Raw genomic sequence first — 108,719 nt, forward strand, 5'->3', positions numbered from 1 at the left:
GTGAAAATTGAAGACTTATCCTCCTTTTGATACTAAGCGCGCTCTCATTTGTCTACAGGTGTGTTTAGAGTATGTAAACACGGTTGTGAAGTTTAAGATTCGCGTGTATTTTTGAGAAATATTTTGTAAAAGCAATAGATTACTTTTTCCGTGTTAACATAGCCCCGTGTTCGAAAGTTGCGTCTCGGGAAATTCACTGAATATTTGTGGTCTCTCTGTATTTTAATCATTTCAACGATATGAAAAAAAAGGTTCTTTAGTCACTTTTCTAAAAAAGATAGAAAGAAAAAAAAAAAGATGGAAAGAAAGAAAAGAAGGTAATAAGGTTTCTCCAAGACTTTTATGGGGAAAAAAAATTAGGTCCCACCGAGATTTGAACTCGGATCGCTGGATTCAAAGTCCAGAGTGCTAACCATTACACCATGGGACCTGTGTTAGAGGCTGGAGATGAATTTTACTTAAAAATACCTACAGGCTTAGAATTTTATGGATACCGCTGGGAAGCTGCTGGCGCAACATGTAACACTTCTCTTCTTCTGTTTCGTATGAGTTCTGTGCCCTCCGTTCGTCTCAGCTGTTCCTTTTTTCACGTACAGTCACTAACCATTAGTTTGCTAATACGCCGACAAATAACTATGGTCTTTGCATGTCAACAAGATTCCTTCCTCAGAAAATTTAAGACAAAAGTGGTATCTTGTAAAGCCGGCAAACTCGCCGGCAAGGATGCCTACGAACTTATCCTGGAGGACACTGTGTTGTTTCCTGAAGGAGGTGGTCAGGTAGGTTAATCATTGTCTTTATAAAATGATAATGAATTAGTTAAGTTATTTGCGATCATACGGGCGCCTGCTTCGTATAACCTGGCATAGTCAATCGAACGTTCGGAAATCGAACTCAATCAAACCCAATCGACCTCAATCAGTGGAGTGAGTTCGATGGAGTTCGGCAATCGAGCTAAATCGAACACCGAACTTTGTGTGAGTTCGATTTTCGAACCAATCGAACTCAATCGAACAAATTGAACCCAACCAAACTCAATTCATTAGATTGTGTTCGGTTGGGTTCAGCAGCCAAACTCAATCCAATGGATTGAACAAAGATTAATTATGAAAGTGAAGAATGATCATCGCAGTAAATTTTCCAATTTAAGCAATTGGAAAGAAGAAGCCTGAAAAAATCAGGGCTTCAACGGGATTCGAACCTGTGACATCTGCGATACCAGTGCGATGCTCTACCAACTGGAAAATTTACTGCGATGATCATTCTTCACTTTCATCTACCACCGCAGTTCAAATATGAATTATTTCATATATACTTCACATTATTTCACTCTTCACAGGAAGATATGAACTCAATTAATTGACCCTCACTCCCAATGTGTGGCTTCATAGCTCAGTTGGTAGAGCATCGCACCGGTATCGCAGAGGTCATGGGTTCGAATCCCGTTGAAGCCCTGATTTTTTCAGGCTTCTTCTTTCCAATTGCTTAAATTGGAAAATTTACCGCGATGATCATTCTTCACTTTCATCTACCACCGCAGTTCAAATATGAATTATTTCTTATATACTTCACATAAAGATTAATTATGTTATATGGTCTTGAAAAAAACACGAAAAACACTGACGAGTTAGACTGAAGTAACTCAAGCCTTGAAAAACTTGTTATTGATTTTCAACACCAGTTTTATAAAAGATCAAGAGTTCAGAAATCAAAAGTTCATTTTAGGTCAATTACTGAACTCAATTGAAATCAATCCATGGATCGAGTGTGATTGAAATACAGTTCGATTGGGTTCGAATGACTGGGTATTAAAAACCACTGAACTGTCCAAAGTTTTGCGGTGGTCAACACATGGAAGAAGTATTTGAAGAGTTCAGTCTGAGTCAAAAGATGTAAGCTTAAAATTAAGGATGGTGCGTACTAAATGCAAAGATCTTGGATCATGTGTGCTAAAGGCATCTGTGTTCAAGTGTCTATCCATACCCTTGATCGATACCCTAGATTGCCCTCGATCGATACTCAATCAACACTCCATCGACACCTCGTTGACACTCGCTTGACACTCAATCGATATCTTGGTCAACCGTCGGTCAAGAGTGGACTAATTTGTGATCAATGCCTGTGTGTCGCTTGACACTCGTCCGAATACCAACCTACTGTTGATCAAGTTTCAATTGAGATATCAAGCGAGTGTCTTTTGCCCAAATTAGTACTGTAGATGGAGAAGAATTCAGCAAGGCCTACTGGAGTCTACAAAGGAAATTAAATCTTAGAACCTCCTTAAAGTTTTGAAAACGTAATTTAAAATCCTCCACAATTTTTTTTTAAACTTTGCAAATAGTTTTGACATCCTTATCACATGTATATAGTGAAAAACTGGGGTCACCGAGTTTAATTTGAGTTATAAATGCTTAAAGCTAAAATTGAGGTGTTTTAAAGTTTTTATTGTTGCTATGGTAACCTACTTTGTCATGAAGATAACCACAGCTTGTTCACCAATGATATAGGACGTTAGTATAACTGATGAAAGTGTAAGTTTAGACTTATTGCCTATACTTCTACTAAAACAACATAATTTCTAAAGTTCTCTACATAATAAATAACACTTGGTAACTTAAAAACTACTGTATGTATGTGTTTTAAAACAACATTTTAGCATCCCTTAAACAGCTCTCTTCTGGATTTGCAAAAATACAGTCTAAATAGCTTTACAACATAGCCAGTGCATTTGCACCATCTAGAGTGTAATCCATAACTCAAGAAACTAGGCTGTAAGCAGTCTCTTTTTTGCCCAAAAAATGCATAAGAGAAGAACACAAATTAAAAATTAAAAAGAAGCGATTGAAGGTTGAAGGTTGAACTGAGATTTAAGGTAGTAGACCCAAGTTGGATACTTGTGTCTACTTTGGCCAGGGTATAGTGACTGTTATTACTGTCAAGTTACTTGTACACAGCTTTTTAGCAAATAAAAGTAATGATTGTTTTTTTTCCTTTATAAATGGATGGTCACTTATGGTTTATATGATGCATAACCTGATGTAACAGCCTGATGATCGTGGAACGGTGAGTTTGATTTGATGGGTGGTGGGCAAATTAGTTTATTGGAAACGCATAAGACACATGAGAAAAAATTAAGTAAATTGAGTAGTGAGATAATTTCGAGTTTTTTTCTCTTACTCAAATAATTTTTATGAATTAAGTTATCTGATGATCGTGTAGCCTGTGAACGTAGACATATTTTCGGCTGTGAATGGGTTCCGCCGAAAAATAACGTCTGCAAACCCAAGCCAGAAAAGGATTTCTGTGACGTATATGAATTCTAAGCCAGTCACAGTTTGGCTCAAATAACCCCAGAACTACTGTGCGAGGTATTTGCTGCGAGGAGCACTCGAGTTTCATTCTATCATGGAATCTGATTGGCCAAGGAGAAACAAAAGTCATTACGTCACAGAAATCGTTTCCTGGCTCAGGTTCGCAGATGTTATTTTTCGGCGGAACCAAGTGATAGCCGGTAATACGTCTGCATTTGCAGGCAATGATCGTGATGAACCACAATCATTTTTTTATCCTCCCAGTTGGAGAAAGACGTCATTATCGCTCACTTTAAAAATGGTGCTTAAGAACAATCCTGTCTGTGTCAATAACATGAGAATTAATTTCAGGATACCTTTCTGATACAAGGCAAGTTTATTCAGAACCACCCCCACATTTGCATTCGTGCTCTGTTTTCTTTTGTCATTTGTTAAAGTGCCTATAAAGTAAAAAATGATTGCTGCTTATTTGAAAGGTTTTTCAAAGTAAAGAAGAATGACGTTTTCCTTTTTGGAATATCTTTTTTCGTTTTAGAGATATTTACGTTTTTGTAATGAAAGTGATGACGTCATAGGTGGTTCCACTAAAACAGCACAACACTCAATCGAGAATAACTCTAGAAATATTAAAGCGGTGTTCTTTAAACTTGGGACCAGAAATGCACATGACAAAAGAAACTTAATGACACCCATCATGCCATTGCCATGACAACAGTTATGCCACTGGTTCTGTTTTAATTAAGACTAAAATTCCCAGATTTTATCTTAAACAAGGATCATCCACTCCCACCAATCTAATGGGGAGAGTTAAGACAATATGGGAACCATGTGTGTTCCGAGCAAGACCCTCTGTCACACTTTAAAAGGTTTCAAATGGAGATATTTGGTTTTTCACAGAAAGAGACTGGAGCCAAGAGTGTTGCCATGGCAACAACATAATAGGTGTCATTATGTTTCTTTTGTGATGTACATTTCTGGTGCCAAGTTTGAAGAACACTGCTTTAATATTTCTAGAGTTATTCTCAATTGGGTGTTGTGCTGTTTTAGAGGAACCACCTATGACGTCAACACTTTCCTCATTTGCATGATATAAAGTCGTGAATATCTCTAAAACGAAAAAAGATATTCCAAAAAGGAAAATGCCATTCTTCTTTACTTTGAAAAGCCTTTGAAATAAGCAGCAATTATTTTTTACTTCACAGGCACTTTAAATGCTATCTGAGGCAAACAGTTCTTGACTTACCTCAGTGTCCTGTCTAATGATTGTATACATACGGTATGTTTTGTCCAATATTAGATAAATGGCATTGAAGTAATGAGAGTTGTAAGACAAGGAAAACATGCTGTTCATTTCATTCCTGAAGTAATCCCAGAAGCAACTGAGGTTGAACTTGTTGTCAACTGGTCAAGAAGGTTTGATCACATGCAGCAACATTCAGGTACATTTAATTTTCCACTGTCTTTCAATTGAAAATTGTTAAGATTTGCCAGTTATAGGAATCTACAGACTGTGCTGTGATTGGTTAGCAATGTAATGGTTAGTGAATTTGACTCTGGATCAAGAGCTCTGGGTTGGAACCCTGGTCAGGGTCATTGTGTTGTGTTCTTGGGCAAGAAACTTCACCCTCACCTGGGCTGTCATTAAGGACCGTAACCCATGACATGTGTTACAGCTGAGTATGCTTGATTTTCTCTTGATACCACTGGTGGAATTGCCTGTTGTTGATAGAATTCACCCAAAAGTTTGCAGTGGGTGTTGAGAACAGGGCTACTGGTGACTCACAGTGTCTTCCACCACCCAGGATTATCAGTAGATATCAGAGAATTGTGTAGGGCAATCTGACTAAACTGTTAGGGAACCTTCACTGGAGTAGCATCACATTCTTAGCACTAAATTAATGGGCTAAGAATCAATAATCTGTATGGGAACTAGAGGTAATCTCCATACCATTGATCAGCCACCAGGCTACATGTACATAGTTCAGAAAAGACTTCAATAATGCTTTACTTGTGTACTACAGGAACAAGCGTGTGCTTGGTGGTGATCTGTAACTTTTAATCATTGGTTAAATGTACTTTCAGGACAGCATCTAGTTTCTGCAATCATTGAAAACCAGTTTGGTTATGAAACTACTTCATGGTATGTATATAAGTTAGGAAAGGGTAAATTAGAATCCTATTCCCTTGTGTAATGATCAAGTTAGTACAATGCATTGATGGTAATGCAGTGAGAAGGTACTCCCTTTTTTTATAAGTCAGAATATTGTATTTCTGGCCAGAAGCTGAATATTCTAATTTTTCAGCTGATGTAAGGCTGAAATGTTCTTGTGAATATTCTTAGATTATAGCGTATGACATTGCTGTTTTCGAATGTATTTGGTGTCTAGTCTAGATGGTGTTAAAGTAATTTTGGAGCCAGTCAGCGGGCATTAAAACCTGATATCGCACAACTTCTTGCAAAAATGTTATTAGCATTAAAAATACAGCTAGTGCTGTTTTTGTTGCTTTGTGGCTAGTTTGTTGTTTAGAGAGTGGAAGAATTTTATACGGTTTAGGTAAAATTTTCAACCCACAAAATTATATTCTTTTCAAAATCTCAGCCTCAGATTTATTCTTAAAAATTGTATTCTTAAAATTTTGCAAATTCAGCCTTGATATTCTTATAAAATAAATTCTTATAAAAAAAAGTGTGTTGATTATTTTACTGTTTTCCTATAAATTAATCAATTTCTAGGGAATTGGGAAAATTACGTTCTCACATAGAACTCAACAGCAAAAAGCTCACAGCTGAAGAAATGGAATGGATAGAGACAACAGCCAATGAAATTATCAGGAACAATACGCCAGTGAATGTACATGTGTATCCAAGTGCTTCATGTCCTGAACTAGAACATGTAAGTGATGAACCATTATTAATAACACTTGATAATATTTAGTTGACATGACTAAGGAGTGGCTGGCTGTCTTCTCCTAATGTTTGGGGCACTGGACTCCAGATTGCAAGCTTCAGGTTTTAGCTTTGACACAGTCACTTTCTTGAGGAGGGAAGAATTGAGACCCACTTAATAGTATATTAGAATATATAACTCCAGCCATACCTCTCTCTTTTCCCAGGGGTATTAATGAGTACTGTCAAATTGTTGGAGCAGCCTGACAAATTGCTGCTTGGGAAAGTAAAAAGAAAAAAAACGAGAAGAACAAGCAATCTTGGCACTTACGTGTAATGTGACACTGGACACCAGATTTTAGTGCAGGGACATGGAACAGACTTGAACCTTTAACCCATTGACACCTGGAGCTTTGTGGCAAAAATGTAATTTTTGGACATTTTGGACATTTGCAGCCTGGATATGAGCCAAATTAGCTCCATTCAACTCAAAAAGGCATTTGCAACATCACAGCGCATGCCTTTCTTTCCACTAGCATGGCATTTTATGACATTTTTGCTTGGCCATGTGCAGAAATCAAAATTTTGAGATTCATAGTTTTTGGACGAGAAAGTGACCTACATCTTTAGGCTTTTCAGTTTTTTTAGTGTTTATTTTTTTGCCTTTCCTTCTTCTCCTTTTCTTATCTTTTTGCTGTAGTGGTTGACCTTCCACTGGGCTTGCTTCTTGTTCAAGAATTCCTGTGAAAACGTCATCGAGATGGGCAATTCTTGCCAAGGAGTAGCCAGTTATACTGGAGGGAAATTTTCTCTGGGTTTTTCACTCAAATTTCTCAGCATTTTTGTGCATATTTCAGGCTCAATTGACCCAATCCTTCTGATCTGGGTATCATTGGAAAGGTCTTTTCCTCCTGCAGAACTTGAGTATAAATGATACCAAATTTGGGCAAAGTTGATGATGTCAGAAGGAGAACATAGGCCAATGCTTATCAGGGCTAGTTATGGCAGGCTTAGGCTGGCTCAGATGTCAATTAACAGATTAGAGCTGATAGTGTTTTATGCTGGCTGAATGTGTCACAGTCACTAGTAAATTCTGGAATCATCTGAACCCTTTAGTCAAAACATTAATTAAGTAAACCTTCATTTATCCATCAGGCAACTACCAGAGGTCTTCCTGATGATCATGAGGGTCCAGTGAGAGTGATTGAAATACCAGGTTAGTGTTGAGGTCAGTAAAATTGTAGAAAATCAATGGCCTATAATGCATTGTTCTTTGTTGAGTCGATGTGCTGAAAACTGCAGTTGTTAGTAAGATTTGTTGCAGGGATGTGAAGGGGAGGACAAGGGACTCTGAGAGTGTGTATGGTGCACATATCTGCATGGGAAGTATGCAAGGTGGTGCAATCGATGAGGATATTTATTTGGTTCATTTCTATGTTGCAACGGGAACAGTTTGCAAGAGCAGCGCACATGATGATACATTGAAAATTGAGGTCATTTTATTCCTGCTTCAATCATGATGTATAAATTCAAACCCACTGAGGAACTGAGGAAAACTATTGGAAAAACATGTCCCCTATTGTGTAGCAACCTTTAGATTAAAGTCCCTCAATTCCATGCACCAAATGGTGCTATAGTTTGTTATTTTCAGTTATTATTGAAATTTTATGCTGTTGTGAAAAGTTGTGTAATGTTTGTCTGTTTGTTTGCTTTATAATAACCAGGCATTGACAGGAATATGTGTTGTGGAACTCATGTTAATAATCTAAGCCAAGTTCAGGTGAGCCAGTTTTCACTTTGCTTTTTAATTCTGACTGATCCTTAAGACCCCAGTTATTTTTGCTGTGCTCCTGTGTGCCAAAGGCGTGTGAGCGGAGCCCCATACCTTAGAAAATTTGGTAACCCATTGATCTTAAAATTTTTGGTTACAGCTGCACCATTACCATAGGTACAATTCTTTGATATTGGACATCCATGTTATGGTTAATTGACAGCTGTTAAAACAAGGTATCTGCTGACCAGTATCATGTGACCATATTGCAGGCTCAGGTTTAGACCTCATTGAGGTCTCATGTTTTTTGAAGTTGACCACTGTACTGGTTTTTGATCGGATCATAGGCTCAAGCCAGTTATTACTCTGGGGAAGGAGGAGGGAGTACATGCAAAGGCAAAATTTTGGTGTGAATTAACTCCTGCAGGTTGTTGACTTTTCTTCCGACATATTCACACGTTGAAAAAAAACCACCTTGTTTAAGGTGGCTGAACACAGTTTTTGATACCTGTGTTCATTCACCTTTATCTCTAAAACCCTTGATCCCTCGGTCACCAAAAATGGCAGCAAGTAAGTTAACAACACAAACTTTAGTTTTTTGATGGTTAGGCTGACGTATGTGCCGTTGCCATGGCAACATGACTAAATATAAACAGGCCTTTAAAATCGGTTTTGTTTATTTGCAGAAAATCTAGTCATTAGATTTTCTTTATAATTTGCATGCAACAATCTTGTAACGATTCTCACAAGTTAACACCATTTTGCTAATGATTTAACAGAGAGATCTTTAATTATCCCTTGTTGAAGGTTCACTGGAATATCTAGAATTTTCTTAGTTAAAGTTCAGTTACTTTCAATACTCCAGTTACTTATTTCCTTAAGTATTTTCGTGCCAAATTTCGTGAAATTCTAATGAGTGGTTTTCGAGTAATAGGCGTATTTCCGAGAGTACAATTTTCATTCAATCACAATTTTTTGACTTACTACGCATGCGCTGCATTTAACTGGGTTCTTTCGGTAACAAAGAAAAAGCTGAGAATTGCTGGGTTCTTTGCATCGTTACCTTTTCTAACATATCTTTCTAGTAAAAGACTAAAAAAAACCATCAATACAAATTATTAATGAGGTAAAAATATGTAAAAAGTATGTAAAAGAATTTACAAAGTAGTGCTTAAAACAATAAAAAACATGTAAAACTAATTAATAAAAAAAAAATTATTTAAAAACTTTCGCACGAATAGAGTCAGATTGTACATTGAGACTTGGTCTCAGTTCGTGAATAAGAAACATTTCAAAAATAAGACAGTCAAACTTGGTTGTACATTACTTTAAAATCGAAAAGTTATTGGTAAGATCTTTAGGGGCCAAAGAATGCTCCTTGCGAAAATGTTTTCCAATTGATGACGATGGGTTTTTGTGCTCATCGACGCGTTGGTGCAAGTGCCGGCGCGTAAAACCAACATAACCTGCATCGCACAGGTCACATTTAAAATGGTACACAAGGGACTGTTGGGCTCGCTCAATCTTGTGGCTGATGAAAACAGGTTGGATGGTGGTGTTTGTTTTCGTGCTAAGATCTTTCAGTTGCGTGCGAAGAAAATCAGCTCAAGCTTGGTCTTTGAATGGTAGGACAATCCGAACGGGCTCTGGACTGTTGTTGTCAGTCGGCGAAGGAACAGGTTGCTCAGAAACTTTGATGGCAATGAAGCGTATTATGGTTGAATTAATTAAGTCATCTGGGTATTCAAGACGGGAGAACAACAACTTGAGACGATCGCATTCTTCGGAGAAGTAGGTCCAGTTAGAAGAAAGTCGAAACGCACGATCCAGCATAGTTTTTAGTAGGCCGCGTTTATAACGATCGTCAACATGACTCTTGTAGTGTAACAAGAGACCAGAGTTTGTGGGCTTCACATAAACCTTTGTCTCAACGTGGTTGGATTTGTTGAGCAATTGCGTTCCAAGGAAAGGAAGCATGCGGTCATTTTCTATCTCCATTGTGAACTTAATAGAGGAGTGGCAATCGTTCAAAGTCTCCAGAAAGTTGTTGGCTGATGCTTGGTTAGGCATGATGGTCAGTGTGTCGTCGACATACCTTCTGTAGTAACTGGGCATCTTTCCCTCACGATCCAGGGTTTCCTCAATGCTACACATAAAGACATTGGCGAGCAGGGGTCCAAGCGGGGAGCCCATGGCGACACCGTCGGTCTGTTCATAAAGTTGACCGTTAAACAGGAAAAGTTGATCTTTTGTTGCCCCTTCTAGGGGATAAATAAATAAAAATAAATATAAATATACATTTATATAGCGCCATTTTCCACTAATTGTCCATGGCGCTTTACAATACTTTAAAATTAAAATCCTAATTCTTTAAAAACCTAAAATCCTAAATCCTAAAAGTTAAAATCCTAAGAATTAAATACGCTATATAATACAATTAGGCTACAAATAAAAAGTAAAAACTACAAATGGATGGATTAGGTCCTGTTTGCTGAGATTAAGGTGGTGCGTTTGATTAAACCAGTCATTAGCAAATGCTTTGTCAGCAAGGATGTGTATTGTTTCTTCAAGGGGTACATTGGTGAACAATGAGGAAACATCGTAGGAGACCAAAACGTCACCGTCTTTGAGTGTCAATGAATGGACTTCGTTCACAAATTCGAAGGTGTCGGTTATCGTGTAATGATCAATAGCAAGCGGTTTAAGCTTGTCATCTAACCATTTCGCCAGCGCATAATTGTAAGTCTGTGTAGCTGACAAGATAGGTCGCATAGCTAGCTTTTCCTTGTGTGTTTTGGGTAGACCGTAAAGGTGAGCTAACCTTGAGCCAGACGGACGGACAGAGTCTGCAATCTCAGTAGGGAGAATTCGACGAACAAGTGAATCTAAGTCCTTCTCCTTTTGTAGGAGAGGGTGATAGTGCTTGGGTGGTCTTCCTCTGCTTTTTGGTCTCATCGGGTCGACCGATCTAAATTTGGTGAGATCGTTTATGGAAGCTTCAGCTAGTAAGCGCAAGTATTCGTCCTTGTCCATAACAACAACACCAGATCCTTTGTCAGGTTTAGTTATGACAATGTCATCACGCTTCTTCAATTGATGAATAGCTTTTAAGAGAGTCTTTGGAGGTTTAGGGCCTTTACGATGAATATAATTTAACGCCAAAGAACGTAAAGTAGACGCTGTAAGGTCACGAAGATCTTCCGATAGGTTTGGCTCAAGTTTCCAATAAGCTTTCTCAAAGCTAGCTTTGACATCAATCGGGGATACACGTTTAGGAATGGCAAACTTCAAGCCACGACAAAGCACAAGCTTTTGAAAAAAGGAGAGCTTGTAAGAAGAGATGTTAGTAATGTGCTCATCGACGTCTTTCTCTTTAGATAACAAGCGCGAGATATTCCTGGTGTGGGTGTCCAAAACTTCTTGATGGTACTTCTTGCGAAGTTCTGTCATCGTCCTTAGAATAAAAACATAACGAAGGAAGCCGCAAGTTTGCTGTATCTCATCGTAGATTGAAAGTTTTTAAATAATTTTTTTTTTATTAATTAGTTTTACATGTTTTTTATTGTTTTAAGCACTACTTTGTAAATTCTTTTACATACTTTTTACATATTTTTACTTCATTAATAATTTTGACACATTCTTACCTCTTTGTAGCTATATATATCTATGCAAATTTTATTTCTTACATCTTGCTTGATAATGACCGAAGAGCGGTCGAAACGTCGCAAACTTTTACCGTTTATTTTTATTGTCAAATAGTAGAATTCTACTAGTATACTAAATGCAAATGCTGTAATCTGATTGGCTGAGCCGTTGAACACTATCATCCATTAGTGTGCAGTGGCTGGAGGTCGTCCAGGAAGTGGCGAGGTTTTTTTCGTTTTTCCAAAATTTTGAAGGAAAATTTTGATGCAAATGGATTATTAAATTCCTGAGAAGTCAAAATGACGGACATTTTCAGTTTCTTGACATTTAAAAAAGTTGAAATTACTGAAAAAACTGATGCGCGCCCGCACACAAGTTCAGTTTTAAATGACAATTCAATCCGAGCGACCTTTTCCAGGCGCAAAGTTTAGTAATACGTCAAGAAGTAATTGGAAACCGTTATTTGAAGTAAATTTTAGTAAGAATTCTACTAAAACAATTAGATTATTCGCGCTCGATTTCTATGAGGTGGTAGTTGATTCGGCCTTTGGCCTCATCAACTATCACCTCATAGAAATCTTGAGCTCATAATCTAATTACTAATTAGAAAACAGTCCTAAAAAAATACACTCGCTGATTGGTTAAAAATCGTGTTTCTGTAACTCGATAGAAACACAGAACTAGCACGAGCTGTTGACGTAATGATGGCGCGAGCAAAGAGAATTTACATTTTGGTAGTTAAAGTTAACAAGTTGTTTTCCTTTTTTGGTCGTGGTGTTTTCTAAAAGAAATAGGAAACATGTTCTCCGTGTTTCTATCGAGTTATAGAAACACTCATGAAAGTTTGGGGAACTCGGAAAAGCTGTGGAAACACTCGCCTGCGGCTCTTGTTCCCACAGCATTTCTCGTTTTCCCAAACTTCCACTCGTGTTTCTATTTAAAACTCGATAGAAACATGGTGCATGTTTTCTATTTCTTAATAAACAAGTGTCTAAGGCATGCAACTTGGTAGGGAATACAAAGAATACAAAGGATGAAAAATCTGTGAAAAAATAAATAAATGTTATCATACTTTTATTAGCTATTGTGCTGCTATTGTTAAGTACAAAATATTCTACCAAACCTCTTCCAATACTCTTGAAAAATGTCTTTTATTCCTAGAAACGTTTTGCTGGACTATGTGCAATGTACGGTGTAGATAGATGATAACAGGCAATTGATGTTGAAGAATATTTTCATGTACGTTATGTTAAGAATGCTTATTAGAAGATATTTGCATCTTCTGTTTAGGTTATCAAGCTTTTTCCTGAAACGGAATCAATGCGAGGAGGCACAAGGCTGTTCTTTCTTGCTGGTGACAGAGTTTTAAAGTACCTTGGGAAGGCTTTAGATAATGAGAGAGCATTGACAAGACTGTTAAGGTAAGAGACAATACACATGTTACTTCACATCAGCTCACAAAAAATAGAATTCAATCAATACTCCAAAGCATCCATTCCACAGTGGTAGTAGAGTCCAGGTAGGGCACTCTCTGTCACGGAATGCTACAGTTACATGTACCTGCCAAGTAGTCAGCATTAACCATACCTAAGCAGGGGTTTTATCAACATTTTCAGCAAGGGGGCAACTGATTTTCGCAGGTGAGCTAAACGTTTTGAACTGAACTTCTAAAAGTTTTCAGTAGAAACTTTCTCTGTATGGTCGAACCAGGCAGGCAAAAACATCCTTACAGCCAGTCAATTTACCCAGTGCCCAGCCCTTAATGAAACTTCTGCTTAAGTTAACAAGCATTTACAAGTAACGAATGTTCTGTGGTGTCGCTTCAAAGGATCTGCCAAATATCAAATGGCACTTATGAGAGAACATGTAAAATGTAGTCGTGAATACAGGTTCATAATGTAGTGGTATATCTTCCGCCACGTTAAGTGAAGGATTGGTTAATTGATTGACTTACTGGTTGGTATTAGAGCTATTTCACATTCTTTGACATCAAATGCTAATGCATGGTGGTTAAAGGCTAATGCAAAAGGACAATAAATCACTTTCCACCAACTTAAACCATTTTGCCAAATTTCTAAGTTGTGTTCATGTTGGTGTGTAATATCTGACTGATTGTACCCACACTGTTTCTTTGGTGCACGTCTCCTTATTGTTCTTGAGATTGACATCAAAGTTAAATGATTCTTTTTGGCATATAAGAACTAGTCATTCTATTCAATCATAAAGTCATTGCTGTCTTACTTGTTTGGTTAATTTTGTAGTGTTGGACCAGACGACCATGCAGTAGCTGTGGATCGGATACAAAATTCACTCAAGTCTGTCAATAAGGTAAGAGCCGCATGGCTTTGCGCTCATATTTAGAAAAAAATGACTGCTGCAAGGGCATCGTGTATCAGATACTTTTCTGACCAATGCTTTGGTAATAAGTGGCTTTCTTTTCTTCGTTGATATTTAGGTTACGAAGTCTCAGCTAAAAGAGATTGCACAGTTGGAAGCTTATCAGCGAAAGGCGACCAGTGAAACAAAAACATACATTTATATACACAGGTGATTAAACGGTGATACATAATATATAGTAGATCTCTGACATGGCTGGCTTCTACATTTGCCAATGAAAGGATACTTAGCTGTTGTTTCTGTTTACAAGATTGTGTTGAGATGAATTCATACTTCTGCAACAGCATTGGAAGTGGGAGAAAAGTGAAATAAAAATGTGAAGGAAGTGAAGAATGATCATCGCAGTTAATTTTCCAATTTAAGCAATTGGAAAGAAGAAGCCTGAAAAAATCAGGGCTTCAACGGGATTCGAACCCGTGACCTCCGCGATACCGGTGCGATACTCTACCAACTGAGCTATGAAGCCACACATTGGGAGCGAGGTCAATTAATTGGGTTCATATCTTCCCGTGAGGAGTGAAATGATGTGAAGTTTATATGAAATAATTCACCATATGAGGAAGTAGCAGATCCCATTAAAATAGTGCTCAATACACATATAGTGTAGAGCTGAGTATATGAGTAATAACGAAGAGGCAAGATTTGCTGTTACTCCGAGTTTCGTGCTTACGCACTCATCAGACAGTATTTAATGATAAGCATTCCTATCAACTAGATATATATACACGGTATTAAACAATAGGTTAATTGCTGGACTAGTTGCATTACAATAAGTGATAGTTATACTGGAAAACAATAGGTGTGAAGACAGAAATTACGGGGACGAGTATAAACTGCGTGGGTGCAGTACAATATAAAGAAAGAAAGTGTCAAGCGTTCTTCAAGTAGAATTTGTTCTCGTGCCGGCATTTAGAAATAAGTTCTGATCTTTTGTTTAGTAGATTGTCGTTGCTATGTTTGATAATCATTAGTTTTTCTGTGAGGCAGAGGTCGCATCGTTTGGAAATGTTGTTGTAGGGTCTTGCACGGCTAATAATTGACCATTTGATGTTGAAGTCTTGTTTTTTGTCGTGTAGTTGCCAGATGTATTTAGAAAGCTCGGTGCTGTTGATGTGTTTTCTGTGCTTAAATGTGGATTTGTGCTGCGAGAATCTCTGTTTGAATGTTCCTTCTGTCAGTCCAATGTAGTTCTTGGTTGTGTTGTTAGTTGTAACTTGTGCGTTGTAGATTACACTGGAAGTCAGGCATTTGTTGTCTAGCGGGCATTGGTCTTTTTTGCGGCAGTTGCATTGCTCTCCGGTGATTGCGTTGGCGTTGTTGTCGGCGTTTGTTATTTTCATGTTGTGTTTGTTGATTACTGTTTTCATGTTGTCCATGCAACTGTAGCTGACTTTGACGTTGTTTTTGTTGAAGAGGCTGTGGTATTTATGTTGGTTCGGAAAGTGCTTAGATATGAGCTTCAGGAATGTTCTACCGATGTTTGTCTTTACGTTTTTACTAAATGGAGGGTTGTACCATATAATGTTTCTTTGTCTGTTGCGTCGGGGGCGTGTTGGTTGATTGTCTTCGTTGTAAATTAGTGTTTCAGAGTATCCGCTGGCTTTCAAAGCAGTTTCGTAGATTGGTTTGGCCTTGTTGAATTCGTGTTCGTTGCATGAGTTGGCGGAAATACGGCGATTGATGGATGCTGGAAGTTGCTTTATTATGTTAGGTGGGTGGTTAGACTTTGTGTTGATGTACTGCGGCTCGTCGTTAGGCTTTCTGTAGGGGCAGTAGGTACCTTTTGTAAGATCGAAGGTGACGTCCAGGTAGTTAACAATTTTCATGTTAGTCTGTATGGTAATGTTAAGTCCATATGTCTTGAAGCGTCTTGTTATGTCCTTCCTTGTACGGTCTGCTTGAGGTCCGGAGATGTTTTTGAAGATGGCAAGTCCGTCGTCTCTGTAAAGCCCGATGTTGTCTATCCCGTATATGTTACACAGGTCGTCGAGAATGAATAAGCCTACGAGCTCGCATACTTCGGCTCCGTCGAAGCTGCCCATAGTAACGTCAAAAGAACTGTTGTTTTTCTTGATCCAGGCGGTGTTACTGTCAAAGAGAAGGGATTTTCTTGAATGCATAATAATATCGATGTCGCGGTCCGTAATGGAAGTGAATTGTTTGGCGAAGTTGATTGCGTCTGTAAGAAGTTTCTCAGTAATGGAAGGGTAGAAGTTCTCAATGTCAAATACGGCGAAGGTATGTTGATCTTTGTGTTGTATAGAGGAGAACCAGTTGATGACGGATGATGAGTTTTTCCATTGGTTAAGGCCAGTCTTCTGTCTCACAGTCGTGTTAATGTTCGCGAGGATTTCTTTACTGATACGTCCAATCTCACTTTTTGCAGGGTTAATGAGTCTACATGTAGGTTTGTTCTGGAAGTTGTCTTTATGGTCTTTGAGTGTTATAAAAGCCTGTCGTTCAGCCATGCGTTCCGCGCGGTCGTCAATGTTCAGATTAGTAGCAATGACTTGAGCTTCTTTGTTAATAGCAGTAATCGTATTAGAATTTGCTTTCTTGTACGTCGATGTGATATTGTCCTTGAGAAGCTTGTCGTGCGAAGCTTTGTCTACTTCGTAGTAGTTGGTTGTTTTGTCAGCAGGTATGAATGTTTTTGTGGAGTTGTTTATTTTCCTAACTCATTAACCCTGCAAAAAGTGAGATTGGACGTATCAGTAAAGAAATCCTCGCGAACATTAACACGACTGTGAGACAGAAGACTGGCCTTAACCAATGGAAAAACTCATCATCCGTCATCAACTGGTTCTCCTCTATACAACACAAAGATCAACATACCTTCGCCGTATTTGACATTGAGAACTTCTACCCTTCCATTACTGAGAAACTTCTTACAGACGCAATCAACTTCGCCAAACAATTCACTTCCATTACGGACCGCGACATCGATATTATTATGCATTCAAGAAAATCCCTTCTCTTTGACAGTAACACCGCCTGGATCAAGAAAAACAACAGTTCTTTTGACGTTACTATGGGCAGCTTCGACGGAGCCGAAGTATGCGAGCTCGTAGGCTTATTCATTCTCGACGACCTGTGTAACATATACGGGATAGACAACATCGGGCTTTACAGAGACGACGGACTTGCCATCTTCAAAAACATCTCCGGACCTCAAGCAGACCGTACAAGGAAGGACATAACAAGACGCTTCAAGACATATGGACTTAACATTACCATACAGACTAACATGAAAATTGTTAACTACCTGGACGTCACCTTCGATCTTACAAAAGGTACCTACTGCCCCTACAGAAAGCCTAACGACGAGCCGCAGTACATCAACACAAAGTCTAACCACCCACCTAACATAATAAAGCAACTTCCAGCATCCATCAATCGCCGTATTTCCGCCAACTCATGCAACGAACACGAATTCAACAAGGCCAAACCAATCTACGAAACTGCTTTGAAAGCCAGCGGATACTCTGAAACACTAATTTACAACGAAGACAATCAACCAACACGCCCCCGACGCAACAGACAAAGAAACATTATATGGTACAACCCTCCATTTAGTAAAAACGTAAAGACAAACATCGGTAGAACATTCCTGAAGCTCATATCTAAGCACTTTCCGAACCAACATAAATACCACAGCCTCTTCAACAAAAACAACGTCAAAGTCAGCTACAGTTGCATGGACAACATGAAAACAGTAATCAACAAACACAACATGAAAATAACAAACGCCGACAACAACGCCAACGCAATCACCGGAGAGCAATGCAACTGCCGCAAAAAAGACCAATGCCCGCTAGACAACAAATGCCTGACTTCCAGTGTAATCTACAACGCACAAGTTACAACTAACAACACAACCAAGAACTACATTGGACTGACAGAAGGAACATTCAAACAGAGATTCTCGCAGCACAAATCCACATTTAAGCACAGAAAACACATCAACAGCACCGAGCTTTCTAAATACATCTGGCAACTACACGACAAAAAACAAGACTTCAACATCAAATGGTCAATTATTAGCCGTGCAAGACCCTACAACAACATTTCCAAACGATGCGACCTCTGCCTCACAGAAAAACTAATGATTATCAAACATAGCAACGACAATCTACTAAACAAAAGATCAGAACTTATTTCTAAATGCCGGCACGAGAACAAATTCTACTTGAAGAACGCTTGACACTTTCTTTCTTTATATTGTACTGCACCCACGCAGTTTATACTCGTCCCCGTAATTTCTGTCTTCACACCTATTGTTTTCCAGTATAACTATCACTTATTGTAATGCAACTAGTCCAGCAATTAACCTATTGTTTAATACCGTGTATATATATCTAGTTGATAGGAATGCTTATCATTAAATACTGTCTGATGAGTGCGTAAGCACGAAACTCGGAGTAACAGCAAATCTTGCCTCTTCGTTATTACTCATATACTCAGCTCTACACTATATGTGTATTGAGCACTATTTTAATGGGATCTGCTACTTCCTCATATGGTTATATTCGCTCCTGCTTAACAACAGTAGAGCACTTTTCGCCGATCGCCGTTATCCACAAACAAGATTCAACTATTCAATGAAGAACATTCCTATTCCACCAAGAAACTCCTACCTCAAGAAACTCATCGAAAAGACCGAAAGTGTAATCAAGCGTATGCGTTGGAAAGCCTTCTTCTTCGAACAGAATAAAGATAAGAATAACACAGACCACAACAACGACGACGACAACATTGACAACAACAACTTTGGTTTTAAATCAAGAAAATGCCCTCCTCAGAACGAAGACCTAAACAACTTTGAAACTGACGTGTACGAAATGATCAAGAACATTGAATTCAGGCAAATACGAGATGACTTCCAAGACCATCTACAACAAGACATTAGGAAAATAAACAACTCCACAAAAACATTCATACCTGCTGACAAAACAACCAACTACTACGAAGTAGACAAAGCTTCGCACGACAAGCTTCTCAAGGACAATATCACATCGACGTACAAGAAAGCAAATTCTAATACGATTACTGCTATTAACAAAGAAGCTCAAGTCATTGCTACTAATCTGAACATTGACGACCGCGCGGAACGCATGGCTGAACGACAGGCTTTTATAACACTCAAAGACCATAAAGACAACTTCCAGAACAAACCTACATGTAGACTCATTAACCCTGCAAAAAGTGAGATTGGACGTATCAGTAAAGAAATCCTCGCGAACATTAACACGACTGTGAGACAGAAGACTGGCCTTAACCAATGGAAAAACTCATCATCCGTCATCAACTGGTTCTCCTCTATACAACACAAAGATCAACATACCTTCGCCGTATTTGACATTGAGAACTTCTACCCTTCCATTACTGAGAAACTTCTTACAGACGCAATCAACTTCGCCAAACAATTCACTTCCATTACGGACCGCGACATCGATATTATTATGCATTCAAGAAAATCCCTTCTCTTTGACAGTAACACCGCCTGGATCAAGAAAAACAACAGTTCTTTTGACGTTACTATGGGCAGCTTCGACGGAGCCGAAGTATGCGAGCTCGTAGGCTTATTCATTCTCGACGACCTGTGTAACATATACGGGATAGACAACATCGGGCTTTACAGAGACGACGGACTTGCCATCTTCAAAAACATCTCCGGACCTCAAGCAGACCGTACAAGGAAGGACATAACAAGACGCTTCAAGACATATGGACTTAACATTACCATACAGACTAACATGAAAATTGTTAACTACCTGGACGTCACCTTCGATCTTACAAAAGGTACCTACTGCCCCTACAGAAAGCCTAACGACGAGCCGCAGTACATCAACACAAAGTCTAACCACCCACCTAACATAATAAAGCAACTTCCAGCATCCATCAATCGCCGTATTTCCGCCAACTCATGCAACGAACACGAATTCAACAAGGCCAAACCAATCTACGAAACTGCTTTGAAAGCCAGCGGATACTCTGAAACACTAATTTACAACGAAGACAATCAACCAACACGCCCCCGACGCAACAGACAAAGAAACATTATATGGTACAACCCTCCATTTAGTAAAAACGTAAAGACAAACATCGGTAGAACATTCCTGAAGCTCATATCTAAGCACTTTCCGAACCAACATAAATACCACAGCCTCTTCAACAAAAACAACGTCAAAGTCAGCTACAGTTGCATGGACAACATGAAAACAGTAATCAACAAACACAACATGAAAATAACAAACGCCGACAACAACGCCAACGCAATCACCGGAGAGCAATGCAACTGCCGCAAAAAAGACCAATGCCCGCTAGACAACAAATGCCTGACTTCCAGTGTAATCTACAACGCACAAGTTACAACTAACAACACAACCAAGAACTACATTGGACTGACAGAAGGAACATTCAAACAGAGATTCTCGCAGCACAAATCCACATTTAAGCACAGAAAACACATCAACAGCACCGAGCTTTCTAAATACATCTGGCAACTACACGACAAAAAACAAGACTTCAACATCAAATGGTCAATTATTAGCCGTGCAAGACCCTACAACAACATTTCCAAACGATGCGACCTCTGCCTCACAGAAAAACTAATGATTATCAAACATAGCAACGACAATCTACTAAACAAAAGATCAGAACTTATTTCTAAATGCCGGCACGAGAACAAATTCTACTTGAAGAACGCTTGACACTTTCTTTCTTTATATTGTACTGCACCCACGCAGTTTATACTCGTCCCCGTAATTTCTGTCTTCACACCTATTGTTTTCCAGTATAACTATCACTTATTGTAATGCAACTAGTCCAGCAATTAACCTATTGTTTAATACCGTGTATATATATCTAGTTGATAGGAATGCTTATCATTAAATACTGTCTGATGAGTGCGTAAGCACGAAACTCGGAGTAACAGCAAATCTTGCCTCTTCGTTATTACTCATATGAAATAATTCATATATGAACTGCGGTTGTAGATGAAAGTGAAGAATGATCAGCGCAGTTAATTTTCCAATTTAAGCAATTGGAAAGAAGAAGCCTGAAAAAATCAGGGCTTCAACGGGATTCGAACCCGTGACCTCCGCGACACCGGTGCGATGCTCTACCAACTGAGCTATGAAGCCACACATTGGGAGCGAGGTCAACTAATTGAGTTCATATCTTCCCGTGAGGAGTGAAATGATGTGAAGTTTATATGAAATAATTCATATATGAACTGCGGTTGTAGATGAAAGTGAAGAATGATCATCGCAGTTAATTTTCCAATTTAAGCAATTGGAAAGAAGAAGCCTGAAAAAATCAGGGCTTCAACGGGATTAACTGCGATGATCATTCTTCACTTTCATCTACAACCGCAGTTCATATATGAATTATTTCATATAAACTTCACATCATTTCACTCCTCACGGGAAGATATGAACTCAATTAGTTGACCTCGCTCCCAATGTGTGGCTTCATAGCTCAGTTGGTAGAGCATCGCACCAGTATCGCGGAGGTCACGGGTTCGAATCCCGTTGAAGCCCTGATTTTTTCAGGCTTCTTCTATCCAATTGCTTAAATTGGAAAATTTACCACGATGATCATTCTTCACTTTCATCTACCACCGCAGTTCAAATATGAATTATTTCATATATACTTCACATAAAGATTAAATTGTTTAAATTGGAAAATTAACTGCGATGATCATTCTTCACTTTCATCTACAACCGCAGTTCATATATGAATTATTTCATATAAACCTCACATCAAAAATGTGAAGGCTTTACAAAACATAATGACCGCGTAACTTTTCCGTTTTATAAAACCTCGCTCTCGTGGATACAGATACCTTTCTTGTGCACTCAGGGAACAGTAATGACCAATTTGGTGTCACTCTGTTATTTATTGTAGTTACATTTATTTTACAGAGAAAATGGAGACATGGACTACATGAATGCACTTGTGAATCAGTTGTCGGATCAAGTTAGTGCACCTACTATTTCATCAAATCCTGTCTTTTTAGAAAGGTTTTGACGCCGTAGTATTTTTTTTTTTCGCTTATCCCATTTAGTGGTGCTTTGATCTGGCTGTATTTGTTGTTTGCAGCCTCTTCCCGTACTAGTGACAGTTGGACCTGACAAAGGGCCTGGGCAATTCCTTCTTTGTGGAGACGAAAAGCAAGTGTCTCAAATAGGACCTCAGTAAGTAGTGTAACAATATTGAAGTTTTTACGGTTCACAGTTTTCATCAGTCTCCGCTGTTACTGGAACCTGAAATGCAGCGTGGCGGTAATCCGAAAACGATATGGTCAAGCGTTACGTGTGTTTTAAAATGCTGTTAGTACTAGCACGATTAATTGTCGGCACGCTTTCCAGTTAGAAACATTTCCGGGGTTTTTGCCTGTCCACACCAAAATGATATTGCTGCATTTTCTTTTAAGTCTCGTTTTCATCTAGCTCCGTTTTCGATGATTCTGATTTCAGTGAAGTTTCGTCAGGGCCCTATCTATCAAACTATTGACGCAGAGAAAGAAACGACATTATTATAAGCGAACAATAACGTTCTTTTTAATATGGAGTCCCTCAAAAGTAAAAAAAAAAACCACGGCAGTAAACGGCAACGTAGAGTCGCTCTTTGTAGGTACATACCGTCTTTTCTTTTGTAAGAATATTATAGCGTATGACATTTCTGTTTTGGAATGTATTTGGTGTCTTGAAGTCGTTAAAGTTGTGTTTTGGAATAGGACTGCATGCATTAAAGCCTGAAATGACGTAAATAATTTCTTGCAGAAATGTTATTAGCATCGAACATACGGCTAGTGCTGTTTTTGTTGTTTTTGGCCAGTTTTTCCGTTTAGAGAAAGGAAGATTTTACACGCCGTAGTTAAAAACATATAACTGTTTTGTATTTACAAATTTTCAACACACAAAATTATATTTTTTTGAAAATCTCAGCCTCGGGTTTATTCGTAAAATATTATTAAGATTTCGCAAATTTCAGCCTCGGTATTCTTATAAATTGTATTCTTATAGAAAAGAAAGAGTGTAGTGGTCAAATGCTAGTGATATCATGCAGATAGAAATAACTGTACATGATCTGATACCTTGCTTTTGTTCCAAACTGAACCAAGACTCAAAATAAGAAGAGCCTAGAAAATAACTGCCGTATAAAATCATCTCAGCCACTGCTTGCAATTAATAACTACTTTGGACTGGCGCGAATCTTTTCAGAAAGGTTTTCCCAAATGATGAATCCCGTGTTTTAGAGAATACCAGTTTGACACCACTACGTTACTTTATTCCATTGGTGCCCTGGGAACGAGGTTGCTGTTGAGTCGACAGGCTGTACGAATAACCGGCTTTGTTGCCATTGACAGGATTGCCACTCTCCTTCAAGGCAAAGGCGGAGGAAAAAAAGGAAGATACCAAGGGAAGGCTAGCACTTTGAAAACAAGAAATGATGCTGAAGAGTTCCTAAAGGAATTCACTGCCCTGTCAATGAACGGCACTGCATGACGTTTAGTTATGTAGTAATTTGAAACTTGTGTCCTCAGGTGACACTTTCTTCAATGGTCTCAATTTAATAACCAAGAAATAGGATAACTATGGACCACAATCCAGTCTTGAATAAGCATAGTTATTAACACCCTTAAAAGGATGGAAAGAAAATAACGGAAGTTTTACTTTGTATAATCCACAGGCCCTGTATTGATAAACTTAGCAATGGGATAATCAATACTACCCTGCTTTGGGGAAAGCGACTCTCTGCAGGGTAAATAAGTTCATTTTCATGTCGTAAATGAAAGTGGTGAAAGAAAATTCTACCTTAACGTAAACTTGAAACTGGCTGTATCGCATTTACTTGCGTTGTTTAAATATGCAACCATCACTCATCCATACATCCATTTCTTATTATAATTAAATTCAGGCTTAAGTTCTCCATTAACGTTTCTAATACCATTTGAAAGGGTCTGTGCTATTGAAATATTTCACGGGAGAGAAACCCTTCTCAACCCAGGGGGGTGGGGAACTCCCATAGAAAAAGGACAGGGGTGCTCGTCGGAAATTTTCCATAAAATTCCTAAGAGGTACCAAGATCATTTTTTGTGGGCGTGGCCTTGATTTTTTTTCACCCCTAAGAGGTACCAACACATTATCTCCTGTCGTATTTTTTTTTTCGGCTCAATACCCTAAAAGATACCGCAAAAGCTCCCGCTGCGGACCTTTTGAAGGTAAACACCCTGAAAGGTACCAAGACCGCCCGGTAAACACCCTGACAGGTACCAAGACCGCCCGGTAAACACCCTAACAGGTACCAAGACCGCCCGGTAAACACCCTGACAGGTACCAAGACCGCCCGGTAAACACCCTGACAGGTACCAAGACCGCCCGGTAAACACTCTAACAGGTACCAAGACCGCCCGGTAAACACCCTGACAGGTACCAAGACCGCCCGGTAAACACCCTGACAGGTACCAAGACCGCCCGGTAAACACCCTAACAGGTACCAAGACCGCCCGGTAAACACCCTGACAGGTACCAAGACCACCCGGTAAACAAAGTTTATCTTAATCGCCCGAGAATCGCTGGTTTTCCAGCTCTTGCTTTCCATTTCTGCTCCGTCTCGATCCGTAACCGATTATCTTGGGCACAGGATTTGAATTTCTAGCTTAACAACCGTGCCATCGTGACAAAGTCGCCTCCAACCGTCGAGAGGCACGGGGAATTGGTCAGTTACTCGTTGCCACCTGTCGCTGCAGTTAACAGTGCTTTTAGGCGCTAAATTCAGCTGAACATTGTTTGCTTCTTGTATTTTGCAGTTAACAGTGCTTTTAGGCGCTAATTTCAGTTAACACTGCGGCACGGTGCAATTTGCATGATCAAAACATGCCCCGTGCCTCTCGACGGTTGGAGGCGACTTTGTCACGATGGCGCGGTCGTTAAGCTAGAAATTCAAATCCTGTGCCCAAGATAATCGGTTACGGATCGAGACGGAGCAGAAATAGAAAGCAAGAGCTGGAAAACCAGCGATTCTCGGGCGATTAAGATAAACTTTGGAACCTTGGGAGAAAGCGAATGGGACGAAGAGTTATCGACGGCTGCCATGAGGCAATTTTGACGAGATTAGACCATTTTTGTGGAATTTACGGAGCTTTGAGTGCGTGCCGTCGGGCCAGTGGGTCGCCCGCCTTTCGTTTCTCTTTAGGGGAAGCAAACCGCCAGAAAGTAAAACTCGCCTAAATGGCTCTAAACCACCTCCAGGAACCCAGAGACATCAAAATAACGCAATGCAAACTCAAGGTAAGCCATTTTATTCAAATTGTTTTCCACACGTAGCATTTAGAGTAATTTTCGAAGCATTTTCATACGTTGTCTTATAAACGGCTAAAATTGTAACGCAATCGCCAACAGAATAATGTCACGTATTAATCGTATTCAACGTCTGGGCCGCCTGTGGAGAGAAGAGCGAGGGACCAAGGGTCTCTCATCCAGCATATCATTAACCGAAAAAATCCTCAAAAATGGAGATCGAGAGCAGATTTGTTTGTTTGTTTGTTTTTTAAAGAAAACTGAAAATACCCCATTGAATAAAAGGGGCACTAAGTGAAGACGAATCGATAGTATGACTACCGTTAGTAAGTTAAAAGAAAAGTGGAAGTGGAAGTGGAAGAAAGAGTGACATTGAGGGTAGAATCGCCGAAACTTTGCGACCTCGAGTTCACAAGAATTCATGGGGCGCAACAAAGACCAACAAAAGCCACGGAAGTTTGCAGCCTTATTTGGAACTGAAGAGAACCCTCGAAGAAGAGCTCGTGAACTACAACAAAATAAGAGATGAAGTTGATGCCGCTGTGCGAGCAACAGCTAATGAGAAACGGTGGGATAAAAATCTTGGAATGAATGACGGAAAAAAAGGAGGGTAGCAGATCTGGCAAACTGTGGAAAGGGGACCGCAATTATTTGAAGAGCTTCGTTTCGGTGGGGGTGGAGACGGTTTGAATTTGACATTCAGTTGTACTGCAAGAGTAGTCATTGGTCGAAACTTTGAACGAAGCAAAAGAGATGGTGTCAGCGCCGTGTTTTTTTACTTGGAGGGTTCAGGTGGTCCCGGTTGACACCTTCGACGGAAGGAGTCATCCGTGATTCTCGCATGACAAACGAGGGAGCAACCAGGTTACTTGCTATCCTTCCACGAAGAGAGAAAAAGGAAGGTTTGGGTATAGAAGATTAGTTGGATCCGAACAGAGAGGGAAAAGAGAGGGGGAGGCATTGTTACTGTCACCAGGCCAGCTGTGTTAGTGGGGATCGACCAAGTTTATGATCAAAATTCTTACCCCGTTACAGCGGTTGTATATGATCTCTACCTCCATAGGCAGTTGGACCATGGTGATGTCTTTCAATTTTTTACTCTTTCTTTGGCTGAAAACGTTTTTTTTCTTCCGAGGTGTTTGTGAAATAAGTTTCAACGTCATCGAAAGTGCAGTTGCCCGGAAGCAAATCAGTACCTTTGAGATTTTGTCTAATTTTTTATAGTTGACTGACGGGATGTTCTCTAAATTTTTCAATGAGTAAAGTGGACAAGAAACAAGATTGACAAACTATGGCTTCTGAATTGCGGCTTTGTCTCGTTAATGTAGACTGTGTGTTCGTTCGAAGGCACCTCAAGTGTGAACGCAAGCACTGATTTTTTTCAATTCAATTTTGAACCTCAAAGTAAGAGATAATATATTTATATAAATATGTATGAGACATTTTTAAGCGGATGAAAAAGCCGGAAGCAAAAAATAAAGCAACAGCAACTCAGAACGAGGCAAGGCAAAGTACTCAACAAACAGACCCCAGTGCTGACAAAAGGAAGTTCGTTGCCCAAGTTGAGTTTGACAACAAGCTCAACGCAAGCGCAGAAAAACTTTTCAAAGATGGTCCCGGTTCTTTACAAAGTGTTTTTGGGTCAGAAAAGTCCCTCCTTCAGAATAAGAAATGGCGCAGCACGAAGAGCAGACGAATGGAGGATCTTCCGGCCTCAAACGAGCTACGCCGCGTTGATTTAACTCTGGCACGATAATCTTCACTCCATTTATCCACCTTTTTTCTCTTTTGGCTCCTTTGGAAAACTATGAAGAGATGTACTCGGTGTTCGTATCCTTTTTGGATGTAAAACTACAGCAAATTGCGCAAGAATGCGGCATATCGCACCCGAAATTGTGCGTGACTGATATGTTTACGTTCACATTTTTCGGCCTTAAACTTCCGCGACCCGCGGGGAGCCGCGTAAAACGTCAAAAATCCCAGCGTTCATTACGATCTTCCATGATGGCGGCGAATTGCTAAAAAGTGATATTTGACGTGAATTTACAGAGGAATGACTGGGATCTATGTAATGTTAATTTTATGTGTGGATTTTGTGACCGATTCAAAAGACGATCAGAAATCAATGTTACAACACTGCTGGTTTCCTTTAACAAAATAGAAGGTGAGTGACCGGAGCCATCTGTTATAAGAGCTGTTTAATGGAAACATCAAGAATCGTATCACACTTTCGACGCTGTAATTTAAAGTCTTGCTCTTCAGTTGGTCGTTTCTTTAATCGTCATCATCGTCAACTAGAACACGCCTGGCTTTCTTGTGAAAATTTAGTGGCAAGTTGAATTCCTCGTCATCATCACTACTCTCATCATCGTTATCATCTCTCGGCCGTTTCTTCCCAGCCTCGCTTTGACTCTTGTCAGCATTGTTATTAACATCTTCACTGTCTGATATATTTCTGCTGTATTCTAAATCATCACCATCATCACTATCTGATGTTGTAGCCTTCTTCGTAGCTTGAGTATTTTCTTTGTCCGCTCCCTCGTCATCTTCACTCTCACCAGACTTGTCTCCGTTTTGAAGAACGTTGTCTAATCCAGTGCCATCTTCATCGCTATCATCCAGTGCTCTTACTCGACGTTTACCTCTCTTAGAAGATTTTCCTCCGCTGCTACTATTTTGTTCCCCAGAGGGCGAGAGCAATCCCGATTGTTTGTGCTCCGCATCTCCCTTGTCGCCTGATTCCTCGTCACTGTGGTAAAGAAAGACATACATTTGTTTCCCAAAATCGAAGACAATAAACTGTCTAACTGTTTAGCGCCCGACTACAAACTGCAAAAAGGTCAAACGACGAATCCTGGGACTGTGAAGAATTGCAACATACGATGGTTTTTGCTGGCCCATATGTTCAAAGAGTGGAGGATAACGCACTATCCAGTAGTAAGTTTTTTCAACACTTAAACACTAGATAGCGATTTGTTCAGTGGATGGCGTTATCAATCCTTTGACCACTTGATCATAAGGCAAGATTTACTTTACATACATAATAGTGATTTTACCCATGATAGATCAGCTGACACCTTCATGAGTTGTAGATTGCTTGCAACTTCAGAAAAATCGAAACAAAATCGTACATACCCAGTTGTTCATAGTTTTCTGCACTTACACTTTCATTTGTAGTTACTAGAAGAATCTACGTTGCGGTGAATACCACAATTTTCCAATACAGGTTCATACCACAGTTGAAAATAACATTGACCACTAAATATAACGCCACACACCTTTCGTTGTCATTGGCTGTGTTATCGTCTGGTCCAATTTCATTCACCGTCTTTCTCCATTCTTTTCCTCCTGTCCTCGTTGCCTGAGTAGAGCGATTCCTCTCCTTCCGTTTTCGACTTGACGCTGATTTCTTGTTTTTCTGTGCGGCAGCAAGTGCAGCTAAAGTCTCTTTACGTGACTTGCTTTTACTGGTAACTGACGGTGTTACTGGAATTGCATCGTGACCTAACAATGGCGAGAAAACAATGAAGACATGTTACGGTACAGGCGAACGATAGACGGAGAGATCCCGTGACTGGGTTCTTTGTTATGATCTCAGTGATATAAACAGCAGCCTCTCTAGTAGGACATATAGAGAGAGGGGAAATAAAATCTTGGAGCCAAGTGCGGACTACAGGTTTCCCAGCTCGAAGGCAGTAACGCGCGCTCGGTTTTCTAGTTTCTTTCACCCTGCCGTATCCCGCTGGGGTGCATGTTCATATTTATATGTTAATATTAGCAGTGTAAATCGAAAGTCAATTTGTCCTCTAGTTTGCTATTATTAGCGAAGGGAAATTCGCGTCCAACACGGTGCACCTTTACACCATGATGTAGAAACAAATCAAATAAATTAGCATTTTGTGTGGAATCCATGTCAATAGTCATAACATGAAAGACCCACCACTTGAGGTGCTAGTGATTATTCAATCACGTAAATTTGTAAGGAGAGTTTTAAAAGCGATCTCAGTGTGAACATTATGCGGCGCATCCATTCTCCTTTAATAAATGACTCGGAGTGCTCGAGTGATCGCCATAAGTCATATCGCAACAAAGCGATATATCACCACTGGACACTATACATGAAGTGGCTTTCAATTTTGATACCTTCTCCGTCTTCTTCCCTTCCATCAAGGTCCTTTGCTGCTCTTCTCAGCTTTTCTGGGGTTAGAATGACTGGGATTCGCCAAAAGGTTTCCTAATGATAGAGTCAACTATGTTAGTTTTAAATACCATAAATTCTTGTGAACCAGGATTTGTGACTTTGGTAAAGAGCCGGTGATTTTCAATTGTAGTGTAATCTGTAAAGAAACATGACAAAAACAAAATGGTTTTCACGTTGGCAAAGCTAAAATGGCCAAATTTGCTGCTAAAATCTATGCTCGTTTTCGCAGATTTAAGGCTACAGGAAAGATTGGATACTTTTCCTCGAGCTTCGGCTGTTGCTTTTAAGCCAAGCACAGGATGTATTCAGCAGCTCCAACCCACCTGCTCATTTGCTGGAGGCTTCAGACCAACTTTCTTTAACGCTTGTCGGAACAGCTTGTTACCCAGTGCCTCTTCATTCTCTTCGGTAATGGTCACCAGTGGGAGTGGCTGCCATTTTTCCTTATCTATGGAAATAATAAAATAAACGTTAAGAGCCAATGCCAGGAAAAATCAAGCAAAACTGAAATTTCGTGGCCAGAGCCGAAAATTTTTTTTCGCTTATATTTTGCTTAGCGATAGTTATTGGTAAGTAACTGAAGGTGATGTAGTTTATTTTCAGAAAGGCCGCTTCAAATTGGAGGAAATCGATAAAATCTATTTTTGCTGTCGGCAACTTCAAAACAGCCAAAATTTAAGACGAAATGGGCCGTTCTCAAAACTTCGCTTGCATGCAAAAGGGAAGAAAGCGAGCTCAAATATTTTCCGATGCATTAATTCATAGCGTGTTTTACTTCTAGTTTGGTGGTAGATATTCAACTTAGCAGTAATCTGGACGGCAAACAATAATATTTTAGAACTGCTTTATTCTTAACCGACAAAATTTTACATTTTAGCTGACAGTCGCGATTAAAATTTTAGGCATGTGCTACACCTTGGTTTACTCCGAGACTCAAGCCATAAGGTCTTTAAGCATTGTACTAAGACATATGTAAAAACTGACCTGGGTAATTCAATTTGTGCTTCACACGAACTCTCCAAAGTTGAACAAAATTTGGTTGAAATATGAGACCTTGGCGGTTTGTTGGTGTTTACAATTACGACGGCTTGCCGCTACTGTTGAAAACATGACTCGCAAGAACTTGTTTTTAGATTTCAAAATACAAAATTACCTTAATGTCTTACCCTTTCCTGGCTGACTTTAAATTTGCCCCAGGCAAGTTGCTTCCTGGTTATCCGTGTCAGTTCTTCTTCCCAATGCTCAACGAACTCGAGGCAGCGAACCTTCTAACTTCACCCGTAGACTTGAATCGAGGAAATATTAGATTCGATCAATCCTTTTTTCCGTCCAAATTTTACATCTTGTACACTTTCAAAGTTTAAGCTTTCAAAAAGCCCAAAATATATTTCAGCTAAACGTTCCATTACCCAAGGGCACATTTGTCTTTGATTGCCGTAGCGTTGCGTGACAGAACAAAATTATTCCCACCGGGAGGGTGTAGAGAAACAACGACGCGAAAAAGGACCTGTTTGCGTTGTTTCAGATTTTACTTTAAGCAGACACTTTGTAATTCTCTAACATCCATTTCTTCATAATTCGACTGTTCATCAAGTCGCAAATGATTGGTTTTTTTTTTTAATACAGTGTTCTAGTCTGCGACTCCACATATGTTCGCAATACCATTTTGCTTGAATCAATAAAGAGAACAAAACTGGGGGAAACTTTATACAAAATTTAAAACAAACAATCGTAAACAATCTCTTGTGTTGAGTTTTCTATGAGACTTTTCGTGTCAGGCGCTGTACTCTTTATTACAATCATGCCGATGTTTATTGGTTGACCTTCATATATAGGCAAGTCTTTCAGACCGGCAAATGTTCTGACATATCACAGATATCGTTTTAACCAAAAGCGATTTAAACTTTTCCCTGACAGGTGCATTTTTTTGCCAAAGGTGATCAGCCTCTCGATGTAAGGAGCTTTCCTCTTCACTTTGATGTCGTTTATCGGGATATCAAAGTGCTCACAGATATTCTGAAGCATCTGAATTGAAAATTTCGACAGCTTTGAATCTGCAATAAGTTTGCAAATGTTATAACTGTCATACCAGATGGGGTGACTGAGGGCAACTTCTTGAAGGATCTCACTTCTCAGCTCGCTGAAGGCTTCCTCGTCCTCTACGTTCTGGTTTTCTTCAATATCACTCTTCGTCATTTCGTCATTTTCAAGTGTGTGCTTCGAGGCTAGCCTTGAGAAGAAACTTGAAACTTGCTGGCCCGTCAGAAATTCAGAACTTGTAAAAAGCCGGTTTCCATTGCTGTCCCTGGCAGTCATCATGGACTTGGCTACAGACGCTGCATCCGCTTTCTGGCCAGTCGTCTCTCCAATACGGAATTTACTGGTCAACTAATCTTTCTGCTTTGCTGTAAATCTTGTTCTTCGAACATGACTAGACTTCAGGGCCCATCTCATCGGTAAACACGGCTGACTTGTGAGATTTAGTCGCTTTCTAACTTGTATCTGCGGTATACCACAGAACTGCTCCTGTAGTCTGTCTGCGTAACCGAGCACTGCTCTGTCAAGAAGTGTCTCATTCTCTAACGCACGATCGTGTTTTCCAAGATCCAGATGGTACTGTAAGGAAGAAAATCTTTGATACGTTTTCACACATCCTTCCTCCGGACAGGAAAAAAGAGGAACAGTCGAGGTATCACCCACAGGCTCCTCCTCAGTATCTGAACATCTCTGAGAATCAGCACCTGGGCGAGGCTGAGGCCTGGACTTCACTTTAATGAAGTATGCATTTGGCATTCTCTCAGCTGTATCTCCATCACATTTCACAAGATCTGGAACCTGCACCACCTGCGGAGTAGTCAGCTCTGAAAGTCCTATGCATTTACCAGGTCCTATTCCATATGCCTTCCAGACCGTCAGGCTTCCGTCGTTGTATTCAATATTGGAAATCAAACTCACGCCTGGGATCTTCACATTCAAAGAGGGTTTTTGGTTTTGGAATGATCTGCATAATGTAGCATCGACTCCAAGAACACCCCCTGATTACTGGATAGCGTCTACCATTTCCTTGGAAGTCTCGATGTTAAACCTTGGTTAAGGTGGACTCTCATGTGCGATTTAAGTGATGCTGCCTTTCTGTCACAAGGCCCTTTACCACCCTGTGGATCCGAGAAGTCCAGGCGTTTCACGGAAAGTCCATGACAGCGACTTGCAAAGCTGGCTCCCATTATAGTAGCCCCATAGCCCCATAGCATTGTCCTGCCTATAAAAGACAGATTTCAGTTGAGGCAAGAGTGACTTCAGCTTTCCAATGACATCCTTCATAATTGAAAGCACCGCGCAGCTGTCTTGATTGCAGGTTTGGAAAACGTGTACAAATGTCATCATCTGCAATTCTTTGTTTTCTGCCCGCCGAGTAGCTGCAGTAATGTGCCAGGACATTCCTCTCTTAGCGAACCAATCACTTTGGCTTTCTCTGAACTTTCTTGGTAAAAACTTCATGGCCCAGTCCTGTACAAGAAGTACCGAACTTTCATCGACAGCATTAATCACCTCTAGTCGAGCTTCATCCTGATTAACACATCGGAGTAGGTGTGCTTTCCATGCCAAGATATTTTGCTTAGCCTGACCTTCAATAAAGACCAACTCTTCTATGACGTCACGTGACACATTGCTATCAGACATCTTCTCAAGGGCGTCGTGTATATCAGCCAGAACTGACGCAAGCAACTCACAACGATCGCAGGTGTCTAGATGGTCATGTGGACAGGTCATCTGATAATCCTTGTCCTTTGGATCACTCAGGGCATATGCTCTGCAATGGTCTGGAATGTTGGATTGCTTCGACACGTGCACCTGCAAAGACAATATCAGTCACAAATAATCACCTTTTATTTGCCTAGGTCAACATATGAAGTAAAATATGCTTCACTAACGAGGAGAAGTGCAATTTTAAAGCCATCTTTAAAAAAATTCGAACGTTCTAATCATGTGACCAGTGACGTAACAACCTCAAGATCGCATAGTGTTTTTTCATAAAAAAACATTGACCAATACGCTAGTCTAATACGCTAGTCTAATACGCTAGTCTAAGTTTCTGTACGTTGCAACAAAGAAAAGATATATTCCCCAACCTAGTCTCCACTTTTTCCGCTCAGGCAAACAGCTCCCCTATTTGAGAGACTGTAGAAGTCACCTAGCCATTTCTAAATGCGCTATAACATTACCCTTTCAATTTTGTGAAGTGCTTTCCAAGTCCTCGCACTGAGATAAAATACACTTTTAGACAAAGTCACGTGACTGATGACGTCATCACACCACGTTGATGATGGCACTTTATTTCAATAGGGTGCATAAAAACAGTCGAGACTGCAGCCTCCCTTATGGCCCTATATATGGCCCTAAATATGGCCCTATATAGCCCTATATGAAACTAAGTTATTACAGGGCATGTCTTTTTTCTCAAGCATGACCCTGTTTGTCAAAATCTCTATACATGCATATCATAAAGTACTTTCAATTTTACCTTAAAATCGACCTTTAGATAACGCTTTGCAGACTTCAGGCGTTCCTTTTGTTCCCTTGCCCAAGTCATACCCATAAATTCATCGCCCAATCTGTTTACTACGTCCGCGAGATCGTCGAAGGCTTGACTACCTGCAGAACTTATATAATCGAGACCTTGGAGAGACTTTCGTACAGAGGCGGAACAAACAGTCAGGATTCTCAAGAGTGTTCTTCGGCTCAGTGGAGTGAAGCCACATTCCTGTGAGTAAGTCAAATACTGCTTGACTATAGACTCTGGTATTATCATGCGAATAACACTTGGTACTGTGATGTTTTCTTTAGTTGACAGTTTTATTGATTTCTCCCCGAAAGGAAGGTCCTGGATCACATGAGGGCTCGTTATAAAGTCCAGAAAGTGGTCCAATTGAGTTTGAGATACTGCCATCCACGTCTGGGATGACTGCAGCGATGGTGCAACACCTCTGCCCTCGACCAGGATATGCTTTCTTGCTTCACTGAATCGATACCTCGTCAGGTTTGGAATCCATCTTTGAAGCGCTTTGTATGAGACCTTGTCCGCCATTATAGATAGTATTTGTCTCCTGGTTTGCCAGTTATTAGCATCCCTGTAGCATTCTGCCAGTGCCTGCATCAGCACTTCATCTGCGCGCACCTCATCTTCACTAAAAGGGTGTTGTCCCAAAGATTTGGATGTAACCAGTGACTGCCAAAGTTGATCGCTCTGATTTGGTGCCACTTCGTCTAACAAAGCATCAACCGCTTGTTTTGCTTTACGTGTGTGACGACGCTTTGTTCGTTCGCTAGCCTCTTCCCATTGAGTCTTCATAGGATGTCTTACAGGACTTATGTCCCTGCTTTCTAGAAAGGAATTTAGCTTTTCAAGTGGTTTACATTCTGGTGTGAGGGGATCATCTACGTCTGTTGGGGAGTAGACACTTGTTGCTGGAGTCTGAGAGAAGGCACTTGTTGCTGGAGTCAGGGGATCGGGGAGATAGAGAGACGAAGGTGTGCTTTCTACCACTGGATTATCTGTTGTACTCAGTTTTGTTTCATCCTGTAGTAAATTGATGTAATTAAACAATTAACCTAGAAAGAAACCTCCTCTTATTAGAAAGGACCTGAATGGTAAATACATGAGCCATACATTTAACACATGAAATGCGGGGAACCATTAACTGCAGTGTTTAATTAGAGTTGGGTTGGTGTTTAAGAGGGCGGGGATAGTTGATGATAGTGTTACTCTTTCTCAAACTGGTTTTCCGTCATCAATGCTTGAACGTCAACTAATCTTCTCTTACCAAAGACAGCTCTTCCATTTGAAACGTGACTTGCCTATCCTCAAAAGCCACTTGTGGGGTTACTGTCTCAGTTCTCATTTCACTCAACATTTTCCTGCATTTAGGGCATACGCCTACGATCAAAATAATCAAAGCACAGTTTTTATTATAATTGTGAACACCCGATTAAAATTAGCCTGTTTCTGGCGACTCGTCTGGTTAATTGGGAAACAGACAGTGCAAAGGTATTCGACAGAAAAAAAGAAGCGTACGAGAAAATGAATAGGGAAGAGTACAGCGCGCGAAAGCTCCTCGCCCCAAGCCCCTTCCTCTTTCGTCTCTCAATCTCATCGTCTTCTGCATCCCAAAGGCTTGTAACAGCCTTAACTGAAACAGATCTAGACAAACCTACAAACAAACAAACTATCACCTTTTCTGAGATATTTCTAAGGTTAAAACCTCGTTGTATTAATTACGTTTTATTTGAATCACGGCATTGCAACTAATGGCGTTGCAGCTCAAATAAACAAAAATTAGAACTCTGACTAAACATTCATTTTACTGACACTTTCGTCGAGAATAACAACAATATTGATACTTATATTTTAAAGAGTACAAACCTGAGCCAACAGCAACAAAAACTCCAGTTTCCTGTGACACTGCGTAGGAGTCCGCTTTGCTTAAACCTCTATCTGCTTTTGGCCTTGTGCTGATATCCCCGCTATGATGAGATAGTATTGAAGGCACTTTACACTTGTCCCGAACTCGGCGTGTCCATCCAATACCTAGCGATGCTCTATGTGCTGGACATACTGTCATCTGGTCAATATTTCGGGGAAAGAAGATGGATGCTCTCGCTAGAATCAACTCAACTTCATTATCTATACCGTGAAACGCAAACATCGCGTTGTGGCCGGTTACATCCTGCTGACAGCTAAGTAATCGAATACATTCCTTTGCTCTGTTCCTGTCTCTTCTATCGTGACCACATTGGCCTCCCACAATCGAAAGAAATGAGCAATTATTTTCCATAGTTCCTTGATAACTTGAACCAGTTTCCGTGTTTTCAGTTATTTAAGTTTACTGACGCAGGTGTCAAAAACTGACTGTTTTAAAATTAAATTAAGTACCAACCAGACTGTATCTTTTTCAAAATATTTAATCGTAATGATACAAATAGATATAATGGTCGAAAAGTCTAAGAGGTTTTCAACAATTTTGTTTTTGTTTTTGTTTTGTTTTTTTTTCCTGCTCTTTTAATATTAACAATCCCTTTTTTCAGTCACCCGGAGCGGACAGATGGATTTTGTTCTTTGTCACGCAACACCGCGCCTTATCGGTTTATCTCCTCAATTTGTAACTCTGTTGTATTTTAGAGGGTGGCAACATCAGTCAGATTCATTTAAGAAGCCAACAAAACTTTGCTCAATTTAATGCTTGCATTGATAAGATACATACTTAAGAAATATGTTAAATTTCGGCTAAGAAAATGTTATCGTTCCGTTTCAGAAATAACAAGACGTTTATGTTAATTATTCAGATGTCTCATATTTCAACCAAATTTTGTTCAACTTTGGAGAGTTCGTGTGAAGCACAAATTGAATTACCCAGGTCAGTTTTTACATATGTCTTAGTACAATGCTTAAAGACCTTATGGCTTGAGTCTCGGAGTAAACCAAGGTGTAGCACATGCCTAAAATTTTAATCGCGACTGTCAGCTAAAATGTAAAATTTTGTCGGTTAAGAATAAAGCAGTTCTAAAATATTATTGTTTGCCGTCCAGATTACTGCTAAGTTGAATATCTACCACCAAACTAGAAGTAAAACACGCTATGAATTAATGCATCGGAAAATATTTGAGCTCGCTTTCTTCCCTTTTGCATGCAAGCGAAGTTTTGAGAACGGCCCATTTCGTCTTAAATTTTGGCTGTTTTGAAGTTGCCGACAGCAAAAATAGATTTTATCGATTTCCTCCAATTTGAAGCGGCCTTTCTGAAAATAAACTACATCACCTTCAGTTACTTACCAATAACTATCGCTAAGCAAAATATAAGCGAAAAAAAAATTTCGACTCTGGCCGTTGGTTGCTTAATTTTTATAGGCATTTGCTCTTAAATACTTTTACTGAAAATAATGGCCAGTACTCCGTACTTCGTGACTTCTTGGTAACAGTAAAAAAAAGACACGTATTTCCTCTTCTTATTACACGACGCAGCCTGTAGGAGGTTCGGAAACAAACGAAGCTGTTTTGAAACCTTATGTGGCTTGGATTCTAGTGGCCGAGTTACGCCCCATGACAATTAAAAGTCGTCCTTGTTGGGTTGCTTACTGTCAATGATAAAACTTACACGGAATACAAGATCTGGAAGAATAAAATTACTTAGTTTAGCAACTCCTAGACCTTCCCTGTGTACAGTGCAAGGAAATAAAAGTTAGTTTACCTGTACTTTCTCTATCATCTGCAGTCCTAAGAAGCTTCGACTGAATCCACTTCAGTTGTTGACTTAATCCTAAACAACATCACACAATTTTTATTCATGGAATAAGGTAGGTGTCTGCGCCAAGCACTTAAAGTTAAAGTTTCACCAGAAACCAAGCTACTCTAGTCTACTGACATTCTATTCTAGGCTTGAAGAAAGCCGATCTCATTATCCGCATTTACCTTCTTGTAGGAACTTCAGAAGGGAGGAAATTTACTTGATCTTTAAAAAAAAACTGGAAACATTAATACCTGCACTACTGAGCTTGCTGATGACGCTATTCAGAGTTCCTCCACTGTCATCAGCTTCTTCTTCTGCCTCATCAGATTCTGACTCTTCAGATGAGGAACTTGGCGGATGGTCAAAGCCTTCCTCGTTGATACTATTTCCATCTTCTCAAAACAAAATAAATCATTTCTTAATTAGGGTTAACAATGTCTACCTCGATACTCTGTATTTCGTTTTATGTAGGCTCAAAATTGGCTTTACGTTATGCTGTTGGTGGCGATTGCTTATCATGGAGTAATATGAAGAAAAAGGATTGCTGATGTGTTAAATTTGGCAGACTGGTAATAAATGCTTAAGTCATTGTTTGACCAGGATCCCTTTATAAGGATGTGAAATCACGTGTAACTGTATGAAGTCATTAAATTAAGTATCTAAGATTCAACAATATTATTTTATGTTGTTTTCCACGCCTGGCTGAGATTGTTACATATTGCAGGGTCTGCTCTGCTCATTACACTGCAGCTCCCAGAACTTCAAACAGTTCAGGGGTATTGTACTTCAGTAGTCATTCAGTTTACCTTCACTTTCATTGTCCTCATCCTCGTCATCCTAAAATCAAATTACTGTCAATTTAATATTGTGTTACGGAGATAAGGATAATACCAAAATTCACCGATACGAAACAATGCCTGCATGTCTTGGCCTGACCTGTTGGTTCAAAGGAGTTGCTCCGATCAAGGAATGGCACGATGCAAATCTATTTAAATTTTTGTTTCCAACTAAGGTGAATTAGACAGTCGCAAATGTATGGCAAAACAAAAACCCCAGACTTAACCGTATCAGTTGTAATTGGATGTCTCAAAATCACTTGAAGGAAAGCCTCCGTTTCAGAAGATACTGTGATTTCAGTTCGGTAACAACACAATGCAGCGACGTGTTTAGTGCTTCCTGTCAACTGACTGGTAGAATTAGAAAGCCGTGCTCCAACACTACTCCACTTCACTTCACTTTCTCGCCAACGATGGTAAAAATCATTTAAAAGAACAAAAACAAGTTAAAGTGGAGAGAAAAGCTCCAAGCTCATGCGAATAGTCAATGACTAAATTACCACTACAAATCTATCATCCTTCTTCCTCTTTCTATTGCCCTTCTTCTTTTTCTTCCGAAGCGTCTTCCGGTCTTCAACAAGCCCCATGTTTACAAGCTGGTTTACAACCTAACAATACAGACGAAGGCATTGATAATCCCTAGGTGTTTACAGGTGCTGCATCTTGGAAAATATAGTCGAAAATTTTCAAGTTTATTGTTTCCACTCCGTCTCAATTTTCCTCAGCTCAGTATTATGTGCTTTTTACCACAGTGAACTATATGAACTTTAAAGTATTGTTATGTTGCAATATTACATCATGAATGATTTGCCAATTTACTGTCAAAACTCAAATACAGACAACAGACCAAACTGTTCGCATTAAAGTACACGTCACATGTTTGATGTTATTTACAACGCTCTAGTAAACTGTAATCAGCTTACGTTGTGCCAAAAAGTACTTCAAATGAATACAAATTAACGTTATGGGTATTCTCGGAGCTGGAGCAATAAAAAACACCTTGTACAAGACTGCCAGTTTAAAAGATGCTTGGTCTCTGGAACTGCGTTTACACTGTAGTTTCCGTTGTTGGTATCAAGGATACTTTTTAAAGAACATTTATAGCAAGGTGCCCTTTAGAGGTGTCCGTATGAAGGAGTTCGACTTTAACAGAAGTAGATCAAAACGTTATCTACCTGACGTCTTGTCCTTGACGCATTGAGCATATGCTCCATGATTCTCTCCACAACATCTGAGAAGAAAAGAACAAAATCAGCCCATTTTAATAATTTTGGTAAACTATCAAATGTAGGTATTCGTTACGAGGAACAACGAAACTGCACGATAAACAAATTACCACTGAAGGTTCCGTTATTTCACGGAAGAACGCAGTATATTGACGATTTTTCACAATGTTTACACTGATAAAAATATGATTATCATGATTCTCTATTTTAAAGCTTTTGCCGGAATCAGTGAGGAGCAACAGAACTGTGAACAATTGAATCCTTCGTAGGAAAAAAAGATGGCGGCTGCACATTTTACCACAATACCATGCCACCCTGACACAGCCCATAAAGTACAAAGAGAGCCATATTTTACAATATTTGTCCTTGAGCTAACGACATAGTGTATGCTAGGTTTGAAGATGTTAGAACTTTTCTGTACGTTCTTATGAGCGTTGTTAAAGATTTTGTGCGCTTAGAGTTATGGGTAAATGTACCAGTCGCCATCCTTTTTTCCTACGGAGGATTGACTAGTTCTTCCTACAGCTTCATCTGATCACTGACTGGTGGAACAGAACATTCCAAAGTAAATACAGGGTACACCAGTCCTCTGGCAGCAGTTAGCTCTACTGATTTTACCATGTACTAAGATGTTACCTTCCTCTTCTGAATTCTTGTATTCCTCATACAAAGCTCTCAGTTGTTCAACCTCTTCTTCAGACCATACTCCTTTCTTTGCTGGCTTTCTGAGAGATGTAAAGAAATAAGACAAACTGAGTAGGTTTCTCACCCAACAGAGTGTTGTATATTAGAACAAGTTATTCCTTATCATCTTTAACTTGAGACTGCTCTTTCAAATCCTAAGCTAAATTTCTACATTAACAAAGACTGAGGCATACTTATGCAGCTCCTTTCTGTTTGTAACCAGCTTCATTAACACCAGCTTGTTCATGATCTGCAATTTAAAAGTGACACCACTAGTCTGCAATCTTATGAGCTAATCAATACTTCAACATCGTCACCTTTAAGAGATTCTGCGACACATGAACCGTGTTTACCTGGGTAGAAAAGGTTTTTGATGTCTCACCCCCAAAAAATCTGCTTTGACATGAGGTATTTTTAACAAGCGCATTGCAAAAAAAAATTCCTAGTAACAACGCATTCGAACCATTTTTCTACTTCCGACTGTTATGAGGGAAATGACCTCTCGTATATGAAATATAAAATGCCCAGAGTAAAATTCAGGCCCTTTTCCTTATTCCCAAAAGCTTTGAATGTTTATAACAATTTACTCTATTTCTGCAATGCTCTATTGGATCGAGTCGAATGTTGAAGCAGTCTTAGATCAAATTTTGACAGTACTACCACAGATTTTCAAAGTCCGAAACAGTAATGTAGTCGGTTAGGCAACGTATATTGAAGTTAAAGATTTCAACTTACTTGCCGTCTGCTCTTGGTATCGTTAGACATCTTATCCATAATTGTATCCACCAGATCTGATGAAAGGCATGCATAAACTGGTTATGATACAATCCAGAGTCTAGGTGACCTTGAAGTTCAAAAACAAGAACCATATCACAAGAGAAAGATTCGACCCATACCTTCTGAGCCTTTGTACTGCTCATACAGTTCTCTTAACTCCTCTTCCTCTTCGAATGTCCAAACTGATGCGCTTTGACTTGCAGATCTATGAAACGATTGAGAGATTTAGATTGAAAAGCATTTATTTCTTAGCTTGGTCAAGATGTACTCCATATGAAGGCGCCTGGTCCCGTAAAAGCCACAGAGTGTTTCTTCAACCTAACGCTCTCTGCCTAAGTTGTAATAATTGTGATAAGCTAAATAGTGTCCTTCGCAGCAGTTATTCGGGTTGTCACTTGAGGCTTCTCTCGACTTATCGCTGCTGAAACCTGGGCCTTTTGACAATTACATCTTAGTCTTCATTGATCAGAGAAGGTCGACACCAGAATAATTCCTCAGCTACACCAATCAAGGTCATATTATTAATTTTTGGTGACCTTCGCGTTGGAACGCCAAATGCACGCCACGGGGCTGAGACAAGAGACATAATGAATCCAAGGCAAAAACCTCTGCAGCTTTCCACACTACTTCCACACGAAACATCCTTGAAAGGCGTCCAAGACAGTAAATAATGAAGAGATTTTACGCTTTTGAATCTTACGATACCAAACGGTAAATAAAACAGCAGTTCAATAGTAGTTCAAGAATTGAAGTTCTGCCATGGATGACAAAGGAAAGGGAAGAGATTACAAATTTATAAACCTTTCAAGACTGTATGTAGGTATGGTTATTAGTTTTAACCTGCGACAGAGAGAGAGAGAGAGAGTAGTACGATTTAAACTGGAATAAAGTAGATCTCGTCAGAATTTTTTGTATAAAATGCAACCCCAGCAGAACAAATGCACATTTATCAAAGTAACCATACGGTCTTGGTCGTTCCAAACACGATAATAGAGCTGTTTCATACCTCAGTGCAAGGGATCCATAACCTTCGACTATTTCATAACAATCTCCGGAAGTCTTCCAAACTACAAGTTCAGCCAGAAGCACTGGATTCTTTGGCAACAGTTCAAAGAACTTGGCAACAATATAGCGAGAAAACTTGACCATTTCCTGTGCATAAAAGCAAATCATAAGAAACCTGACATTTAGACAGCTAAAACCGCTAGCTAACTGCGTTGGAGGTCCATACTGTAAGTTACCCCAATATGGATAGAGTTTATTCCCTTTCGATTTATGGCCAAAGCGCGCAGCACGTGGGCCATAAATCAATGGGGATCTGAAGCCTGTTCCAGGCTTTCTATTGAAAACGTGGGTGGGTGAGGAGCACGATCTGGGAGAGAGAAGAGGAAAGATCTTCCTTCTCCCTTCCTCTCCCAGGCGCCACTCGTCACCCCCCCCCCTCCCCCCCCCCCCCCGCTTTTTGGCTTGTCCCCAACTGACCAAGAGCCTGAATTAGGTTAAGGGATCTGCAACTTACAGCACGGACCAAGAAGACAAAGCCTTTTTCATGGAGTCATTTGTTTGTTTGTTCCTTTATTCACTTAGCAATGTACTTTGTACTCCCATATCAATCAAAAATGATAATACAGTTTCAAGTACAGAAAAACAATCATCAAGAAAAAGAGATTGCAGGGGTTCCATTAGGGGCTAGGCACCAGGAAAGTTGACTGGTTGTGAGGACAAGGATTGTTTGGAGGCATAGTGGCCTCATGGTTAGTGCGCTTGTCTGCGGATCGAGCGGTCCGGGTTAGAGCCCTGGCCATGGACATTGTGTTGTGTTCTTAGGCCAGACACTTTACTCTCACAGTGCCTCTCTCCACTCAGGTGTATTAATGGGTACCGGCGACCTATAATGCTGGGGTAACCCTGTGATGGACCAGCATCCCATCCAGGGGGGAATAAAAATACTCCTAGTCGCTTCACGCTACAGCAACCGGGATAAGCTCTGGCCTGATGAGTCCCTTGGCTCGTATACAGACTTTATCTTCACCTACCAGGTAAATTGACCGGCTGTAAGGACGATTTTGTCCAGCTGGTTTGACTACTTAGTTGAAAATTTTCTTATAGAGAATATCAGATCAAATAGTTTTTCCCGCCTATGAAAACCAGTTGCCCTCCTGGCCTGCTGAGAGAGTATGTCCTCATGTTCAATCACAACAAAGCATGGAAAGAAATGCACAACAACTGAGGTTGAGAATGAATGTTTTGGAGTTTTAAAATGACAAGGATAAGCTAGCTTACCTTATATTGATTTGCTGCTGGATCAGACAGAATTTTTTGGAATGTGCAAAACAGGGACAACTGGAACAGCATGGCTGGAGTCTTCAGGTCCACAGCTACTCGGTGAAGCATCTTAACGATTGCATGGTTTGTTGTTTCCTTGTTCTCTTTGTAGTGTTTCAGTAGCCAGCAATATGGCCGCAGAATGGAAGGAGTGGCTAGTCTATGAAGCAACAGAATGCAAGTCTGAAAGTCTAACCTTTTGATAATCAAATCACTTGAAAGAAACCTAATCCTTGTTTCCTGCTATTTCGCAAGTACTGCTACCCATTTGGTTTTTTTTTTTATTTCCTAGTTTCCCTCAACTAGAAGGTGACTTTAAACATCACAAAAAAATTACCCAACATACCGTGAAATAGCGCCTTTAAACACAACTGATTAATTAATGTCTGTAATTTCCAAAGGACCAAAACATTGTTCTTTGATCCCTTTATTTAAGATAAGAATTTGTTTCCTGAATGTCATTTACTTGACTTTCACTGGACAAATTACAGAATAAAGCCATCAGTAATGCTGTTTGTATAAAATGCCCGACATTCTAAAGCCAGTGTTTGCATAATTCAAGAGCTGTACCTCAAGTACTTTATAGCTTACTTGTTCAGAAAATCCTGGATGCTAAACTCCACTTCACTTGTCTGTACAGCGGCCATCTCTTCCTCTTCTGTTGAGTGACACAAAGAGCCAGCTATATTTATTATAGAAACCTTAAACAGTTGGCCTTTTTCCCAAGATTTAATGCCACAAATGGATCAGCATTCAGCTGTAAGGAACAAAGACCAAACGCTGTTTTGACATCAGTTCTTTGCTTTAAAAAAAATGCAGCACAGACCTGGATTTGTCTCTTCTTCTCTTTCATCTTCTTCATTTTCATTTGGAATGCCCACTATAAAAATGTCAAAACAGTATGCATTACAAATTGATTTTCTCTGCCAAAATGGTACAATGGAACCTCGATTATCCGTACCTTGATTATCCGCACTTTTTCTCTAGTCCCAATGTTGTCATGAATATTTATTAGTCATGATCAAGATCCGTAGCAATATTCTTTTTAAAACTATAGCATTGAAAAGTGCAGTCAAAAACGAGTTTGTTTTGCTTTTAAAAGCAGCGCTCGCACGCGTCGTAACTAATGAAGAACACTTGAATGAGTTCTGATTGGCTCAGAGTTGGGTGGTTCAAGATATACAGTGGACAATATTGTTTTCCAAACAATTTGTAAAAGTGTTGTTTCTCGATTAAATGTTGCTTTATTTAAACAGTTTTGTTCTTCATTAATATTCATATTTTCGATTATCTGGATGCTCAATTATCTGGACTATTTGGTCTAGTCCCAACGAGTGCGGATAATCGAGGTTCGACTGTACCAACAAAAAACAAACAAGACCCCATAGGAGTATTTCAAGTCTAGAGTTAGAAGATACTGGTACATTTAAAACGCATCTTATGTTTCTTAGGTCAAATGTTGCATGCAAAGGGAATTTACTCACCAGAAGGAAGATCCATTTTGAAAATATCACACAAGCATATGAATTCATCTTCAGCACTAATTCCAACTGATCCAAAGTGGTCATCGTCTGCCCAAACATCTCTGAAGTGAACATGAAAAGCAAGCTAGAATGACAAATCTGTTCTCCTGATGTCAGTTAATAATAATTCTGAGAATGCATTGGTACATGAAGAACACATAAATTACTCTGACTGATGGTTTTCTTAATTCTCCTTACTTGGGAGGTATTACTGGTTACTCTTCCGTCAGTTCCTTGAGCTATCCACTCTTGTCTTAATGCTTTCTAATTACAACATTTTAATGGTGTTCACCCATTTGATTTATAAATTCCTTATTTAGAGTGCTTGTAAGGTCGTGACATCCATTACCTTGCAGCTCTGAGCAATGCCACAGCTTCCCCACACAACTGATTTCTCAGCAACCCTTGAACCTGGGATAGAGCATTTGTCCTTAAATAAGAGAAAAAACATGCTTAGTAAAGACTTTGTTCCATTAAATTTTCAGACTAACTGCTCTATTCTAGGGATTGTACATCAATACTTTAACAGAGCGAGCTTCAACTTAAACTGCAAGGCAAGAAATAGACGTTAAAAGAGAGACATGGAGCTTTTGCAGACATCGTCTTTTTTGTCCACTAATCCTTCGGCTCTCCATCCCCCACACAGCTTTTCACAAATTAATTCTGTTTTTAAAAAGTGAGACATGAGTCAATAATAATATTAGTACGAAGTGTAATCGCAGGTTGGCTTAGCAAAGTTACTTATATTATCAACATTGTATAGAGCACTATCTCAGTAGAGACTAATATAACTATGGAAATGGGTCATCAAGTGTCTCTCCTCTCCAGTAACTCACTTTTGTTCGTCAACTGGGACTTCAGATGCAGCATCAAAAGGTATGGCTGACTCAGGAATCTCCCCGGCATGTCCCTGAAGAATGGCTGAGAGGTCAGAAGCTAACTCCTGCCACTTCTGCTCAATTTCCTCTGCAGTCAGGTTTACAGGGGCTGCTAGAAATACACCAGAAAGATGAGTAAGGGGTCACCTTAGAAACATCTATCTCTTCGAGTTCTCTTGGGATTACAAGGTTGATGCGAATTAAGAGATGCAATACTTGTTCAATGATGAGTTATTAAGTTGGAAAGACTTGCAAGTCTGCTAACTAGACTTACCTAAGTGCTGATTTCTTTTTTTCTTCTTTGAAACTTTCTTCTTTTTCTAAAAATCAGAATTAAAGATATCCTTTTACATTCTATGAATAATTTTTGGTTGTACTTTTTACATGAGGTTACATGTAAACACTGAACTTTCAAATGGAAATATAGCAAATATTTTCAGCTGCCTTTTCTTAGAGATTTTGGTATTACTTTTAATACACCACAAAATATGTGTTAGAGCTCTACGATTTTTTTTTCCCCACTGGCGACTAACTTTTGATGCTTTTCACTGATGGAAATACTTTTGCTGGCGACTAAATCTGAAAACTTAGGGACCAGCTGGCCCTAGGTTTTTACCTGAAAGTCGAGCCCTGTGTGTATCACGCTAGACATCATTGGTGCATTTCTACTGCACCAGCTCAAAATTTAGGAGACTGTGAAAAGTACATTAAGCATCTTGTAAGACAGGCTTACCTGTACAACCAAGTGCGATTTTCCAGCACAGTACTTTTCCAGCATTTTCAGGAAAATATGAAAAGCTTCAATTAAGTCTCTAAGGTAGCCCCTTGAGAAAAGAAACGTGTTACACACACATTTAACAGTGACTAGGTTTTAACCTACCAAACCAGTTCAAACATAATTGGATCATGTTTAAAATACTAGTCAATAGAAAGTATTCTGCATGAATACACTTAAGAAAAGTATTACTTTCAACAGAATTAATAAACTCATTCATACTTGGTCTGTTTGGACATGTTAAACTTCCGGAGAAGGGATAGAAATGTATCCCTATATTCAGGTGTGTAGAAAATGTTGCCTGAGGAGTCAGGAACAAAAAGTACACAATTATAACACGAAGACTTAACTACAGAAGATACTATTGTGACATAAGGCAATAAGCCAAAACATTTGGTAGAACACAACTCTGTATTTCAACTATCCTCCATGGCGGGCGAGCACATGTTTTTCTGTCATGCACACAACACTCTAGATACGCAATGTGTATACAAATAACAATAGATACCTGCTCAGTTAAATGACACAGGTATCCATGACCAAGTTGAAAATAATAACAGAGAAGAAACACTGGTCAACAAGGAAAGAGGAAAAAACAACCCCTCTGACATCATCACACTGTTCTTGAAATACAGACATCAACGCGTTAAAATATGATTTGCCAAAAGTAACCAAGGCTTAATCCAGCCACTACATTAAGGTAACTAAGGTAAGGTACTTTATTAAGTACAACTTGTCTGCCTCTTACAAGTTGGGATTTTTAAGCCTGTTATGTTTATTTGAAATATTTGTTTCTTTCAGTTTAAGTGGCATGCCTGAGAACTAGCTAGTTGTAGCTAAGCACATCAACCACCTTAAACATTCAACATTTAACATGTTTTAACATCATGATGCTGTGAACACTAAGCTTTACCTTTAATGATCTTGGCATTTTCACTCAGATTATCATCCTCAGAGTTATCCATGGATATGACATTCATAAGCAACTCTTTGTAAGCTTGGATTGCAAGGTGAAGCCTAAAGAAATTTTTAGAGTGAGTTAATATTACAATAAATCACAGAACAATTTAGTATGTAGATTTCTACAATCATAAAACTAAAACCAAAGAAAAAAAATCAATTAATTTACAAATCATGAGTTCGGGTGAGGCAAGTAACTGAGGAATAAAACAACATCAAGTACATTCTGCACATTACTGAAAAAACTTGAAAATGGTCTCACAATCCCACACATTCACAGCCAAGACTAGCTACATGTCACACAATGTAACTTGAAGGAAACATTACACAGAATAAAATATGCATGGTAAAAGAAAGTCCTGGCATTAAATACCCTGCCCATGTTAATATTCCAGCATGACAGTATAATATTCTTACCTCCGCCCCCAAATGAATGCTTCACTTTTGTTTGATTCTAAGCCATCATAAAATTTGATGATAATGTTTAGCAGGTCAGTAAAAGTCACCACACTCAGTGTCTCACTGAAATAATGAACAAAACAAAAATGAACAGCAGTTGTTTAGACAACTGAAAAGAAATGATATGCAAGGCAATGAACATGACAGTGCCAGGGAGGTTCAATATTTTTTACCTGATATAATCCACTCGGAAGTCATGGTGCCTACTGAATTCCATGAAAAACCTAGTAAAGAGTTAAGAATGATTTTGTTCAAGTCACTACATATTTGTTTGGATGCGTGCCTAACATGACTTGCACAGTAAGAATGAAGGCAGGAGATTGAAGTATTTGCTAGTTTCAGTACAGAGATTGCTTAGCCTTGCCCACTGTGTATTTAACTGTAGTCATGTACTACTGTATGCTTAAACAGGATAAAAAAACCTTGCTGCCTGCTCTGTAACATTTTTAACCAAAACATTACTTCAAGACGTCTGCCTTAAAAACAGTTTGGCTACAGTGCAATAACTGGAGACTACACACAGACAAAAGTATTGTCAAAAGCAGATAGATGATTACAGGTTTGGTGCTGCAGTACAACAATTATAATTATAATTTCAGACATCCACTACTGTGACATTCATTTTACACACTTCTCTCCAGAGTGGCCTGTCAATGAAAAAAAACCTAGAGTCTCATACCTCATGGCCCATAAGAAGTATGTTTCATCATTCTCTTGGGATCTCCCATGTTTAATATTATCCTAATGAATACAATAATTGTCAGATATTTCATGTTCACATACTGTAAGCCACAAAACAAAATGTTTGCAGGGGTTACAAATGTCTGCCCATATTTGACAGATAATTATTACTGACCTTAACTATGTTCATAAGTGGATTGTAGCAATTTTGTAAAAACTCTGTACAAAAGTTCTTTAGAAAGAGCCTAAAAAAACAATAAGCAGTAGTTAGTAAATGTCCAATCAGCTACGTGGCATGCTTGCATTACATCATTACATAAATACCAGGCTGTCATTAAGCTTTGAGTAACCTCTTGCCTTTATCTTCACACCCATAACAAACTAGTTACTTTCTGGGTGACTTGAATCAACAACAAGGAATTTCACTTTAGCAGAGGGCTTGAAAAAAACTTGAATTCCAGCTTGCCCTGCAGCCAAACAACTCTCAAATTCTGCTTGTCCTGGGCAAGTCTTAGTTAACCTCTCTTGCATTTAGTTGGCAGACAACCTGCCCGTGCCCTTGCCCATTGAACAAGTGAGAATGAAGAGTTACTTACCCCACAACAAAATCTACTAGTCCCAGACAACTGGAAAACACTTTTTTCAAGCCCTGTAACATCAAGGACCCACTAAACATACTCAGCATTAACAGGTGTTGAAGGTTATCGCCCTTTATGACAGCCCTGATAATTAATTCTAAAATACCTTAAAAACCTCTTCATCAACAGGGCTTTTCAGGGCCAATGCAAACACATTTATAATGGTAATTGAACTGAGTGGAGTGCAATTTGGTCTGAAATCATACGCGTGATTTCAAAATCGAACGAGCGCGCAGCGCAAGTTCGATTTGAAATCACAAGTATGATTTCAGATCAAAATTGCACGACATGAAGTTCAATTGCCACTTTATTAGATCCATTTTGAAATCGCACAATTTTATCGCCTTAATTTTCAGACTTTTGGTGTATTGTTCCAGTAGCCAGTTTGTTAAAAAAAAAGCGGAACCGGAAATGCCTTTACGTCTCATTTAGTATGCAAAACGATGTCATGTGCCAAAAACTCATCCGAGCATGACAAAGAAACAAGCGGTTTTGAAGTCAGAACGAAAATAGTCTGCTTCAGGTATAAAAGTTCAATTCTCGTCGGTTGAATCAATGATGGAAAGTCTTTCTTTCTTCTGTGGTTGAGGCTGAGACTTTTCATTGTCTTTGGAGAAGGAATTTGAAGGTGCATCCTGCGTAATTCTGCGATGGATTTCTTTTGAGTTGTGAAACTCCCTCGAGTGCACGATGCCCAGTGGATGGTACGTTTTTTTTCTTTCATACCGTTTAATGGCATGATTTTAAGGGAGTCCAGCTCGTTATCATCTCCGTTTCTTTTTGTGACCTTGGCGAAGGACTCAATACTCAGGACCTTGTCAAGTTCTTGCGGCGCCATTTGTTTCAAGATATTTCCAAGATGGCGGGACTAACACCAGCTTCGTAAGACATTCATTCATTCACTGTTTTGTGGAGCGGGGCGTATTTTGACTATGTTTATTCACAGCGACAGAGTTGAGCTCTTTTGTTGCTTCGTTTGAAACTACCAGAAACCTGGAAACATCTACCTTCTTGAGATGGCCCTGAATTTGTTGTTGAGTGGTTTTCGTTTGTTTATGTTTTACTGGACTCGGTATCATACGGATCTTGAGCAGATGTTGAAGAAAAATCGCCAAAATATTCGTCAAAATGGACACTGAAAGTTGGAAACTTCCATTAAAGTTGGTGTTCAGCCTGAAGGAGCTGATAATCGTCATTTAGAAACTGTAATTAATTACATTCGTCAAGTTTTTTGGAAAAAAACACACAATAACAACAGAGTTTTGGCAATACTAGTTGCTAAATTATCCACACAATGGCTTTTTGCCTTTCATTTTCCTGAAATTTTATTGTTTACTTTAAACTAATATTGAAGTCTGATTTGTTGTTTTGTTTTACTGTCCCATTCTCAATAGCTGAGAAAAAGATGCGATTTAGAGCAAAAAATAGTGCGATTCGTGAATAAATCGCACCACTGAGAGCCAATCAGATTGCAAGGATAGCCAGTGATTTCAAAATGGATTTAATAAAAAAATGTAACCTAACACCGTAAATAGTTAAAAATCCCAAAGAGCAGGAGGTAAATCAGTCCACCATTCACAAGGGTAGCCAAGGAGTTGAACTTCAAACAGTAGCAACCACAGGAAGTGGTAAAAACAGGATTTGCAACCTCCAGATGTCATGTCTGTAGTTCTAACCACTTGGCCAGGCTGCTGCAGTCATATCATAAGACATTGTATACCTTATGCTCAATGTGGATCTCCTCTCTTCTCCCATTTCCTTTGCAGGCAGTTGTTTTTTCCTCTTCTTTGGTGCTGTTTTATTGTGGTCAAAAGTCATATTTTTCACCTCTAAGTGACAAAGAAAACACCGTCAGAGAAAGTGAATGTTGAACATGTAGAATTATTCAGTGTTGCACAACTGTGATAGTCAAAATAGTACATTCACGTATATTCTGGAAAACAGATTTTCTTTGCACTCCTTTGAGTTTACCTTACCCTTTGGGTTAAGCAATGCCCCTACAACTTTTCAGTGGTGCTTGGACAAGTGGTAGCCCCACCACAACAACAACAACAACAACAATCTTTATTTCGTGCCCAGAAAAATTTTACAATAAAAATAAATACATGCAATGTGAAAAAATAATGAAAAACAGAGCACAGCCACTTAGAAATAGCTAAGGCTAATTGAGCTAAGTGGCTGGGCCAAGCAGAAAAAAATATTGCAATAAAGTTACAGAATATATATATATACATATATATAAAAAACAAAACAGGACACGATTTCATTCACACACACACGCAGACACACACACATACAGAGAACGAAAAAAGAAAAAAATGAGTGTGCACACACACACACACAAAAAATGAAAAATTAAAGTACATCAATGTACCAGTCAGTAGTTGGAGATAATCAATTCTTTTAAGAGATTTTTGAAGCAAGCACAACTCTTAGATTTAAGTGAGTCATCAATGGAATTCCAAACTTTAGCACCGAAAAAACGAATGTTAAATTTGCCATAATTAGTCCTAGCTTTTGGCAGATAGTATGAAATCTTACTCGCCAGTCTGGTTTGATATTGATGCACTTTGTTGATACTCTTAAAGAAATTGTCAAAAATTAATGGCAGTCTATTAGAGTGATAGTCGTACATAAATAAAGCACTATATAAATATATTAAGTCACTTTAAGTATTTTTAATGTCTGAAAGAGTGGACTAGAGTGGGAATTATATTCTGAGAATGTCATTATTCTGACTGCTTTTTTTGTAAGATGATAAGAGGTAAAAGAGTTGTTTGATATGTATTCCCCCAAGTTATTAAACTATAAGTCAAGAAGGGATAAATTAGTGAGTAATACAACTGTAAAAGGACCTGGTCGGTCACAGAGCATAACAAAAATTTAATAGGTGGTTAAAATATTATAGTCACTTGATTTACATGGACTCTACTTCAAAGGAGGATGAAATGAACTGGCTGACTAATATGTATTTTTTATATCTAGCTTGCTCCTATACCAAGAGCCCCTCATACTATTGTCATTTCTCCCAGTTTGGTCACACAATGAACAAAGGAGTCATTCCTACAAAGGTCACAAATGGCAGTGGAAGCAACCTCAGGTACAGAGCTTTTTATGACGGTGCTACTTATTGGTGACAATTTACACCAGGCTAGACTGATTTACCCACACAATTCTATAAGCGTGGTGAGTTGAACAACCAGCAATTCCATGAATTAGTTTATTTTAATGCCTCAAATAGGAGGTTCAATCCCTTACAATACATGATCAAAATTAGAGTACTTAAAATAAAAACAAAAAAACATGACAATGTTTATTATGGATTTGCTATCATACGTCAGTTCATCCTGGCAAATTCAACTGAGTACAAGGTACCACTACTCACCAGCAAGAGGTCTGTGATATATTAGCTGATTCTGGTCATTTATGGATTTCATGTTCTGGACATAGAATGTTCCTCCAAATCTGGAATGTCTGTGTTGGGTGGTAAATTTTGTCAGTAACATTTGCAACCTAATCATTGGCTGACAACTAACCATGATTTTAATAGTGAACTAAATCATGTTTTAAAAAAATAAGTACATTGTTACTTTAACATAGCTGAAGGATAAAGGTGACTGGAGTCTCAAATTTGGTAGCCCTTCCAATAAATGAATATCTACTGCAGGGGGTCAGCCTTTCTTGCTTGTATTACTGGCTACTTTGACTGGGTTAGCAACTTTAGAAATATACTACCATATCCATATCTAGTAGGTAACATAACAATGCTCCCAAGGTTTTGTACCAACCAAGAGATTACTTGGCTATTCATGTTCACTACTTCAGTTCTACTCAAAATTTCCTTTTTTTTTAGCTTTAAATAGCCTTTGACTACTACAGGAGGCTCAGCAGATCTTTTCCAATGTAATGTTTCTAGGAATTTGTTTGTAGCCCTTGATGCACTCTATAATCCAAAAAAGTTTACTTGATAATTTTTAAATAAAAATGGCCTACCTGCCAGAAAACTTTCTTGCATTATTAAGTTTCTCTGCAAGCTCTTGCTGGCGAATGATTTCAAGTTGTCTGTCATAAGAATTTAAGAAAACAGCAAAGTTAAATATAAAATATTATAATTATAATAATGAGTTGATGCTGTGTTGTTTGAACGAAAACAGTGAATTTCATTCTGGCTAACTTAGCTATAGCCTGGTTCTTTCCTCATCCCGAAAAGATGGTTGAAGTCGGTTTTCAAACTTAGGTTCCTTACAAGGCTGAACTGTTACTTTTGTTTAAACCTGCAGTGCTCAAGACAATGTCAAGTTCAGAACAGTCTGCATGCACACCAGCTTATTGGACTTCCCTTCAGTGTGATGGTTAAGGGTGTCATTGAAAATATTTTGTTTGTACAATAATTAGAACACATTGTAACTGTCAGTCATTTAATAATTTCACTACCTTTCATCATCTTTCTTTTCAGTTCTTGATCTTCCTTCACCAGCTTTTGCCAAACTTTCTGGATTCTACAATACAGTTATCTGGTCATAAATATGGCAAACTGTGACCACTTATTGGTGAGGTAATCCGCTATTCTTGACTATACAATAATAGATATTCTACTGTCATAGTTAATTTGCTTGCCACTGGACATGCAATTTGTGCACTTTGAGATGTGTTTTTTCCTGGGCAATTTCACAATTTCTGACATTGTAAATCATTGGAAAATACTTTGCACAGATTTCAGGGAAAACTACTATAATATTACAAGGTCTTATAGTTAAAGACCTTTTACAAAGTATATATTATTTGTTTCTTCTTTAGACCTCTGTAGTCTGCAGGGTTTCATTAATGTTTTCAGCGGGAGGGCAATTTGTTTTTTACAGGCAGGCAAAAAGTTTTTGAAGGGAACTTCTTTGAAACAAAAACTTTCCTCTAGATGGTCAAATCGTCCTTACAGCTTGTCAATTTTCCTGGTACCCAGCCCTTAATGAAACTCAAGTCTCTGGAGAATCTCAAGCAAGTCTGCATTTACTACCATAGATTAAAACCAACCTGCTCTCTCAACATCAATGAAACAATTTCCAAAATGTGCATACTCCATCGTCTCTGTAAACAGTTTACAGTTTATTATTATTGATTTCCATTACAAATTGCAAAATAATATAATTTACACTATACCTGCATCTAGATTACAATAATTGAGGCAGAAATGGTAATAAATAAATAAATAAATAAATAAATAAATAATACTTTAAGTCTCAAAATAAAGAAAGAAAAAATTTATATTAACAAACACATGTGATGAGTGATAAGTAGTGATAAGTGCACTAGTAATAAGTAGGACTTCTGAAAATAGGAATTCTGAAAAGGTCAAGTTATAACAAATACAGTCATGAAATACACTAATTATAGGTATTCTAACAATATCAAGACTAAGGAATGGACGTCAACATAATGATCCTCAATCCCAAGTACTTTAACAGTAAAAAAAACATCAACGCTGTAATTAATGATTGCAATCATTTGACAGTGCCTGAGTGCCCTACATGAAGATGGCTATTGTAGCCAATATTTGTCTCAATATTGAATTCACGTCAGGTAAGGTGTAATTTAAATAACAAAGAATAGGAAACATTAATTTAAATTATGGGAACTGACAAGGAAAAACATGAACACTGACATAAACACCAAGGGTTCTTCATTAAGGAAATACAGTATACTAAATAATTTACAACCCACCTCATCTGGAGAACTTGCTATGAAGAGCAGAAGATCATCTATTCCATTGCTGTGGAGATTCCTGTGCAAGCAAAATAAGAAGCAAGATAAAAATACTACTGGAGAAGTTGTGGTGAAGAAGAAGGTATCACACCACACCTAGTGGAAAAACACCAGGGAGTGAGATTTTAGCTGAAATTAAACAAGATCTGGAAGCCTACAGCAATGGTCATGCCAACAGGAGGATGCTGTTGATGAGGGTGACAATGATTAGGCTGATAATGATGGAGTCGATGACTGGAACGGATACAGGATTTTCGATAAGGGGGTTGCGGCAGGTCTTTTTTGCAGGGTGCAGGTTGCAATTTAATTATAACTGGAAAACCACTGGCAATAAAAATAATTAATAACCTATATACTTGTCAGGGGTTCTTACCTAAAGTAGTTCGCATCTTTCACATAGTGAAAACACGATCGATCCGCTATAAGTAGTTATCGATTGACACGCTGAAACCAGTGAAATCTCTTCAAAGCCATCTGAATGGCCGCTCCACAGATGTTTCCATCGATTCCAGAATTGGCTTGGGTCTTCCTATAGGACTCCACAAGCGAATTTTTATTTTAGCTTGCCATTTATGTATGCAAATTAGGACTATTTAAATGCTATGGTTTCCTAGCGCACCAACCTTTTCAACGTTTTCTATAGCTTCAAGTTAATACTGTTTCGGAATCTATACTCTACCTGGCTTCACCATCATCACTACAGTCAGGAAACATTTGTAAGTCTTTATATTCTGTCCTGTATTTTTCTTATCGCTTGGTTCTTCTTCACATGTATTTTAATTTATTTTTCTAGTCGAACCTTGCTTGATCTTTCAATACTCAACAGGCTCCTTGAGTCTCTTCAACAGAGCGTGAGTTCGAAATCTCTAGGCGTAGCATCAACAAGAACTGTAAGCTACACTTCCCTTAACAACAAAAGATTGCCATCACAAATGAAGCAAATAAATAAAGAAATGAAATAATATAAGGTTTTAACCGTCGGAATATACTAGCACAAGCTCAGTGTGCTTTCATTTTGGTACTCACAGGGAAGAAACCCAATTCAGCAGATATTTCAGATGATATTTCAGATGTTTCTTCAAAAACAATAATTCATTGCAGGCTTAAAATCATAGTAATATACTCTCCTCCCATCGTTTCGGCAGGTTTGGCACTTAGGTGGAAGCCACCTTCTGAATGATTGTAAACAGCATCAGTCATGGTAAGTCTACCACCTGTATGTTTCTTTTAAGTGCCAGCGGTTTTCCAGTTATAATTAAATTTCAACCTGCAACCTGCACCCTGCACCCTGCAAAAAGACCTGCTGAGGGGGTTGAAGATATGAACTGTGGAAGGCAGTTCCCTGTAAGGGGATGTGGGGTAATCCTCCCTGGGAAAATTGAGGTTCTGGGAAAGAGATTTCCTACATTCTGGGGCCCAGTCAGCATGTTATAATTTCTCATCTCTTTTAATTTAGGGGGTTAAACCAAACCCCGAACCCCCCTAGATCTGCCCCATGATGATGATGATGACGATGATGATGATAATGATGATGAAGTAAAATCAATATTTCAATTGAAATCCAATTACCCTGGCTTTTCCCTTGTTTTTTCAGTCATTTATGATCAGCTCTTTCAAGCTTCATTATTCTCAATTCACTGCTATTTGGAACTTATGTTAGTTTCCCTTGTGTATGTATCGCAGGTACCATCATAACAGCCTTACTATTGTGACTACCTTATTATTAATAAGACCCTAGGAAAGCAACGGACAAGACCATGAGGGCAAAAAAGATGTAATTTCAGTGCAAGTCTCGAACTCAAATTCTCAAGTTAAACTGATTACATGTGGTATTCCCGATGCACTTTTGGAGTGTGTAATATTGGCTTAAACAAAATCCTGTTTATTTTGAGCTCTTCAGGTTGGGTTTAAAAACATCCCACAATGAGGCTGGAACACTGTAATTGAACCTTTTTATTGCACTTTAAGCTTGTACTATGTGTTCTGGCTCTTGTTTCATAAACCATTACATTCCATATGTCAGGTGCATGTCAATTATTTATTTCATATTTATCACTGACACATTGCTATTCCAAACTATTTTCTACTGCCCTGCCATTCAGATGTTGAAATAGTGGGTTTGGAATGGACTTCTTTTCCCCCTGTGGGGAAAAGGACAATAATTGCCTGTTGGCACTCACAATTTGGAACAGGCACATGATTATAACTGTGGGGCCAGTACTCCAAAATCACTCAATCATCACAAGACAATAATGATATATGATATATCAGCAGTATATAATGCAGTATATAAGGATAAAATTTATTTGAAGGTCTTGCCAGACATAATCTGGATAGCAGCTGATTGTTAAGATGGTCTATCCTTGAAGATCAAGAACACTCCAGAGTACAGCATGTGTGAAACATTTCAACTAACCATATAACCTGGTCGTGAATACTAGCATCATCATCTGTTCTCTAGAATAAAAAACAACAACAACAACACAGGGTTTTAGCCAAGAAATCTTGTTGCTGACAGAGAACCACATTGAGCTGGCTTCCAAAAGATTGCACAACTGACAAATTAAAATAAAATAATGGATAAAAAACCGGTATATTTTAAAAATTATTATGAATCTGGAATTGTCTATGTAAATAATCTCTTATTTAATCTAAGCAGTAATGACTCTTTCGGCTATTTTGCAAAAAAAATAGTAAAATCAACATTCTTCAATGGGTAGGCCTTTGACACTCTGTACCTGACTTTTTAAAAGGCGGTTACACTCCCCCGCCATTAACCTGTCCTTCATTTCCAGTTCATAACAACATCTTTGATGTGATGAAAAAGAAATCAAAAGATTATTATTCGCTACTTGTCGTGGAAAAGGCACAGCCTCTGAACATTATCCATAAACGGAAAAGCGATTTTAACCTTTCGGATGACCATTTGAGAGAATTTTTTCTGTTACCTCACTCTGTTGCACTTGAATCTTATGTTAAGGCTTTCCAGTATAAAGTGGTTAACAACATACTCTACACAAATAAAAAATTATTCAAAATTGGTTACAGAACAGACAATGTTCGTACTTTTTGTGAGGCCACACCAGAAACTTTGTACCATATCCTTTACCAATGCCCTTACTCAAGGCGATTTTGGAACGATTTTGAATCTTATTGGTGCCTTTTGTCAAATCAACAGGTTCGTCTTTCATTGCAGAATGTTATATTTGGTATAATGTCTAAGCAATGCCCTCCAACAAAATTACTGAATTACTTTATTATTGTTGAATAGCTGTTTTTGTGGGACTGCAGAAGAAACCAAATACATCCTAAGGTTATCAAAACAAAATAGAACAAAATACGAAACTGAACGTAAAATAAATAAGGATTATTTTGAAAAAAAAAAATTGGATATTTAGCCCTGGCCAGAAATCAAATCAATATGTTGATAGATTAAATACTTAATATAGTAACCAAAGAAATAATTTAGATTGTGCGCTCTCTGTAATTACAAAGTTATTCATTCTTTCATTTTTTTGTGTCTTTTGTTGTTGTTGTTTTTTTTCTTGTGTAGTTTTCTTTTTTGTCACTTGTAGTATAACGTAAGCTACTGATGTAAACTTAATAGCCATTTATTAATTTCTAGCCTTTGTTTTTTTTTCCCCCACAAATTGATGTAAGCCTGAATGGAAATAAAAATGTGAAAGAAAAAAAAACAATGTGACAAAGTCACTTAATTCATTTTCAGATCTAATTTTCAAATTATTTTTTATTAGTATTGTGGTATTCTTCTTCTTACTATTTGGGTTATTTTCCTACATTAGTTTGTTTCCTTACACACCTCATTTTGGTATGTGTTGGTGATTCATTCCCACACACATCTCTTAGCTAAATCCTGTTGTGTAGGAGAAGTTACCTCCTAGTTCCCTTAGGTAAATCCTGTATTCGTGGGCAACAAATACACTCCCTAGCCTTATTTGGTTTAGAGTTATTCCTACAGTTTCCTCAAATCTGTTATAAATTGGCAACCATTTGTTCAGCAAATTCAGTTGATTCAGTTGGTTTATTCTGGTCTATACTCAAGTTCACAAGTCAAGCACTGGTTTAGTTTGAATGCTATATTCTCAATAACCCTTGGTATGTAATGCATTATTTTTTTTTTATTTGTACTTTTCTTTAAGGCTTTGGGTTTAGTTCGTTTCTTTATTTCATGTAATACTCTACAAATGTTGACAGTTTTTGTCACACAATTTCCTGTTTCTTTATTTTTGTCATGCAATCCTCCTATTGCAATTGTCTTGTTATTTGCACCAAATTACTTTGTTATTTCTTAGCTAAGTTAGTTTATTTTAAAAATAGATGAGTAACCAGGATAAGACATTTGGAAAAATAGAAAAATGATCTCTGGTTAAAAATTTGTTTAAAACAAGCTTTCGACTACCAGTCTGTAGTCTTTAACGAGTAATAGATAGAAAGTGCGAACGTTAAAATATATACTAAGAAAAGTGTGAAAAAGCCAAATTTATAATAAAAACAATAAAAATGCTTGTGTGCGAGTAAAAATGCTAATGTGAAGTTCAAAATAAAATTGAATATTGTCTTGGTAATTGTTTCGCATTATTGTCAGTATGGTTTGTAATTGCTGTGTGCCACGATTCCAAAGTTTTTCTAACACGGAAATTTCCCTTGTCAATCACGCGTGCATTGTCAAAGTCGATGGAATGGTCATTCAACCAGGCATGTGAAGCAATGTTGGAACCTTTTTTAAAGGTTTTTGTGTTTCTAATATGTTCTTTCTTCCTTGTTTGTAAACATCTACCAGTCTTGCCGATATAACTCCATGGACAATCGGTGCATGGGATCTTGTAAACGACATTTGTTTGTAGTTCTGCAGGTGGTCTTGATATCGGAGAAACAAACTCTTGTTGTAATGTCTTAAGGGGTCTGCTTGTAGTTTGTATTCCATTGTTTCTTAGAAGTCTTGAGAGAGGTTCAGTTAGGCCTTTGATGTAAGGTAAAACTGCGAAGCCAACGTGTAAGTCAGAAGGATCAGCCCATCCAAAGAACATTCCTACCGATTCTTCTGGAGATGGTGTGATTACCGGGGGTGGTTTCCTCTTCAGGATGTTAGATATGACCGATAGTGGGTAGCTATTCGATTTCAGAGCATCAGTGACGTGGATTAATTCTTTCGCTTTTCCCTCTGGGGTACTTGGGAGATTAGAAGCACGATTCAGGAGAGTGGTGGCAGTACTCAGCTTGTGTTTCATTTCGTGGTGTGAATAAAAATCCAGACATCGGTCTGTGTGAGTAGACTTCCTGTAAACATCGATGGTTATGACACCGTTGTTCCTGGATAACAGGGTGTCTACGAAGGGTATCTGTCCATTATTCTCATGTTCAATGGTAAAGGCTATCTTTGGGTCAATTGAGTTAAGAGTGTCATGAAAGGATGTGACAGAATGTTTCTTTATTATAACAAAACTATCGTCGACGTAACGCTTCCAGATTTTTGGAGGTGTCGAGGAGGCAGTGATGGCTGTTTCCTCGATTATCTCCAAGCAGAGATTTGCAACAACAGGGCTAACAGGGCTGCCCATTGCGTAACCATGAATCTGTTTGTAGATGGAGTCATTGTAAACGAAGTAATTGTTTGAAAGAGTAAAGTCCAGAAGAGAAACAATATCATCTGTAGTGAGGCTGCTTCTTAGATGTAAGGTTGTATCTTCATTGAGTTTTCTTCTGATGTATTCACAAGCTTTCTTAACTGGGATGACAGTAAAGAGTGAGACGACATCAAAAGAAACCATGGCTTCGTCATCAGAAATTTCTAGATTGGCGACTTGGTCAACAAATTCACTTGAGTTGGAGACAGAGTAGCCATTACAGTTCTGGATAGGTGCCAGGATGTCGGTGAGAAATTTGGATGTGTTATAGAGAGCAGAACCAATACAGGAGACGATGGCCCACCCCCGGTAATCACACCATCTCCAGAAGAATCGGTTGGAATGTTCTTTGGATGGGCTGATCCTTCTGACTTACACGTTGGCTTCGCAGTTTTACCTTACATCAAAGGCCTACTGAACCTCTCTCAAGACTTCTAAGAAACAATGGAATACAAACTACAAGCAGACCCCTTAAGACATTACAACAAGAGTTCGTTTCTCCGAAATCAAGACCACCCGCAGAACTACAAACAAATGTCGTTTACAAGATCCCATGCGCTGATTGTCCATGGAGTTATATCGGTGGGACTGGTAGATGTTTACAAACAAGGAAGAAAAAACATATTAGAAACACAAAAACCTTTAAAAAAGGTTCCAACATTGCTTCACATGCCTGGTTGAACGACCATTCCATCGACTTTGACAATGCACGCGTGATTGACAAGGGAAATTTCTGTGTTAGAAAAGCTTTGGAATCCTGGCACACAGCTATTACAAACCATGCTGACAATAATGCGAAACAATTACCAAGACAATATTCAATTTTATTTTGAACTTCACATTAGCATTTTTACTCGCACACAAGCATTTTTATTGTTTTTATTATAAATTTTGTTTTTTCACACTTTTCTTAGTATATATTTTAACGTTCGTGCTTTCTATCTATTACTCATTAAAGACTACAGACTGGTAGTCGAAAGCTCATTTTAAACAAATTTTTAACCAAAGATCGTTTTTCTATTTTTCCAAATTAGTTTATTTTGTTTAGTTTTACTCTTTATTAGCACTAGGCTTATTTTAGTTTGTTTATTGTATTTCAGTGTTACCCGTTCCCATTTATTTTGTTCCTGTTGTTATTGTCTCCGCTATTTTTATCAATAAATCATACACTCATGTCTGTCATAACTATGTCGACCTCTTTGGCCATCTGACAACAACAACAACAGACAAATTATAGGGAAAAAGACATGAGGGATGATCCCTCCCACTGGGGAGGCTTAGAAACAACTCTTGCCTTCAACAAACAGATGTTCTTACATCAACATGATCATGCTTTCTTCTCTGCAGATTTACCTTTGCTGAACGCTCAGTAAATAAAACAATTATATCTGTTGCATAAAAAAACACTGCAGCAACACAAGTCTTGGAAGTTGCCAAGATCAAAGGACTAAATAATGATAACAAATAAACAAAAAGGTAGTCTACTTCAGAACAGCAGCCTATCTTGCCAGAGCTTATTCCGGTTTCTACAAGAATTTACCTTTTCTGCTTGCTTGTTTGCTGGTACGTGAAGAATGTTTCTTATCAACAACAGAATTCTCTCAATCAACAGTGAGTCATCTTCTAGGCGGTCATCCCATTCCTGACAAATATTAAACATGCATAAAACAATCATCACTTTATCAGTGGAAACAGTAGTGTCCAGGAATTGAGGGATACAGTAGCTAGAGTGTTACATTTTCCTCTGCCCTTTTAAAAAAAAAAAAACAGTTCTGCTCAGAAAAGGCAAGTGCAAAGTTAATTAACAAGCATGTATGAGTTCACACCATCTGAAGCAGTCTTCCAAGCTCTCGCCCAATCACTGACATCACTTCTTTTTCTGTGAATGCCTGCATTTACAAGAGATAACAAGAACAATGTGTAACTTTAAAGACAAAGCCAGCTTTCTACAGTACCGGTCAAATGTAAGTTCACTGTCAATCAAAACTTGAATGACTGAACTAAATCCTCAAAACTCTAAATCTTCAAGTATCGAACTTCAAGGCAAGTTGTTTAAGTTTCAAATCAAGCTGCTTGAGATTGAGTCAAGAAAACAAAGAAACAAAGAACTAAAATATAAAAATAAATCTTTTCCTTAAAAACTATTCAAAACAAGTGTCTCCAAACATGAAACTTGAAAGCATCAAGGATGGAGCATCGAGGATCAAGTTTTGAGATGAGACTGTCAACTATACATTTGACGGTTACTATATTGGATAATTTAAACACGCGACTCACAGGACCTAATACAATGGTAGGGTTTCACAGATCAGTCAAGCAACTGTTGATATAAAATAATATGTGCAGGTACCTCTTTATATGACTGCAGTTGAGTTACAATGTCCAAGTAATAGTGCTGGCCTGTTTTGTCATCTGGAATATTATTTCCAAAACAAAGCACTGCTGGCTGAGTCAAATTGACCATTAACCTGAGAAAAACAAACAAAAAACAAATTAATGTGCTACAAAATCAAGATAATTTTTTCACGACAGTTGTCAGTACACTGAGGTGTAAAAAGGTGACTGACTGACACCTGCTTTCTTCTAATAAAAACAACCATGAGGTACACGCAGCTCAAAGCACATTCTTGCAAAATTAAACAGCTTACTTTTTTTTGAAATTTGTGTCACTATACAGAGTACTGAGGTACTTTAACATGTAAAATGCAAGATACCTAAACAATAAGGGTAATGGAAACTGTATCTGAATAATGATCAGTATAGTATGATTAACAACATCATGCAGTGCATTACATACCTTATAACCATGTCAAATATTTCCCTCTCTTTAGAAGAACAGCTTTTAAGAATTGCCACAAGATCCTGAAAGAGTAATCATTATTTACAGTTTTGTGTAAAAGAGCAGGAACATGCAAAATACAATATAAGCATGTTGACTGAGTTGGTAAACATATTCATGCAAGACGGAAACATCTTTGGTTCTCAGTTCACTCAGTCCATACATGTAAGCCTCACTATCACCGACTGATCAATCCATACAGTTTCTAATAGCCAGACAAAAGAATTTCCACCCAATTCCTGCTAAGGTGGCAAACACAGTTTTGATACCTGTGTTTCATTCACATTTTTTGCTAAAGATCAAGATCCTTTGGTTGCCTAAAATGGCTGGATGCAAGTTAACAGCGCAGACTTTGGTGTTTTCATAGTTTACCTAATGTATCTGCCATTGCCATAGCAATGTCAATGGAAATAATTGCATTTTGTACCTTTGAATCCGAATATCTATTGGTTAGATATTAGGATCGTACGTACTAAAGACATCCGCAGTCATGTGTCGATTGATACCCTTGATTGACATCTCAATTGATACTCAGTCGACACTAGACAGACATGCGATCAACATCTCGATCAACACTTAATCTACACGTGATCGACAGTTGATCAATAGTTGGCCACATGCCGGCTGACTGATATGTATCAATCCACACTCGATGGAGTCTCAGTGACAATAAGTAGACTCTCTACCAACTGTCAACTGAGATGATGATCAAGTATTGACCGAGTATCAGTTGAGATGTCGATCAAGGGTGTCGATCGACACTCGACTATGGATGCCTTTAGTACACATGACCCATATATTCGTCATCATTTGCATGCAACAACCTTTTAACAACACTCACATGTTAATAATTATATTTAAATGCTGACCCAGTCGTTTTGAACCCTTGCTATTTCAACCAGATGTTTGCTTTCCTCTTAGAGTCCAACAGCCAGATTCAACTGTATCTGACTTATGTCATGAATTTGATCATTGCAATGCCATTATTATAATTACAAGTAATGATATTTTTAGCAAAAAACTACATACATTTTGTAAGACTTCTGAATAACCAAGCTGACGTCTTATCTCACAAGTGGTGTCATCACGGCGTAAGAATCTTACCAAATCCTTGAGGCTCTCTGGAAAAAGACCAAAACTGTGATAGATGATGGCTTGGGCGTTGTAACGCAGAGACAATGATTAATAATTTTGCAGATAAAACCAGTTCCAATACTGTATTTTGGCGAACCTTACGGCAGAATATTTCCCACTAAATTGACTAATCAAAGTGCACATAGTAGCTGGGAGATATATCTTTTGTGACATTTGATGAGGGAATTAGAATAGGCGAAATCAAACCTACACCACAACTGTCACAGACGGTTTGTTTAAACATGTTCAGCTGAATTAAATGGATGAATTCTTCCTGACAAGTGTCTGAAAAAATATTCAGAGCTTCCGTTTTCACAGCACTTCCCACAATTCAACATAAGTCCATGTCAAACCCCATGCCAGTCTAGTCCCTCAACAGGGTCAATGCTCGGCCCCTCTAGCACCTGTGCTATAACACTGCCGAGGGTAAATAAAGGTTATTATTATTTATTATAACAGTCTATTTCTATTTTTACGATAACTGCAGAAATTCTCACGCGCTCATTGGCTAATTCTTATTGTCAATAAGCAGACAGATGCATGAATTTATTTATACCATGCATCAACAAGCGAGAGCGGACAACTTGACACTTTGCTACCGTAAAAAAACAAATTGACGTCAGTTTTTAACGCGTCTGTCCTGTTATCGACAATGAATTTCGTCATAACATTGTCAAAGTAGTCTGCAGATCTACTCGGCTATTGCCTCGTGGATCCACAGCTACTTTGACAATGTTATGACGAAATTCATGATCAATAACAGGACAGACGCATGAAGAACTGATGTCAATTTGTTAACTATCAAAGGTTTTAAGCATATCCAACCTACCGAGACAGTCCGGACTTTTGTAGTAATCGCTTCCCTCTGAGTAACCAAGACCGGCCAGGGTACAAACGATTTCCGTGTTAAGGTACTCCCCTAAGTCGTTAAGATTTTCCATCTCTATAACTCTATGCCATAAAATAATCAAAGGGGACTGCTTAAGATCACCGCACATAAGCTTAAGTGAAAATGTGAAGTTAACTAGATTGTAAATGTACCGGGAAATGAACACAACAAAATGTACTCCACCGATCCACAATATAACTACTGCAATTGACACAACGATCATATCAAATTTAAATACAAAACACGATGCTATTTTAGTCGCAAATCTATTACATTGCGAATAAATAGCATAAATAAAAGTTAACGAGAACAAAAACGATCGACAAGACATTCTATTTTCCCCAAGATTTCTTCGAGCCAAGTTGTACTCCATTCTCCGGATTCGAGCTGACTTACCTTCGTCTACAAGCAACAGACCACCATGTGGGCATGAAAATAGCGCCTAAAGTAAGATTTCCCAGGCGAAGATCGTGAAAAAAGATCAAAACATTCGAGGAAACAACACGAAGCTCGCTGCGGAATATCACATCGCCTGAAAAACGCGCCAAAGTTGTCGCCTCGATCTGGCGCGCGCCACAAAAGGAAGTCATGCCCAGTGCATCCGCGCTGCGGTTTGAGTCACCTGGAAAAAATTACTTTTGTTCTGGTTCCTCGTCTCTTTTAATGCTTAGCCCGGCCGCTGAAAGTTCTTCAGTCGGGACGGGACTAAGGTAGGTTGCCACCAAACATAAACACAGGCGGTCCAGACGCTGAGCTCGATTGAAACGTGACATTATGCTGCTGGCGATTGCGTTACGATTTTAGCCGTTTACAAGACAATCAATGTACGAGAATGCTTCGAAGATTGCTCTAAATGCTACGCGTAGAAAATAATTTAAATAACAGTGGCTTACCTTATGTTTGCATTGCATTATTTTGATGTCTCCTTTTAGTATATTAAATATATGTAGTATATTTCAGACATAATATTTCAGATATGTTGGTAGACTGCAGATCTAGTAGCACAATGCATGGTGGGAGAGCAGATGCCAATAAATTGCAGAATTAGGCACCGTCCACCCGACGCCTGGGGAATTTGAAAACGGAGGTTTCACTCTGAAAACGCATCAATGTTTTCCGTCCACACTGCACCGCAACAATCGCCGGTCATTTTGGATTTGTGTTTGAGGAAAATTCGGTCAGAGAAATCACATGATTATCGTGACGTCATCATTTTCGAAAAGCTCCGCTTCGAAAAGTTTTCCTTCCACAAGAAAACGAGCAGCTGGCGTTTTCAAATTCCTCCGGTTTGAAAAGCGTTTTCGAAAAGCTCCGTTTTCAAGACGGATTAGAGTGGACGGTAGGCCTGACCGTAGAAATAAAGTTGCGTTTTCAAATTTCTTTAGTGAAGTGTGGACGCTACCTTTGCTGTGGTATCATCAGGGCGCTTATATGTACTTTTGCCGCCCTGGTATCACTGTTTACGCGCGCGTAACGTTAGAGTTTGTATGGAGATAAGGAGATGAAATTGAAACTGATCAACGTGTGGGTAATTCATCGAATAGGCTGACACTCTTGAACATTCAGTGCCGTTATTCCTTCTCATCCTGAGGTGTTAGAACGAGATTTGAGCGAATTTTGGTTATTTACCATACGGTGTTATAATAAGAACTACAAGGTACGAGACTTTGGCGAGTTTTTAAAAAAGCGGTCTAACCTAATGAGTGAACCGCAATTTTTTTCAAAACTACCTGTCGAATTCGAAGTCTTTTTGTAAAAAAAACAACTTCAAAAAATATATATTTTTATACTAAATAGGAGAAATCTTAAAAGGGACCCTGGGAATAGTCGAGAAACGGAGAAAGTTTTTATCACCCTTCAATGAAAATAAAGTCAAATTTTAACAACGTTCTTGAAATATCAAAAACACAAAAAAACAAAAGAAATAATGGCAGCACGAAGAGATTTTAGACATTTTAAACGTTTGACGTCAAGCGCGCGCGGCCTTAACGGTGCGTCGCGTAGAAACCACGCGAGTTTTAAAATCACCTTACGTAAACAATAGGAACAATGACGAATTCAGTTTCTGCGTTTCAAATCAGAAGACAATGAAACGACATTTGGAGAACCTTTTTAATAGGCTTATGTAGAGCACGTAAGAAGTTATGCTTCACTAGCGAAGAAAGACGCTGATTTGACATGGAGCAACCGAAAAGCATCGAAGCGCAGCGCGGAAGGCAGCGAGGCAAAAGTTTTGATGTCGCATTTATTTTTAATCGGTGTTCAAGTACTGAGATGCAAAGTAGAGCAAGTCCCCGTGAATCCAACAATGATCTTGGAGAAATTAGAAACAGACTTCGGCACAAGTCCTGGGTGATTGGTGGGACTAGAAGGAGCTCTTTGCAAACCGAGAAAAAGAGATCTGTCTCGTCCAAGCTGTCGTTTGATGACCGCAGGTCTTCACACCCTACCAGGTATAACGGGCATCAGTTTGAAAGACACAAAACAGGGCGATTTGTCGATTACATGAAGATGAATGTACCTAAAAAGTGGTTGAGAGAATACGAGAAAAAGCAGGTAAGCCTGTTGGAAAAATTGTGAGCGCAAATTGCTCAGAGGATTAAACCTTGCTGTATCTATGGTATCTAACAACAACAAGCGTGCACGAACCCTGGGGCGAACCGGCGCAATTAGTCAACGGTGTTTTTTCTTTAGCACGTTTTCAATCCAACTACTGAAGAAAAAACTTGTACTCTTGATTTACAATCCAAACTGGCTATAATAGTTCACTCATGTGCATGTATATACTCAGCGCGAACAACCATGTTTCAGTCTTCATTTGTTCGCGTGAATTCTGCGAAATCGCGTGACAAAAGTTTGTCAGTTATCTAAACAATTTATAACACTGTTCAATCTTTTTGTTAACTTAAGAGAGAAAAATATATCATGCAAGCAGTTAGTGAGTGTAAATATCCATCGAAATCAATAGTGTTGTGAATTTTGTCACGTTCGGCTCTGTCTGAAGTTTATTATTGCTCCTGACTTTGAAAGAATGTAACGGGTCATGATTCGGATTTAAGAGGATCGATTTGTACATACTTTAAATAATTGTTCTATATTGATGGCTTTTTTCCACATGAAGTAATTTTCATGTGGGTGCTATGCATGCTTCCACGAAGGTGAAGACAGTCGTAAGTAATCATAAGTTTAGATTCCGAGACTTTGATGACGGCTTTCTTTCAACATCTCCGAACAATTCAATCAGGAAATACGAGAAAAGGGTTGCTTGCTTTAATCAAATGACTTCACCAAATGACGGCCAGGTTCTTCAGTCTGATATATGAGGGACTGGACTGCAAAAAACGAACAAGACTATAGTCACAGACTGCTGCACTGCAGGGAATCTTTAAATGAGAGAAATTTATCGCTTACTTGATAAACAACGGCATAAAAAGTCAATAATATATCAAGTTTTGCGATGATAAAAATGTCAATAAAATAACCTTGAATAACATTCACGCGATTATGTTGATACAAAAGCTTTCAACACCCTCGAGAATTAAGATGTTTGTATTGGCGCTTTGTTTTGATCTGTACTTTCATTTCTTGTAACAAAGCCGCGATTACAAGTAATCGGATTTGTTTTTTGCCCAAGGCTACGTCTAGCGTCTGGCCCAGCGCTTGGAACAACTACATAAAGGTCTTTTTCTGACCCGACAACTAATGCCGATGCTTTCTTCGCGGGTTATCACTGATCCGTCAAGCTATAACAAATACCAGAAAAATTCCCGTACTCGGACTTGAAATAGATAAAGGTAGAAAACGTTTCTTTTTCCAAAGAGCTTGAGCCATTTTACATCTTAGTAATTTAAATAATGTTTTTATAGCGGTAGCAGTAACGAACCTTTTTATATTGTAGCCCTGTTTAAGGTGGACAGAAGCCACCGAAAATGTAATTACCGGTATACTCGAAGTAGTATTTTCAGCTTTATCAATTCAATTGTGTTCATGTTATTTTTTCAATGGGTAGCTATGCGAGTTATGTTCTATTGTTCAAATAAAATATATATATAAAATGTAAACAATAAACTATTTCGTTTCACAGGCAGACCTTCGGAGGAAAAGCAAAGAGAAGCTGCAGGTTTGTAGAGTGTTATCATGTACCTTGCTGTTTTATACGCGGAAGAATCTAATGGTTTCTTCAGCGACTACCTCAGCGTTACTATAAACGAAGACATCAATGACCACAAATGTAAACCAATGATTACAAACCTTTATTGTATGGCTAAACTGGTCTGCGATAAAAAGGAAAATTCTGATTGGTTCTCTTAGCGGTCCGAATTTTCCAATACACACACAAATATATATTAGTTAATTCTTTTTGTTTTTTGTACCCTAAATATTTTAATCTTTGAATCCCTTTTCATTTCCACACCAGCCAAACTTTATGTTCCTGTTTCTTTGTAGCCTCCGGTTTGTCTTTTAGTTTTAAACTGAATCTCAGAAAACTTCACGCTAGTCCGGAAACAGACAGCTAATTTTCTGTGATACTTGGCGATAAAAAATTTAGATGCAGCATTTAATTTGCTTAAAAGCAGATGAACTTGGAGTATTTTAATAGCGGAGCGCCTGCGCGCGGAAGACGCGCGAGCGGAGCCCCATACCTAATACCATCCAAGCTCAATATACTGGTGCGCAGTAGGTGGTAGGTTTATGTGCAAGCCTTTTTCATCTGATTTGACTTTTAATATCACAGGTAATACTATATTTTATTTTTTCAGCCTCTGGATCGATTCAGGCGTGTTGTAAGGCTGGTAAGTTTATCGATTCAACTACGACCTCATCGTTACCTGTTACATAAAATAATTTCTTTGGTTCAATCCTCATTAAGTAATCACTTAACAAATAAAGCTCCATCTTTGTCCTCGCCGATAATTACATTTCACAAATAAAACCGAAGCATGATGTTTTATGGGATTTTATGCGATAAAATCAGATAAGGAAGATCTTCTCAGATTCAAACCGTTTCACATTAATCTAGCACCAACTGGTCTGAAAACAGGAGCTTTAGGTTGCACTTTACAATCCATTTCCCGTTCGCCATCTTCACATCCTACCAATAGCAATTCTGTACTTTTGCGAGTTTTATTTTGGTGCTAGAAATGAACCTTTTACGTTGAATGCTTTCTCTGACTGACGTCTCTTCTAGATCTTAACGTGTAACACGGCGTTTCGGAGCATCGTGCATTACGCAATGGAGAAAGGTCAATACGAGCAAGTCACTTCTGATGCTACACTCAGCTTAAAAAGTGCTGCCGCCAAGGGTGCTATGGAGAATTTAATGTTTGATCCAGAACATTACAAATGCCACCATGAGGTAAATTATAATGTACTTAGTGTCAGTTCCCTGTTCGGAGGTAGTAATTCTAATTTCCATTTTTATGTAAGCAGTTTCAATCGTACTTTATTGTAATAATTGTGTTTTTGCGGGTTAATAGATCCTTTGCATAAATGGCGCCTGAATTTGAATGGCAATAGTTTATACATCCTTAGTCTCGTACTCATGTTTCAAGACAAAGGATTTTCTTTACATGAATGTGAGGCTAAGGATGTATAAGTACTGTTATTTCAATGAAGGCGACATTTATGCAAAGGGTCTATAAAGTCGGCTAAAATCGTTTGATGATCTATTGTTATGACTAGAGCTTGACAGTCGCCCAGTTCACAATCCTACGATTTGCGCATGCCCTGACGAAAAGAGAAATTACCCTTAGGACTCCTTTTTTCCTTTTCTTGAGGTGCGATAAAGTAGGGTTGAAAGCCGCTTTAACATGTCGTTTTCTCTTCCACATTACAACCTACGAGCGCTACATGCTTTGCAGCAAATTTGTGACAAGAGTCATTCTAGTCTGCGTAGCAAGCGTTTCCGTGGGGTTTGGAAGCAAAGAAAGACCGAGGAACGGGATTTTCGGTGTTTTACCTGCGCGGAAAATGGGGCGATTCTTTGCTCCCGAACCCCACAGAAACGCTTGCTACGCAGGCTAGAGTCATTCCAACAATTAACATCATCAGATGTGACTTTTTCTTTTTAGTAAAATTGATTTGTGTTCAGTTGATAGCCGTGGCCGCATATGATAAGAAATTTCCTTTTTAAAAATGATCTCTCTTAATAAGGCAGTGTTAAGAAATAGCCAGCCATTACCAAAAAGGGACAGGTTCGCTATATGCTGAGGGCCATATGACGGGCCAAAACAAAACGTCATGCAAACGAGAACAACGTACGTATTCGATGTTTTGTGTTCGTTTTATCGTTAGGCAAATGTATTTCTGCTCTTATTTTCAGTTTTTAATGCCAAGCTGGGCCAAAGAAATTGCTTGCAAAGAACCAGAGGAGAGGACGAAGCAAGAAATCCACTCTATCGTGCAACTGATGAAACAACTGAAAGGTTTTCGTAGATACAGCTCCAAGATACAGGAAGCGATATGTGGGGCGCTCAAATACGATTGGTAAGCAGTCCAGTATGCAAATACTGTAGGTCATGAGGGCTAAACAACAAGAAGAAATACAATCTGCTTTTGGATTATTACTGGTAAATCTCGAATCCCGTTAAGGTGCGAACAAATCAAATTAGGAATTCCACCAGGAAGCAACTAGATTTATTATTATGGCGATTTCCTTAAGCTTGCCCCATTGCAGCTCAACGTGGTAAATTATTTTGTAACTTAGCGTTTGTTAGACGTCACTGCGTTTCTCTCTTTTTCCATAATTTGTCCGATGTATCCTTTGATTCACTTGCTCCACTCTGCTCTGTTAGTGACTGACTCAGTGCAACGATCACTTCCATACTAAGGAAATGTTTATGTCTTGTCCCTTGAATTCTTGGCTATACAAAAGTTCCTTTGTTCCGCGAAATGTGATTTTTAGGTGAAATGAATGTGTCACATTTTTTTTTTTAACAGCTTTGGTCGACGTCGAGTGGTAGTACGAAAAGGTCACGTGGCCCAGCGTTTCTACTTCATTTTCAGCGGCTCAGTGTGTGTCACAGTAGATGATGATGAACACAGCGCATTTGCCAAACCAACAGACAATGCTGTACTCAAGAGAGGGGACCACTTTGGGGTATGTACTGTGTACGTGCATGCATTATGTGTGGTGTGCCTGTGATGACTTTATGAATGAGACGTTTTACTGTACAGGTACAGGTACTGTAAAGTGTAGTTGAGCATACACATGTAAAATTTCATTGTTCGCTAAACTTTTTTCTACCTAGAAAAATCTATTTCGCTTGAAATCATAAACCCCCTCGTTACAACAATTATTGCAAGCTGGGTTGAGGTAATGTGGAGGTAATGCTGGTATAACAGTTTTTATACGATTAAAAGTCTTGAGCCTTGACGAGATTTATAAAGGACAGGAAACAGATCGATTTTTTTAACTCCCACACTGCGTGAGCGAGAACATAGTACCTTGTCCCTGAACCAAACAACGTTTCTGCCAGGCGGTAAATCCTAAAACCAAATTAATATGAGCACAATGTATAGACCCCCCCCCCCCCCCTGTAATCACATTCTTCACAAAATTAACTCTTCGCTGAATCACAACATTTAGGACCATTTATTATTTTTACCCTTTTTTAACAGGAACTGGCTTTTATTAGAGGGCTTAAGAGGGCCGCTACCGTGGTTTGTTTGGAGAGAACCGAGTTACTGTCAGTGGAAAAAGAGGATTTCTTTTCTGCCAAGATTGACTTGAGCTTTAACGCGGACATGCAAAGGAGGGTGGAGTATCTCAAGTAAGAAGAGACAGGATATTGAATTAGGGAAATACATGTACAGAGAAACCTCGTAAAACAGTCAAAATTATTTTGTGTTGAATAAAACGCTGTTTTATGTCCGATCGCTTATCAAGAGAAAACGACGGTATCTTAGAGAATAGTTACTGCTTCTCCTAGAGGGGATCTAGTTTATTGTTTCCAGAATTTTGTGTTGGGGTGCCCGTAAATTTCGCCGGTACTCTGGGTCTCGATGCAAGCCATTCCAAAAAATAACCAAGAATTAATAATATTTCAGCCGACTGTTATTGAATGAACTTGTGAAACTAAGTTAGAAGTCATTAGCCTTTTCATCTCCCATACAATCAAGTGCGAAGACCAAATTAAAGGTGATTTAAAAGTTTACAGGGCGTTTCCACTGCTATCGCTGGTTACAAGTTCAATTATCACTCAAGTTCTGATAAATTTGTTGCCATTTTCTGCAGAGAACATCCCGTGTTTAGAACGTGGCCTGAAGATGTTGTAAAACAGGTTGCAGAAGAAAGCAGACTTCAAGATTATAACAGTGATGAAGTGATTGTTCGTGACTCCTGTAAGCTGCACTGGATAATATTTATTACAAAGGTAAAGTCCTGGGACTGCGATGAGGGTCGAGTAATCACTAAATTTAGCTTGATGACATCTGACGCTTGAGGTGTAGGAGTGGTTGAATTCTGAGAACTGGAAACTCAAAGCGGAGTATTGAAAAGTGTTGATTCTTGCAAGTATACGACGCTTGCAGATTTTCAGCTATTTACTTACATTGCGGAGTACTGAATGTATTTAACATTTGTATTAACCTCACCATGCAGAAAAATTTAGGCGAATAGACCGTTTTACCTCTACGTCAGCTATTTTAAATTCCATTGTTTCAAATAGCTTTTATAGGATGGTCAGGGGGCAAATTATGTCCTGAGCATCCCATAATAGCTATTTGAAACAATGGAATTTAAAATGGCCGCCGTATAGGTAAAAAGGTCAATTTCGAAAGTTTGCATAAGCAAGAGTTTCGATTAGTACCACACAGGGTAAATTTACTGATTAGCCATTGCTTAAGGTGGAGGACAATTATCCCTAACACACGGACAATGGGACATGATTTAAAGTAAATAAATGTCTTTATTAATCACTCCACAGAGGGGCTTTTTAGGGCCAATGGCAACGAATTCTGAATCAAATATTACAAGCAAAGATAACATAGTCACAAAATCCCAACTGGTAGGAGGCAGACCAGTTGGCAGACCAGCAAAACGTCACCAAGGAGTCGAACCCGGAACCACCGAGAATAAATCAAGGAGGAGGGCTAGAGTCCCCCTCCCTCCCGCCCCGATTACGAGACCAGCACCCTAAACCACTCGGTCATGCTGTCTCCTGAACTGCCTAGTGCCCTTTCTGCGCAGAGGCGGTCTGAAGCGAGTCACGAATCCATGCAATGGCTACCGTTCAGACTATCAGAAATCTTCCAAAAAGAAAAAAAAAATCGCGCATTTTGATTTGTTGAGATACAAAAAGATCAACATGGACATGAGGTGCACTCGATAGAAACCCACAGGAAATGTTTTCCATTTCTGTTAGAAATTTCTACGAGGCATACTTTGCGTTATATATTCAAGGGTGAATTCTCTCGCGCTCCTTTCTTGATGTTATAGAATTACACAAACATTTTTAGAGCGCTCGTTTTTACAGACTGAATGAATAAATTTGTGTTGTTTTCTTGACAAAGGGGCAATGTGACGTATTGAGACTGTTGGACCTTAGCAATTGCAAGGAATACATCGACCATGCCCTAAAATACAGAATGGAGAAAATACACGACGATGCGTCTTCATCTACTTACAGTCCTACAATCGATGACATTTCTTTGAGCTCAGTCGTGTTACGAGGAGTCCCTCAGAGATTGGAGAGTCCCGAAGAAGAATCTACTGTAGAAAGCTCAGAAAAAGTAACTACTCCACGCAGAAAGGCGAAGTCTGAATCGTCCATTTTATACCGAGTCGATCGCACAGCAGTGATAACAGCGGATCAGGCTTCCAAGAAAGGGATCTTGCACTCCGAAAACACGGCAGGGAAATCACCGAAAGGACGAGTGAGTTTCCGAGTTGAGGAAAATCAGAATTCTGCAGTAGGTCAAGGGTGCTTGCAAACTTCCGAACTCAAGCGAAGATCTGTCGAACCCCAGCAAAGGCTTTCCGAACCCACGCCTGTTTATAGCACCATCGAAGACGAGGGAGTGGTTGATGGAAAGCGAGCAGAGGATAAAGTTGGTGTTGGGGTTTATATGATGGTGGATCGGCTAAGACCAGGCCAGTGCTTTGTAAGTATAATACATTGCTTGTATGCCCTTTGCGTGTTGAACGAATTATCCGAACATGTGATTTCAGCTGATACCTCGGACACGCCTTCGGCAAACGTGCTTCTGCAGGTGGAGAAACATTTCCTTTCTTTTTTAGATATTTCTCCTGTAAACCGCATCAACTTTCATAAATTTAAACCGGGCTGTTCCCTAAAATGTGTTGTCAGGAGGAAGAGAAAGAGAAACTGATCGATGTACTAAAGAAAGAGTCTGTCAGGTGATCCCGAACTGTAAGGACAGTAAGGCAAAGACCTACGGGCTCTCTCATTCTCGTTCGAGTGTTGCATCAGTTTTATTTTTTATTTTTTATATAAAATAAGGGCATTTTATTGTTCCTCATAGCTAGCCATGTCATACAATTACATATTTAACAAACAGTCGGTAAACATGGCGTAATCGAGTTTTTGTTTCAATATATCACAGGGTGCTTGGTCTTTGTTAGAGCAGGAAGATAAATGCTTACCATTCGCCGAAAGCATTCGCTCTTCAAACGAACAAAATGAAGGAGAGTTAAACAAAGTGAAAAGCATCAAAAGACAGTCCAAGAAAGAGAACAAACCCAGGGAAAGACGTTTCACTTTAGTCAGTGGAGGCTGCGAAGTGATTAAAGTAACTCGGGAAGTTTTCTTTAAATATTCGGACACTGTAACTCTTGATAAACTCAAACAATTGACTGCTACGTATCCCGAGGATACCATTTTATGCCAGACATATCTCCAGCATAGCGACTGGCGAACTTACAGAGAGGAGATTGTTGACAATGTTGTTGTTCGACACATAGCGCGCTTGGAAACGGCAAAAGGATCAGCGCGCTCACATAAAGTCAGGTCGTCTCCAGTTCCCTCACCCCTGTGCTCGATGAAGATGTGGCAGCCGGTTAATTCCAAGTGGGAGTATTTTCCAGACACGGGGTGGGTGCCGGGATATGTGACGCGACCAGCTGTTGAAGGTAGGTAATGAACGCTTGGTGGATATGTGGTTAAGCATTGAATGTGCGACAACTAGTCGGAAAAAGAGGGAACAATTTCTAGTGGGTGTACTACCGTTGCAAGGGCCGACGAAATTTTACTGAACAAGTTGAAGTCTAAGAAATTCAACTTAACATTTCAGTTCCAGATGAAAAGTCTTTTTAAAAATAAACTTGCTGCACATTTACAACTCGCTGAACATTATATTAGGAACATGTATTAACATAAGCTAAAACCAACCAGCGTGGCTCGGTCGCGTTAAAACACACCACTCCAAAGAAACTCGAAATGCAATAACAATATTGTCGAGTTCATTTCTGATAGTGCTTCAACGGAGTAATTTGCGCTTTCTTATCGGAAACATCGAATAAACACAATAATAGCAGATTGCCAACATTGTTCTTAACACTTTTCACGGTGGACAAAACACCATCAGGTTCGAGGACATTTGCGGTGGCTCGGTCCTCTAGGAACTTCCGGGTTAAGAACAATAGGAAGCGATTTTCACTGTTATATCCTTACAGGGGCATTTGTTATATTTATTTTTTGATGACTTTCCACCTAAACGACGAGAGGTTTTTATTGAGCTAAACCTGATGGGGGACGTGTACTTATCCGGCAAGTTTTTAGACATAATTCATTTGAAAGCCAGCCAAACAAAGCGAAACTTACAAAACGACCATCTTGGCTCCTCAAGGTCTAGGCAAACTGACCAAAAACTTTTTCAAATTTTAAACAATTTGTCGCATTTAGCAAAGAGCAAGGGCTGCTGTACACGGGCAATTTTGGTGTTATTTATTACCAGCTTCACCACACCAAAACAATAGAGCAGGATGATCACACACAATTGCTGTCAGCCGAAAACTAAAACGCCCCGAAACAACGTAATAGATCGTAGTAATAAATTGCATTTATAACAAGAACGTGGCTGGGGATCCTTTGCTTCAAGTTAAAACAACGACTTAATAGCAAGCAAGGCAAAATAAACACACCCTATTCGACGGTTCGATATAATACACGCGGATATTTTGCTGCCTTGCGTAGTCCTAAATAAAACACGATTGAAACACGAGTCTCCTGAACTGACCTCAGCAGGAATGTAAAAGAATATTGGGGCTTGCTATAAGTGTCTTGGCTTTCTTCCAACAGTTGTCTGTACAAAACGCGTTTTAGTTTCATTCCACAACTATTTTTGAAACAGTTCCTCGTATCCTTAATGTACCTTCAATTGTCTAGTTAACAATTATTCCACGAGCGCGCGTTGGATATGAGATGGATGGTAGCCAACGAGGCTCGTAGTGCGGAGTTGGCTTTTATCATGTCATATCCAACAAGCGCGAGTGGAATAATTGTTTTATTAAAAACGTCCTAAAATATAGAAAACTAAACTAAAATAAAAATAAAAACGACCCAAAAAATCACGCGTACGCTTGCCATATTTAGCTGTATTTGAGTAATGGCTCATAACCCACGATGGCTAAGCCAACAAAAACTCTCGAATTGTATTATCCAATGATCCAGTCTTTAATAATTTTCCTTATCCATACGTTCTATTGTTTTCTGTTGAATAAAGTGGAACGCTTTATCTTGTGGGTCTCCGTTATGGGATCAAAGATACTGGCGCCACAAGATCCTTGAGAATTTTTAGCCAGATCGTTGTCTTTACATTGTGTTTGTGAAGGAAGCTTTATTCCCACTCTGACTTTCCACTCAAATGTATATATGGTTCCAGTAAATTGTTCAAGGGGTCCTTCAAATCTGCCTTGAGCATCTTTGTTTTTAGAGGGTAGTGGAATGTTCTTTTCGCTTCACGGAACAGAAACCCGTTGTTAGACGCAGGATGTGTGGGTTGTTTGACTTGTGAGAAATGCTTTTTGTTTCGTTTCCGGCAAATTCAGTCAGGAAGTACGCAACAGCCGTGTTAAAATGACATTATGTATATCATCGAACATCTGGTCAGTGCATTTTTGGATTGTTGGCACCAAGGCAAAACCAAGCAGACGAAGTTCATAAGAACTTGTCAAACTATCCGAAGACTATATTGGAAGCAGTTACCATGAAGCCAGTTTTCAGAGGAACTTTTGTGATTATTGCCATACTGATATGTCTTGCTGTATGAACACATGGAGATGGCATCAGGACAACCACGAATAGAAGTAAGTATTAGCTTTTAATCGTCTTCGTTCTAACTTTTTGCAGCTTTATAGGTATATTGCCAATTGATTTGACAAAATTACTGTGGATCGTCGCCACTGTTTTTGACTCAACTAGAAACAAAAACTTTTTCGCCGTCTTGTATGCCTTAAACCCGACTTTGACCTCAAAAAGCGGCCATTCCAAACAATGAAAATGATGGACGCCCCATTTGAAGCTACTTGAATTTGAGTGTACTGACAGTTTATTATACCATGGTCAGTTCGTATCCCTCCCCCCCCCTCCCCCGCCTCCCTATCAATACTGGTCATATCCAGTAATTTTTAGTATCGTTAAAATAGGTAAAAATAAGCATACAGGCTTCTGACTTGGTGCCAAATTGATATTCTTCTGCCTGCATGAGATACAAGGAGATATATCATGTCAGGGAAAATTAACTAACAAAGTCCTCTCGAAAAAGATAGAACTCCGTCTCCTAAAGTAAAAAGTATATTATCAAAGCGGGACAAAGCCTTCTGTTATTTTTTGACCTGCTTCTTACAAGGAGCTTCATAATTTAGTGCAGAGATAATTCCATTTCACATTGTCGATAAAATTTTTCCTATGTACATTATCAGACTTATCAGAAAATGAATTCGAGGAATGAAGGATGTGGTCATTGAGTTTATGTACTGATTTAGGAAATTATCTCCTTTTCCTTCAGTTCATGTTTAAACCACGGTTTATATATACTTATGACGAAAATGCGGTTTCAATGTTGTTCCATGGTTGTTTCGTTACTGACTAACCATGAAGCATTATCCTCTGTTCTCAGCTTGAGCCGCTGAAAGATAAAACAAGAAGTAAGAAGCTTCACTTTGGCCAAGGCATATTCAATGGACTGCAATGCTGTGTGTTAGAGGGTTACCCCTGCTATGTCAACTCAGATTGTTGCATGAAGACCTGTAAACCCGTTTCCAGTGTTGCTTTAGGTATCTTTATTCATTTTTCTCAGAACTTCGATGAGATTTAGTACACAGTGTTTCGTACGTAGCATTTCCAAACTGTTCGTGGGTCACTTTCCTTATCATGATGCTTTTTTGGTTTTAGTTACAAAGATCTGTAACAGCAGTACTTCGACTGAAGAATCTACAGACAGTACAAGAAGCAAACAGTCTCTCTTACCCGAGCTGATCGACCTGCAACAGACTAAGAAGACAGAGAAGCTAAACTTGACTCGAGCGTATTCAGTCACTGCAAACATATAGTACTGTCAAATAAAATACATTGCACCGCATAAAGTGTAAATCTTTTGCCGGTTTTAATACAATAAATTATGTTGTGGCTGAACAATATCGTTATCGTAGTAAAATGACTTCAGTTAAGACTCACAGGATGAGGTACACTGAAGTGGCCGTACACAATCCACTGAAGAGGAATCTAGAAAAATGAATTAGCAAAAAACCCAACACAAAACATCAAGTCACTTGAAGTACGAGGGGCTTTCACTCTTATTTAACACACACAAGCTATCACATTTATACTTTCCATTCACTGAATGCTGTAATACCGGCTAAACCCAATATACAATTAGATTAAAGACAAGTTCCCACCTATTATGGCTTTCTTATGGTAACTTATAACACCAACAAGAAGTGCGAATTTCTGCTGACAGATTAATTGAAGTGAAATCAATCAAAACGATCTGAGCACTCCTCTGACTAGAAGTGTTGCTGGGTGACAAAATTAAATCAAAATGTTGAGATTGCTCCTTGAAAGTCTTCCAGAAAAAAAAAAAAACAACAACAACTGGTGTCCAGTGCGGGATAAAAACGAAAGGGTAAAGTCAATTCCAATGCTATGAGTTGGAGGAGTCACTGAGATGGCTCATGACTACGGATGGCGTTTAACCGCAGTTTCAGTAGAATGAAGTGGTTAGGAGTATTGCTACTCCCCTCTGGATGGGATGCTACTGAGTCTATCGCAGGATTACCCCAGCATTCTGTCTTGTCAGGTTGCCTCAATGATTTGCCAGTGCCCATTTATAGGCGCTGTGAGGGTAAGGTATCTTGCCCAAGAACACAACACTGTTACCCTGGCCAAGGCCCGAATCTGGCTCGCTCGATCCGGAGACTACTGCACTAACCATTAGTTCAGTGACGAATAAAGTACAGCTGAGTCTAGCTAATTTGAACTCGGCAATTTCGAATTCCCCGTTATTTTGAACTCAAAGCCATTTCCCTTGGATTTGGCCGTCATTCAATTACTATTGTCTATTTCGAGCCGCCGCCATTTTCAAACTATATTTTTGTTTCCTAAGAGTTCTAAATAGCGGGCTTCAACTGTATTAAATGTATTCAACATTTTATGAGTTCTTTCAGCTTAATTTTATTCGTATTATGACATTTAAAAGTATGATTAGCGCAGAGTGGGCGGTTTTGTTAACTTCTTGGTTCAGAGTGTGACAGGGGAGCTAATATAGAGAGTCTAGATGGGACTTCACTGTAGCTAAGAATTGGCCAACATTTTTTAAAGCGTTAACTGAGAACTCATGCGTTTTTATCTGATAGCTGAGATTTGAATGGGTTGAAAACTTAACTGATAACTGAGACTAGACTCTTGATATAATAACAACAAGCTTAATTGAATTGAAAGTCAATTTTAATATAATTTATTTTATCCTCTTTCAGCTGGAACTTCACGACCAAATCATGGGGCTAATTTAAATCGTTCTCCCGCTTCAAGTCGAAGTCAGAGCCCATCATTAAGGAAGTGGTCTCCTGCTTCATACGGGACGCCGCGCGGGTCTCCCATCCCGTCTCCCGCAGGCGCCTCGAAATCGTCCGAAAAGCTTCTGCCACTGGTAACAAATGACCTGGTACTGGCGCAAGGGAGCCAGAGAGCACTGGTACTCACCCAAGGGGGGAGTAGATGTAATGATTATCAACTTCAGATCGAGAGAAGAATTATCAACAAGCATGATATGAAGAAAACAAACCAATATTTTGGTAAAGTAACATGACAACGTTTTAACAAGGACTGAACTTCTGTGGTTCGCAATCCATGAAAGTCATGTCATGCGAATTTAGTATTTATGTTATTTAATGACAGTTAAAAACTTAATAATCTGCGCTCGACAAATATCAGTGTGGAGTTAACATCATCTTCGAACAGTTACTTGTTTTTTCGCCATGGTATCGTTATGTCGCAACGGCGTCAGTTTGTTTGATAATCAGGATTCCTTTCATTTAACTTTATTTATTAGAGTCACCAAGTGAAGGTATTTATGAATTTCAAGCCAAATAGTAAAGTCATTCAATTTTATCGTCACTGTTTGTATCTTTGACTACAATTGGAAGTGCATTTTGATGGTGGTGTTAATCGTTAATCCGGGGCCTTTCTACCTTACAATTGTGGGGTGCACCTAGCCGGGGTTAACACACATGACGTTGGGAGTGTACGCACATGTATGTTTGTCCATGGAGATTGCTTCGCAAGGAATGACGATATGTTTTGTTGCAGGGCCTGGCATTGTAACTCTCTGAGAGTAAAAAAGATTACGCGTTAATTCAAAAAGTGGTAACTCAGACAACAATCACTTGGCATCAGAAACTTGTGATACGAGAGGGAGTCGTAATGAGTTACTACTACTGGCGCCCTAACTCAAGTTTCCAGTTTCATGTATCGCAGATTACTAACTTTCGTGGGCACACAACGTTTGCAAGGAAAATACACGCTCTTTCCATTTGTTACTCTAAGTATGAGTTCTTTCTAACCCTATCGATTTTCCGACTAGCCGTTTGTGTACTGCCATTCGGCTTTACGGTGATGAAAGTCCTTGATAACACTACCGAACCTTATGCATCAGTCAATTCCCACCCCCTTGGGGAATAGCCGCGCATTTGCTTACGTCTTGATCCCAGGGGTGGGGAATTTGAAATTTTATTATTTCCCAGGGGAAATAATAAAATATTCCCTGCAAAAAAAAAAAACCATTTCCTCCAATCAAAGGTATTTTCTCCCAAACTTGGATACTGCGCGAAAGTGGAAAACAGATCGAGTTGCGTGGTATCGTCTTAGCATGTTTTTGTCACCAATACAGCTACTTTATCCATGAAAAGTTTCGTGCATCAAGTATAATCGCTTCGGGTGCCTCACATAAACACAACGTACATCGATTCAAATTACCCCAGGAATGCAATATCTTTTATCTCAAACTTAAATTAATAATCTAAACAACAGTTAGACATTCGCGATGTCAAACAGTCGATCTTTTTATAAAAGCACTCGAATAAAATTAATTTTTCAGTAGCAGAAGTAAAACTTTTGTTTTTTTGTGAATGGGTTAAAGTTTCATTAACTCTCTACCACAAAGAGAACACATAATTAAAAAGTGTTCATGGAGTAAATGGTGAGCGAACAATCTTGAGTTCTACAATAAAATACGACTCTCAGTTAGGACCTGTTCTAACCAAGCGTGTTGGCTTGAGAAGAAGAAATCTAGACATGCACAGTGCTAGCTCTATTTTAGAGTAACAGAGATGCCCTCATCTTTCGCAAGGATTTTTGCTTATTTTGGAATTGCCTTGACGTTTCTAACCAAAACTTCAGGATCACCGCTTCTGGCAGATTACTATCGAGGTACGTTCAATAACATGACCGTAAATATATTTTTAAACTGCTTTTTGTCAAGGGAAATTTATCTTCTCACAACTCGAGGATCAAGCCATATTTACTTTGTCGTCAGATTGTGACAGAGCTGCCTGAAATATAGTGATTGTCAGGACTTGAGTTTAGAGCAACGTAAAATATAGAAACGACGTTTTCCCAGTGTCAGCCAGCTGTTTCGTCCTCACCATTGATTGTTGTCGAAGGTGTGATAGATACTATAATGTACGACCTAAGCTTGATTGTTTTTTCATGCTTTACAATCCAGCGGAGAGAAAGTACAGCAAGTGTGTTCACTGTACTTGGATCGTATAAGTAAAACTAAGACGTAAATACTTAAAAGACTTGCACAGGAAAAATTCAAGGTTTGCCAGTCTCTCTCTTTTGGAAGATTATTTTATTGCGAAATATATTTATCATGACATTTTGATAAATATGAATCGATATTCATTTCTTGTCCTTGGTGCTATTTTTGATGTTTCTAATTCTTCACATAATTATATAAGTTTTGCTCCAAGCTGTCCAGTGTATTTTTACGTTTGTTTCAGAGATTCAGGAATTAACAATACCACACCCAATTTTAGGTGGCAGGTGCAACTTCTGCTCATGTTAGAAGTTATTCTTAAACATTTTAATTTTTAATTTAGTTTATGATCGAAACGTCAAGGTAATCGATTGATTGATTTATTTGATTTGATTCAAATACAATGTCATCCGGTTTTCTATTCATTTTCTTTGATGATATTAACTAACCTGACCAGTAGCGTACGTTCTGAAAACAGGAAGAATCATCTCTTACTGAGAAGACATCCATTGCACTGCTAATTCATAGAGTAAATGATGGCATTTAGGCAGGTTAAAGAATTAACGTGTAACAAAAGAGCCGTAAATCATAGCAGGAAAAGATATCTCACGAACATTGGAAAACGAGGACGCCTGTCGTACGAAAAACAAACTCCGGAACGTAACAACACAGATTATTTTCAGATGATCGGTGCAAAACTGCAGGGTTATACATGAGAAAAAGAACAGATGTAGTAAGATAAAATGGTTTTTTAAAAGACGGATTGGATGTACCCAATGGACACAAATGGTTATGTTGTAATCAATTACACAGCCGCGTGACTCAGTGTTGGCAAAAATAATTGTCGTCGGGACACTGGGCGTTTTTGTGCGAGACAATGTTTTGGATTGGCTGAAAATGAGTTTTGTTTACAAAACGTCAACTGTTTCGGCTTTGTGATCGAATTTTGAAAATGTGTGTATAACATTATGGAGTACGAAACAATATTCGTGTTTTCATTGGATAGATTCCAAACACATTATCAGGGTCCAGAGTCAATGACTTGAAATATGTAAAATGCCGCGAAATAAATAACTTTGGAGCTTTATTTTAACATTATTGTTTCTAAATTGGTAAAAATATCTTCTAACTTAATTATACCTTCAGGTTTTCATGTTTTTGGATTTTTTCTGGATTCTTTTAGTTCTTGTTCCAAGAAACAGCGTCAAGTGCCTCAAGTTAATTTACTATTTGCTGATATGTTAAATTTTGTGTTTTTCATAACTTAGCTCAGACTCAGTGAGAGTTTTCTACTCCCTGTACAGATTTTTTGACGTTTGATGAATAAGAATTAAAGACTTATCAGCAAGTGGTCTTGTTTTAAGAATAAAATACAGCTTATCTTTATGCTAAACAACTGCACTGTATAGATCGGAAAACACGTTCGAAGCAAACCTTCGACACTTTGCAATAATAATGGTGGAAGTCGAACATGAATCGAGGAAAGCCTCAAGTTCTTCAAAATATGTTTGCGAAATACCAAAGGTGTTGTAACAAAAACAAAAACGACCATGGATCGTAATTATTTGCAATCTATTTTTGTCGCGTATTTAGTTTTTGTGGTGAGCAACTTTTCACACTTAACAGGTGGGTTCAATTTTGAATTGTTTTGTTAATATTTCCTGATTCAAAACTTTATACTGAGATCTGCTGCTTTTTACGGTTTCCGATACAATGCAAATCATATCTGATACAATGAAAACCGTATCAATATTATTTATATCTTTACGCTGATCGTGGTTTTGGCTGAATTGAGTCCCAAATTACTATTACCGAGAATTTGGAAACAGTCCAGGCTGATGCAGTTGTACTTCCAAATAATTGTTTCTAAAGCAATTCTGTTCTTCGTTATATTAACTTATCCTGTGCTATGACAAAAGCATGCATCAGCAAAATTTCAAGATTTCATTGCAATCACTCCAATTAAGAGGGCTTTCTGTTTACCTTGTCATTTATTACTTTAAAGCCACAGAATATCATGATTATTTTGATTAATGATTACTTTGCTAATATGTTACTTTGCTAACCATAGTTGCTTCTCATTTGATAACTGTTTGATAAAATTCTTGCATTAAGAACTATACAAGATTTTGGTTATCAGGTCTTGATAAATTCGTTATTATTCCAAATCCAAATTCAGTAATTGTGTTATTATCCCTTTATTCAGTATTCTTATCTTGAGCTTCACTCTTTTGCTATAACGTTTGAAACGGGTTGTGATTCATGGATTCTATGATGGCATAATTTATTTTTTCCTTTCCCGTTGAACTGCCTCCACATGGATCTCTGTGGCCTAATCTGGTTGCTTTTTTCTATCAGCTTCAGTATTTCATCCGTAAAGAGCTTGAGCAGGAACCACTTTCTGGTTTCGCCGGCCATTTTGAACCGCAAAGAGCGCGTCAAGTGACGCCATAATGTAAAGACAAGACTTATTGTCTTATGGTCATCCTGCAAGCATAAAAACTCCTGTGTGTAGAAATGACTATGCGAGAGTACACCTCTTGAACAAAACTCACCTCATACCGGGTAAATAGACTTTGATTAAACTTTTTCAGTATTTAATTCGTAAAAATTCGTGCAAAGCTTTTAACAGGTAAGTAAGACATCTTATTACACGACTGATTTAGTTGGGAGAGCCAATATGAACTAAAATCAAGTTCTAGAGCTTACCACAAGTTGCAATTGCTAGAGGTTTCCCAAAAACTTGCCCGAAAATTCTCAAAAAGTTGCTCAGAAAAAGTCACAAGTTGCTCAAAAAAAATAATTTTGTTGCTCTCTTCCTTTATTTGGTCTGATGCACTAAAAATATGTAAATTGTACAACAAAAGTAAGATTCCTAAGCAGTTTCGTGCAATTTTGCGACGTAACCAGCGTCGCTAAATAACTTTGTCCTCAATTAAAACCCAAAATTTATGAGTAAAGACTGCGCATCAATATTAATATTAATCTTGTAAAAATTCTTCAACTGAGACACTCGAGCCAGTCGAGTGAATCTTCGTCCGCCATTTTGAATTTTCTTCAAAAAAAAAAAAAAAAAACACACAAACAACGACCTCGCAGCCCCGCTGCATGCATCTTGCACACTTGATCTGCCCCAGCAGGGAGGGGGACTCTGGCTCCTTTTTCACAGGAAATTCATAAATTGTCTACTAAAACATTGTGAAATATGAAAGCAAGGCCAATTTACACCCGCTTTCAGTGTTACGTGCATAGGCGACATCTTCCGACATGCCATCTTTCGACATGCCATGTAGCCTGGCCTACGTCAAAAATGTAAGCACAACAGACTTCTTTACGGTCGAACTCGAATTTTAGTGATAAAAAATGGATTTATTTGACATCAAACTAAGTTTAGAGATTGCCTTATTGCCGGTCCAAATTTGCTAACCAACAGACTGGGTATACCGTCCCGAATGGTCCCGTGAGACCACCCTTGTAGGTTTTCCTGAAGTTTTATAACTTTTTTAAAAGCAATAACTTACCCGCTAAAGATCATTTTTCTTTGTCTTCCAATTTTCTTTTGTCTCTCCCTCTGAAAACGTGGAAAGAAGCAACTTGAGTGTAAATGCCAACCTAGCTCTCAATCAGAGTTGTGCGCTTGAAGTTTAACTGACCTTCAAGCTAGCTGATTGTGGGATGTTATTCTCCCATTGACCAAGCTTGCTCGAAACTGTACTAAATATTAGCCCCTGTACTGTCAAGACATCGGAGCAATATTGTTCCAATATGACCCCTCGTTTAGTACAAATAAAATAAATGTAAACTTAACTTTAGGCAAAAGCTCACACTTATCTTCCATACTGTGAGGTATGGTTTCAACATTTCGTCCAATCGGTTTATTTATATCACAACACCTTCTTCCTTTTCAGCGTTTCCTGAGATTGGTCTCAGTCTGGACCTGAGAGAACGACTGCCCCAATCAACAAGTGGGTGGTCAGAAGTGACTGGGTGGACAGACACACACCTTTCAGTCACAGGTCGTTTTCTGTGCGGAGCACCACTGGGAAATAAAGCTTCACAATTCAGCATTCCAAAATCTGGAATTTATTTTGTTTCATTTAGCGTACATTTAGCTCAAGCAGATACTGGAGTATTTCAAGCGGCTTTGATTATAAATGGACAAATAGACAAGAGTAACAAGGCAATGACCGCAGTCAAACATGGCCGCCAGGCAGGCGACTTCAGTTTAGTGGTCAGCGGATTTATGGACTTGAGATCAAGTGATTATGTCTCCGTATATGTCTACTCGGAAAAGGACACAGATTGGGTCTTAGAAGACGATAGTCAGTTCTCGCTGCGTTATTCTGGCTCTGTTGGATTTTTCCCAGCGTTTTCCGCCATAAAACACAGTGCTGCAACTTTCAATTCCTTTTCATCCTCTAATGTCATTCGTAATTGGGAGACAAGTGGTTCTGTCGGGTTATTTGTCAGCCTCGCGCGATTTTCCTCATCCATTGGTGAGTTTGTCCCAATTTGCGACGGTATATATTTCGTGGCTGCAAATATACGTGCACAGGCCAGACCTGGTTTGTATAAGTTGTATTTATCAGTCAATGGTGAAAGTCTTGGTCCGTATTACGATGAAAACGTAGTTATCTCTGACAGTATTTTCACTATGAACCTCCACGGATCATTCTACTTCAAAGCAGGAGAAACTGTAGCACTTACAATCAACTCTTCAGGTTCGGATGCAAGCTTAACAATACACTCAAACAGCGGTTTTTCTGCTAGTTACGTCGATGCCTTTAATCAGAGCTCCCTTCAAGGTTTGTCTACAGTCACTGAAACAACCAATAAAATTCCAGGTATTGGTTGGATGGAAATAACTACCTGGTCTAAACCTTCTATTGCGCATGTCCAGTTCTACAACCCGGAAGTGTTTCAGAATGGAAGGTTCACCTGCAGTCAGGGAGGGATATACTATGTATCTGTAAGTTATTTAATTTCCTGTCGAGAGTTTGTTCTTCTGATCTTCAATAACCACAGCTTTATTAGTAGATTTTGTTTCTGGATTTGTCCAAAATGTTAGTTTAAATCTTAAACCAAAGTTACAACACAATTTAAAAAGTTAATGAAAAGAAATGAAATGCGAAGTGAAAAGCCAGTCTCAGTTTGTTTCAGCGAATATGGTTTATTGTCTTTAGTAATGTGCAATAAACCGTTTTTTTTTTTAAATTGATTGCTTCAGATAGAAAAAGCAGTATTTAGATTAAAAAGACTGGTTAAAAAGCATTTCATTAAGGTAATCTAAATTAAAAAGAATCAACTATGACTAGTTTGGTAACAAAGTTTGTTTTCTAGGTTTCCCTGCGAGTACGAGGTAGTAGAGGAACTTTTGACTTGTTAGTCAAATCAAGTGGTACCTCACAATTGAATGGTAACGCCGGTCTGTACACGACACGCTACAATTCTGAACAAACCGGGTACTTTTCCTTGTCAGTCTCAGGTCTCTTGGAGCTCAGCAAGGGGCAACATGTGTCGGTTTTTGTTCATTCAAGTCTTCCTGACAAATGGCTTGTTGACCCAGACAGCAGACTGTCTATTATGAAAACACGGTACTACTGGCCAGCGGCAAATAGTTATCTTGACAGCTACCATAGGACTACAGCCGGCAAATGGGAAGAGATTGGAAACTGGAGACAAACTGAGGAGGGTGCTTTCTCATTTGGGACAAATTTTAACTCAAGCAGTTCCCGCTTTGTCATCACATCCCCTGGGGTTTATTTTGTTTCTACAAATCTGATCATGCGTACTAATGGTACTCAAATTTCGGCGGTAATCGCTATCGATGGAGAAGCTAACAAAGATAACGGCTTACATGCAACTCTTACATACCCGCCGGCCACCTCAACCCTTAATATTGCAGGCTCACTTAATCTTGCACAGGGTCAAGAAGTATCGGTCTACGTTCGCTCGGAAAGCAATGACACTTGGGAAGTCTTGGAAAGGAGCGGATTTTCCACCGTTTTCATCGGTAAATCTTTCGCAGTCCCAAGCTTCCATGTTGTTAAAGGCACCCAAACAACAATAAGAACAATCAACTGGGTTGAAATTGATGAGTGGCAAAAGCCTGGAGAGAGACAAACATTTACTTTTCAAAATGGGGCTGGTCTTGATAGCGGTCGCGGTATTTATCTTGCCCCGGTCAGTGGTATCTACTTTGCTTCGTGTATGCTTGTCACCCGGGATGTCGATGTAAACAATTCGGGTTCTTCTTTGGAAGTGTACATTGGCGTTAACGGTCAAGCATCTCTTACTAATGGTCTGCAAAATACTCGTTACATTCAAGGTACTAACTCACCTACCGGAAATGACGTCATGAGCGTCTCAGTTTCAGGTATTGTGCAGCTGAGGCGTGGAGACTACACTGTGATACGCGCTCGCGCAAATATGGATTTTGATTGGAAAGTGGACAGCACCAGTAGCTTTTCAATGTTTTTAGTGAGTCCATCTGATATTCCGTATGGGAATGTGGGATTTTTGTCCCGGAAAAGTGATACAAGAATAAAAAGCTTTGGTTCGGGAAGTTGGTCCAAGATCGGTGGCTGGGCAACCCAGTCTGATCTGACTAACGGACTATTCCTTAAAAACGATGGCAGTTTTACTTACGATGCACTTAGTGGAGACTTGAAAATAAATCATGCTGGAATTTATTTCTTATCAGCCAATGTCATTGTATCAAACACCCCAGAGTCTTGTGACGTGACTGTTCGTGTGTCCGATAGCAATGGAGTGGGAACTCAAGACCTTGACGCTGGGTTCTCGGCCGTTGAACAAAAACCTTACGCAAGTGGAAAATACACCTTGTTATTCACTGGCGCTCTTTTCCTGCATAGGAATCGAAAGATCCACGTGGCTGTGCGGTCTGGCAGTGCTAACCCATTCACTGTGTGGGAAGGCAGCGGCTGGTCAGTTTCACGCCTTATTTACCCAATCGAAGAACCTGGATTTTATGCCCGAATAACTGCTCTACATCCAGTAAATGGACAAGCTTCAAGATGGGAGAAAATAACTGCATGGGAGACATCCGGAGGTAGCGGCCTTCATATTGATGGTCACGGCTTCAGCTCACTAGCGGGTAACTTCATTGTTCCTTTATCAGGAATTTATTTAGCTTCAACAAGTGTGGCGATTGAAAACATCCAAACTTCTGCGAATGCTTATGTAAAGATTTCCGTTAACGGGGACACGTCTGTTAATAATGGACTGGAGTCGAGTCATTTCGTTAAGAGAGGCACAAGAGCAGTTATTGTGGCCACCGGCAGCATGAAACTGTTGCAAGGCACGATGGTTAGTGTGATGTTAAGATCAGATAACTCGTCTTCTCTCAAAATTACTGAAGGCAGCTATTTCAGCATGCGTTTTATATCTGAGAGCGGTAAAACAGAAGGAAACATGGCGGACCGATATAGTGATATCACTTTCACTACCAGCGGGTGGAAAGAACTCGTCAGTTGGAAAATCGCTGGCTTCAACGGGCAGTTTCAAGTGGGCTCTATTCATCAGACCACAGATCGATTCGGTGTTCCAAAGCGTGGCGTTTATTTCGTCACTGCCAACATCCAGCTCTTCGAAACTAATGGATTAGTAAAAATTGGCATTGTAATTAACAGTGCAAATGACACAGCGGTTGTAGCTAAGAAAACATGCGTCGCGTGGGAGATTTGCTCATTAAATCTCGCCGCGTCTTTAGAACTCGAGGAGGCAACGTTTGTATCAGTGTACGTGTATTCGAATGATGAAGACCACTGGACAGTCTCAAGCCAATCAAGCAAGTCTAATTTATTATTCAGCCCAGTCTCACCGTCCACTGTTGTTCAAGGATTTCTTGCTCGTGTCTCATCGAACATTTCCGTCGGTGGCCGACAACTTTCTGATTGGTTCCGAGTTACAAACTGGAATATAGCCGGGCGTCCTGGTTATTTCCAGACCATAAGTGGATTTTCTAAAAATGGGGCCTTTGTTGTTTCCACGACAGGTGTTTACATTGTAACTGTGAATTGGATTCTAAATTGCACAGACATCATTGGATGGTAAGTGCTTCATTATGCTTATTTTCATCTAGTCATATATTAATCAAGCAACAATGATAGACGGCAGAAAAATACGTTCTACGTTTGAAAACCCTTGTTAGATGAAAAAGATATCTATGACAAATGTCGTGAGTGTCAAAAAACTTTTGATACCCTTTTCAGTTGCATAATTATACTGCCAGAACAGGGCAACCTCGTTTCCAGGCTCTTTCTCCTTTCCCATGGGAGCCAAAGGAGAGAGAGCTTGGGATCGAGGTTGGGAACAGGGAGCAAATTTGGGAGATCCCTCATTGGATACGTCATTAGAGACTTTTCTATGACAAGGACGTTCAAATGAAATTTTGCGAATCATTGCGTACAACCAGTTGCAGGTTATGGACCAGCTCTTAACGATATATGAACTTTTAAAAATTCTTTTGGTTTGATAGTGACTTTGAAATGCTAGTGGCTTTTAATGGGAGGCTGTCGTCCAGTTCTGGTTTGTATTCAAGGCAGACTGTCTCTTCTTTAAGTGTTGACACGCTGAACATAATGACCGTAGTTCAACTGTTTAAATGGGATACACTCACAGTAGTTTTGCGCTCGGATACATCCTATGAAATCCTCGAGGACAGCACATTCTCAGTTGTCATGCATGGTAAGTCTGTTGTATTACAAGCTGGAACTCCTTGTGTTTAGGTTGGTGTTTAGGAGGCTGTAATAGAGTCAAAAAATTCTTTCAGTTACTAAAAAGTAATTTCTCTCTCACATGTCTCACATTTTTAAGACAGTGACAAGCCGGAATTCACTATATTTTAGAGAATTGTCATACACCTGAAAAAGTACGGTCAATATCTTTACCAGAGCAAAGACAATTTTCAGAATATTTGTTGTTTTATCAGACTTCATTGTACTTCTAAAATGTGGCACTGTCCTTAAAACCAAAGAAACAAGAATTTCAACATTTGACGTTTTAGTTTTGTGCGTACAGACCGGTAGCAAAGCTGACAAAATGAGACAAGAGTGATAGTCTTACATCGCATATACACAAAAAACACGGTTAAATTTCCCACATATACGTTGATAAGTTCAGTAAATGTAAAGTTGTGTTACCTCCACAAAAAGATTGTTACCTGCTCTCACTATTCACTCTGCGCATCCACTATAGCTTCTGCCGGGGGTCCATTCTTGTGTTCCAACAAGGGTCCTACTCTCATTCAGGAACTGTCGCCTGCTTATCTCCGCGCAAGGGTTGGTAATTCTGTCACGTGGTCATGTGAGGCTGTCGGGGAAAGTTTACCTAAATACCGCTGGTCAAAAGACTACAAGGTGACTTAAAAGATTCATTACATGCACGATGGCTTACCAGTAGTTAACAATTTTATGAGCGGTCTTCATAAAACGGTCTTCTGATATCAAAATGTGCATGCATGTTAGTCTCTATCTGTTGGAAAACAAGAAACACATAAAACCTACCATGTACGATTTCTAATCCCTTCGCCTAGTTGAAAGCGTTAAAGAAAAGTTTATGTCTTTATTTCCTCTTTGAATTGTCTGCATATGTTCACTGATGATCACTAGAGTTACTTATATGATTTAGCCAGAATCTTTAATTTTCTCATCCCTATGAGTGCGATTGTAAGCAGGTCATTTGCCAAATAACATTCTCAAACTCATTTATAATTTATCAAGTTTTAAAAATGAAACCATAACGGTGTTTGGATATCTGATCTTAATTAGCTTAAATTTTTAAGATTTATTTCTCCGTTTTCTACTTAGGTTTAGTTTTGATTGACAAGATATATAAAACACGCAAGACAGTGTTTGACCACATTTCCAAACACCTCGATACTCGTAAAAAAATACTCCACTGCGTGTCGTATTTTGAACTCTCTTCTCGGTGTTTGGAATGTGGTCAAACACGGTCTTTCGTGTTTGATATATTACTTCAATCTTTCTTGTGATGAAGCGATCATATTAAAAACAGCATTTGCAGAAAGCCACACTGATTAAACAAAATACTTTCAAATGGTTTGTTAGGCTTTGCCCAACGTGTCTTCCAACTCCTTAACTATCATCAATGGAACAGTGCAGGACAGTGGAGACTACGCATGCGTTGCTGAGGTGTCTCCTGTATCCGTCAGTTCAAATATTGCACGTTTGACTGTGTACGGTAAGTCCAAAAAGATATATGGAAGATTTAACAAAGCAAAAGGAAAACAGTGGCGGCGGATCGTCAAAAAAAGGACCTGATAATCTCAAAAAAGACGAGTTGTTCTTAAAGTAAATTCTCTTGAAAAAGAAACTTAGAAAATGTTTCAAGAACGGTATAGAGAATTGACATGTATATCTTGTTAACCCAGCAAATACATTAGATTTTCTTTTATCTGCAGAGGGTCTGGAAGGGTATTCTCGGGATCCGGAATTTGTCCAAAATACGGTGCGGGAATCGGGAAAACGATAAATATCTTGACGGGACCTGAGATTTGGCTGCTCCCCGGGAAGCGGGTCTAGCCAAAATTTGGGCAGGGGATGCGCGATTTTTTTCGCCTGTCTGTCGGGAATTTGGGAAATCCTCACGACCTAAATAAATGTACTAGCGGCCAAAGAGAATCAAGCAGGCGAGCGCTAAGTGGTGTCTCCTTTCAAACCAAACTATAGAGTGTGTCTGGTTAATAGTTATCTAATAGTGAAACTGTCAGAGGGCATTTTATTTAAACCAGATGCCAGAAAAGTGCACGTGGTGTAATAGCATACCAGTTATTGACTCGATGCTAAATTGACTCAGTTGTTCAAGCTCTTCAGTCTCTTTACAGGTTCACATTCATTGTGATCTTGAGGGGATTTTTTCAACACCTTAACCGCTAGACGGCCCTAGAAATGGCAAATAGTGATGCCAGCTCTGCTACAGTAAGAGATTTGGTCTCATTTTATCTTGCGACCACCGACGATACTAGTTCCAGCGCCACAACCTCCGCGATCCACAAAGAGAAATTTAATGTTCCGCTAAGCGGTGACGAACACAAAGACCTGTTCAACTTCGCGAAGCACTTAAAAACCTTCACTGGGTTAGCAGAAATCGCTAAGAGTAAAGGCCTCGGAGAAAACCGGGGGGACCGGAGGTCACGATTGCCATATTGACAATAAAGCTGACAGTTACTTGTGGTAATACATTGTTCGTGGCTAGTCTTACGTAGCTCGTTTCATCCCCTCCAAGGGATTTATCAGAGACCTTTCTGCTTGGCAAACTAGTTGGGCATCGCGGCCGAAGTCCCGTTCGCTAACAAAATGATGACAGCAATTTCGCAATATATCGCATAAGGACTCCCGACCGCACAAATAGCCTTTAAAAACACATGTAAATTCAAAAAGGGCCAATCTACATCTTACATTTATTACCTATTGTAGAAATAAGACTTTTTGATGTATTTTTCTGGGAAAGGAAAACGAGATTAGGGATAGTGATGAAAAAAGTGCGGGACGCGGGATTCTCGTGAAAAAGGAGCGGGAACGCGGGATCAGACCCCCCCCCCCCCCCGACCCCCATCTTCCAGACCCTTTCTGCATGGTGTGCAATCCGAAACCCTCTCTACTTTCCTTTTTTGCATCCTTTTGCGTTGTAGTTCTTTCAGCGGATCACTGCTTTTCTGGAAATAACGCTTACGTTTGTGGGAATAATGCAGTTGCCGTATATAAGTCGAGCCAGGTTAACGTGTGAAAAAGGAAACAAATATTTTACGAGGACTATATTTTGTTGAGGATACCAAAATAGGGACATCTTTGTTTGTCCTTTTGCACCCTGCATTTACCGAAGTCCACGTTTGAAGTCATGCGTTTTGAGATCTGTTCCAAGGAAGTTCTACTTGATGGTATAGACCTCATGAATGAATGTCATTGTAAGATTATCAACAACCATCAAAAAGTTCTCCACTTTTGGCAGCCTCTACATTCAGGACTTGATTGTACTCTATGTTCTATTTCAGATCCTCGACCAGCTTTTCAGTCATTAACCTACATGGTATCTGTAAACGAGAACGGGCCGCCACTGCAGCTGATCCTCAACATATCAGTGAGGGCAGAGAGTAAAGAGAAGACTCGGGCGGATATGATATTCAGGATTATTTCAGGTTTGCTTACTGCTGTTAAAATTGTGCACCAGTGAGAACCGCACACCTTAAACAGGCTGATTCCATCGATTGTTTATTTTTGATGCAAATTCCTTTGCTGTAACTCTCTGGTTTTAATTTACTACGCGTAAGGAATGGTGAAATGTGATTGTAAATACAGTACGAATTAAATCAGTGATAATTATCGAATAAAATTTCGGCCTTAACCTTACTCCGCGATTCGTTTCATTCCAGGAAACATAAATGACTCCTTTTTTATTCTTCCAAATGTCTCGTCAACCCATTTTGGAATTTACACGTTTCGTCCATTAAACCGAGAAGAAAAATCTGAATATCAACTACTTGTAAAAGCGACCAATATAGATGAACATGCACCCAACTCCACCACCGCTGTAAGGATCACCGTGGTTGATCAAAACGACAACGCTCCAAGTTTCAACGAGAAAATCTATGACGTCAGTATCCTGGAGAATGTCACTGTTGGCCACGTGTTGCTAGTTCTTTATGGCCAGGATGACGACATGGGAGTCAATGCAAATGTGACCTACTCAATACTGGCTGGATCTGGCATGAATACTTTTAGCTTGAACAAGACATCAGGTATCAATCAATGTATATTAAGCAAGGAAGCCCAGGAAAGCCAATAAGGCTTAGGAATCATGATAAATGATAGTGAGTTACCATTACTCCTTTAGAGCACTTTCTACTGACTGCTAAAGGTAATTTTGTTGTCTGCTTTACTTTTACGTCTCACAAGCTCTCGAACTGGTTAAATAAGTAAGGTGAATGTTCTGACCAATCAGAGCAAACATTCTTTCGTTTCAACCAATCAAGAACAAAACCGCCTAACACCGTTGCATGTTTTTGCCTCGCGGTCTGATTGGTTATTTGATTTGGTTATACTTTGCCCAAGGTAATAAGTTTGGCTAGAGGCTCCGCACAAAAACGTCTTCACAAGTAATCTTGACTCTTTTGATTGTAAAAAGCTAAAAATTTTTACCACGCGATATCCCAATGTTAGAGGGGTGTCACTCATTTGCAGAATTTTCAAACCTCGGAGACATTGCTTATCTTACAAGTCATTTTCCTTCCAATTTTCAGGTGAAATAACTCTGATGAAGACATTAGATCGTGAAACTCAACCCACATATTCACTGTTCATATCCGCCCGCGATCCTGACTTTACAGCTTTCACAGAAGTTCTTATAACAGTGCTTGATGTAAATGAACACAAACCGGTTTTCAACCCACTGAAATACAACGTGACAATTTCTGAGGCGGTAGGTATTGGGAGCTCGGTGTTAAAACTGACTGCTACAGATAAAGATACTGGAAGTAACAGCCAGCTGGTATACTCCATTGTGAAAGGAGACCCCCGCCGTTTGTTTACTGTTGACAGTCATGGCATTGTAATAGTTTCCAAGGATTTAGACTATGAAAAGAACTCAACGCATGATATGAGAGTAGCTGTTCACGATAACGGACAAACACCACTTTTTGCCGACAGACCAGCTCATGTTTTCATTTCTGTGCGAGATTTGAACGACAACCCGCCAATTTTTGAACTCTCCTTGTACGAGGAAACCATTTCAGAGAGCACGTCCCCTGGGACAGCTGTTCTGCGCGTGCGTGCCTTGGATGCTGATTGCTCACACGCTAACAGTAAAATGGTTTTCTCGATTGTGAAAGAAGGATTAGATCATGATTTTGTGGTGAACTCATCTTCAGGTGTTATTTATGTCAATAAACCCCTGGACTTTGAAAGAACGCAGGTTTATCGATTTCAGGTTGCAGTGCAAGATATCAGTATTCATTCACGCCTGGATGTCACTACGGTTGTCATTTCAATTTCTGATGAAAATGACAACTCGCCAGTGTTTAACCCTTCATACTATAACATATCGATATCAGAGGACACAGCTGTTGGAAGAGGGCTACTTAGGATTCAAGCAGTGGATCATGATAGTACAGCGAATGGAGCTCTTACTTACTCCATAGAATCGGGCAATGATCACTCTACTTTCTTCTTGGATGAATCCAAGGGATCGCTTTATTTGGCCACTGAACTTGATCACGAGAATGTGTCAAGTTATCGTTTAATAGTCAGCGTGAAGGATATGGGGGTCCCGTCTCGTAGAGCTGAGGTATCTGCTACAGTCATTATTGCCATCAGTGATGAAAACGACAATCTGCCTCGGTTTAATTCCGAGATTTACACCGCAGCAGTCTTTGAGAACATTACATCTGGGACTTACGTGTGTTCGGTTCATGCTGACGACAAAGATTCTTATTTAAACCAAGAGATTACATATATTATGGCCACTTACAGTGACACAAAGGCTCAGGAAAAATTTACCATGAATAGCGCTACTGGTACAATTTTTACAAAAGAAGACCTCGACAGAGAAGAACAGGAGGTATGCGGAAAGAAGTTGTTTCTCAGAGAGAGACATATAGAAATGGTCAAGGAGTGCTACTGAAATACAAGTTTTGAAAATAGTCGTGATCGATGCATGAGGTGTTCCCTTTCATCTCCAGTTCCGGGATCTCAAATTTAGGTTAGATCAAATCAAATCAAAACAATGTTTATTTGTTTATTTGCCAACTAACTAAAGCTGAGAGAGTATTCTCGTCTAAACCATCACACTAACCCACCAAACGATAATTCACAATCTCAAACTAAGTGTTTTTCGGCCTTATTTAAACATTTCAGTTAATTAAGTAGAACATTAGAACACAAAGAACACCTAACTATTACACTATGTTTCGGGCTGCAGGTCTATGAGTTCACAGTCATTGCAAGGGATGGTGGGAAGGTATCTCTCGAAGGTTACGCGAAAGTGATCGTAACTTTGATTGATGTCAACGACAATCATCCGGTGTTTGAGCCCTCAAAATACCAGGTAACAGTCAGTGAACATACACTGTTGAAGACGACACTGATACATTTGTACGTATGTACAACGGTAAATGGCATATCAGTAAAACAGGAGGCTACGTTATAGTAAATACAACTGACGGGCAGAGTGAATTGCAATTTTGTCGTAACCAAAATGGAGCTGCTTATTCCTCAAAGACACATGACTATAAAAAAGTAAGCGAGTGTTCTGTCTGCATAACGATGACTGCTGATGCAGGATTGCTGTTGCATCATAGTCCGCTGGGCTTGCGGTTATAGATAGCTATAAAGCTATTAAAGTTAAGTATTATTACATTCTTGCGAGACAGAAATTTCATATCAGCGTTACTAGCGGGGAAACATCAATACTTGTGAATTCGTATTGTTATTCGAAACAATGTAGACCTGCAAGGTATTACTTACAAACGTTTACCGTATTATGGATATAAAATTGTTATTGTAAAGGAAAGGAAGTGAAAAATTAATTAGCAGAAGAACTATTCTTTATTTCGTGAGGCCTCTTTTTTAAGGTCACAAAAATTCAACCCAGTGGAGTTTAAACTGATTACTTTCAAGCTTGATATTAAGACTGTTAAGAAAATCAAACCACACTGCCACATTATCTTATCGCTCACTTTTAATAATTGCAATGTACTTCAAACTGTTTTCTCTTTCCCAGTCTTCAATCCAGCTTACAGCGGACGCGTCCATCTCCTCGGCCGTTATAACTTTAACCGCTGATGATCCAGACAGTGGGCCCGGAGGAAAAGTCAATTACTCTATCCTGAGTATCACGGGCTCCATATCTTCAGAGCATAGTAGTGCATTCCGTTGTATCAACGAGTCAAATGGGACTTTTAGAATAGATGAGTATACGGGAACTTTAAGGGTCGCAAGGACGTTAGCAGCGCTCTGTGTTTATAAGGTGACAATTCGTGCAATGGATCATGGCAGCCCTCCGTTGTACAGCGTTATTTCCATAGAAATTGAGACCGGAAATGCCACTGATTTAGGAATCCCTACAACCATTGCGATCGTATCGCAGGAAGGTTTGTTCACACTTTGTCTCATTCATTCATTCATGCATCCATGCATCCATCAATCCATCCGTCCGTCCGTCCGTCCATTCATCCATCCATCTGTCCATTCCGTTCATTCATTCATTCATTCATTCATTCATTCATTCATTCATTCATTCATTCATTCATTCATTCATTCATTTATTCATTCATTTATTCAAGTTCACAATCTCATTCTCTGTGCGCTTTTCCCATGTCATTCGTTCATTTATTCATCTATTTATTTCTCCTACGCGTAATCAGTATGCAACAGAAATATCTTATGACGGAAGAGATTTTGAGACACAGTTCCCTTGTGTAATAGTGTCTTAAACTTTCTGTATCATCATTTAACTGTAGATCTCCCACTGTTTTTCTTTTATCGTTTTGTATTTTCTTCTTGGCCTTCGTTTTAAAAATGCTACTCTTATATTGCTTGTTAAATGTATTGAGACTTTCTATCTACCACGTTTTAACATCATTAACCAAAAGAAACATTCATGCTTACTTTTGCACATTATCTTCAACTTTGATAGATTTCACCAAAGTCATCGTGATCGTTTGTGTATTCGTCTTGATCATCGCTGTCATTATTGCATTGCTCATTTGGAGGGAGGCCAGGTTAGTGAGGTTTCTCGTAATCACAAGCTGCATTTCTGTTGGGCGCCTAGTAACTGATAGTTGTCCAAGAAAATTTGAATTTTCTACCTTCTTCTCCTGTTGTAACGAAAATTTCACTGGATAAACATAAAGTAAATTTCAATATAGTTTTGGCGAATTGACACCACGGAATTTGCAATTAAAATGCTCAACAGCTGTTCCAGTGAGGCAAAACCGAGTTGTTCATCTTCACACCTGCTACCTTTAGCTCGTCTACTGTGTATTGTAAGAGAGTCAATTCCCCATAGAGACCTAATTCCTAGCTGGGGGTCTAACCCTCTTACCTCTCATCATCTCTTGGCAATCTGCAGAGTTTTTCAGTGTTTTTCCTTAAGTAAGAAGCAGAGTTGATTTCATCATGATTTAAACGTCTCGCACCAAGTTTACAGTGACACTGATTTGTTGTGCTCTCCTTGCAGACGACACATGCACAAAAGAAGAGTTATGTTAGCACTACGGTATGTTCAAACAGTTTTTTTTGACACATTGCATTGTATTTCTATCAGTGATTTGTGCAGTAATTTGAGACCTCAGTCTGCATACTTTATTCATGATCACTTTCAACACTTCAAATGTCCGTTTTCGAAAATCAAATTTTCTTTTTTTTTTTTGCATTTCTTACGCCACATGTACACGCAACTTTGAAATTAACTTAATTTTGAGGCGGTTCACACATCAACTGTCTAGTATTATCTGTACCTATCAGGCGTTCTGTAAAAACGGATGGCGATATCAGCTCTTCAGATGAGCAGGAAAGAGCTTGGTGCAGAAGATACTCTATCGAACATCCGGGAACGTTTCTCGACCAGTGCTCTACGGCCACTGAGATGCCGAGCTCGCTCCAGACTCCGCGCTCCGATGCAGAAACAGACCTGCTGGAGAATTTTACACTGCCGTATGATGAGAAAGGTTATACTGTTTTAGATGGAGACACCGAGAGCTTTTGTGTCAGCATTGACTTTGGTATGGAGTCTGAAGAGCCATTCGTATTTCCAGTCACCATAGCAGCAGTAAATGACATCGACAGAAAAGTGGCCAGGAAAAAGAAAGCACTTGCTCGGCGGAAAAAGTCCCGCACGTCGCGTTCTTCGTGGGAATCTAAGCGTTCTCAGGTGTCCCTGCCCGCGAAATTTGGATCCCGTAACCACTCGAAAGGAGGCGGTGTCCGTGAAGTCATATCTGATACCCGGTTATAAAATATCGAGATCACTGGAATAGAGTAATTGCGGTCTGAAACAACTCATTCATACCAGGACGAAATATTTCACTTTGAGTAGGAAAGTTGCTGCCCCTTGTCTTTCCTATTTGTCAATCAGTAACACATTACGTTTACTGTGCAAGTTATGTTATATGTCAGTAAACAGCAAGCGCTTTAATTAGAAGTAATATTCCTGTCCATATTAAGCAGAAATGTCAAAAAGGTGAAAAAAAAAAAAAGGTTGAATTAACGCTTTAAATAAAAATAAATATCTCAGTCCTTTGAGACTCCAGGAAAACACCACTGCTTGCTTTCAGTCACAAAACAACTAGTGTTGGATCAAAAATGATTTCGTTCTTCAGTTTCGCCCCATATCAAGCGAAAACGCCTCGTTTTTATTGTTCTGAAGAAACTAAACACAGCACATATAATGATAGAGTAAGGATGTCTCGCTATCGATTTTCTTTACCCGCAATATGGGCTTATCCGCACTGGCAAAAAATTGTTTATTTAGATAAATTTTCTGTCACCACGTTAAGTACAGCATTATTATGAAGACACGCAAAGTTGCGTAAAGTAACAAAGCCGTAAAGCCATGGTAAAGATGCCTTGTTTGTTAAAGCATTTAAAGCGTCTAAAAGTCCAAGTGCGATATCACGCTTGAAGTACTGGGGTGGGTACACACAAACCTAAGAACTCTCGCCACCATGGTCTGTCTGCTTATTGACTCCTTGTGAACTTTCCGATCGCTCAGATGGAACGACAACGAAAATATTATTATTACTGGATTCATTGCGTTGTGTATGTGTGCAGGAAGAACAGGGCCTTCCCTTGGATATGTAAAGTGTTGACGAATCAAACTGCAACTCGAGTATCTCCTGAGTACCCGGCCTTTAACAAGTACCAATCAGCGGGTTTTCCCATTAGGTACCAGGTTCTCTTAGTTCTCCCGCTTATTTTGGTGTCCTTTTGAAATGGTACGAGATGTCAGCTTGCATCGATGAGAAACCCATCTTAATACACTAACTGAACTATACTTTGGCCGGGCAAAATCCAGTTTACTTTCGCTTCGTCTCCGTGAAGTGGTCACTCAGCTGCTGTAAACGGGGGTCAGAGTCAACAAGAGCAACACAGGTGAGTAATTGTTGTATTGAACGATAAGCTTCTTAAACACTGTTTTAAAAGATGACCAAAGATGCCTGGAATGCAAACATTTAATTTTGCTACTGGTCGGGAATTGTACGCGATGACGTAATTGTTATGAGACCGAAAGTGTTTTTGGGACACGTTGAATGTTATTATTTTGTATGAGAAGCCATATTGAAATTTTGTACGAAGTGAATCCTTCAAAATCCTTGTAATCCTCAGTCGGTAGAGCATGAGACAGCTTAATCTTAAGGAGTGGAGCCTATATAATCCAGAATAAATACAGTCCAGAGGGAATTCTTGTATAGGGAATATTTCTTTCTCTATCAAGCAGAAGTTATACATTGTGGAATAGAATCGACTTTCAGTTGATGTGTTTATATTCTGTATCATTATAAGCCGTAAGTGGTCGTTTAAAATGTGGTGTAAGCTTATCTGTTATCATTAACTTCCTGCAAGATTTGTTATTGGCTTTTATGTACATGTACACTGTATGTAGTATCTTATGGCGCATGTAAGGTTTTGTTAACCTCTGATGTGAATACCAGTAAACTTCACGTGCATTCTTTAACTTAACATCAATAGTGCCATGTTGCCGTGTGTCTGTTTAGTAGCTGGAAAAGGATGACGTCAAAATCTGGTAAAACAAGAAACGGTGGCACTCGAGGCAATAGCAGATTGTGTCACTGATGTTCTTACCACATTTTGACGTTTTTTCTGATCAGTTACACACGGCAACATAGAAACTGTTCGTTTCGTATAATAAAGAAACAAAATTAACTATGTTAATGACATCTATACGTCTGTCTTCCAAATGATAATAAGTAAGAGCCAATCAAAATGCAAGAATAATTTGACATATTATAGTGTATGTTAAGATACAATTTTGATGTTAGTATAAATATTCCTAAATTATTTAAGCTCAACCTATAAACAATAATGTACATTGCACCCACTTATACTAGATACTACATATTGCAGAATTTTCTTTCACAAAAAAACCTAGATTCTTAGAGAGGTACACGCGTACCTCAAACTTTCACGATAACTACAACCACTGTAAGAAACTGGGCTCTTGCTAAGCTATTTATCAACTTGAAGCTGATAAGGGTAAATTAACTTCTGTAACAAGCTAGTGAAACTGATTTTTTCAAAAATTAGCCTTTCATAACTTTGCTCTCAGCATTTGTCACTTTGCAATCATCACTGACCTTACTCTGATGAGTGTCTAATGCTCAAAACATCAGCCATACAAACTCACTAAGTGGTTAATTTTCGTGTTTTAATTTCAGGGTTATAAATAGCTCAGTGTTTCACATGCCAAACAGTTTCTTTAGGAACTAATGCCTTTCCTGCTAAGTTCTACACATGAGGGCATCATTTTTGGTATAACTTGCACGTATGAAATATGATACTAACAAATTGCCAGAGAGAACTGGTTATGACTGCCATTGAATAATGGTAAGTGTTTTTCCAAGAACAGCAAATTATCTGAAAGATTTGGTTTGTTGAAAATGTTTACCCATGATGGGAAGCTGCAAATGAATATATTGTGCAGATGTTTTGAATTTTCATACCATTTAGAATAAGAAGTCTACCTTAAAACATACGCAAGCTGTACCCCATAATTTCCACTGAAATTCTTAGAAAATTACCTTTCCATCATTTGCTTTCCAATCAAAATTTCTGGGATTTTTGGTTAATCATAAACAGCTTCGCTTCATATTCTCAAGTTGTTATGGGGCAAGTAGATTCAAAACAAATTAAGCTTTAAGTTACATTGCATGGCCGACAGGTGAAACACATAGTCAGCTATCAACATCTACACAATAGTTGCTAGATTAGTTGTTAGATCTAAAGCTGACAATCTATCCTCTCTTTAAATGGGATCCTTCACAGTGAACTTTAACCATGACATTTCTTGAGTAAACTTCCTTTAAACCATCCAACAGCTGAAAATTTTACTACGAGGCTTCCAGTTTAAATTCTACACACGAATAGCAAAATGGTCCAACGTTCTGTACTGGCACACTATCATCATCACCTGCGACTTTGGTTTCCAAGGCAACGTGCAGTGTTTCAAAAATACAATCAGTAAAACTTTCATGAAGGCATCAGCCACCCGATATCCCATACACCTTCGCGGGCCAATACCAAAGCGACACAAGCTTTTGCGCATGTTCGGTGTTTCGTTGTCGAATCGTCGGGCAAGGCGGAAAAACCGCTGCTCATGCGCAGTAGATTTCGGCTCGTCTTCCCGCCTTTCCATTTTCAAAATGGCGGACGACGAATCAAAAACGAACACGTCATTATCATGGCTTTTGGCAACATCTTGCTCGCTCAAGGCAGTTACAAACAACTCGGCTACTTTGGGCAATGATCCGCGCTGATGTTTTGACTGTGATCGAGAGGATCGAAACGGTGTTGTCAGTTTTCTCAGGCGATAAGGCCAGCTCTTCCGAAAGGAAACTTTCAGCTTTTCCAAATTCACCCGAGGTACCGTTTTTCCTTTTCTTAAGGTCGTGTCAAGTTCTTTAAGGTTTTGAACCGCAATTTCTTGTAGCTTGTTTAATTTTACGGAACATATAAAATATGTCTTTTTTTTCGTGCTGATGAAAATTTTTAAATGCTATTTGTTCATGGACTTTTGTATCGTTGCCTGAAGAAAGAAAAGTGGAGCACGAATTCGTAAACAGTACACACTAACGACTAATTTTGTTGTGCTTTTCGCTTGTGTGCTATTCATTCGTGCTTTGTTTTGCCGCTTCAGTGGATGCCATGTACTGTCATGAGCTGAAAACTTGTAGTAAGCTTATAGAGGTTTAGTATGGCATTGTAGAAAGTTGAATTGTATATGTAATACAGCTTGAAGGATAAAATAAATTGCTCCTTGTTTATGTTGGCCTGTGTTTGATATTATGGCTTATGCTACTTCGCACTTACTACGATTCTTGTTCCTTGACAACGCAGCTTTCCCCGCAGCTGCGGGCTTCCTTATTGCAAATACTTCTCCATCGTGTTAACAAAAAAAGCAATCCGCCAAAAGGGGTTGTTGTTCCACTTTATACTGGGGGAACATTCGTTAATGTGAAGGCTTGTAGTTACATCGAAATTCAGTCAGTGTAAAACGCAGACTGTGCACTGCAGACTGCAGAGTAAGGGGGAAATACATACTGCAGACATTATTATAACTGAATCGTGTTTTATCGAGAGCTAACCTTAAACAGGCTAACTGGAGAAAATATTCAGACTAAACCTGGGGCGGATACAGAGAAGGGGTTTCGAGATACGAACTGCCAAAAGGCGGTTCCCGGTTGGGGGACCGGTGGCTTTCACGCTGGAAATTTTTGAAATTGTGGTCCTTGAATTGGATATAGGATTCCTGTTATTCTGAGGCCAAGTTCGCATGTTATATTTTATTTCTTTTTTTTTAATCTAGGAGGTTCGACCGAACCAACCAAAGCCCCCTAGATCCTTCCCAGCTAACCCGAGTGATGTTCAGTCTAACCCTAGAACTATTTAGGCTAAACTCTCACTTCTTAAGGTTGGTCTGTTTACTGTTAACACACAATAACACTTAATATATAGATTTAGGCCAGCCTAAAAGCGTAGCTCCTGGGCCGGGTTGTTCAAAGCCCGATTAAGCTAACCCAGAAAAAGGTAGAATTTTGATTTGAGTTTTGTAACTTTGCAGTGAGGTTTCTGTATATTGTTTGGCCTTCTGTTTTGAGTTTTAATAATCAACATATACACAAAACAAAACAGCAAAAAACATTTGTATAGAAGAAAAAGTTATAATTCCATTAACTTTTAATCCTGGGTTAGCGTAAACCGGCTTCCGAGCAATCCTGCCCTGTTTCCAACACGCTAACCCAATATGAGCCCGCGATCCAATCGACAACCAGAACTTAGTCAGCGGTCAACTTCAAGAAAACACGTGACCTCGAGGAGCTGTAAACCTGAGCCCGCAATATGGTCACGTGATACTGGTCAGCGGATACCTTGTTTTGACAGGTGTAAATTGATCATAACATGGATGTCCAATATCAAAGAAGGACACAGTAAACCAAGGGTGCATGTCTCTGTCAACCTATTATTTGGAGTATGGCCGCCATGTTGGGCAACTCCGCCGTCGTTGTCGTCGTCGTGCGTACGCGCCCACGAGCAATACCGCTAGCCATGATAACCATGAGAAAATCAACTCATGGGTTTCCTTTTCTTTCCTATATGAGTATGGGGCTCCGCTTGGCGGCCCTTCGGGCCGCCGGAGCTCCGCTAAAAAGTCTACAGTCTGCATTTTAACACCTGGCCTGAAGTCCAAAGTCTGCGTCTTACACTGACCACATTGGAAAGCATGCCTTTTTGCAAAAAGCACCATTGTGAGAAAACACATGAAAACTGCACCATCCCTCCTCCCCCAATAGTAAGTTTAAGTCCTGTTCCAAGCAAATACCGTATGCCATCTCTCCTAGATACTTTTAAGGAGAAGGTTCAGTAGCCTACACTGCAACAAAATTATACTGTTTCATATTGTGTTTCAGATAAATTCCATACCCTTGCAGACCCTGCCACCAAATTTTGTTTACTCCCTCCCCCAACTTCCAACCATCCATTTTCTGTCTTCAAACATGTTTCTTTATTAATTACTGGGGAATCCTGAAATTCTTGTTCCATGCATTTGGTTTCTTAATTATCCCTTTTATTATTCCTTAATTTTTTTATAAAAGGGGACATATCATTTAGTATCCTCTCCAAGGAAGATGGCATTCATTTCATCCATGAAAAAAACTTCTTCAAGTTGATGTACATGGCCACGTCACACTGTCTCCAGCCAGAGAATCAAGTAATTGAGAGAGAGGAGGAGAGCTGTGAAAATCTGAGGTCTAGCTGTGTAAAAAAAGAGGAAAAAATGTAAAATTAAATTAAGCTATACTTTGGCTTCATCCTTTGAATACTTATTACATTGCAAGAAGAAATGTCATTAACTTAGTATCTGCACTGTTCATACATTATACAATACTGCATAGAGCATTGAACGCTATGCAACTTCTTTCAACCTATATTGTGAATACCTCAGTCATTTTGCTAACTTTGTAACTGGGAAATTTAAATCATGTAGTACAACATAATCATGAAGTACAACAAAAGGATTGTTACTTCTTGAGGTTTCACTCAATAAAAAATTAATAAATAAAAACATTTCATTAACCTCATCATCATCAGACTAATTAAACCCAAAAAAGTCTGCCTTCAGGTCAAAAAATAATTTTTACAAACTTTTAAAAACTCTTTCAAAACCACGCAATTAGTCCATTCAATAGCAACAAAACAAAAAACTCAGTGTACATCTGTCATATCAGATTCTTGCACCGCTGCAAGAACTTTTAAATTGTAGACAACACAAGCCAGAGGACATATCCAAACGTAGAAAGAAATGTGTCACCTTGAATAGTATGCTGATATCCGGACTGAAGATAAGTTGGCTACGCTTTTAAAACATTCAATGCATGTAAGATTTATATCCTTAAATCTACAA

The 108,719-nt window shown here is 39.0% G+C and overlaps 6 protein-coding genes, 1 non-coding gene and 2 pseudogenes across 11 annotated transcripts; 4 read left to right on the forward strand and 5 right to left on the reverse strand.

The window, feature by feature from the left end:
- Positions 1 to 358: 358 nt before the first annotated feature.
- Positions 359 to 430, reverse strand: Trnaq-uug (transfer RNA glutamine (anticodon UUG)). The gene has a single exon. It is a non-coding gene; the product is annotated as a tRNA-Gln (tRNA).
- On the forward strand, positions 408 to 23,853 carry LOC110051213 (alanyl-tRNA editing protein Aarsd1-like). Its single transcript, XM_089285028.1, has 13 exons — positions 408 to 779; positions 3,046 to 3,063; positions 4,609 to 4,750; positions 5,394 to 5,451; positions 6,046 to 6,205; positions 7,354 to 7,414; positions 7,923 to 7,978; positions 12,905 to 13,035; positions 13,876 to 13,942; positions 14,070 to 14,161; positions 21,940 to 21,994; positions 22,118 to 22,212; positions 23,388 to 23,853. Exons 1-13 carry the CDS (start codon positions 423 to 425, stop codon positions 23,524 to 23,526), a joined length of 1,431 nt encoding a protein of 476 aa, XP_089141154.1. The 5' UTR covers positions 408 to 422; the 3' UTR covers positions 23,527 to 23,853.
- On the reverse strand, positions 9,185 to 11,419 carry LOC149115543 (uncharacterized; annotated as a pseudogene).
- Positions 23,854 to 27,501: 3,648 nt separating the features above from the next.
- Positions 27,502 to 66,379, reverse strand: LOC110051163 (protein timeless homolog). Of its 3 annotated transcripts, none has more exons than XM_020757164.2 (42): positions 66,225 to 66,379; positions 65,769 to 65,890; positions 64,835 to 64,926; positions 63,764 to 63,828; positions 63,317 to 63,434; positions 62,793 to 62,855; positions 62,507 to 62,608; positions 57,738 to 57,778; positions 55,280 to 55,340; positions 54,593 to 54,646; positions 53,999 to 54,063; positions 53,558 to 53,626; positions 52,950 to 53,038; positions 51,285 to 51,393; positions 49,102 to 49,171; positions 48,925 to 48,986; positions 48,419 to 48,469; positions 48,204 to 48,308; positions 47,740 to 47,843; positions 47,049 to 47,127; positions 46,785 to 46,875; positions 46,326 to 46,371; positions 46,010 to 46,160; positions 45,523 to 45,603; positions 45,135 to 45,235; positions 44,477 to 44,530; positions 44,242 to 44,308; positions 43,609 to 43,810; positions 42,332 to 42,477; positions 41,445 to 41,530; positions 41,284 to 41,339; positions 40,743 to 40,798; positions 40,501 to 40,589; positions 39,814 to 39,869; positions 39,139 to 39,246; positions 38,609 to 38,639; positions 38,054 to 38,194; positions 37,764 to 37,832; positions 29,845 to 29,969; positions 29,464 to 29,554; positions 28,599 to 28,824; positions 27,502 to 28,069 (listed from the first exon to the last, which is right to left on the reverse strand). In XM_020757164.2, exons 1-42 carry the CDS (start codon positions 66,257 to 66,259, stop codon positions 27,595 to 27,597), a joined length of 4,104 nt encoding a protein of 1,367 aa, XP_020612823.2. In that variant the 5' UTR covers positions 66,260 to 66,379; the 3' UTR covers positions 27,502 to 27,594. The 3 variants fall into 3 exon arrangements, with proteins under 3 accessions (XP_020612823.2, XP_020612825.2, XP_020612822.2); XM_020757166.2 differs by having other exon boundaries at positions 46,010 to 46,163; XM_020757163.2 differs by lacking the exon at positions 66,225 to 66,379 and having other exon boundaries at positions 46,010 to 46,163; positions 65,769 to 66,201.
- On the reverse strand, positions 29,987 to 37,715 carry LOC149115544 (uncharacterized; annotated as a pseudogene).
- LOC149115545 (uncharacterized) lies at positions 59,450 to 61,268 on the reverse strand. Its single transcript, XM_089285029.1, has one exon. The coding sequence runs from the start codon at positions 61,108 to 61,110 to the stop codon at positions 59,878 to 59,880; it is 1,233 nt and encodes a 410-aa protein (XP_089141155.1). The 5' UTR covers positions 61,111 to 61,268; the 3' UTR covers positions 59,450 to 59,877.
- Positions 66,380 to 66,430: 51 nt separating the features above from the next.
- LOC110051184 (uncharacterized) lies at positions 66,431 to 83,064 on the forward strand. Of its 2 annotated transcripts, none has more exons than XM_089285025.1 (11): positions 66,431 to 66,538; positions 69,913 to 69,948; positions 70,589 to 70,621; positions 71,017 to 71,184; positions 72,151 to 72,314; positions 72,768 to 72,927; positions 73,449 to 73,600; positions 74,065 to 74,203; positions 75,342 to 75,932; positions 76,395 to 76,920; positions 81,763 to 83,064. In XM_089285025.1, the coding sequence occupies exons 4-11, from the start codon at positions 71,062 to 71,064 to the stop codon at positions 82,092 to 82,094; spliced, it is 2,187 nt and encodes a 728-aa protein (XP_089141151.1). In that variant the 5' UTR covers positions 66,431 to 66,538; positions 69,913 to 69,948; positions 70,589 to 70,621; positions 71,017 to 71,061; the 3' UTR covers positions 82,095 to 83,064. The 2 variants fall into 2 exon arrangements, with proteins under 2 accessions (XP_089141151.1, XP_089141150.1); XM_089285024.1 differs by lacking the exon at positions 66,431 to 66,538 and adding an exon at positions 67,842 to 68,384.
- LOC110051108 (uncharacterized) lies at positions 76,937 to 80,881 on the forward strand. 2 transcript variants are annotated; one of them, XM_020757086.2, is made up of 3 exons: positions 76,937 to 79,095; positions 79,908 to 80,064; positions 80,183 to 80,881. In XM_020757086.2, exons 1-3 carry the CDS (start codon positions 79,063 to 79,065, stop codon positions 80,338 to 80,340), a joined length of 348 nt encoding a protein of 115 aa, XP_020612745.1. In that variant the 5' UTR covers positions 76,937 to 79,062; the 3' UTR covers positions 80,341 to 80,881. The 2 variants fall into 2 exon arrangements, with proteins under 2 accessions (XP_020612745.1, XP_089141157.1); XM_089285031.1 differs by having other exon boundaries at positions 79,908 to 79,935.
- A 549-nt stretch (positions 83,065 to 83,613) lies between the features above and the next one.
- On the forward strand, positions 83,614 to 102,337 carry LOC110051210 (uncharacterized). The gene is made up of 14 exons (XM_020757231.2): positions 83,614 to 83,713; positions 87,953 to 89,013; positions 89,385 to 92,116; positions 92,545 to 92,753; positions 93,264 to 93,424; positions 94,136 to 94,268; positions 96,079 to 96,222; positions 96,457 to 96,822; positions 97,324 to 98,639; positions 99,000 to 99,125; positions 99,801 to 100,170; positions 100,716 to 100,800; positions 101,259 to 101,297; positions 101,546 to 102,337. Exons 1-14 carry the CDS (start codon positions 83,614 to 83,616, stop codon positions 102,033 to 102,035), a joined length of 7,332 nt encoding a protein of 2,443 aa, XP_020612890.2. The 3' UTR covers positions 102,036 to 102,337.
- Positions 102,338 to 108,719: the final 6,382 nt, after the last annotated feature.

The sequence above is a fragment of the Orbicella faveolata genome, unplaced genomic scaffold (assembly GCF_042242905.1).
Source record: "Orbicella faveolata isolate gen_17 unplaced genomic scaffold, um_ofav_v1 contig_13, whole genome shotgun sequence".
Lineage (NCBI taxonomy): Eukaryota > Metazoa > Cnidaria > Anthozoa > Scleractinia > Merulinidae > Orbicella > Orbicella faveolata.

Coding starts and splice junctions, on each gene's coding strand:
- LOC149115545 (XM_089285029.1), bottom strand. CDS start 61,110: ATGGTTTCTTTTGATGTCGTCTCACTCTTTACTGTCATCCCAGTTAAG.
- LOC110051184 (XM_089285024.1), top strand. CDS start 68,007: ATGGAGCAACCGAAAAGCATCGAAGCGCAGCGCGGAAGGCAGCGAGGC. Junction 70,622..71,016: donor TCAGGCGTGTTGTAAGGCTG/GTAAGTTTATCG, acceptor CGTCTCTTCTAG/ATCTTAACGTGTAACACGGC. Junction 71,185..72,150: donor ATTACAAATGCCACCATGAG/GTAAATTATAAT, acceptor TCTTATTTTCAG/TTTTTAATGCCAAGCTGGGC.
- LOC110051210 (XM_020757231.2), top strand. CDS start 83,614: ATGCCCTCATCTTTCGCAAGGATTTTTGCTTATTTTGGAATTGCCTTG. Junction 93,425..94,135: donor GCTGGTCAAAAGACTACAAG/GTGACTTAAAAG, acceptor ATGGTTTGTTAG/GCTTTGCCCAACGTGTCTTC. Junction 98,640..98,999: donor TCGACAGAGAAGAACAGGAG/GTATGCGGAAAG, acceptor TTCGGGCTGCAG/GTCTATGAGTTCACAGTCAT.
- LOC110051108 (XM_020757086.2), top strand. CDS start 79,063: ATGGAGATGGCATCAGGACAACCACGAATAGAA. Junction 79,096..79,907: donor CAGGACAACCACGAATAGAA/GTAAGTATTAGC, acceptor CTCTGTTCTCAG/CTTGAGCCGCTGAAAGATAA. Junction 80,065..80,182: donor CGTTTCCAGTGTTGCTTTAG/GTATCTTTATTC, acceptor TTTTGGTTTTAG/TTACAAAGATCTGTAACAGC.
- LOC110051213 (XM_089285028.1), top strand. CDS start 423: ATGGGACCTGTGTTAGAGGCTGGAGATGAATTTTACTTAAAAATACCT. Junction 4,751..5,393: donor TCACATGCAGCAACATTCAG/GTACATTTAATT, acceptor ATGTACTTTCAG/GACAGCATCTAGTTTCTGCA. Junction 22,213..23,387: donor GTGTCTCAAATAGGACCTCA/GTAAGTAGTGTA, acceptor TGCCATTGACAG/GATTGCCACTCTCCTTCAAG.
- LOC110051163 (XM_020757163.2), bottom strand. CDS start 66,201: ATGGAGTACAACTTGGCTCGAAGAAATCTTGGGGAAAATAGAATGTCT. Junction 49,172..51,284: donor AGATCCACATTGAGCATAAG/GTATACAATGTC, acceptor TTGTTTTTTTAG/GCTCTTTCTAAAGAACTTTT. Junction 37,833..38,053: donor CAGCAAGCTCAGTAGTGCAG/GTATTAATGTTT, acceptor GATGTTGTTTAG/GATTAAGTCAACAACTGAAG.